Source organism: Chiloscyllium punctatum, chromosome 39 (genome assembly GCF_047496795.1).
Source record: "Chiloscyllium punctatum isolate Juve2018m chromosome 39, sChiPun1.3, whole genome shotgun sequence".
Taxonomy (NCBI): domain Eukaryota; kingdom Metazoa; phylum Chordata; class Chondrichthyes; order Orectolobiformes; family Hemiscylliidae; genus Chiloscyllium; species Chiloscyllium punctatum.
The window spans coordinates 16,861,564-17,005,742 of NC_092777.1; the positions used below are offsets into that span (position 1 = coordinate 16,861,564).

At 41.3% G+C, this 144,179-nt stretch overlaps 2 protein-coding genes across 9 annotated transcripts in view; one reads left to right on the top strand and one right to left on the bottom strand.

Annotated features, from left to right (window-relative positions):
- The first annotated feature begins 22,763 nt into the window (after positions 1-22,763).
- On the top strand, positions 22,764-79,253 carry LOC140463841 (uncharacterized). Of its 4 annotated transcripts, none has more exons than XM_072558234.1 (6): positions 22,764-22,923; positions 25,253-28,983; positions 54,155-54,248; positions 56,437-56,486; positions 68,541-68,613; positions 74,243-79,253. In XM_072558234.1, the coding sequence occupies exons 2-5, from the start codon at positions 25,279-25,281 to the stop codon at positions 68,580-68,582; spliced, it is 3,891 nt and encodes a 1,296-aa protein (XP_072414335.1). In that variant the 5' UTR covers positions 22,764-22,923; positions 25,253-25,278; the 3' UTR covers positions 68,583-68,613; positions 74,243-79,253. The 4 variants fall into 4 exon arrangements, with proteins under 4 accessions (XP_072414335.1, XP_072414337.1, XP_072414336.1 ...); XM_072558236.1 differs by having other exon boundaries at positions 22,811-22,923; positions 25,256-28,983; XM_072558235.1 differs by having other exon boundaries at positions 22,812-22,923; positions 25,250-28,983.
- Positions 79,254-107,822: 28,569 nt separating this feature from the next.
- Positions 107,823-144,179, bottom strand: part of mprip (myosin phosphatase Rho interacting protein) — a 441,123-nt gene continuing 404,766 nt past the window's right edge. For 4 of the 5 annotated variants that reach the window (XM_072558240.1, XM_072558238.1, XM_072558241.1 and 1 more), the window contains 7 exons: positions 140,673-140,790; positions 133,102-133,261; positions 132,205-132,318; positions 128,086-128,172; positions 126,658-126,820; positions 124,073-124,155; positions 107,823-109,531 (listed from right to left, as the gene is read on the bottom strand). In XM_072558240.1, coding sequence (XP_072414341.1) covers positions 109,460-109,531; positions 124,073-124,155; positions 126,658-126,820; positions 128,086-128,172; positions 132,205-132,318; positions 133,102-133,261; positions 140,673-140,790 — 797 coding nt within the window. In that variant the 3' untranslated portion in view covers positions 107,823-109,459. Of the gene's footprint in view, positions 109,532-121,579; positions 121,644-124,072; positions 124,156-126,657; positions 126,821-128,085; positions 128,173-132,204; positions 132,319-133,101; positions 133,262-140,672; positions 140,791-144,179 lie in introns of all 5 variants that reach the window. The other variant, XM_072558239.1, reaches the window with a different exon arrangement.

Here is a 144,179-nt window from a genome sequence, read left to right on the forward strand (position 1 = left end):
TCACACTTGATGTATAAGTTAAATACTTTAGTTGGTGCATGCTGCACAGTTCACCCTTGATGTATAAGTTAAATATTTTAGTTGGTGCATGTTGCACAGTTCACACCTGATGTATAAGTTAAATATTTTAGTTGGTGCATGTTGCACAGTTCACACCTGATGTATAAGTTAAATATTTTAGTTGGTGCATGCTGCACAGTTCACACCTAATGTATAAGTTAAATATTTTACTTGCCTGCTGCACAGTTCACACCTGATGTATAAGTTAAATATTTTACTTGCATGCTGCACTTGTCACACTTGATGTATAAGTGAAATATTTTACTTAGTACATGCTGCACATTTCACACCTGTGAGAGGTAATTTCGGTTTGCAACTTTAAGATGTGCCTAGACCACAGACTGATCTATAATAAAAGATAAAACTTTTGCTCCTTTTCTAAAACATTAGACTTTTGCTTTCTCAAAACATTTTGTATACTCAAAATTAGAATAGTTTAAAATAGTGCATGCAGTTTGTGAGCAGAGTAAAACAAGCAGGCCCTTGATTGATGAAACCATAAACACAGGCAGGGAAGGAGGAGTCCTTGACTGATAAAGACTGCAGGACAGGGAAACGACTCGAGAGACATCTGCTACAGATTGATACAGAGACATCTGCTACAGCACAGAGAAGAATAAGTCTTTGACTGATAAGACTACAGGGAGAGAAAAATAACACCTCTAGGGTCTGGAGGCATGAAGGGGAGGGTCTGAAGACATTTGTTGCAGACTTTGTGATAAGGATGCAAGTTGGAGAATAATGATGTTTTTAAGAATGTGAACCTCATGGCTCGTTAAGAGCCAGGAAGGGGAGGGTCTGGAGACATTTGTTGCAGACTTTGTGATAAGGATACAAGTTGGAGAATAATGATGTTTTTAAGAATGTGAACCTCATGGCTCGTTAGAACCAAGGAGGGGAGGGACTTGTACTGTATATAATGAGAAACTTTGTAAGCCTCAGCGCGCCTTTTACTCAGAAGGCTGCCCAACTCTGCAGACTTGCTAATAAAACTTTGTTTTCCTGAATTTGTCTAGAGCGATTATTAAGAAGCAATTTTCGTTTCTAACACACCTGATGTATAAGTTTAATATTTTACTTGGTGCATGCTGTACTGTTTCTAAATGATGTAGCACGGAAACAGACCCTTCGGTCAAACCAGTCCATGCTGACCATAATCCCCAACTAATCCTAACTGCCTGCGCTTGGTCCATATCCCTCCAAATACTCTTATTCATGTACTTATCCAAATATCTGAAATGTCTTTTTTAATGTAACTATACCTGCATCCACCAGTTCCTCTGGAAGTTCATTCCACACATCTGCTGTGTAAAAAAATTGCTTCACATGCCTTTTTAAAATCTTTCTCCTCTCATCTTAAAAACATGTCCCCTCACCTTGAAATCCCCCATCCGAGGGAAAAGACACCTGCCATTCACATTATCTTTGCTCCTCATGATTTTATAAATCTCTATAAAGTCATCCCTCAACCTCTTATGCTCCACTGAAAGACACCCCAGCCTAAAAAAAGTTGTTTGTGACATAAAATGAAACTTCGCATTACTGTAATATTGCACAATTATTTTTACATCTCCAAACTCTTCCAGCTCAATCTGATAAGGTCATCCTAATCACCAGACAGAGAGGAACTGTATCATAAGAAAGGATCATAGAGTCTCTATTTAAGATTGAAGAGAATCAAAAATGTATTGCCTTTCCTTTGAAGCCAGTTTGCCTATAAGTTTTAAGCGGGAAAACCTTGGAATTGCGAATGAAAGAGGAACTTATTAAGCATTCAGATAAAAATACAGAACTGTAACTTGAAGCAACCAACAAAGGTTTGGGTGGAAGAGATAGAACAAACTGTTTCCACGTCATTTCTGTGTAACACAGACCTCTGGCACCATACATCAACCACTTTCAGCACCACAGTGCTTATAGTTTCACTTAGTGCCAAAGGAAAGAAATGCATTAGTTGATCAGAATATCCAAGAAAAAGAATTGTTGACAGTTCCTGAAAAATAATCAGTCAAGAGAGTGTATATTTCTAACTGCAAAAAAACCATATATTTAACAGTAACTGGAGTTTATAATCACTACAATGCCTTTTCTGGGCAAACAGCCAGAAATGCTCAAACTTAAACACGACCAATAAACTGCACGGCAAGAGAACAGAGTGTCAGAGTAAAGTTGTGCTTTAGAGAGGAAATCTGATTTCAAACAATAATAAAGTAATTTTTTATATGGAGCAAACATTGAAATTCCAATTATAAAGGATTGGAAGGATTGAAGGCGGCATGGTGGCTCAGTGGTTAGCACTGCTGCCTCACTGTGCCAGGGACCTGGGTTTGACCTCGGGTGACTGTCTGTGTGGAGTTTGCATGTTCTCCCTGCGTCTGTGTGGGTTTCCTCTGGGTGTTCTGGTTTCCTCCTACAATCTAAAGATATGCACATTAGGTGAATTGGCAATGCTAAATTACCCATAGTGTAATGTGTAGGTTCGGTGCATTAGTCAGGGGTAAATGTACAGCAGTTGGGTAGGGGAATGGGTTTGGGTGGGTTACTCTTCAGAGGATCGGTGTGGACTTGTTGGGCCGAAGGGCCTGTTTCCATTCTGTAGGGATTCAATTCTATTCTATAAGCAGCCAAAGAGTAGCACTACTGATTTAACAGACTGAAGAAACAAAGATTATTAAGTATCACTTTGTTTTCAAAAGTACTATTGTATGTGGTCAAGCTTCACTTGTTTCCTTTATTTAGATGGAAAAGCTCTGTAACTTTGGCTTGTGGAACACTCAGGTCAGCATTTAATATCCCATTCAATTAAAAAGACTGTTTGCAGTGTATGATTATGTTTGATCCAGTATATAAATTACTGTAAATGAAGTAATTTAATCCAACAGGTTAAACAACTATGCAAGGACAGTTTGCCAAGTAGGACAACTATCAAATTGTAGGATGGGAAAAATCGATTCATTTCTGGCAACTTTTATAAAACCTGTCAAGAGTAAAACTATTTAAGAAAAATCTCAAAGTTCTAACACGCACATATATTTATTTAGGTGGTTCAAATAATCACAACATTACCATTATGTAATCATGTCTGTGGTGGTTAACCTTATTGTAAGTTTGAAAAAGCATGTCTGCTAGCAACGTTCACATGTTGCTGATTATGTTTTCTCATTTTCAATCATGACAAAATATTATCACGTGTTAATGCTTTTCTACAGTATAATGTCATTTCTTCTCCTTTATTGTCCCACTCCAGAGAACTGAACATTAAAATTTCAGCTGACATACCTGCACAATGCTGAGTGCTGTACAGTCATAGTCATTGAGATGTACAGCACGGAAACAGACCCTTCGGTCCAACTCATCTATGCTGACCAGACATCCTAAATAAGTCATTTTCCAGCATTTGATCCACATCCCTTGAAGCCCTTCCTATTCATATACTCATCCAGATGCCTTTTAAGTGTTGTTATTTTCCCTGCTACCCCCACTTCCTTTGGCAGCTCATACACACACCACCCTCTATGTAAAAAAGTTTTCCCTGAGGTCCTTTTTAAATTTCTACCATGCCGCTCTCAATCCTTCAATCCTTCCAATCCTTTATAATTGGAATTTCAATGTTTGCTCCACATAAAAAAATTACTTTATTATTGTTTCAAATCAGATTTCCTCTCTAAAGCACAACTTTACTCTGACACTCTGAAGTAAAATTTGTTTGTATACTCTCTGTTCACCTCTTGACGTGTGTCCCACCACATCATAAAATTATTGCTAGTTTGATAATCTCCAGGTCTTTAAGTGACTTAAAAGTTGAAACTTTGGAAAAGACCCATCAGATAATCAGGCATAGTTATCCGAATTGAGAATTCCAGTCATGGGACAAGACACATATTGTAGAACATTACCAATGCTGGATAGAGTACTCGATCAGACAAGTTGCTTCAGAGAAATAGTTTAGTTTAGGAGGTGGTCGTGATAAACATGGGTTACTGATTGTTGAATGAAGAAAAGACTAAGGAAGTAAAGAGTTCCCATACTTTTAAGGAACTAAAACTAAGGAATTTGAGTAGGAAACCATACAGCAACTCTTAACTTTAGTAGATTTTGGAAGTGTGAGAAGGAAAAAGGATTCAGGGCTTACTCTCTTGGCTTACTCATTTAGTGCCTATCTGCAGGCTCATGCATCCATCCCTGTCTTACCTTGCCGTTCCAATGAGTACAGTCATACAGCCAGGCAGCTTGCCTTGCTGCTCAGAAGTCCTCAATCTAGTGGGCAGATTCATGCTGTATGGCAGTACACTACATCACTCACACACCTACACCAAGTGGTAAGCAGCTTTTGAGGCAAACACACATCATGTGCAACAAGCAGGCATTCACATCTCAAAATCTTGGAAGAGTAGTCCTCACTGAGATCCATGGAGGCACTCAACAGCCAGCAATTTCTTTCACAGTTATCTCAGGGCAGTCTCCGATACCAATCCAGGGGATTGCTCACGTATCCACTCAATGTGAATTCAGTCAAAGGGTCCTTGCCTTTGCATTCCTGCAACTCTGTAGGAGCCAGTCCAAGATCAGAGCTAATACAGTCATGGAAAAATAAAATCGATGAGTGGGGGGGGAGTTCTGGATCCTTCTCGTTCTGGGCTGCCCAGTCAAATCACTCAACAGGGTGGACCACAGTCAGTTTGTTGGGTCCATCCACAGAAACAAAGGCATGGAGAAGGCAAGCCAACAAGGGGAGAAGAGACCTGGCAAGGTATTCTTCACAGGACTGGGAATGCAATCTCTGGGGAAGACAGGATTACAATTGTGAAAGAGTGGCAATACTACCTACAATGGGGTGATAGGATAAAGCACGGCTGGAAAAGGGGTATTGCAAAGGAGAACAGGGTCATGCAGGGTCAGGAGCACCTTGGCTTTGGGGTTGTGAAGAATGTGTATGAACATAAATTGCATGGTCACCCTCATATGCCAGGGCTAGGGGCTGAAGTGGGCAGGTGTAGATGCAAGTAGGCAGGTTGTGTGGGAACTTGGGAAAGTGAGAAGACTGTGGAGTTTACAGAATGGTGTATTAGGAAGTGGATGTGGATGTCTGGGGCCTCACTAACACATAGAGTCAGAAGCTGGAGGCCACTGCTTGAAGTGTGCCCACTATTGCCTTCTATTGTGCTGGAAATTGAAAGTGTGTGATGGACAAGAAAATGGTTGTGACCACAATTGGAGTGGGAGAGTTACATGACTTGACCTGTGAGGGAAGGGGCTGCAGCATAAGCCAGTGTTCACTCGAATTATCTCACTGGCTGTCTCAGAGGCAACTTTCACAACCAGAAATCAACGCCATGGCTTTTCAACACCGTTTGCTGTGTACAGAACATTGGAGCAGCCACCCAGTTTACAGCCAATGTTGTAAATGAGATAGGACTCTTAATGGAGAAGAACATGGCACACAGACCCATGTAGGATCCCCATTTCCTGATTGTCCTACTACATTGCCCTCCTTTGAGCGTTGACACCAACACTTTCTGACGTGGAAGCTGTGAAAGAATGTTGCATGACGAGGATTGAAGTTGTCAGTATGACTCAATGCCATGTAAACACATTGTTTCTCTTGTTTTTGAATGATACACTAAGCTCTCACACAGACCTCCATCCATGGAACCTCACCTGTGGCCAAGACGTGACACTAAATGGTGTAACAATGCCACTCAGCCCACACAGAACGACTAACAACCAGATGGATTGTTGAAACACATTTTGCAAGCCATTGTCACCTGTGTCACCAAAGTGCCCTCAACACAATTTCTTTCTCCTCTCCTTCCAACTCCACCTGGTTCTGCAGATCGGCGGACAGGAACCTGCTCAGCAATGGATCCCAGTAGCCCTTGACATTTGGTCAGGCTACCTCTGGGGCATTTGTTTGGATGGCTCTAACATGTGGAAGGTCTAATTGCCAGAGGGAAGTCAACCCTCGGCTTGAACTTGCAAGGGTCAGAGGGGGTCGGCAGTGTGGTGGAGGGCCCAGACACTTCTGAAATACCCTAAGAGGAGACTTCTGAGGTGCTTGTTTGTTGTTCCTCCTGGAGCTGGGTGCCTCCTGGCAGTTATAGAGTCATAGAGATGTACAGCATGGAAACAGACCCTTCGGTCCAAGCTGTCCATGTCGACCAGATATCCCAACCCAATCTAGTCCCACCTGCCAGCACCCGGCCCATATCCCTCCAAACCCTTCCTATTCATATACCCTTCCAAATGCCTCTTAAATGTTGCAATTGTACCTGCCTCCACCACATTCCCTGGCAGCTCATTCCATACACGTACCACCCTCTGCGTGAAAAAGTTGCCCCCAGGTCTCTTTTATATCTTTCCCTTCTCACCCTAAACCTATGCCCTCTAGTTCTGGACTCCCCGACCCCAGGAAAAAGACTATTTATCCTATCCATGCCCCTCATAATTGAGGGTGGGGCACCTGGAGTGTATCTTGAGGACCAATGGCTGAGTGGTGGAGTGTGGATGGGTACCCCCTCTCCAACTGACCCTGAGGATGCTGGGCTTGGCTCTCCATGGCAGCGCCAACCTGTCCATGGAGGCAGTCAGCTGGCTACATGACTTGCTGCACAGCTAGAGCTTCTGGACAATGGTGGCCATTGACTCCCACATCGCTGTCTACCCCTGTGCATGTCAGCAAAGTTCCAAAGTCCCCACAGGCTCCTCTCCCACCTAAGGGCTGAGCAGGTGCCCAGTCTTCGGCAGGCTCTGAGTGTCAACTCCTGGGACTTGCTGGCTGTACCTACAAGACACAAGCAAGAGGAGGTTCTGCAGTCAGTGATTGGAAGTCATGTACAAGGAATGATGCTGACGGTGGAATTAATATGAGAGCTGCATCAGAATTAGGAGTGGTAATCACTCGGTAGGTGAGACATGGATGTCTTTGCATTCCTGCAGGAATGGTCCCGGTTTTCTCCTGGGAGGGCCAAGGTTCTCTCCTTGTAGGGGTAAAGAGCCAAATGTCAGGTTCCCTCCCTCCTTCCTCACCTTCCCCCCACCCCCATCCGTACAGCCTCACTCTGCCCTATTATTGGCTGTCTTCTCCAGTGATGAGAGAAAGCAAGGGATTGAGTGAGGTCAAAGTGTGTGGCACAGATGTTAGTGCTGATAAAAGTGGGGAAAGAATATAAGTGTTTCTGAAGGAATGTGAAGGCAACACAGAGGGCAAGTAGATATTGCTTTGTGTTTGAAGGACGTAGGATTGAGAGCAAGTGTGTGAGACTGGCAGATCATGAGTCCAGATTGGAAGTTGGTGCAGTAGCAGAGATAGAGTGAGTGTGAGATAGCAATTGCACTGGTGGCAGCAGAAAAGGTCATTGACCTTCTTTCAAGTCTGTTGGACATTCCTACTGACTCTCGAGATAGCACTGACCTCAGAGCAGGCTGCCAGGCACTGGTGACATGGTCTCCTCTGCTGGTCCTCTGGGAAAAGAATTTCTTTTCCTTAAATGACCCTGTCCACTAGTACCTCCAGGTCCCCACTGGAATCCCTGCACCATCTCTTATTCCTCCATGTACAGAGACTGTGAAAGAATAGGGATGTTGCATGAGGAAGATCAAAGTTGTCAGTATGGCCCAATGCCATATAAACATGTTTCTCTTGTGTTATGAACCAGGTCAGACCCCCTCAAAACATTTCAAGAAAATAGCCCGGACCCTAACATTGCTCGTTGTTTTAAGCAGGTGTAAAGTGGATATTCCAGGAATTATGCAGCTGGCCCAACCACTTAGGTTTAACCAAAACAGACTTTATTTGCAAGGTTACCGAATGAAACACAAACAAAAGAAAACAGAATACAAAATAACTGAACCTATCCGAAAACCCAACAGATGATCCCAACTTAATGATGCTGTTCCAAATACTTGCAACAATCACCATAAACACTCCTTGGCAAAAAAGGTAAAATCAAACTCAGGGTCTACAGGAGAGAGAGAGAGATGGCAGAGGGATTCAGCACAGAATACCTTCTTCCATACAACTGTTTCTTTGACCAGCAGTCTCAAAACTGATTAACTAGTAGTTCTGAACCCAAACCAGAGAAAGCTGAGCACAGAGAACTAGCCACTCCCCTTTCATTGTACACGTGTTTCTTTTAAAACTTAAAAGCATCCTCAAGTAGTTCAACTCCAGACGTTTTGGAGCCTGTGCCTTTACGACGTCCTGAAAAAAGACAAGGACAATATAACCTTGTTAAAGGAGCAACATCATTACACTTGTTTCTGAATGCCAGTGTTTGGCTAGGTACATAGTGGCCTTTTAAAGATGGCACAGGTGCAAGAGGTGTTGGTCTTCTGGCAGGTATCTGCTGAGTGGTTGTTCCAGGAATGGCACATGGCACAATAGTGACGGTTCCATAGCAGATGGGATAGTTTATTAATGAGGTGAGTTTGATAAGTTATGGTGAGAATCCTTCAAAAAAACTGAGATGCAACTTCGAATTAGCCTAAGAAATCTAAGATTCAGCCCAGTGTCTGGCACTTGCATGCAATACTCAGAAATCTCTTAAAGCATTTCATATATGGTGGATGTGGGCACAGTTACAAAGTTTAAAAGACACTTAGATAAGTACATGAATGAGAACGGTTTGGAGGGATATTGGCCAGGAGCAGATAGGTGGGACTAGTTTAGTTTGGGATAATGTTCGATATGGACTGCTTGGACTGAAGGGTCTGTTTCTGTGCTGTATGATTCTATGACTCTATATGTAATAATTAGATTGAAGTTCCGTGATTCTTAACAAGCAGACTAATGCAGCATGATTATAAATTGTGGGATGGGATCTTTTACATTTATTCAATTTAGTAAACAGACCTCAGTTTAACATCTGATCAGAAAGATAGCACCTTTGGCAGTTCAGCTTTCCTTCAATATGGCACTGTGTTGTCAGGCTGAATTATGTTGTAAATCTAGGAGTGAATTTAAAACCACAACCCAAAACCTTTTTTTAAAGCATGTTTTCTGCAGGATGTGAGCATCGCTGAGAAATCCAACACTTATTGACTCTCCCTTATTCCTCCTTAAGAATGTGATGATGGGCCAACTCCCTGAAACATTTCAGTGCATGTGGTAACTGTTCTGTGTGATTGAAAAGTTGTTTACGAATCAAGTTATGGTTTTACATCTTACAGATTACTTACAGTGTGGAAACAGGCCCTTTGGCCCAACAAGTCCATACCAACCCGCCAAAGCTTAACCCACCCAGACCCATTCCCCTACATTTACCCCTTCACCTAACACTACGGGCAATTTAGCCTGGCCAATTCACCTAACCTGCACATTTTTGGATTGTGGGAGGAAACCCACGCAGACACTGGGAGAATGTGCAAACTCCACACAGAGAGTTGCCTGAGGTGGGAATTGAACCCGGGTCTCTGGCGCTGTGAGGCAGCAGTGCTAACTGCTGTGCCACCGTGCCACCCATGGAGTGACATATAGGCCAGACTACATATGAAGGCAGATATCCTCTGCTAAAGGTCATTAATGAATCAAATAGACTTTTACAACAATTGATGAATGTTGTATGGTCGTTCCTGATGAAGGGCTTATGGGAAGCATCAACTCTCCTGCTCCTCGGATGCTGCCTGACCTGCAGTGCCTTTCCAGCGCCACACTTTTTGACTCTGATGCAGCAGCATCTGCAGTCCTCACTTCCTCCTCCTAACCATTACTAAGACCAGCTTTCAATTCTAGATTTATTAATTGAACTTTAAATAACATCAGATGCCATGTCAGGATCTGAACCCACATCCCCAGAGAATGCGGCTAGAATCCTGAATGACATGATCACTATCATCGCCCCCTAAAAGTTACAAAATGGATTTGGAACATGCAAAGTTTTTCAATGATGGTATCAGAACAGAAAGAATATGTTTATCAGGAAATACTGAACAAGTTGGGGATGCTTTCCCTAGAAAAGGGAACGCGGATTGAAATCTTAAAATTATGAAAGGGCTATGTAGGACATAGAAAATAAGTTTCCATTGTAGGGCCATTGATGAAAGGTAATCCTGAAGAAATCCCATAAGAAATTTAGAAGTAACTTTTGAAATTAGAGACAGTGGTAAGAGTGAGGAACTCACTACCATGTGGAAAAGTTGAGACAGATGGATTTAAAAGGAAACTTGATAAATACATGAAGGAGAAAGGAACAGATGGGATATATTGACAGGATAAATTAAGAAAGGTGGGAGGAGCCTTGTCTGCAATCTGAGTACTGCCTGAGACCAACTGGTCCAAGTGCCAATTTCTGTGTTGAATTATTTCTATAAATCTATTTCAATGCCAGCACAGACAGATAGAGGGCGCAAAGAAAAATGCAGAGAACTTAAGATAAATATCTTGGCAGTGGGTGTTCATGAAACAGCTGTCTCAAGACCAAAAAGTCACAAGTTAAAAAGCTTCTTTTCATTAAACATGCATTTCATAGCTTCAATGGAAATACTCCTAAAGGTGAGATCACCATTATCCTACCAAACCATATAGGTGCTCCCTCATTGGAAGCAGATGAATAAAGGTGGTTTAACCTGAGAGTCTCCATGCCTCAGGCGAGGTAGAGAAGGAGAGTGCTTCATGGGAACCTTAGTTGGTGCAGGAATTGAATTTATGTTGCTGGTATCACTCTGCATTGCAAACCACCTGTCCCACCAACACTGAAATGATGATGTTACTAAATTTACTGTAACTAGACACAAGTTTTTTTTCTGAGAGTTGTATAATTTCAGGGCAATCATATAGTTTTTATTTCACTTGTTTGGATAAAATTTTTAAAAAGTAGAACCTGGCTGGGAACTTCTGTGCTGATCTGTACTGTCCTTTACCTGTGTTTTCCAACAAAGAATAATGAAGATTATACATCATCTGCATTCTGCAGGCTTCCTTGTCCTGAAATCTAGTTTTTGTATTACAGTAGGTCTAACACACAATAACAGTTTAAACTGCCATTGTATTTTGATTGGGTCATTCCTAAAAGAAATACCCTGAACTTCATTTGCAATTAAATTCACATTCTTAATCTCAATGTTTACTATTCTTCCATATTGGAAGAATTAGTGTAGAACAGATAAAGCTGCTAAATAGCACAGGCATAAACTGTTAGGTTTGCCTTGCTTCTTACAATCTTGGGATCCACTTTGAGGTCATAGAGTCATTGAGTTATAGAGATGTTCAGCACGGAAACAGACCCTTCAATTCAACTCATTCATGCCAACCAGATATCCCAATTTAATCTAATCCCACTTGTCAGCATCCAACCCATATCCCTCCAAACCCTTCCTATTCATATACCCATCCAGATACCTTTTAAATATTGGAATTGTACCAGCCTCCACCACTTCCTCTGGCAGCGCATTCCATACACACACCACCCTCAGCATTAAAAAGTTCCCTCTTAGGTCTCTTTCATATCTTTCCCCTCACACCCTAAACCTATGCCTTCTAGTTCTGGACTCCCACACTGCAGGGAAAAGACATTGTCTATTTATCCTATCCATACCCTTCATGATTTTATAAACCTCTATAAGGTCACCCCTCAGCCTCCGACACTCTAGGGAATACAGCCCCAGCCTATTCAGCCTCTCCCTATAGCTCAAATTCTTCAACCCTGGCAACATGCTTGTCAATCTTTTCTGAACCCTTTCAAGTTTCACAACATCCTTCTGATAGGAAGATCAGAATTGCAAGCAATATTCCACAAGTGACCTAACCAATGTCCTGTACAGTAGCAACATGACCTCTCAACCCCTATACTCAATACTCTGAACAATAAAGAAATGCATACCAAACACCTTCTTCACTATCCTACCTACCTACAATTCTACTTTCAAGGAGCAACGAACCTGTCAATGTGTTCTATTTGATGAATGCATTTCCCTCCCATCTGTAGAACTACATGTTGAGTCATATGCTAAAGTTTGGGGCATCTGTTACAAAGGCGCAATAGGGAAAGGCAATTATCTACAACTCTCGCACTGTGGTGCACTGAGAGTGATAAATAGTGTAAAAGCCATCATATTGCAAGTTTTACATGGAATGACTATTGCTGTAATGTCAAATAAATAAAATGAAGATCCTGGAGATCTGAAACAAAAACAGAAATTGCTGGCAAAACTCAGCAGGTCTGGCAACGTCTGTAGCAAGAAACAAGAAACAAAATGCAGACTGAGTGACTAGAACACATATTCTATCTGCTAAAAAGACCCTAAGCTTCCAGTTGCCTGCTACTTCAACACACCATTGTGTTCCCTGGCCAACATTTCTATCACAGGTCTGCTGCATTGTTCCAATGAGCCTCAGTGCAAGCTGTAAGAACATTATTTCATTTTCCACTTGGGAACCCTGCAGGCCTCTAGGACTCAACATTGAGTTCAATAACTTTAGAGCCTGATTCCAGCCTTCCAAATCTGGTTCTGACATGGGTTACACGTTTGGAACAATTACTCACTCTCAAGTAGTCCAAGACCTATTATCACACTGAATAGATTGCATTCAGTACAGCTCATCCATTTTATCCCACTCTTAGCTCTTATTATCACTTATTCAGCTTTTCTTCTGTCCTGGCCTGGCAATTATAAACTCCTTGCTAAACTAACACTTTCATATCTCTTGCTCTCTGGGCTCCATCTCCACCAATCCCCTCCATCCTAACCCCTATCCCGCTAACTGTGGCTTCAGCATAAATACATTTTCCTAGCTGCTAACAGTTCTGATAAAGGGTCACCAGACTTGAAACATTAACTCTGCTTTCTTCCCACAAATGCTGCAAGATCTGCTAAGTTTCTCCAACAATTTTCATTTCTGTAATGTCAAAATCTGTTGTGAAAAACAAAAACTCATTGTATATGGGGTAACATATTGGTATGGGTAGATGATTGGTTGGCTCACAAGAAGCAGGGGGTAGACAAATATTTTTTCAGGTTGGCAAGACTAAATGAGTATAATGCCACAGGAATTGGTCCAGGGACCTCAACTGTTTACAATTTACATAAATGAATTGGATCGAGTGACAGAAAGGTACAGTTGCCAAAATATCTGACAAAACAAAGATGCATCAGAAAGTTAGTTATTTGGAGGTAATTAGGGACCTACAAGAAGATATTGCTAGATTAGATGAGTGGACAAAGATCTAGAAGATTGATTCGCATGCAGGAAAATGTGAAATTGTCCCATTTAGCAGGAAGATCATCATATTAGAGTACAGTAACTATATTTGTCATTTCTACCATATACAGGTGGTACAATAAAAACGAGACAAGACCAAGGTGCTATATGAATACACAGACTATACAAGAGTACAGTCATACACATATCCATACCAATATGCTACCCCATGTACCATGAACTTTTGTTTTTCACAACAGGTTTTTGACATTACAGAAACGGAAATTGTTGGAGAAACTTAGCAGATCATAGTAATAGAGATGTACAGCACGGAAGCATACCCTTCAGTCCCAACTTGTCCATGCCGACCAGATATCCCAACCCAATCTAGTCCCACCTGCCACCACCTGGCCCACATCCCTCCAAACCCTTCCAGTTCGTATACCCATCCAGATGCCTTTTAAATGCTGCAATTGTCCTAGCTTCCACCACTTCCTTTGGCAGCTCATTCCATACATGTACCACCCTCTGAGTGAGAAAGTTGTCTTTTAGGTCTCTTTTTTACCTTTCCCTTCTCACCCTAAACCTATGTCCTCTCGTTCTGGATTCTCCCACCCCAGGGAAAAAACGTTGTCTATTTATCCTATTCCATGCCCCTCATGATTTTATAAACCTCTATAAGGTCACCCCTCAGCCTCCGACGCTCCAGGGAAAACAGTCCCAGCCTATTCAACCTCTCCCTATAGCTCAAATCCTCCAACCCTGGCAACATCCTTGTAAATCTTTTCTGAACCCTTTCAAGTTTCACAACCTCCTTCCGATAGGAAGGAGACCAGAATTGCAGGCAATATTCCAACAGTGGCCTCACCAATGACCTGTACAGCTGCAACATGACTCCCAACTCCTGTATTCTATATTCTGACCAATAAAGGAAAGCATATAAAATGCTTCTTCACTATCCTGCAACTCCACTTTCAAGGAGTTATGCACCTGCACTCCAAGGTCTCTTTGTTCAGCAACACGCCCTAGGATCTTACCATTAAGTGTATAAGTCCTGCTAAGATTTACTTTCCCAAACGCAGCACCTCACATTTAGTTAAATTAAACTCCGTCTGCCACTTCTCAGCCCATTGGCCCATCTGATCCAGATCCCTTTGTAATCTGAGGTAACCTTCTTTGCTGTCCACTACACCTCCAATTATGGTGCAACAGCAAACTTATTATGCTTACATCCAAATCATTTACAAAAATGATGAAAATGGCCTCCAGTCTGATAAACAACCCTCCACCACCACCCTCTGCATTCTACCTTCGAACCATTCTGTATCCAAATGGTTAGTTCACCCTGTATTCCATGAGATTTAACCTTGCTCACCAGTCTCCCATGGGGAACCTCGTCAAATGCCTTACTGAAGTCCATATAGATCACATCTACCACTCTGCCCTCATCAACCCTCTTTGTTACTTATTCAAAAAACTCAATCAAGTTTGTGAGAGATGATTTCCCATGCATAAAGCCATGTTGACTATCCCTAATCAGTCCTTGCCTTACCAAATACATGTACATCTTGTCCCTCGGGATTGCCTCCAACAACTTGCCCACCACCGATGTCAGGCTCACTGGTCTATAGTCCCCTGGCTTGTCCTTACCATCTTTCTTAAACAGTGGCACCACATTCGCCAACCTCCAGTTTTCTGACACCTCACCTGTGAGTATCAATGATACAAATATCTCAGTAAGAGGCCCAGCAATCACTTCTCTAGTTTCCCACAGAGTTCTAGGGTACACCTGATCAGGTCCTGGGGATTATCCACTTTTATGCATTTCAAGACATCTAGCACTTCCTCCTCTGTAATATGGACATTTTTCAAGATGACACCATCTACTTCCCTACATTCTATATTTTCCACATTCTTTCCCACAGTAAATACTGATGCAAAATACTCATTTAGTATCTGCCTCATCTCCTTCAGTTCCACACAAAGGCTGCCTTGCCGATCTTTGAGGGGCCCTATTCTCTCCTGAGTTACCCTTTTGTCCTCAATGTATTTGTAAAAACCCTTTGGATTCTCCTAAATTCTATTTGCTAAAGCTATCTCATGTCCTCTTTTTGCCCTCCTGATTTCTCTCTTAAGTATACTCCTACTGCCTTTATACTCTTCTAAGGATTCACTCGATCTAATCTGTCTATACCTGACATATTCTTCCTTCTTTTTCCTAACCAGACCCTCAATTTCTTTTATCATCCAGCATTCCCTCTACCTACCAGCCTTTCCTTTCACCCTAACAGGAATATACTGTCTCTGGACTCTCATTATCCCACTTCTGAAGGCTTCCTATTTTCCAGCTCTCCCTTCACCTGCAAATATCTGCCCCAATCAGCTTTCGAAAGTTCTTGCCTAATACCATCAAAATTGGTCTTCCTTCAATTTAGAACTTCAACTTTTCGAACTGGTTTATCCTTTTCCATCACTATTTTAAAACTAATAGAATTATGGTCGCTGGCCCCAAAATGCTTCCCCACTGACACCTCACTCACCTGCCCTGCCTTATTTCCTGAGTAGATCAAGATTTACACCTTCTCGAGTAAGCACATCCACATACTGAATCAGAAATTTTTCTTGTACACACTTAACAAACTCCTCTCCATCTAAACCCTTAACACTATGGCAGTCCCAGTCTATATTTGGAAAGTTAAAATCCCCTACCAGAACCACCCTATTATTCTTACAGATAACCGAGATCTCCTTACAAATCTGTTTCTCAATTTCCCTCTGACTATTAGGGGGCCTATAATACAATCCCAATAAGGTGATCATCCCTTTCTTATTTCTCAGTTCCACCCAAATAACTTCCCTGGATGTATTTCCAGGAATATCCTCCCTCAATACAGCTGTAATGCTATCCCTTATCAAAAACGCCACTCCCCCTCCTCTCTTGCCTCCCTTTCTGTCATTCCTATCGCATTTGTATCCTGGAACATTAAGCTGCCAGTCCTTTCTATCCCTGAGCCATGTACCTGTTACTCTTCAGAGGATTGATGTGCTAAAGGGCCTGTTTCCATACTGTTAGCACTGCTGCCTCACAGCGCCAGAGACCCGGGTTCAATAACCGCCTCAGGCGACTGACTGTGTGGAGTTTGCACGTTCTCCCCGTGTCTGCGTGGGTTTCCTCCGGGTGCTCCGGTTTCCTCCCACACTCCAAAGATGTGCAGGTCAGGTGAATTGGCCATGCTAAATTGCCCGTAGTGTTAGGTAAGGGGTAGATGTAGATGTAGATGTAGATGTAGGGGTATGGGTGGGTTACGCTTCGGCGGGGCGGTGTGGACTTGTTGGGCCGAAGGGCCTGTTTCCACACTGTAAGTAATCTAATCTAATCTAAGTAATCTAATCTAAAAAAATGGTCCCAGTCCCATGTTCCCAACCATGCCCTGAGTTCATCTGCCTTCCCTGTTTGGCCTCTTGCATTGAAATAAATGCAGTTTAATTAATCAGTCCTACCTTGTCTCTGCTTTGTTCCTGCTGCCCTGACTGCTTAACTCTTGCAGCATTTGTGGGAGGAAAGCAGAGTTAATGTTTCAAGTCCGGTGACCCTTTATCAGAACTGTTAGCAGCTAGGAAAATGTATTTATGCTGAAGCCACAGTTAGCGGGATAGGGTGTAGGATGGAGGAGAGGGGTAAATGGATTGGTGGAGATGGAGCCCAGAGACCAAGAGATATGGAAGTGTTAGGTTATTAAGGCGTTTATAGATACCAGGCCAGGATGGAAGAAAATAAAGTGTAAACCATGCATGATAGCACTGTAATCCTTGACAAGTCAAGACAATAGACACAGTGATGGACAAATTACAGTGTAACAATGAATAGTCATTAATAAAACATTGTTTTAGCAGTAATTCAAAAAGTCGTCCAAGAATTGTAAATGGAATTGAGTGTGATCATACAGTATTAAGGAGCCTGATGGCTCAGGGGAGGAAACTATTGCACAGTCTGGCCGTGAGAGACCAAACGCTTCAGCACCTACTGGCAGATGGCAGGAGGGAGAAGAATTTGAAAGAAGGATGTGTGCAGTCGTCCACAATGCTGTTAGCCTTGCGGATGCAGCATGTGGTGTAAATGTCCCCGGTGATCTTCTCAGCTGTCCTCACTATCCTTTGTAGAGTCTTCCGATCCAAGCTGCTGCAATTCCCAAACCAGGCAGTAATGCTCAAAGTGCTCTCAATGGCCCCTCGGTAGAATATGGTGAGGATGGGGGATGGGCTTTCCTCGGCCTGTGCAGAAAGTAGAGATGTTACTGGGCTTTCTTGGTTATGGGGCTGGTGTTAAGTGACCAGGCGAGATTCTCTGCCAGGTGGACGCCAGGAAATTTTGTGCTCTTCACAATCTCCATGGAAAGAAGTGTGTTATTGAAATAGTGTGGAATCAGGCCCTTTGGCTCAACAAGTCCACACCGACCCGCTGAAGCACAACCCACCCAGACCAATTCCCCCCTTCACCTAACACTATGGTCAATTTAGCATGGCCAATTCACCTAACCTGCACATTTTTGGACTGTGGGAGGAAACCGGAGCACCTAGAGGAAACCCACAGGGAGAATGTGCAAACTCCACACAGTCAGTCACCTGAGGCGAGAATTGAACCCGGGTCTCTGGCGCTGTGAGGCAGCAGTGCTAACCACTGTGCCATCATGCCACCCACAAAGGTAATAGATTGCAGAGCTCTGAGATGCACACAGAGCTGGGCATCATGGTGCACAAATTACAAGAGGTTAATTTGCAGGCAAGGCAAGTAACTGGGAAAACTATTGTGAGGGGAATTTAGTACAAAAGTATACTAAATTATACTGGTGAGACTACATCTGGAGTACTGTGTACAGTACTGGTCACCTAATTTAAGGAAGAATGTAAATGTTTTGAACTATTCCAGAGTAGGTTTATGAGACTAACACGAGGACTGGACAAGTTGTCTTATAATGAAAAGTTGGATAGGCTAAGGCTTGTATCCACTGGAGTTTAGAAGAATAAGAGGGGACTTGACTGATACACATATATTGAAAGGTTAGATATGGAGAGAATTAGAGGATCTACAATGAAAGGTTATGTTTAAAAATCGGGGGTCACCCATTTGAAATGGAGATTAATTCAATTTTTCTTAGTCAGGGAGTCTTTGGAACTGTCTTCTTGAAAATATGATGGAAGCAGAGTATTTGAATTTTTTCAGATATGGATAGATTTTGTTAAGGAAGTGGATAGGTTATCATGTAGTCAGGAATGTGGATTTGGCATTACAATCTGAAACAACCATGATCTTATTGAATGTCAGAGTGGGTTCAAGCTGTGAAAGGCATACTCCTGCTCCTTGTTGGCATGTAATTATGTGTGGTGAAGCACAATGACAGACTGCAATTGAGAGAAACTGTTCCCCTTGCAACTTTATGTAAAGACAACTTTGAACAGTCATTCAGTATGCTTTTTTGGCAGTGGCTCCAATCACTCATTAACGAGAATGATTGCCCACCCAGGAAATATCTGAAACTGGTCATGTGTTTTCTAGGTCCTGTGTGGCTGATGAGCCCGATCCGAGAGCCACAAATCTGACCACATATTTGGTAGGTGTTTCGGGGAAGTGGAATTGGTCCTTGGTTTTGAAATCGCCGGCACTAGTGTCCCGTCATACATAAGCTTCCTCCAAGTCAGTTTATTCTGACCATTGTCTCCCATGAGTTAACATGTACTTTTATAAATCCTTTGGATGAAGTGTATTTTATGGGAGAGCAACATTCCTTGCATCTGAACAATAGATAAGAGAAATTTGAGTGTCTGTCTGCAATTAAGAGGATCTGAAGTCTGGTTTACCATATGCCTTTATGTTATTCTAGTTGAGAGTGTGGTGCTGGAAAAGCACAGCAGATCAGGCAGCATCCGAGCAGCAGGAAAATCGACGTTTCGGGCAAAAGCCCTTCATCAGGAATTAGGTTGGGTGTCTCGGGGGTACAGAGATAAATGGGAGGGGGGTGGGGCTGGGGGGGAAGGTAGCTGAGAGTGTATTAGGTGGTTGAAGGTGGGATAATGATGATAGGTCGGAGGGGAGGATAGAGCAGATAGATGGGAAGGAAGGTTCACAGGTAGAACAGGTAATGAGGGTGGTGCTGAGCTGAAAGGTTGGAACTGGGATAAGATGGGGGGAGGGAAATGAGGAAACTGGTGAAATCCACATTGATACCATGGGGTTGGAGGGTCCCGAGATGGAAGATGAGGCATTCTTCATCCAGCATCAGATGGTAAGGGAGTGGCGATGGAGGAGGCCCAGGACCTGCATGCCCTCGGAGCAGTGGGAAAGGGAGTTGAAGTATTCAGCTATGGGGTGGTAGGGTTGATTGGTGCAGGTGTCCAGGAGATATTCTCTGAAGCGCTCTTCGAGTAGGCGTCCTGTCTCCCCAATGTAGAGGAGACCGCATCGGGAGTAATGGATACAGTAAATGACATGTGTGGAAGGGCAGGTGAAACTTTGATGGATGTGGAAGGCTCCTTTGGGGCATTGGACAGAGGTGAGGGGGGAGGTGTGGGTGCAAATTTTGCAATTCCTGCAGTGGGGGGGAAGGTGCTGGGAGAGGAGGGTGGGCTGTTGGGGGGCGTGGGCCTGACGAGGTAGTCACAGAGGGAACAGTCTTTACAGAAAGCGGATAGGGGTGGGTGGGAATATATCTCTGATGGTGAGGTACATGTGTAGGTGGTGGAACTGGCGGAGGATGATGCAATGTATGCGGAGGTTGGTGGGGTGGAAGATGAGGACCGGGGGCTCTGCCCTTGTTGCAATTGGAGAAGTGGGGTTCGAGGGCGGAGGTGATGGGAAGTGGATGAGATGCATTGGAGGGCATCATCAACCACGTGGGAGGGGAAATTGTGGTCTTTACAGAAGGCGGTCATCTGGTATGTTCTGCGTTTGGAATTGGTACTCCTGGGAGAAGATGTGATGGAGGTGGAGGAGTTGGGAATAAGGGATGGCATCTTTACAGGAGGCAGGGTTGGAGGAGGTGTAATGCAAGTAGCTGTGGATGTCGGTGGGTTTGTAGAAAATGTCAGTGTTGAGCCGGTCACTGTTGATGGTGATGGAGAGGTCCAGGAAGGGGAGGGAGATGTCAGAGATGGTCCAGGTGAATTTAAGGTCGGGGTGAAATGTGTTGCTGAAGTTGACGAACTGTTCAACCTCCTCATGGGAGCACGAGGTGGCAACGATGCAGTCATCAAAGTAGCAGAGGAAAAGGAGAAGAGTAATGTCGGTGTAACTGCGGAAAATGGACTGTTCCATGTAACCGACAAAGAAACAGGCATAGCTGGGGCCCATGTGGGTGCCCATGGCTACCCCTTTCATCTGGAGGAAGTCGGAAGATTCAAAGGAGAAATTATTGAGAGTGAGGACCAGTTCAGCCAAATGAATTAGAGTATCAGTGGAAGGGTACTGGTGGGGATGTCGGGAGATGAAGAAACGGAGGGCTTGGAAGTTCTGGTCATGGTGGATAGAGGTGCATAGGGACTGGATATCCATGGTGAAGTTGAGGCATTGTGGGCCAGGGAAACAGAAGTCTTGGAGGAGGTGGAGAGCATGGGTTGTGTCTTGAACGTGTGTGGGGAGTTCCTGGACCAGGGAGGATAAGGACAGTATCGAGGTATGTGGATATGAATTTGGTTGGGCAGGAGCAGGCTGAGATGATGGGTCGGCCTGGGTAGTCAGGCTTGTGGATCTTGGAAATTGAGCAGTGCATGGTTTCCGAACTATGAGATTGAAAGCTGTGGGTGAGAGATCCCCTGAGGTAATGAATTCCCTCAACCCACGTGGTTGATGATGCCTTCCAGCACATCTCATCCACTTCCCGCACCTCTGCCCTTGAACCCCACGCCTCCAACTGCAACAAGGTCAAAAGCCCCCTGGTCCTCACCTTCCAACCCACCAACCTTCAAATACATCACATTATTCTCTGCCATTTCCGCCACTTACAATAGGACCCGACCACCAGGAATATATTCGCCCCCACCCCTATCTGCTTTCCATAAAGATTGTTCCCTCCCGTGACTACTCACCCCCCGATAACCCACTCATCCCTCCCGGCACCTTGCCTGCTACCGTAGGAATTGCAAAACCTGTGCCCACACCTCCCCCTCATCTCCGTCCAAGGCCACAAAGGAGCCTTTCACATCCAAAGTTTCACCTGCATTTCCATACATGTAATTTACTGTATCCGTTGTTCCCGATGCAGTCTCCTCTACATTGGGGAGACAGAATGTCTACTCGCAGAGCGCTTCAGAGAACATCTCTGGGACACACACACCAACCAACTCCACTGCCCCATGGCCGAACACTTTAATTCCCCCTCCCACTCCGCCAAGGACATGCAAGTCCTGGGCCTCCTTACTTACCACCCAACACCTGAAGGAAGAACGCCTATCTTCTGCCTCAGGACCCTCCAACCCCATGGCATCAATGTGGATTTCCTCATTTCCCCTTCCCCCCACCTATCCCAGTTCCAACCTTCCAGCCCAGCCCTCATGACCTGTCCCACCTTCCTTCCCAACTATCCACCCCACCCTTCCCTTGATCTATCACCATTACCCCCACCTCCATCCACCTACTGCACTCTCAGCTACATTCCCCCCAGCCCCACCCCTCATTAATCTCTCCACTCCCCAACCCCCATAAGGCTCCCAGCCTCATTCCTGATGAATGACTTTTGCCTGAAACGTCGATGCTCCTCCTCCGATGCTGCCTGACCTGCTGTGCTTTTCCAGCACCACACTCTCCACTCTAATCTGCAGTCCTCACTTTCGCCCTGGCGTTATTCTTCCCGAAATAACGCAGAAAAAACCGTAAACAATGAAACCACCAAGAGCAAGGCGATAAGCGAAGGTGCACCAATGAGAGACTCGGCACGCGGCCGTGGGAGTTCCACCAATCACAACAAGCGGAGCCGGTCGCTGCCATGGCGACGGCCTCCTGAGTGACAGGCCTCGCGGCGCTGCCATGGCGACGGCCTCCTGAGTGACAGGCCTCGCGGCGCTGCCATGGCGACGGCCTCCTGAGTGACAGGCCTCGCGGCGCTGCCATGGCGACGGCCTCCAGCGTGACAGGCCTCGCGGCGCTGCCATGGCGACGGCCTCCTGAGTGACAGGCCGTACGGCCGGGTTACGCAGCGCCGGAGGAGGGCGGCCTTCAGGTAAAATCGAGAGGGAGTCGGTGGGCCGCAGTGACGGGGAGTGGCGGAGGGGGAGGGAGGAAGTGGAAGCCCGGCCCTTCCTCGCCTCCCTTCCCCCCACTTCCCGTCCTTTGTTTCCAAACACCGCGAGGCCTAGCGGCGGCCTATACAGCCTGGGGCTGGAGTTGAGTTAGCGAAGCCTGCGCTGGTGACCGGCCTGGTGTCTGTTGTGGGGGCGGCAGAGAGGCGTTCTTTGTTTCATCTTTTTGATGGTGGAGAAGAGGGGTGGGAGGCAGGGGGGCTGTTTTATTTTGTAGCGGGCGGCGCTTCACCTCTTTGTTTGGATTCAGGCTCCATGTGGATTCGCTATTGAAGGCGGTGTTTGTCGGAAAAGCCGCTCCGCCACAAAGAGGGGCAGGCAGCTGGAGCTCTGATCCCCTCACGACAACCCGGGCACTTCTCTTTATTCAGTAACAGGCCGCTGGCTCCTTGTTCAATAAAGTCTCACCCTTCAGCCTTCATTGATGAGCCTTGTGGAAGGTAATGTGTTGACTCAAGATGTTTCGCAGTGTTCGCCCCAAAAGTTTAAAAGGCGTCTTTATCCATGTCCTAACTACATTATGTTTGTGCTTAGTCACCCACTCTCTGTTTCTGGATCGTGGTGCTTGTCCTGACATGAGATACTCTGGTGATCTGTACAGTTTTATTAAAATCCCTGCATTTTCGTGTCAGCTTGCCTCAGGCTATTCTGTGTGCGATGTGACTTGTTTTCTTACTGGGTTTCAAAGCTGCGATACCATTTCCTAATTTTTTTTAAACATCTTAAGTTCGTTTTGACTGCAACATGAATTTTTTTTAAAGAATTAGGTCCTCTCGGTTTCAGAATGCCGCAGACGTCCAGTATTTCATGAAAAGTTCCTTTTAAACAAAGGAACAAATCAGGCCAGAGGATTGAGGCCCTCCGAGATTACAACTAAATTGTTGATCCACTGTTGTCACCATGTACTTTGGTATAGAATAGCAATTTTAGCTGAACTGCTAAATAGGGCATGATAAGTTAAAGTCTACGCAATTGAATTGCTTATTTTGATCCTCCATGAAATAGCATTTGTCAACTTCATTAGAAGTTTTAAAGATTTTTGACCCACTCTGTAATTTAAGAAAAAAATCAATACTTTTTTTGCGAGGGTAAAGCATAAAGTAGGTCAAAAGGTGTGAAGTTCCCCCACTACTTTACAAGGTATCTCAGCCTCTTTATATATGCAGCTTCATTTCCTGCTCTTAGTGCAGCACATGTACTTTCATGTCTGTCTGAGATCACGTGAGCTGCCTTGTTCCATCCACTTAGGATGCGACTCTTCAGTGTGCTATGGTAATTAGTAGAAATGAATGAGACTCTGCATTCAGCACTAACTGAAGCGACGGTCTTTGTGTCTTGATGAAGCTCCCTGTTAAGGACAAAGGATAACGACTTAGCGGTGTGTTCTTGTTTCATAGTCCTACTGTTTAAATATTAGTAATCTTTAAATATATTACAAAATTTAGCTGCTAAACTTTTGACTCTTAACTGCGGATCTCTGTCTTTGATGTTCTGACTTTATGTTTTCACTGTTGGTAGGGAACAATCTTGTGTGTAACATTGCTTTGATGTTAGCTTCCATCAAATGTTAGTGTAAAGGTTATTAATTTGGTAATTACAGTTGGGGTTGGGAGTTTTTTGTTGGCTTCATATTTGAAATAAGTGCATGCCTATAACTGGATTTTTTTTCAAAATTAATCTACACAGGTAGTTTCTTTGTATAATTTTAAAAAATATTTGGAAACCAGCTGAAAAACAGTGGATACATTTCTCTTGCAAAAATCTTCCTCACTATATTTGTAGATTGCTTGAAAATGAGTGTCAATATGACAGTTATAAAAATATTTTTGTTTTGATAGCCACAAAGGTTGAGCTTAACTCCAGACTTTATATGGTCCATTTTGTTGTATGCTGTGGACATTGATCGCATACAAATGATTATTTCTGAAAGGAGAATTTTATGATGAGACTTGAAATAAGGGAAAAACAGCAAATTGATAAAGAAATCATTTAAAGTTGCATGTTTTAAAAATTAAAAACATGGAATGATATTAATAGTATAAACAATACCTATGCAATCATACCTCTGATATAAGCCGTTGTCTTGAGAAATGGAATGTATGACTACTTAGTAGTGTGAAGATACATTGAGAGAAGTTGGCCTATTTGGATAAAGCTCAGCTTAAAAATTATTTCCCAATCTAAAGATAACTGGCTTCGCATTGCATTCCATTTCATTTCAAAGCCTCAGATAATTTACTGACTTTCAAGAAAGAGAAAAGTTTAATCAGTTTCTTCCAAACAAATTATTCAGTTGAAGACCTCTTTCTCAGTACTTGAAAAGTAGCCAGTAATTAGTGCTTTACCGTCAAAGCTACTCCTGTCCATTGCTTTTTCAATATTCGGGTGCATGCTGAATGGTACTATGAGACGTTTAAAATAAACAGAGCATTGACTCCTGCCCAATAACACTTTCGAGCAACATCATGCTAAACAGACAAACTTGAATCTTGTCTTTTCTACAGATGTGGTCTTGCTCCTCACTAAATAACTGCTTTTTATTGCCTATTCAAAACTTAATTATAAAATAATCCTGGGTGAAGTTCTTGAATTTGACATGTCCTGAGGTATTCTAATAAAGGCAGTTTTTCATTGGAACTTACTCTGTAGATATAGCTACTCATAAACTGCAGTGTGCAACTTCTATGAAACTAACTTTCTATGTAAGAATAATGTTGTTTATTATTTATTCATACAACTAAATATGTTTTGTTTTCTTTCTCCAAGAAGCAGAGTGAAACAAAGAAAGTCCTGTAATGGAGTCGGGACAGGATCAGGCTGATGGCTTGCAAACTAGAAAGGATGACTTAATTAATTTCAGCATCCCTGTGGATTATCAGATTGATTGCTCAAGAAATCAGAGAGAGGGGCTGCAGGCGAACGATTCTCTAGAACTATTGCACAGTGGGGCCATGGATACACAATACAGTTTGTGTACTAAAAATATAGCTGAAGACCTGGAAACCAACACGGGATCGACTGTACCTCATACTGATAAGGTACACTTGGATGATGCTATTTCCAGTACTACAGTCACAGTCTCTTATGTCAATCGACCTCACCTGTTCTCTTCCCAAAGGATATTACAGCATTCCTTGCATGAGCAGCCATTGGCATCGCTCTTTATTCCATCTGTTTGCGTACAGTCTCAGCAGATGGTGCCAGTCTCGTTAGATTCATCCATTCCGACCAATTTTGTTGACTCGTCATTTGAAAGCTCTGTGTTGACACAGTCTGATGATTTAGAGCCTGTTGGAAGAGGCCTTGAAAATGGAATTGACTGCAATATTATGAACCAGCACAAACTGAAGGTGCTGGACTTAGATTTGCCATTGGCTACTTCTGCAGTTCATGAGCCTGGATCATGTGATAGTCCACTCGAACAGACATTAGATACTGCTGAGGAAACCTTCTATGAACAGTCAAGTGTTTCATCTGAGTTAGAGTCACAAGACCCTGTATGCCAGTTTTCTGGAGAAATACATCAGGAAAATGAATGGCACAGTGTTGTGAGTCCTGCTGAAACTGATGTTCAAGACTCTGAAATGGTTGTAATAGAACTGACTCAGCCTTCAATGTCAGAGGACCGACCAAACAAAAAGGAACATTGTGAAAACCAAAACCTGCTGGACAGAGTGGAACATTGTGAAACACAAAATGGTACTAGTGTCTTCACTGATGTTGAAAACTTGAACAACCGGTATACAGAGGTTGAGCCTCAGCCTGTTTGTGATTTGAGCAGGGCTTGCAAAGACCAGACAAAGGTAGAAAATGTCAATGAGTGTTCAGAGGTTGCAGTACCAGATGAATCTGAAGAAAGTCTCAGTGAGGAAACATCAGATAAAACATGCCCAATAGTCTTAACAGAAGGGGAGCATAATGTTTCCACAGTTTGTGACACAAGTGCACTAGCTTCAAACTCCATGAAAATGTCACCAAGTATGGTAAGATTAGATGATTGCCAGAGAGCATATGTGCAAAGTGTCAGGACCAATATGTCATATTATGAGGAAGCACCCAATGTATATGATGTGCTGCAAAATTCTGAAGAAATAGTCCTTAGTACAAGTGATTCTACAGACCTTCCTCATTTTCAGCAAACCAATATTCTTTCAGAACAGCATGTGACAACTGGAGAGTGGTCTCCTGACCAAGAAGTAGTGTTTGCATCTGACCTAAAGAATGGAAAAATGCATCATTCAGAGAACAATGCTGAAAGCAGTCAAACTAACAATCTCATGGAAAGCAATTGTAACTCACCAGACAGTATGATTTCTCCAAGTAGTGGGGATCTGACACCAAATCTTAAAGTACCTGAACAGTCCCTGAGTAGTGATGATAGCTGCATGGAAGTAGAAAACCAGACTTCTATCAGTGATTCAAATGGCGCACTGTCTGCAACCAAATTGAATTTAAAGGAGAGCCCTGAATCAGAACAAGTTGTTAACAATGTGTGTGAGGACAGCAGAAGTTCAACTTCATTCACTGAGCAGATGTTTCCTTCTTTGCAGAGGCCATCAGTTTCAGAAGGTAACCATCCTAGGATAAAGCCTTGCTCTCTTGAATTGCATAAACTAAACGTTCTTGAAACAGAAGGGAAATGTGATGTTCGAGGATATGTATTAGACCTGAAAAAAAATAATGTTGCATCGATGGCATGCAGCATTTCTATGAGTCTCTCTTTAGCTAAGTCTGGAAAAATTGTTGAAGATAGTGAGCAGGGAGATTTTGCTGACAAGTCTGAAAAAAGTGGCCAGAGCTCCAGCACTGACAATGTTTGTGAATTATTATCTGTTCAGGAAGAGCCACAAATTTTTAACAGGCGAAAGCAAGCATTGGTCGCCAAGCCTGATGACAGTGATGTCGTCTGCATTTCTGAGGAGGAGGAGGATGAAAGTAGTTCAGTTACAAAAACTGACATGCACCAGGATCAGGTACAAGCTCATGAGAATAAGAAATGGAGGACGGCAAGTCACCAACATGCGAATCAGAAGAAACTTGCAGATCAACCTCTACAAAGTGATGATAGTGCTGAGCCCAAGCGTTTTGAAAGGAAGATTCTTCCACCAAGACAAAGAGGAATGAGGCTGGAGCAGATCGTGCAAAATATCGTCACTCAGCCTAAGTCAAGAACATCAAGCCTCAGTGAAAGGCTGCGAAGAAGCAGGGATGCACGGACTCCTACCAGGTTTCAACCACCAAGATACAAATCCTGCAGCTCTACAACAGAACAAAAGTCCAAAGGTAGTGCTGGGTGCAGTCCCTGCATCAGGGATTCTGTACAAAAAATGACTTTGGAATATAAAATACAAGAACAGAATGAGGCTAACCAAGGCGAAACAAGTACAATACCTATGGAGAAACAGAACAAAAATAAATCTACCTCAATTCCAGGCTCTTGCCAGGGACATGCAACAAAACTGAGCGCTCCTATTTCCCCTACCACATCTTTATGCAGTGCCTCTTCATCTTCACAGCAGTTGACAGAGATCTCCCGGAAGGGCCATCCATCAGGCAATAAGCAAGAGTTTGGTAAAGATGACCTCAAATGTTTAAATAGGAGGAGAAGAAAGCAGCTAGAAAGCACTAAGAATGCCTTGCAGCCAAAGAACTGTGTGTCTTCCCGACAGCGATCCACGCGGCAGAGAACAAGGGGTACGGCAAGAAAGAGAATACGCAAACCAGTGGGAAAAAAGCGGCAAACACGACGGGGCCAACCCTCATCGTTCTTTGCACCTGAAGAGCCCGAAATAAAGCTAAGAGCATTGTCTCTTAAAGCGGAGGACCGACGAGACAGATACGATAGTTTTTCACCTTACATTCGGGTAGAGACAAAAGGTTATTCAACGTGTACCGTAGTAAACTATGCTGAGGAGGATAGTAACAATCTTAAACAAAAGAAACATTCCCAACAGCAGTCACATGGTGCAGTTCCAAAATCATCATGCTTGACATTGGGTCCTACAATTAATGAAGCCTGTCACAAAAGCTTTCTAGTCTGTTGTCTTTGTGGCCAATCTGCAAATGCAATGGAACAAGGTGATCTTTTTGGACCTTTTTATCCCAGAGGATATGCACCTTCAAACAGCCAAACTGCCCGCTCAAAAGATACTAAGACTGAGCAAGCCAGCACAGTTGTTTCTAGCCCTAGTTGTAATTCTATTAGGAATACAGTAAGTAAAACTTCAGGACAAAATCAGGAGTCTAGGACAAGGGAAGGGGCAACAACCCGTGGCCAGAAACGCAGAGGTTTGGACAGTGAAGAAATCACAAAATGTTCTGATAGTAAGAAGCCCAAGAATGAATTGTCTTTGGAAGAGTGGTACCAGCCTCCGTTGGTTCCAATGGACAGTAACGAGTACTGGATGCATGAAGACTGTGTGACGTGGTGTGCTGGTGTATTTCTTGTGAGAGGGAAGCTCTATGGTTTGCTGGAAGCCATCAATGTTGCACAGGAGACAGTAAGTAAGATGAGATATTGTGATATATTATACAGATGTTAACCAGCTTTAAACACTGAGTGTGTAATCTTGATCTTTAATGAGAGTGAATTAATGGCAGACACCACCGTTGCCCCAATATTCCAACGAATAGAAAGCACTTGTTACAATTTCCAAATACTCAATGACAAGAATGAAGTGGAACATTTTTGATATAACTTCCTTTTGCATCCACTTGATAATGAGTAATTCAAGCAGAGCACCTGAAATTAAGACAATTCATGAAATTAGTTCTGGTTGAAGCATTGAGTGATTCTGGATCGTAGAATGTTTTTGTCCAATTTTTCTTAATTGTTTAAAAAGTTTGAACGTGATGTTCTGCAAGGCACCAACTATACACATGGTGTTTTCTACAATTTGACAAGAAAATGAAGATAGATTTTATCCATAGGAAAAGGTTCAAGTTTCACTTGTGCAACTAAGATTGACCAATGTATGTTGCCTTGCACTGTACTGTCGGTATGGAGTTTTTTTTAGAGAAATCGTGGTTTTTGTTTGGGGCAGGGAGCTTCCTACTTGAGATCTCTTTTCCTGTTCTGATGCAAAGAGGTTGTAGTTGCATGTTTCCAGTTCATTACAGCCTGATCTCAAGCTATATGGTGTATAGGAAAGACTTTGTAAGTTTGTTTAATGTTCTATTTCTCACATTTTCCCAACTCTGAAAGTCCAAATACTTTTGACCCACTACATTAGCAATTAACCTTCAATGCTTTCTTCCACATTGTGCCCTGTATCCAGCTGATTGCAGCAAGGAAATACACAGAGCAGGCTGGCTGATTCTTACTTCTGCATCCTACCCAATACTCCTTGACTAATTTGTCCCTTCCTGTTTCAATCTACTGTTGCTGACTGTTTAAAACTTCTGACATATTAACTTAAAATGAGCTTTTTTGAAGTCTGAAATGGATAGTGTCTGGGAACTACTGAAATATGCAAAGGTTAATGCTTATTTAAAGACCAGATTATTGTCCAGGAGGTGCATGTAGAATTCTCATTTTAGGACAGAACTTAACATGCATCATGTGTATATTTGTACAATATTGCTTTTAGTTTAAAAGTGACATGATCTTAAAAATCTTATTTTAAGATTTTGTTAGAATATTTGCTTTTAATTAGAGTTGAAATTTGGTTAGAGTTATTACATTTGTTCCTTTTGATTTTTAAAAAAAAGGGACACTGACTTTAACAGTCCCATCAGGTTGTTGTGATGAAGCTTGATGTATTTACTTCTATGTCATTGTCATTAAACACAGCCACTACATCATGATTATTTCCAGTCTGGGATTACTGGAATGAATTTTCAGCTGTCTCGGGGTTGGGTCATATAATTTTTTAGAAGCACTGAAATGTTTAGTTTTTAATTCTTTAAAAACCTGTGCCTTCTCCCCAACTTTCATTTGGATTATTGAATTGCCTATTTTTCGTCTGAGGACTTGAATTTCATAGAAATCTCTCTTACTTAAGTTCTGTGACTCGTACATGAAAAGGATAGTTAATCCAGGCTCTTAGTGATCATCCTAATGGAGTAATAACTAAGTGCTGAGTCTTGTTTTTGTTTTTGGCTAAGTGTGAGTTGCATCGAACTTTGAGGGAATCTTGCCACATATTACAAATTCACCTCTTTAGTTATGTACCCCATACCGTGGTGTCCCTCGCATCCTGTTTTAACCCCATCTTGCTACGCATTTTTGTAACATCTCCAGATATCTACTGAAAGACTGGCATTTCTTGCATCCGTGTCAGCTTTCAAAGTTTGTTATGCACTCGCACCTGCATTGTCAGTAGAGCAGCCCTCCAAAGTTCCTGACATTTGCCCTGTGCATGGCAGATGGGGGAACTTTCACTTGCTTTGTGGATTGGGTCCTGGAGGTCCTGATGGGTGGATTAGTGCAGGTGGAGACCTTCCTCTTATTCCACGGGGGGCCTTGAGACCAGATTAAGCCACCCTGGTCAGAATTTACCAACTGGGTTAGTGTAGTCTCAGCTTTCTGGACAACTACCCAGCATTGTAACAAGAAGGTCAATCCTTCTCCACCCCACCGACATAAATTGCATAAACGTTTCTCCAATATTTCTAACTTGCTCATTCTCTGATACTATGTCCATCTCCCACCAAGGTTCATACTGTACCATGCTCACTATTGGCTGTAATATCTTCCTGCACTTGCTCCTCCCCAGCCAAATCCCTGGTTCACTAGCCTTGGATTTCTTCTGTGCTGCCTATTCTCTCATTCCAGGAGGACAACAGCCTATAAGGGGGCAGAAAGAGTCACTAGATTGCTCAACGTTCAGCTCCTTACCCCCCTCATGTGGAGGAAATCCAGTTTTTGACTGTCCCAAGTGGCTGGTTGACAGTTGTCCAGGTCTGGTATTAGATTAGATTAGATTACTTTACAGTGTGGAATCAAGCCCTTCAGCCCAACAAGTCCACACCGACCCTCCGAAGAGCAACCCACCCACACCCATCCCCCTACATTTACCTCTTCACCTGACACTATGGGCAATTTAGCATGACCAATTCATCTAACCTGCACATTTTTGGACTGTGGGAGGAAACCGGAGCACCTGGAGGAAACCTACGCAGACACAGGGAGAATGTACAAACTCCACACAGATGGGAATTGAACCTGGGTCTCTGGCACTGTGCCACTGTGCTGCCCTGTTGCCCTCTAATCAATGCAGGCACCTCCTGAGCGAAATCAATGACTCTTGACTGAAGCCTGTGGACAACTACGACAAGCTTCCCACTTTGCGCTAAAGGACAACTCAAGACAGATGTCATGAGTCCAGTAACACTGGCCAAGGTGACATAAAGCCGACAGCAGTGCAAGAATGGGAGCATCAATGTATTCCCAGAAAGCGAATGCTATGACTGCAAACAAAAAGCCTGTATAGACAGCTGGGTCCAGTCCATGAACTGGATGCATGCTCCTGAATGCAAATTGCCTTGCAGCATTACAGTTATATCTGCTGGTGCAATGTTGAAGTACAAGAGCATCCTGTAAGTAGCTTGAATATGTGCCATGAGGGTTTTTAAGAGGTTAGTATGTCAGATGCTAATGTGCATAGACATTGGATGCATGTGGTTGGTACTCTGGAGTGTGCTCTGATATGTTAGTGCCTGATACCCAATGGAAGTTCTTTGGTCAAGCTATGTTATTGCTTAAGCTGCCAGCTAACTGCTGTCATTTCCATGACAAGATTTCTTGACATCTAGCATGATTGTATCAATTGGTAAAATGAGAAGCTGAATGTTAATAAAGTGTGTAACAAGCTTAATGTCCATTGATTGATACTTTGCTGCTACCCTTTGATTAAATTCACCTTGCCACTCAACAAAAGTATAAAAGATGAAGAAAGATGCATCTGATATCAAGAAGGATCTTGCTGCACTTATCCAATTTTACCACGAATCTTGCCTTAGCCTGTATTGTTGAAATCTCTTTACAAAATTCCATCCTGTGTGTTTTGTTCCTGTAGCTATAACATACCTTCCAAATGCTGTTTCTCTTTCCTTCCTTTGGATATCCTCTTTTATATCGGTTGATACTGATTTTTTTTTCCATGTGTGGTTGTTTTTATATCTTTATTTTCTTCGCTTGGTGCAAAAATGTGATGTGATGTGATGTAAAGGGTGGTCCTTCAGGCTGATCAACTGACCATTTAATAGTATACCAACTGAATGCTTCTGTTATGGTCATGATCAGTTCATTGAATGATTGGTGCTAAACAGCAAGAGGTCTATTAGGGGCTCCTATGTCTGAAACTGTGACAAAGCGGCAGAGAGTACTTGCCCATTGCAAATATCCCTTGGAAGAGAGAATACTGTTAAATCAGAATTCACAGCCTGGAACTAGAAAGCTTAATAGCTTCTGACTCGGAAATGCACCCACTGAGCTGAATGTTTGTTCTGGTGTGTGGTGAGCCACACCCTTCATAATTTATCATCCCTGCTGTTTGATTTGGCCTCAGTAGATTTCTCTCATATTCTTTGCCACTCCCTTTTATTTTGCTGCCTGCAGTTTCTGCCTGTATGGTTTTAGAAATGTTTGCTTTTCAGTTGCTCTGATAATGGAGCATTTTCACTTTGTCAGTTACAGTCTCCTTCTGCCATATAATTTTTACTCTGGGTTCCTTGTGCCTTGTATTAATGTGATATTTACACTGTCCCAAATAAACTTGCTGAGAAATGATGCATGTGTGCTCTCCTACATATAAATGCATTGACATTAACAAATCTTATGCATTGCAAAATTTAGCATGAATATACTGACTGCAGCAAGTGGGTTATGTCATATGTAGAGATTTTTATTTTAGGAAAATGGTCACTCCACAAACTGACTTATTTTGCCAAGTTGGTTTCACTTTTTCTATTTCAATGCAATGTATAAATTAGCAGCTTTATAAATTTTATTTTCTTAAGCCTTTGTGAAGTGCCTTGAGGTACTGTTTCCTTTGCAATTGCAGGTTTTAATTTACTACTTTTCCAGATATGCAGCTAATAATTCTCATGTAACCAGTGGCTAGAACTTAAAATGAAGAGTAAAATCACTTGAATGATATTACAGTGAACGTAGCTAGATCTGGTCACTGGAGTTGGAACAGAAGCATTTTAGCCCTTCATTCCTACTGGTTGTTTCCTTGAAGCGCCTTTGACCTGAAGGGAGTAATTCCTTTTTTGAGGTGGGACTTCCTAAGCGTTAGCAGCTTTTTCACATCACATTTGCTTCATTTGCAACAGTTCCTCCCTATCTAGCCCCCTCATGATTTTGAAAACCTCTATCGGATCTCTCCTTAGTGTTCTCTCCAAGGAGAACAGTCTCAATCACTCCAATCTCATTTCTGGAACCATATTTGTAAGTGTCTTCTACACTTTCTCCAATGCGTTCACATCCATCATACAGTCTGGTGCAGAATTGTACAAGCTATTTCAGCTGAAGTTAACAGTGGCTTCTATAAGTTCAGTATTACCTCCTAGTTTTTGTACTCTGGGCTTTGTTGATAGGAGCACAGAATACTTTATGCTTTATTGACTGCTTTCTCCACCTGTCCTACCACCTTCTGTGATTTATGCACAAAAACACCCAGTTCGTTCTCTCGCACCTGCTTACATATTGTGGCCCCATTTCGTCTGTCCATCTTCTGACCAAAATGCCACACTTTTCACTTCTCTGCATTGAATATCACCTTACACCTACCTGATCACTCCATCAACTTGTCTGTCCTTTTGGAGTTCTGCACCATTATCAGTTTCCATTGCTTTTGTATTTTTTTTTAATGCACAAACTTTGAAATTGTCCTCTTCATGCCAAGATCATGTTAATTACAATATATCAAGGAAACCAATACTGACCTACGTGGGTCTCTACTACAAGCATTCCTTTAGCATGAAAAAATATCCACTGACCACTGCTTTGCTTTCTGTAACTCAGCCAATTATATACCCATGACGTTACTGTTCCTGTTATTCCCTGAGCTATAACTTTTTCTTGCAAGTCAGCTGTGTGACACTATGTAGATTTATTCATACTTAGACTATTGATACTTATTCATTGAATCTTCAATTTGCTCAATGTTCTGTTTTTAAAAAAATGTCATTTGGTGTCGTGTTTCTCTCTAATAAGTTGATTAGTACTTTAAAGCATCTGCCTCAAATCTCATCCAGTGTTTACTTATTGGCCAGTTCCCTCCTATGTCTCCCTTATTCCAACAACCCAGGATTTGATAGCACTCTTCTAATGCTCAATCCCACTCCTAAATAGATAAGTCCACCATTTTGATTTTCCTGACGTACTAATCAAGAATCATTTGCTTTAGCTTCTGGTTCAGTCCACATGTCTGCTACACTGAGATGGGAAAAGTAATTCATCTTCGAATCCTGCATGAGGTTTGCTATTCTGACATGCATGTCCAAGTTAAATAGCCTATCTTCATCTACAGTAATTCCTCCCAACAATTAAAGTTTTGGATTATTAACTGTCTCTGTTGCAAAAATTGTATAATCAGTTTGGTCTCCAAAAGCTTTTTGTACCAAATTCAGAATTTAAAGATAAATATGTAGAAAGGAGCTATAACATGAAATCAGTGGAGACAAAAGAGCCCAACCTGAGTGCGTTCAGCTGTTACATCTTTAATCACACGTAATTTTTATCCAATTTGTCTCATGCAGTCAAGACAGCTCAGCAAAATATGTTGCTGTATGCAGTGCTATCAGCCATCAACAGCATTAACTATTGACTTCTGATAGCTTGCTGTGGCAGGTCTTCAGACGTCTTGTGTCTTGCCTGGGCTATTTCCTGGAATTGCTGCGACATTTTTTTTAAACACATGCACTGTACAGTTATATTAACTAGTTTTGTAGTTTAAATAAATATTTTGGAAGATCACTGACTGAAATAGCTTGGTGTTTCTGAACGTACCTTTTTAGGCAAAAGTATGTTTTCCTTTCACATTGCAAAATGTATCTGAAGATCAAATACTTTGACACCCATGTGGCTGCACTCCAAGGGGATGACCTTATTTCCATTTGGTCAGCCCTAGCATTGACAGTTCAGAGCCTGATGCTAGCTGTATCATTGAGAGAGTAATTGATTTAAAAGAAAATTAAGCTACCTGAAACTGCTTTAACTTTGCCCTAGCTTAGAGAATGGTTACATTTATCTTTGGGAAGATTTTAAAGTAATTTTTTTCTCACTTCACTTAGCATATGCAATTCTCCTTTTTGACTGGAGACTTAATCTGCATAGACCTCTGTCAAAGATGTTTTTTGGTAATAAACAATTGTTTTCTGATTTTCGTCTTTCCCTTTTTGCTCTTTGTGTTAGACTTGCCTTCCTTGGGAGAATCCTGGATTTTGTTGTGTTCTATTGTGGACAACTCACAGAACTCTGCATTAGGAATTGTGGGTTCAAAGCTGCATTTTTAAAGATCAATTCTTGGCATGGTGTGTTGGAACATCAAACTACAATAATGAATTTTGAACTTGTACAGTACTTCAAGTACATCATGTGGTTGGGAAACAAAAACATTTGCTGAGCAAGTTTGCTTTAGATTTTGAGACTAAATATTGTTAATGAACATAAGAGTCTTGGTATCAGACTTAGTATCACCCTGCTCACTGCTGTCTCCTGCTGTTTTAGCATTCATTCATTAGTCTCTTGTGAAATCGCTTCTTTGTTCTCCTCTGGTGTGTTTATCTGAACTCCAGCTTCTGTTGTTGTATAGCAGGCACATTATGTACTCTGTATTTTTCCTGGTTCCTCCAGATTTTAACAACTCAGACTTCATTAAACAAAATTACATTTTCATTTAAATGCACAGTGCTAGACTGACAAGGGATTCTTCCCATTTCTCACTTCAGTTAAGCAAAGTAATCAACCTATTTGGGTTTCCTGTGAGCTTTGTTCTTGACAACCACGGGTTCGGAGTAATTTGACAAGAGTCTACCTAAGCATAATGCTTTGATTTCTCCCTGCTTAAAAAATTAAAATGGAACATGAGGAATTGCTTAATTGTTTTAGTACTTGGTTTTGTAACTTTTGTTTAAGATGTGCTTGTAGGGAATACAACAGACTTTACTCTGCATCTATCTCACGTTGTACCAAAGCTTCCAACTGCCTTATGCTGACGAGGTCTTGTCAGGGAAAACTTTCTCCACTTGATGTTTTTCTTGGTGGAAAGGTATTAGTGCACAGTTTTCCCATCTATTTAATTTACAATCTTTTTAAAACTCAATACGGATCACCCAATTAGTGCTATGTGATTTGATTTTATCTTTATCAGCTTTGTTAACTTGAGTTTTGTGGTTGGTAATCCACTGTTTACCAGTTCTGTAGTCCCCATCTAAATATATAAATTCTTTTCAGTTATCAGGTTGAATAGCAAGTTCCTTCATGCCTGACTTATTTTAAATAACTCAGAGCAGTTCACGACAATTGTATTATTGAGGTGGAGGATAATTGGACCAGGACATACGCACACTATTCACTTCTCACTTATAAGCCCAAGTGCAAGAAACTAGAGAAACAAATTGTAGGGGCCATAGCTGATACTTTTGCACATTCGTTAGCCACAAGTGAGGTCCCGGCAGACGGGAGGATAGCAAATGTTATGTCATTATTCAAGAAGCGCTGCAAAGAAAAGTCTCTTGCAGTGTTCTTGGATAAATTTGGTCAGGACCAGACTTATCCACCTTCATACATTCTAATACATCCAACACTACCTCTACTGTGGTGTGGACTGTCCCCAAGGTATCACTACTAACTTCCCCAAGTTCCCAAGTCTCCATATCTTTCTCCACAGCAAACACTAAGGAGAACCTCATCCATCTCCTGCAGTTCAACACAGACACATCCACTTTGGTCCTTGAGAGGCTCTGTTCTCTCTCTCTCGTTATTTTTTTCTCCTTTTTAATATACTTGAAGAACCTCTTTGATTCACTCTAATCTTCTCAGCCAAGGCTATCTCGTGCCCCCTGGGAACCATAGACCAGTAAGCTTAACACCTGTGGTGGGTAAGTTGCTTGAGAAGATTGAGAGATAAGATATATATGCATTTAGAAAGACAGGGTTTGATTTAAGTAGTCAGCATGGCTTTGTGAGTGGGAGATCATGCCTCACAAATTTGTTCGAGTCTATTAAAGAAGCGACCAGGAGCGTTGACAAGGGCAGAGTGGTAGATATAGTCAGTGTGGAGAAAATGAGGACTGCAGATGCTGGAGCTCTTAGCCCCCTTCGGCCACAAGCCTCATTCCCGATGAAGAGCTTATGCTTGAAACATGACTGCCCTGCTCCTCCAGATGCTGCCTGACTGGCTGTGCTTTTCCTGCACCTCACTCATAGTTTATATGGATTTCAGTAAAGGCTTTGATAAGGTTCCATGTGGTAGGCTGCTCTGGAAGGTTTGATCGCTTGGAATCTGGGGTGAGCTAGCAAATTGGACACACAATTGGCTTGATGGTAAGAAGCAGAGGGTAATAGTGGAATGATGCTTGCCAGACTGGAGGCCTGTGATTAGTGGAGTGCCTCAGGGGTTGGTGCTGGGCCCATTACTGTTTGTTATTTATATCAATGATTTGGATGAGAATGTACAAGGCATGATTAAGTTTGCAAATGACAGTAAAATAGACAGTATCATGGATAGTGAAGAAGGTTATCAAAAATTGCGGCAGGACCTTGATCAGCTAGGGAAGTGGGCCAAGAAATGGCAAATGGAGTTTAATACAGATAAGTGTGAGGTCCTGCATTTTGGAAAGTCACACCAAGGCAGTAATTTCATGGTGAATGGTGGGGCCTTAAGGAGTGTACTGGAACAGAGGGATCTTGGAGTTCAGGTTCACAATTCTCTGAAAGTGAAATCACTGGGAGACAGGACAGTGAAGAAGGCTTTTGACACACTGGGTATAGAAGTTGGGAAGTTATGTTGGAGTTGTACAGGGCATTGGTGAGGCCACACTTGGAGTATTTTGTTCAGTTTTGGTCACCTTGATAAAGGACAAATGTTATTAAACTGGAAAGAGTGCAGAAGAAAGTTACAAGGATGTTGCCAAGACTCAATGGCCTGAGTTATAGGGAGAGGTTGGACAAGCTAGGACTTTTTTTCTTTAGACCAGAGGAGACTGAGGAGGGATCTTGGAGAAGCTTATAAGACCTTGAGCGGCATGGATAGCGTGAATGCACTCAGTCTTTTTCCCAAGGTTGGAGAATCGACGAAGGGAGGGTATTAGTTTAAGGTTGGAAGGCAAGGAATAAAAGGGAGCCTGAGGGGCAACGTTTTTAATACAGAGGGTGGTACGCATAGCAGAAGTGGTTGAGGTGGGTACATTAACAACATTTAAAAGGCATTTGACAAATACATGGATAGGAAAGGATGAGAAGGGTATGGGGCAAATGCAGGGAAATAGGGTTAGTGTGGACAGACATCTTTTTGGTTAGCATGGGCCAAAGGGCCTGTCTCCATGCTGTAGGCTTCTGACTGTAAGAGATTTCTGTCTGCAGAGGACCTGGAGCCCCTATAGGGAAATACTCGAGCATTGAGCCCAGATAGATTAGTGGGCAATAATATTATGAGTCTAATATTAATTACTTGGATGTGGCATTGCAAGAAGTTCACAATGCACCTTCAAATACCAGTTCCCACCAAATGGATGTCTTGTCTTGCAAACTGTTCAATACCTCTATAACTCACTGACTATTAATCTCTGTTAATCACAATTCCTTCATAAGTTCAGAGCTTCACCTCATGCTTTCAAATATTCTCCAGCGATGTTATGACACACCTCTGGAGCAGGTAAGACTTGAACCTGAGTTTCCTGGCTCAGATAGGGAAACTGTGACTGCACCACAAGAGAATCATTCTCTCTCATTACCACCTATGCTGTAAATCTCGTGTTTGCATCTTGCACTTTGTACACTGCCAGCTATTAAACTTGCCTTATTGTTCAAGCTTTTGATCACGTACTTTGATCATTCCTTGTATACCTTGATGTTGAAGAGTACTTCATAACATTCCAATGAAGCTTCTTGGGGTGTTTCTTAATTATGTCAAACATACAAGTATAGAGCAAAATCAGGCCATTCAGTGTCTCGAGTCTGCTTCGCCATTCATAAGCTCATGGCTCATCTAACTGTAAGCTCAAATCTGCATTCATGTCTAACCTTGATTACCCTTCACCGCCTTGTTTAACAAAAATCTACCTACTCCTTAAAAATATTCAAGGACTCTACTTCCAACACGGGTTCAGGATGAGATTTATAAAGACTCACGACCGTATGTGAGACATTTCACCTCACCTCTGTTTTAAATGGGTGACCTTTGATTTTTGAACTGTAGCCTCTTGCATAGGGTTCATTCAGAAAAGATCCTCTCAACATTCAATCTGTGAGGTACCCTCAAGATCTATGTTTCAGTCAAGTTGCTACTTGTTCCATGTAATAGTCTGCCAAACCTTCTCTGAACTGCTTTTGAAGTATTTGCACATTTTCTTCAATAAGACCTGTTGGAGTAAACAGCACTCCAGATGTGGTCTCACCAATACACTGTATAATGAAAGTATAGCCACTCTACTTTTGTGATCACTTCCCCTTGCAATAAATACTTGCTGTACCTGCATATTTACTGAACCTAGTGTTGTGGACAAGGACATACATTCCTCTATATCTCAGCTGTGCAATCTCTTACTGTTAATTTTTTTTTCTGCATTACTAAAATATACAATTTCATAATTTGACTTTTCTTTTCCATTGGCCACATCATTTGTGCAGACACTTAAGAAGGCTACAAAATGATATAGATAGCTTATGTCCTCGGTTTACTTTACTTTCCTATTTGTTTCATTAACGAATTTGTCATTCTCTCTTTCTGCCGTTTCATTCGAGTAATTTATACAAAGCGTAAACAGTTGAAGTCCCAGCATCAATTACATTGATGCACTACTTGTTACGTATTGCCAACCAAAAACAACTCACTCACACCTACTGTCTGCTTCCTGTAAGCCAGCCATCTTCTGTCCTCTAATCTATTATCCCCCTACACCATGAGCTTTTCTTTTCTGCAATGATCTTTGTGGCACTTTACCAAATGCCATCTCAATCTAAGTACAGAACATCTATCGGTTTCCCCTTCACCCACCGCATGTGTTACTGTCTCAAAGAAGTATTGTTGCCAATTTTGGGGATGACACAAAAATAGGGAGGACAAACGGTGAGCTGACAGAGTCTGCAGATGAATGTAGCAGATTAAGCAAGTGGGCCAAAATCTGGCTGCTCGAATATAATGTGTGAAATTTTGAAGTTATGCAGGAAGAATAGAAGATCTTAATATTAATTAAATAGAGGAAGGCTGCAGAAAACTATGAAAAAGACAGAATTGGGACTTCTAATCCATGAATCTCAAATAATTAGTATCCAAGTTCAGCAGGTACAAGGGAAGGCAAAGGATTGTTAGCCTTGATTTCAAAGGGAATGGGTCATGAACGTAGAAAGGTTTACTAAAACTGTATCAGGCATTACTCAGACTGCAGCTGGAATACTGTGAATGGCTCCGAGGGCCCCCATTTAAGGAAAGATGTACAGGCATTGGAGGTAGTCCAGAGAAGCTTCATTGGCTGATACCAGATATGGAGGGATTGTCTTATGAAGAGAAGTCCTGTACTCATTGGAATACAGAAAAATAAGAGACACTTGTAATAATACATATCGGATTCTTAGGGGGTTTGACAAGGTACGTGCGATAAGGTTGATTCCTCTTGTGGGAGAGTCGAAGACCAAAGGGCATAATCTGAGAATACGCATCATACATTTGAGAGAGGAGGAATTTCTTCTTTTGAAGTAATTAATCTGTGGAATTCTCTATTGTAGAGAGTTGTCGAGGCTGGGTTAAGTAAGGCTGAGGTAGACAGATTTTTGATCAATAAGGGAAAAGGCAGGAAAGTGGCATTGAAGATTATCAGATCAGCTGTGATCACATCGAATGCCCACTTTTGTTCCTACACCTTACGATCTTAAGTCTAAAGGATTGGTCAAAAATGACTTCCCATCCACAAAGACATGTTGACTCTGCCTAATTCACTTGAACTTATCCAAGTATCCTGCTATAACGTCTTTAAAAGTGGCTTGTGATATTTTCTCTATGACAATGTCACGTTAACTGGACTGTAACTTCCTACTTTCTATCTTCCCCATTTGCATAATTTGGATAATTAAATTTTTGCTATTTTTCAATCTGTTGGGATTTTTATAAAGCTCAAAACTAATGCATCAACTATCTCATTTTATAAATACAAACTATATAAAAACAAGTAGTATTTATTACTGGGAAAAGTGAGGACTGCAGATGCTGAAGATCGGAGTAGAGTGTTCAGTGCTGATAAAGCACATCAGGTCAGGCAACATCCGAGGACCAGGAGAATCGACGTTTCAGGCATAAGCTCTTCATGAAGGGCTTATGCCTGAAACGTCAATTTTCCCCTGCTCCTCTGCTGTCTGACCTGCTGTGCTTTTCTAGCACCACACTCTCAACTGTTTTCATGACTGCCACAACACTTAAAAACATTGCATTAGTGGTACAGTTCCCTTTACAGGGTGGAATGACGCATGCAGCAATTGGATAATGGGCATGGTAATCATTTACTGAGGAGACTGTGCATTTTAACAGATGTCAAATTGGTGATACAAATGAGAATTAAGTTTAAATATCCAAGAAATGCTTTGCTTAAAAAGAAAATTGACATTTCATGATCTGTTATTTATTTTTAAAGTATCAATTTTTCCATCATCCTACAAAACTTAACACCCCATACAAAAATTGTGGAAACCTTAAAACTTTAAAAAAAGCTAACCACTACCAAAGTCATAGTGGAAGGTGAGATAGCTGTGAAATGGTATGGGTGAAAATTTTATGATTAAGAGATATGCAGATTTTACTTAGTTACGCTAAGAACTAAAACCAAAACCTGCAAAGTGCATCTCACCCTATTATCTATGGAAAGTGTGAAAAGTGGAATAACCAGCTTTTTAGCAACTTCTAGTGGTTGAATAAAATAAATCCCTGACACTCACTCCAGAATCAACAAGTAACAATTTTTATTTATCTAACAGTGAACAAATTATCTAAACTATTAACAAACCGAATAAATCCCTTCTAACTACTATTCCTGAATAAAACAAGATTCTAATGGTGTGCTGTTTCAATAAATACAAGTCCCATTCGTATAACAAAAAAAGAAATTACAGCAGGTTACATGTCTTCTGGAATGTTCTGTTGTTTCTTCTGTCAGGAACGCCTTCTCTGTCATTGGGACTGTTGTTATTTAGGTGATGCTTTCCCTAATAAATAGATGACTATGAGAACCAGTCTTGAGAACTAAGGGCTGTTAGCTCTAGTGGATGGCAGCTTGCTCTGGGGTCTTTGTCCAACTGCCCCTTCCTTGATGACATGTCAATATTTCTTACAATAAGATTGGTCTGACAGTTTTGACAATATCAGATTTAAATTTAATAGGTTTTTTGGTATCGTAGTGCCTGGTTTAAATTGGCTAAATGCAAAAGCCTGTTGACTTGGTTTAAAAACTGATGCTTAGCCTGTAACTGTATGGCATTTCAATACAAATGTTTCAGTTCAGGCTCTCTGTATCCTTGCAAACTCAAGCGTCTGCTCACACATTCATTTTAATATTTAAGCACAGAGAAAGCACCAAGTTTTAACGGGACCATGCAATACTTTCCCCATTTTACAGAAACCAAATTCTAACATCTTGCCTTCCAATCTACAATTACTCTACCCAACATCTCAGAGGCAGATGAGATGTATCTGAGATTACTGAGGGAAATTTCAGATGCAGTAGTACTGACCTTCAAACCCTTCTTGGGGCTAGTGCTGGAAGACTGGAAAATTGCAAATGTTACATCCTTGTTCAAAAAAAAGGATATGCAAATCTCCAGTAACTACAGGCCAACCAGTTTAGTGTTTATGATGGGAATGAAAAAATCAACAATTACTTGGAAAAATGAATTAATTGCAAATTGTGTTTAACTAATTTGACTAACTAGTTTTTTTGGTGAGATACTAGGGATGATTGATAAAGATAAATACAATTAATGTGGAATACATTGACTTCCAAAGGATTTGTGATAAAATGCTGCACAACATCTGTTTGTCAGCAAAATTGAATCTTGTTAAATGAAAGCGTCAGTGGCAACGTGGATAAAAAGGTGGCTAAATGACAGCAAAACAGAACATTGGTGAACAGTTATAAAATCAAATGCTGGCAATACTCAGTGGATAAAGTAGCATTTGTGGAGAGAAATAAAATAAATATTTTACAACAGTTTTCATGAGGGGTTTCAACCTTAATTGTTAACACGTACTGTCGCTCTCTCTCTCTTCCTCTCACAATATGCAGATGGTATTAGACTTTAGTATTTCCAGAATTTGTTTTCATTCCAGATTTTCAATATATGCAGTATTTTGCTTTCATCGTGGATAGAATAGTTTCCTTTTGAGGACTGGAGGAGGTATTTAGTGGGGTGTTTCCAAGGCTAGATATTTTGCTCGTTACTAATTACCTAAACTTGGGCGCACACTCATTTGATGATGTAAGGCTTAGAAGGATTCTGATGATAAGTCAGGTGGACAGTGATAGGTTTCAAGAGAATGTAGACAGACTAGAATGGGCAGACATGGAGGAATGTACAAAGTGATACACTTTCTACTGAAATTTAAGGCGAGCAGCTCAAAGGGAAGGGTATAATTTTAAGGCTGTCCAGGAATAGAGGGCTTAGGGATATAATTGCATAAATTGTTAAAGGTTAGGTGGTAGGATGAAAAAGCTGCTAATATGGCGTTTTGTATTTTACATATACAAGTAGACAGTACTAAATTTAAAGAAGTTATGGTGAAATTCAATCAAACACTGGTGTGGACTCAACTGGAATATTGTATCCAATTCTGTGCACTACACTTTAGGAAGGATCTGAAGGCGTTGGAGAAATTGCAGAAAAGATTCATGAGAATTGTTCGGGGAATGAAAGCCTTCAGTGGGGAAGATTTGGAGAGTGGTTTGCAAGGATAGTTGGGTCAAGAATTGGATTTTTGAGCAGAGTGGTGATAATGCCAAGTTGAAAGGCGAAAGAGACCATACCTGAATACAAGTAAGCTTTGTAATATTGGCTAACATGAGTCCTAAGAGAGAATCTGTTCTGATGAATAGCAGACCTGCTGAGTTTCACCAGCACTTTGTTTTTGTTTCAGATCTCCAGCACCTGCAGTTCTTTGTTTTATGTTATTAACCCAAGAGAATGTTGGGTGAGCACCAGTTTAGAATCAGAGTATCAGTGGTGGTCTCGTGGACAAATTAAATTAGAAAGGGCATGAGGGGAGATACGAGCAAAGCAACAGAGATAAGAGTTCTGGGCTAGGGCAGTGAGTCTATTATAAAAAATTTGTTTATCTTCATGGGAGGCAAGTCACAGAAGCAGCGGTTTGGGATTGTCATGAAATTGCAAAGAATTTCATGAGCCATTTGCATTTTTTTTAAGGTAATAATGGAAGGGAGAGGTGTTTAAGAAGAGAAACTGGGGACTATTTTGTGTTACCTGTTGCGCTTGTAACAAGGAAGGTAAAGTGTGTTGAATGGGGAATAAGGGTTAGATTAGATTAGATTACTTACAGTGTGGAAACAGGCCCTTCAGCCCAACAAGTCCACACCGCCCCGCCGAAGCACAACCAACCCATACCCCTACGTCTACCCCTTACCTAACTACGGACAATATAGGATGGCCAATTCACCTGACCTGCACATTTTTGGACTGTGGGAGGAAACCGGAGCACCCGGAGGAAACCCACGCAGACACTGGGAGAATGTGCAAACTCCACACAGTCAATCGCCTGAGGCGGGAATTGAACTCGAGTCTCTGGCGCTGTGAGGCAGCAGTGCTAGCCACCGTGCCACCCACTTGAATTGCAGTCTGACTGTCCTCCAATGCAAAATGGTTGTGAAATTGTTTAAAGTCGGCTCAGTCGCATTTTCTGTGTCAACATTACTTTTATTTTGTGTTTGTGGTGTGTGTTTGTGGGTTGTGTAGGGGATTGAACCAATAGATATAGTCCTTGACATCCAGTAGCCACTCTGGTTGGTTGTGATGGTTCAAATGCAGATGGGTTGACTGGACTGCCATGACATTAAGGTATAATGACTGTTATGGACCAGGCTAGACCCCCTCAAAACGTTTCAAGAAAGTAGCCTGGGCCCTAACAGTGCTCGTTGTTTTAAGCAGGTGTAAAGTGGATATGCCAAGAATTATGCAGCTGGCCCAACCACTTAGGTTTAAACAAAACAATTTAGTTGCAAGATTACCGAATGAAACAAACAAAAGCAAATGTAGAATAACATAACCTGTTTGAAAATCCAACAGATTATCTTAATTTAATGATGCTGTTCCAAATTCCTGCAACAATCCCCATAAGCATCCCTTGGCACAAAAGGTAAAATCAAATGCAGGTCTTACAGGAGAGGTTCAGCTTCCATGTAGTTGTTTCTTTGACCAGCCTCAAAACTGACTGCTTTCTCTGAATAGCCAGACTAGACCAAACCAGAGAAAAGCTGAGCTGGAAGAACTGGCCACTCCCCTTTCAGTGTACAAGTGTTTTTTTTTAAACTTGAAAGCCTTTTTCCTGAGGTAGTATCTGTTAGATGTAATCAAATTGGCCCTAAAACTCATCCAAGCCACACCTATCAGCAACTCTGCCTTTTACGACACTTTTGGGGAAAAAAAACCAAGGACCACATGACTTTGTTAAAGGAGCAGCATCGTCACATGACTAAAACCAAAAATTAACCTGAGTGGATGTTTAAGGAATGAAATTCCATCTTAAGGTATCTTCAGAGTTGAAAGCAGTGTCCTCAAGTGACCAGAGTGCACTGAATAGTACTATGGGAAATCAGCAATCCTTGCAATGTTATTTATTCTGTCCATCTGCCTACCTCCTGATAAGAGGTATGGAAGTGTGAGCCTGAGTAGCTACCAAGAAGGAGGCAGAGAGTTGGTCAAGATAATCAAGGATTCAGTTAATGTCATAATAAGGGAGGTTGGTGCAGAAAAATTGGATAGAGTAAAAGTAAAATGGAGGTGCTTAAATGAATCAGTGAAGCTTTGAAAGGAATGAAAAATATCGTTTTCTGAACCGATTTCTTATAACCCCTGTGTTCTCATGTGGTGTGGGTATCAGTACAAAATAACTGAAATTGGGTACTAATCTCCGCTTTTTTCAAGGTATCCTGGTCCAACCTAATTGCTTGTTTTCCATCAATAAATGTAACCTTGTTGAATCATTCCTAGATTATCTACGGTAGTAACTTCAGTGATAATCATAAATACTGCATTTTCTAAATGTAAGGAAGATAAATGGAAGAGAATTAATGAAATTAGATTATGCAAAAAGACTAGTAGTAATTTCATTCTCTTTCGAACTTGAACAATGCTGTATTCTTAAATCTAAAGGGAAATATTTCCTGAGTAAGATATTGTAAAATGGATGAGTTCTGGAATTTAGCAGTCACGTCTCACCCACTAGACCCTTTCATCAATACTTTAGCTGATTCTTCAGCCATCAAGCTATCTTTTGCATTTCCCTCCTTTTGAAGCATGTTTCCTCTGGATTTTATGATAAACCTATCCCATATGATCAGCATGATTCCAGTGAACAAGAAACTGAGTATATATTGAATAATTTAATGGATGAGAGGAAGTATTTTCATGTTTGTACTAATTCTAGAAATCGAACAGTTCTGATGTAAAACGTGATGAGGCTGACATTACTATGCCCATAAATCTGCTGCTCCTTTCCCATTTAAATGAAACGGTGAAGATTTGTATCTTTTCGTAATGCCTGTAGTTGAACCACAGAGACATTAACCCCCTCAACCCTATGTCATGTTAATTTCCTTACTGCTAAAAATCTCTGGTACACAAAGAAAAGATGCTTCTGCCTTCCACGATTATGTCAGGTCATCTGTGAAAAGAGTTGGTCTTTAGGTTGCATCCCTTGATCAAGGATGTTGAATTCGGGGTCTGTTCTTGATAGCCAAGATCATATTGTTTCCAAACCTCTGCATGCCTCGCACCCTTAGTAATCTGAAAAGAGGTAAGAGAAAGATGTGCTGCTCCTGTGAGTGGTCTAAATAGTCTGTCCACTCAAAACAGGGCAAAGTACAATTGGTGCTTGTGTTCTGTTTATCGTGTGCCTTCTCCACAACCAGTGAACACAATGTCACTGGATCCCTTTCTTTAGCAGCTCTGTCAGCCTGAAATCAAGTTTAATTTATTGGAAGCTAGTCTCATTTCTTTCCTTGTTACGTTTATGGATCAATGACTAGTTGAGACGAGAAACTATTGCATCTTTAAAGGGAAATAAGGACAAAACTTTGAAACGTGGGATGATTGAGGGAGGGGAGCATGGTGAAGTCATTGGTTTGGATCAATGTACCAAAAATCTGATTCATATCAAATGGGGCAATTTTTACCTTCTGCGTTATGGTTCTAAGGCATTATTCATTTATGACTAAAGCAGACTCCAAATTGAAAAATAAGTGGCCTATTTTGATGAGTGTTTCCTTCAGTAAATTCCTCTTAAGTTAAAGAGGATAGTTGTCATATTTGTTATTGATTTGTTTGTTACAGGTTGTAGAAAAAATGTAAACTGATTGGTAACATTTGAAGCAACTGTTTTATTTATTCATTTATAGGATATGAACATTGCTGATGTTTATTGCTCATCCCTAATTGTACTTGGAAAAAGTGTAGAAACCTTGTAGAAACCACTGCAGTCCATGTGGTATAGATACAACATGTGGTGTTAGTAAATTCTAGCATTTTGATCCAGCACAGATAAAAGAACTGTGATGTAATTCCAAGTCAGGATGGCATGTGATTTAGAGGAAAGCCTGTCATTGTTGCTTTCCTATGCATCTCTTGGCCACCTTCTAGAAAGCAGAACACCAGTTTAGAAAGTGCTGCTAGAGAAGTCTTGACGAGTTATTACATTGCATTGTATAGATGGTACACAGTGCTACAAATGTGAGCTGGTGGTGACTAGGATGAATGAAGTGCTGATCAAGCAGGCTGTTTTATCCTAGACGGTGATGAGCTTTTTGAATATTGGAGCTGCATTCGTCTAGGCAAGTGGAAAGTATTCTATTACACTCCTGACTTGTTCCTTGTACGTGATGGATGGGCTTTGGGAGGTTAAGACGAGAGTTACTCATCACATAACTTCCAGTCTCTAACCTGTTTCTGTAGCCACAGTATTTACATGGGTGGTCTGGTTCAGCTCCTGGTCAATAGTAACCTGCAGGATGTTGTGGGTTGGGATGGTACAGGTATCCCCCACTATCCGGAAGCAGAACATTCTTATGAAATCTTTTGTAAGCTGAAATGGCTTAAAGTGAAGAAGCATTAATTTATATGGGGAAAAACTTTGAGAAAAGGCAAAAGGAAAAATCCTCTTCGGATTCCTTTTCGGTTAGCGAAAACAGGTACTAACGTAGGTCTTTCAAAAAGTGAATTTTCGAAAGGCGGAGGTTACCTGTAATGCTATTGAGTGGTGAGGAGCAAGTATTAGATTGTTTCTTGTTGGAAGTGGCCTGAATGTTATCCAGGTATCACTGCATGCAGGCACAGACTGTATCAGCATATGAGGTGGTGCAGCTGGTACAGAACATTGTGCTTTCATTACCTTATGATGAAGGAAAGATCATTGATGAAGCACTTGAAGATGGTTCAGGACCCTGAGGACCTCCTGTAGCAATGAGCTAAGGCTGAGATTTGGACCTTCAGCAGCCACAACAATCTTTTTTTTGTGCCAGGTATGACTACACTGTGGAATTTTTCCCTGATTCCCATTGACTTCAATTTTGCTTGGGCTTCTAGGTGTCACATGCAGTCAGAATCTGCCTTGATGGCAAGGGCAATTGCTTTCACTGCCCTTCTGCATTCAGTTTTTTTTATTCATATTTGGACCGAGGCTGAAATTAATCCTCCAGTCAAGTGACCCTTTATGAGGAAAGAAACTAGTTGGCAATCTGTTGGAAGGAGCATTTGGAACTTTGGAAAATATGTTTGGGCATCTTTTTTAAATGTTTAAAACCTTGGTTAGGATGTTTCTGTTATAATGTTTATGATTCCTTTATTTTTCACACCCATCCAAGTCTTTTAGTAAAGCACCTTGTTAAATTTCAGACAAAATGGTTTGTGTGTTTTTCTCTAGGCACCAAATGTAATTGGTTTGCTGCTGTGATGCTGTTACAATTAAAGCAGAGGTTTAATGTTTCAACTTATAGTGGATTTGTCATGTTTATAGGAATGTTGCAATGAAATGTGTTGTTGAAATATCACACACCCAAATCTTGTTGCTGGTGAAAAGCATTTAACTGCAGAGGAGAGGGTGTTAACTTCCTGCAAAGTGTTTTTGATTTATAGGCTTTCCCTTTAATTGGCATCTTTTTGACATGAATGGGGGCATGAAGGCGGTTACAGCTGCTCAACAGATGTCACATAACTTGTATTATTTTCTGCAAGAAGCTCAGTCAGATCAAATAGAGATATACAGCACAGAAGCAGATCCTTCGGTCCAATTGCGTGCTGACCAGATATACCAATCCAGTCTAGTCCCACCTGCCATCACCCAGCTCATACCTCTCCAAACCCTTCCTATTCATATACCCTTTCAAATGCCTTTTAAATGTTGCAATTATACTAGATTCCACCACTTCCTCTGGCAGTTCATTCCATACACGTACCATCCTCTGTGAAAAGGTTGCCCCTGAGGACCCTTTTATATCTTTGTCCTCTCACCTGAAACCTATGTCCTCTAGTTCTGGAGTCTCGTTTCTCTCCCCCCAAATGCCCCTCATGATTTTTTTAAGCCTCCATAAGGTTACCCCTCAGCCTCTGACGCTCCAGGGAAAACAGCCCCAGCCAATTCAACCTCTTCCTATAGCTCAAATCCTCCAACCCTGGCAATCTTTTCTGAACCCTTTCAAGTTTCACAACATCCTTCCAATAGGAAGGTGAGCAGAATTGCATGCAAAATTCCAACAGTGGCCTAACTAATGTCCTGTACAGCCGCAACATGACCTCCTAATTCCTCTACTCAATACTCTGACCAATAAAGGAAAGCATACCAAACGCCGTCTTTACTATCCAATCTACCTGTGACTCTACTTTCAAGGAGCTATGTACCTGTACTTGAATGTCTTTGTTCAGCAACACTCCCTAGGACCTTACCATAAAGTGTATAAGTCCACTTTTATGCGTTTCAAGGCATCCAGCACCACCACCTCTGTAATGCGGACATTTTTCAAGATGTCGTCATCTATTTCCCTACAGGATAAGCACATGGATGAGGATGGGATAGTGTAGGGGGACGAGCTGCGAATAGTTCACAGGTCGGCGCTACATCGAGGGCCGAAGGACCTGTTCTGCGCTGTATTGTTCTATGTTCTATATTCCATACCTTCTATATCCTTTTCCACAGTAAATACTGATGCAAAATACTCATTTAATATCTCTCCCATCTCCTGCAGCTCCACACAAAGGCTGCCTTGCTGATGGTTGAGGGGACCTATTCTCTCCCTAGTTACCCTTTTGTCCTTAGTGTATTTATAAAGTCACTTTGGATTCTCCTTAACCCTATTTGCCAAAGCTATCTCATGTCGCCTTTTTGTCCTCCTGATTTCCCTCTTAAGTATACTCCTACTGCCTTTATACTCTTCTAAGGATTCACTCAATCTTTGCTGTCGATACCTGACATATGCTTCCTGCTTTTTCTTAACCAAGCCCTCAATTCCTTTTGTCATCCAGCATTCCCTACACCTACCAGCCTTTGCTTACACCCTAACAGGAATATACTGTCTGTGGACTCTCGTTATCTCATTTCTGAAGGCTTCCCATCTTCCAGCTCTCCCTTTACCGGTGAACATCTGCCCCCAATCAACTTACAAAAGCTCTTGCCTAATACAGTCATAATTTGCCTTTCTCCAATTTAGAACTTCAACTATTCGATCTGGTCAGTCCTTTTCCATCACTATTTTAAAGGGAATACAATTATGGTCGCTGGCCCCAAAGTGCTCCCCCACTGACACCTCAGTCACCTGCCCTGCCTTATTTCCCAAGAGTAGGTCAAGTTTTGCAACTTCTCTAGTAGGTACATCCACATACTGAATCAGAAAATTTTCTTGTACACACTTAACAAATTCCTCTCCATCTAAACCGTTAACACTATGACAGTCCCAGTCTATGCTTGGGAAGTTAAAACCCCTACCCTAATCACCCCATTAATTCTTACAGATAACTGAGATCTCCTTACAGATTTGTTTCATAATTTCCCGCTGACTATTAGAGGGTCTATAATATGATCTCAATAAGGTGATCATCCCTTTCTTATTTCTCAGTTCCACCCAAATAACTTGGATGTATTTCCAGGGATATCCTTTCTCAGTGCAACTGTAATGCTATCCTTTATCAAAAACGCTGCTCCCCCTCCTCTCTTGACTCCCTGTCTCATTCCTGTAGTGTTTGCGCCCTGGAACATAAAGCTGCCAATCTTGTCCATCCCTGAGCCACGTTTCTGTAATTGCTATGATATCCTAGTCCCATGTTCCTAACCATGCCCTGAGTTAATTTGCCTTCCCTGTTAGGCCTCTTGCATTGAAATAAATGCAGTTTAATTTCAGTCCTACGTTGTTCTCTGCTTTGTTTCTGCCTGCCCTGACTGTTTGACTCACTTCTTTTCTCAACAGTCTCAGATTGATCTCTTTCCTCACTATCTGTCTAGGTCCCACCCTTGACCTTAATAGTTTAAATCATTCTGAGCAGCTGTAGCAAATCTCTCTGCCAGACATTAGTCCACTTCAAATTCAGGTGCAGTCTGTCCTTCTTGTACAGGTCTTGTCTACCCCAGAAGAGATTCCAATGATCCAAAAATGTGAATCCTTCTCCCATACACCAGCTCCTCAGCCATGCATTCATCTGCTCTATCCTCCTATTCCTACCCTCACTAGCCCGTAGCACTGGGAGTAATCCAGATATTACTACTCTCAAGGACCTCCTTTTTAAATTCCTGCCAAACTCTCTATATATTCTCCCTTCAGAATCTCATCCTTTTCCCTTCCTATGTCACTGGTTCCAATGTGTACAATGACCTCCTGCTCCCTGTCCCCCTTGAGAACATACTGCACCCTCTGTGAGACATCCTTGCACCAGGGAAGCAACACACCATTCTGATATTTCGCTGCTGGCCACAGAAACATCTGTCCGTGCCTCGGACTAGAGATTCCCCTTACACAATTAATCTCCTGGAACCCAATATATCTAACTGCATTCGAGCCAGTTTCGATACCAGAAACTTGGCTGTTTGTGCTACATTCCCCTGAGAATCCATCATTCCCTAAATTTTCTAAAACAACATACTTGTTTGAAATGGAGAGAGCCACAGAAGACCCCTGCATTTCCTGCCTACATCACTTACTTTTCCTGGAATTAAACCATCGATGTGACTGTATTTGTGGCTTTTCTCCCTTCCTATAACTGCCATCTATCACATGCCCTTACTCTTTTAAATTCCTCATTGCCTCTAACTGTCGCCCAACCAATCCATTCGATCTGATAGCATTTGGAACCAATGACATTTATTGCAGATATAATCCTCAGTAACCCGTATACTCTCCCTAAACTCCCACATCCGAGAAGAAGAGGGTATCACTCTACTAAGGGCCATTTTTGCGTCTTCCAATCTGCAGACCCAGAAAACAGCAAAACAATTCCTCAACAAAACACTGCTCCAGGCTAAGTTAATATTTATAGCTTATTTTTAAGTTTAATTAAGAGACCTTTCTCAATAAAACATGCAATCAAGAAAGAACCCACCCTACTCCCGACTGCAGACCTATAGCAAGGCCACCTAAAAAGTATTCACTATCTGCTTCTGTGCTGTGACTTCTCCCAAACAGGTTCCTCCAAGATCAGTTGTGAATTTCATTGTTTGTTAATTTTCCTAGATGTGCACTGATGTCCAACGATGATACATGAATTCAACAGCAGAGGCATAACTGCGCTGGTTCACTGTGTCAGTTAGCAGTGTGAATTTCTCCCCCCCCCTCCCCGTGTCCCCCTCTTTCCCTCCTGCACTGACCTCCCCATGTGCTTCCTTTTGTCTGTTCCTCTCCCTTTTAAAACTGCTGTTGGTTTGACTTTTTTTTTCTCCAAAGTTCCAAAACAATGCAACAGCATATAAAGCAGTAATTGCTGCTCCTGGTATTCAAGGAAATCATCTCCAACACCTAAAATACTTCAAACAAGGAACAGCTTGTTACCGCTAGAAATTTTTCCTGTCCTCCATCTCAAGCTGAAATCATGCACTAAGAGTTTATAGATCCCTTTTTTTCCTCCTTGACTATATATGGAATCAAGCCTTGCCTTGCATTCCATGAATTCCAAAGAATCAGTAATATGGGTGTTTTGACTGAAGAAGTCGAGTTGTGCTGTCCTGTAAGATTTTACCTGGCTTAAATTTGTTTTGATTTTTGTGAAATGTTTTATGTTTTGCAACAGCCTTTCTGACATTGACCTTGTTTCTGCAGCTCTGTTCCATGTGTGAGAAAACCGGTGCCACTTTAGGCTGCTACATTAAAGGCTGCCCCCTTAAGTACCACTATGCCTGTGCTGTAGATAGTAGTGAGTATCTCTTCAGTTATTTTTGATTAGTGATTGTTCTATAACTAGATACGAAGTACTTGAATTCAACAATTTTGTCCTCTGCAAGTAAAAGTCTCACCATGGTAATACTTTCTGCATTAGAAAGGAAGCTGCTGATTTCAGTTGATGAGTAAGTGCCATGTGTGCCAATAAAATGAATTAGGTAATTCTGGTACTACAGTCACTGTTTTGGCATCTCTATAAATTTTAAATTATCCAGAAATTCAAGCTGAGAAGTTGTATTAAAGTGGCCTTTAGTGTCAGTGGGATCATTTAAAATAACAGGAATGGGCTGTCCATAATTTATTCTATTATTCTAAATAATACTCAAGTTAGATTTGGTGGAGCTGACTTGGAGTTGAGGCAGTATTTGGTAAAGTTCATTATGCTGTTAATGACTAGTTTGAAGTCCTGGGTCATTGATGCCTAGTTTTATGTATCGGTACTAATATACTTCAGGCAGAATTGTACTGAACTCACAATATGGAAGACATTTGCTTATGTTCTTATGCAGTGCTGTTAATTCATCCCACTGCATTATTCTCACCATTGTCCCATCAGCAGTGACAAACTAGTACTTTCCGAATGGTCAAAATATTGACTCAGCCCCAATAAGCCTTGCAGTCATGTGGCTGACTATAATATTCATAGCATAATCATTTCATAGCCCCATTGCAGTGCACTAAAATTTCATTGTCAAGCTGATAAAACATTTTTTAATTCATTGTCTGTATTCCTTGTTATTTTTGATAGGGGGATGGATTAGGAGAAGAATAGAAAGGGGAAAGGAGGTGGGGTGTGAAATTCTCTAAGGTGATTCAGTGGGGGGGAAAAAAGCAATTAAAGCGCAGCCAGAGTGCTTGATTCTGTATTGAAACACTTTGCATTGTCCCACTGGGCTGGTGAATGGTTAATGGGATCTGTCAGCCAATACAGTGTGTGATGCATTGGCTGATGGATCCATTATCCTGTATTGACCTTTAGCTTCTGAAGACATCTCCTGTTACAAAAATCTGTGGTATTATTACTTTTCCCCCTTGCCTTAAAAGCAGCAGAGACAGATGATCGCCAGTATGGGAAGCTTACTCAGTTTCCCTGAATGAACATCAACATGATAGTGGTGTCACCCACCCTGCTGTTGTTATTCTCCTACCGCCTGCCACTGCAAAAAACCATATAGCAAGCTGGGAGAGGAGGAAGATCCAGGCTGAAAGGCAACCCACTTCCAAACCTGACTTTAGTTCGGAGTGTGTGCCACCAGAGAGTGAACTGAAGTCAGTGTTAGTTAAGCCCAACTCCTTAGATTAGCCTCAGACTGCACCCCTTCCTACAGATCAGACTTGGGACCTAATTTTTCTTTCTTTCTCTGATCCTGCAAGTGTGGAAAAATAAAGTTTTAGTGGTTAGTTCTGCTATTTGGAAATTTAAAAGTGTAATTGATAAAAATGAACATTTAAACAATCGATACGTTGATTTGGAAAGGATTTTTTCAGAAATGCACACTTGCTGGTGTGGCAAACTAGCCTTCTGAATGAGAGAAAGTTGGACGGTCTGCTTAACAGTGACATGTCTCTTTGATCTGTTGCTATTCTAACGATCAGGTTCCACTCAATACTTGCAGAGGCCCCCCGTCTTCTCTTTGCTGACCATGCCAGTTTCAGTTTTTTTCCCTTCTCTGTGAGACCACATACACTCTCCCTCCATGACCTTACCAATTAACTTGAATTAAAGAGAGTGTAAAATGTAATTACTCCATAAAACCTTGCATTCATATAACTTGGCTTGGTCTTTCGCTTTTAGATTGAGTTTGACGTGTTAATTGTTATAGAAAGCAATACCATTGTCATTTGCTGTCGGTTCCAGATTTTAGGATCTTGCATCATAAAAGGCGGCCATTTGACCCATTTCATATGTGAGCTCTTTGAAAGAGCTATACAGTTACTCCCAATTTTTGGGGCAGCAGTTTAAAAAAAAACTAAGAGAATGCAGTTGATCTTTTTAAAAAAAAGTTTGTGTTTTTTTTTGTTGCAGAGTTCAGAATCAACATGTCAAGTGGTGTTGCAGGGAGTGTTTATGTTTATTAATTGTGCTTAAATTAATTTTAGCTTGTAAAAATATAACTGAAAGCACAGAATGGTTGATGACCCACATTTGTTCTTTCTTCCAGAATGTTTCCTAAATGAAGATAATTTCTCGATGAAATGTGCAAAACACAAGGTATGACATTAATATTGCATTCATCTTTTACCAGGTACAAGTTGTGAATTCACTTTACATATTTTCAGAGACAGAATCATCTTTGGATATTTGTTTTTTCTCTTTGGGTGAAATTGTCCCCTCAATGGTGTGGCTTGAGCAATGGTAAGAAGGTGGGAAACTAAGGTGAGAATAGAAAAACATCTGGTTCTTTGCATCAAGAAGAATTTTGCCCTTAAGCTGTTATGGATCATAGTCATGCAGCATAGAAACAAGTCTTTTGGCCCATCATAGAGTCATAGAGTTGTACAGCACGGAAGCAGGCCCTTCGATCCAACTCGGCCATGCCGACTAGATATCCTAACCTAATCTAGTCTCATTTGCTAGTGCTTGGCCCTTATTCCTCTAAACATTTACTATTCATATGCCCATCCAGATGCTTTTTTAAATGTTGTAATTGTACCAGCCTCCACCACTTCCTCTGGCAGCTCATTCCATAAACTCACCATCCTCTGGGTAAAAGAGTTGCCCCTTAGGTATCTTTTAAATCCCCCCCCCCCCCCCCACCCTAAACCTGTGCCCTCTAGTTCTGGTCTCCCCCACCCCAGAAAAAATACCTTGTCTATTTTTCCTATCCATGCCCTGCGTGATTTTGTAAACCTCTATAAAGGTCACCCCTCAGCTTCTGATGCTCCAGGGAAAACAACCCCAGCCCATTCAGCCTCTGAATATAGCTCAAATCCTCCAACTCTGGCAACATTCTTGTAAATCTTTTCTGAATCCTTTCAGGTTTCACAACACCCTTCCGATAGGAATAAGGCCAAAATTGCTGGCAGTATTCCAAAAGTGGCCTAACCAATGTAACACCATGTCTATGCCAACCAACAAACACCAAACTACACTAATACTATATGTCTATTTTTTTCTTCTTTATTTTCTCATCAATATTTATAGTCATCCAGCTATGATCTAGGGAAATCTAGCCCCATATTTATTTCTCATGTGTTGGATCTAGCTTGCACTGAATATTGTAAATTCAGTGAGCAGCCCTTATTATTATTATTATTAAGGTAGGCACAACTATCTTATTTCCTTGCATTAGCATCTAACTTAAAACCCCACTCACCTTTATTTATATTTCACTTGCAATTCTCCTTTACTTCATGGCCCAAATGCCTGAGTTGTAAATCAGTGCAGGTACATGGCCACTGCAGCTCACCAAATGTTTGTCTTGGCCATCTTGTAGCTGCTGCTTCACAACAAAGTCCATGTATGCTCCATTGCCACCATTCTACTTGGTCCTTTGTCCAAGCAAGTCAGCCACCAGCCTCTCACCATATCATCATGCCTGCGCTCAGACGAACTCAGACAATACTTCAGGCCCTCAACACTTTAATTTGGAGCTCAGGGACGTCTGTGATTTGCATGTTTCTGTCAGGTTGCTTTGCATGCAGTGACGTGCACATCTTGCTCTCTTAGCAGTCACTCGCTTTGCTGCTTAATTGAGGCTGGTAGTCACTGTATGCCTCACATTGCTTTTCTAGCACGCATTGATTTCAGCAATGAATTGCACATTGCCAAACTCAGTGGGTCTCATTTTATTTCTTAGTGCAGGGATGTTTCAGCAGCTTGTCATGGTGGGTGTACTGGGCAGACAATCTGTCAGTCAGATAAGGGTGAACATGCCTCTGTGGCACAATGCCACCTCAGTGCCATACCTGCAACATGTGACAGCAGTTAACATAACAGACCCACTAGATGTGCTTCGAGTAATGGCCATGTATGAAAGTTGAAGGGTAGAAGTCCTTGGGTGGAAAGGAACTACAGTACCTCAACAATCAGTTGGGGGCTAGCCCGATTACATTCATGGGTTTGCCACAGGCAGGTATGTGGACCTATTAGAGTCCAGGGAACTCTGTCCTTGCAATCCAAGGACTGGGTCATGGTCAGACTTGCAGGCCAAGTGCATCAGTCCAAGAATTGCAGGTGCCCAGTTGGATTCCTGTTGAGACATTGCTGTGGGAGTTGGGACAGCTTCTCTAGCAACAAAACAAAAGGTGGAATAGAGTATGATGGAAGAATAGTTAGTGGTAATGCATGAGCAGAGTGATGGTGAGATGTCCCCGATGCATGAGTAGGAAGCTTTTGAGAGGATGAAGTCAGCAAGAGCTGTTGAACAGATGTAATTCATGAAGTACTGAGAGCCGTAGTCTGTGAGCCTTTTGTAGGATGCATGTGCAGTGGCAGAGTCTGAGAAGCAAGTGGAGACGGTGACAGTTATCCATACAGAACGCAGAAACCCATTCATCATCATTCTAAACTATTGGGTGTTCTTTTTCAATCAGGACACAGCACTGCCTTTAATTGCAAATTGTTTCCAGATAGACTCTGTTACCTGGCATGACTTCCTGTAACAGTCGACTGAAAAATAAAGCCCTTCTCCCCACTACCAATTCACCAACACATTGAGTCCCTGTCCATGATGGAGAGTGAGCTTTCTGTTCCCATGGACCATATGTTTAGTAGTAATTGTCAAGCATCTCGGTTGTTTGGTCCAGTTCCTGGCTTGCAGCATCTGAAGTACTGTGCATCTGGGCTTTAGATATGGTGCCAAAGGCATGAAAGCTGAAGTCCCAGCAATGGCAAGTGCATTTTCCTGAAAAGGCATCAAGAACCCTTTTGCATAATTCATGATATGATGATGGTAGATTGCAGGGGAAAAGTCTGTCTGTGCCATAATGGGCAGAGTGCTCCGAATCTTGCTCAACAAATCCTTAACTGAAAATGGGAAACATTTGGCCCTGTGTCTCTTAACCAGATTGTGTCTGGTAATTATTGCAATTAGCACGTCTTGTTGTTCTAATTCTGTAGCATTAGATAGTAGTAGAATAATTTTCAGTGTACGTGTGAACATTTAAGTTCAAGTAAATGATATCGTTCAAATTGTGAATTCAATTGTCTGTCCTCTGGATGAAGGGAAATTGTACCAAATAAAACAGTTGTTTCTCAATACAGGTAAATGCTTGTAAACTTACAGATATATTGCACATTTGAGACTGAAATCATTAAAGATTACTTTCATGTAAAATTTTAAATACTCTTTGTTGCACAAGTCAAACAATATTGTTGGTCTGCACAGAATACAGTCGTTCAGTACCTGATGCCAAGAAACTTGTGATTATTTAGAACACTTAAAATCAACATCAGTGAGACTTCAGTTTTAACTAGAATTCCATGTTTGCAGATATTTGTATCTTGTCACCAAAGTGTTGAATCATTGCTTTGAAATGTTCTTTCAAAGCTATACATAGTTCTTAGCATATAGTCTAGCTGCAGTCCTGTCTATGGACTTCATTGATGTTGCTTTTTCTTTGTAGGGAAGGAAGACTAATCTGTGCTTGAGTTTGTTTAAAATAGTTTTCTGTCACACTTTTTAATTTTTAAAAAACTTTAACCTAGTTTTAATTTAATTTGTCCCTAACAAATGGCATTTAATCTGTGTTAAAGGAGGAATTTGGCACAAATTTTGTTGGTTAGGATGCTAAAACAAAAACTGGAAAAACCACTTCTGACTCTCTACTGAGTCATTATGGGTGGAAGTCAGAAACAGGAAAGGAGCAGTCACATTATTGGGCAATTTCTATAGACCTCCCAATAGCAACAGGGACATGAGGTGCAGATTGGGAGGCAGATTTTGGAAAGGTGCAGAAGTAACAGGGTTGTTGTCATGGGTGATTTCAACCTCCTTAATACTGATTGGAACCTCCTTTAGTGCAAACAGTTTGAGTGGAACAGATTTTTGTCAGGTTTGTCCAGCAAGGATTCCTGACTCAGTATGTAGATAGGAGAAAGTGAGGACTGCAGATGCTGGAGACCAGAGTTGAAAAGTGTGGTGCTGGAGAAGCGCAGCAGGCCAGGCAGCATCCGAGGAGCAGGAGAATCGACGTTCTGGTCATAAGCCCTTCTTCAGGAATGAGGCTGGTGTGCCAAGCGGGCTGAGATAAAAGGTGGGGGGAGTTTGGGGGAGGAGCACTGGGAATACAATAGGTGGAAGGAGGGGGTGGGGCGGAGAAGTCAGGAAGATGATTGCAGGTCAAGAGGGCGGTGCTGAATCCGGGGGTTGGAACTGAGATAAGGTGGGGGGGAGGGGAAATGAGGAAGCTGGAGAAATCTACATTCATCCTATGTGGTTGGAGGGTTCCTAGGTGGAAGATGAGGCGCACTTCCTCCCGGTGTCGTGTGGCCAGGGTCTGGCAATAGAGATGGCCAAGGACCTGCATATCCTTGGCGGAGTGGGAGGGGGAGTTAAAGTGTTCAGTCACGGGGCGGTTGGGTTGGTTGGTGCGGGTGTCCCAGAGGTGTTCACTGAAATATTCCGCAAGTAGGCGGCCTGTCTCCCCAATGTAGAGGAGACCACATTGGGTGCAGTGGATACAGCAAATGATGTGTGTGGAGGTGCAGGTGAATTTGCGACGGATATGCAAGGATCCATTGGGGCACCCATTCCAGCACCCCCACACTTTTCAACTCCGTATGTAAATAGGTCAATTAGAGGGGAGGCCATATTGGATTTGGTTGTTGACAATGAACCAGCTCAGGTGTCAGATCTCTCTGTGGGAGGGCATTTCGGTGATAGTGATCACGACTCCCTGACCTTTACTATAGTCATGGAGAAGGATAAGAGCAGACAGTATGGGCAAGTATTTAATTGGAGGAGAGGGAATGACAGTGCTCTCAGGCAGGAAATGTGGAGGTTGTTTAGGGAGCACTTGCTGTGAGTGCTGGATAGGTTTGTCCCACTGAGGCAAGGAAGGGATGGAAGGGTGAAGGAACCTTGGATGACAAGAACGTCTGTGGAACATCTAGTCAGGAGGAAGAAGGAACCTTGCTTCAGGTTGAGGAAGCAAGGATCAAATAGGGCTCTAGAGAGTTACAAGGTAGCCAGGAAAGAACTGAAGAATGGAATTAGGAGAGCTAGAAGAGGGTATGAAAAAGCCTTGGCGGTTAGAATTAAGGAAAACCCCAAGGCATTCTACACTTGTGTGCATAGCAAGAGGATGGCCAGAGTGAGAGTAGGACCGATTAGGGATAGTGCCAGAAGTCTGAGGTGGTAGGGGAGGTCCTTAATACTTTGTTTCAGTATTCAGTAGTGAGAGGGACCTTGCTTTTTGTGAAGACAGCTTGAAACAGGCTTATATTAAAAATGAAGATGTGCTGGAAATTTTGAAAACTGTGAGGATAGATAAGTCACCTGGGCCAGCTAGGATATACCCAAGGTTACTACAGGAAGCAAAGGAAGGGATTGTTGCGCCTTTTGTGTTGATCTTTGTATTCGCACTGTCCACTGAAGTAGTACGTGATGATTGGAGGGTGGCATGTGTTATTCCTTTGTTCATGAAAGGGAGTAGGGATAATTGTGGGAATTACAGACCCATCGGTATTTGTTGGTGGTGGGAAAATTCTGAGAGACAGGATTTATGATTATTTGGAAAAGCATAGCTTGATTAGAGATGATCAGCATGGCTTTGTGATGGGCAGGTCATGTCTCACAAGCCTTATTGAATTCTTTGAGGATGTGACGAAACACATTGATGAAGGTAGAGCAGTCGATGTGGTGTATATGGATTTTAGCAAGACATTTGATAAGGTTCCCCATTGTAGGCTCATTCAGAAAGTAATGAGACATGGGAGATAGGGAAATATGGCTTTCTGGATACAGAATTGGCTGGCCCATAGAAGACAGAGGGTGGTAGTAGATGGGAAGTATTCAGCCCAGTGGTGTTCCGCAGGAATCTGTTCTGGGACCTCTGCTCTTATATAAATAACTTGGATAAGGAAGTGGAAGGGTGGGATAGTAAGTTGGCCAATGACGTGAAGGTTGGTGGAATTGTGGATAGCGTGGAGGCTGTCCTAGGTTGCAACTGGACATTGACAGGATGCAGACCTGGGCTGAGAAGTGGTAGATGGAGTTCAACCTGGAAAAGTGTGAAGTGATACATTTTGAATTACTGGGTGAAAGGCAGGATTCTTGGGAGTGTGGAGGAACAGAGTGATCTTGGTTTCCCTGTCCATAGACCCTTCAAAGTTGCCACCCAAGTTGATATGGTTGTTAAGAAGGTGGATGGTGTGTTGGCTTTCATTTGCAGGAGGATTGAGCTTAAAGAGCTGAGGTTATGCTGCAGTTCTATAAAGCTTTGGTTCGACTACACTTGGAATATTATGTTCAGTTCTGGTCGCCTCATTATAGGAAGGATGTGGAAGCTTTAGAGAGGGTGCAGAGGAGATTTGCCAGGATGCTGCCTGGACTGGAGGGCATATCTTATGAAGAAAGAGTGAGGGAACTAGGGCTTTTCTCACTGGAGTGAAGAAGGATGAAAGGTGACTTGATAGAGGTGTACAAGATAATGAGAGGCATAGATAGAATAGACAGCCAGAGACATTTTCCCAGGGTGGAAATGGCTAACATAAGGGGACATAATATGAAGGTGATTGGAGGAAGGTTTAGGGGAGATGTCAGAGGTAGGTTCTTTACACAGTGTGGTGGAATGCACTGCCAGAATTGGTGGTAAGAGTCAGATATATGAGGGACATTTAAACAACTCTTGGATAGGCACATGGATGACCGTAAAATGTAAGGTATGTAGGTTAATTTGATCTTCGAGTAGGATAAAGGTCAGCATAACATCAAGGGCCAAAGGGCCTGTACTGTACTATGTTCACAAACAGGACCAAACCATTATGAATGCTTCTGCGGTGAAATCAAGTTGCAACAGTTTTAAAACTAACGTAACAATTCTCCCAATTCCTGGCATAGCAACTGACTTGTCTCCATGAATCCTGTAATGTTTTTAACACTTTCTTCCTGCGAACATACCATAAACATATGATTTATGATGACCTGACACTTTAGTGCAGGAGTGCGACATTGTTTAAGATGCTGTTCCAAATGTAAAGTTAACTCAATGCCGTGTCTGCCATAGACATAAATTAGATTAAAGGAGAGCATGGAGGATTCCTGTTATTGTAACCAACATTTCTCCAAGTAACAACATCAAAAACAGATTATCTAATGATTTTGTTTATTTGCTGTTTATGATTTTGTTGCTATGCAGAAGTTGCATAGTTAATGACAGTGGCTGCACTACACTTCATTGGGATGTCCTGAGAATGTGAAAGGTATTATTTATCAGTAAACTCTCTTTGTCACCGTAAGACATCTGTGATGTACAATTATTCCAGTGATTAATCACTGCCTTTATGCTAATTTTTATTCAAGAGTATGGCTCCCTATGGATTAATGTTCCACAAAAACATGGTGGGTTTTCAAGCTCCAACAGGAGTTAGATTTTGCATAATAAAATTGAAAATCTGTTTTTAAAAAAAAATAATAATTTGCAATTTTTAAAAACTGATCTAAGATATCTCTGCATATCTCAATATCATCTCCAATAATTTGCCCACCACCAACATTATACTGACTGGTCTGTAATTCCCAGGGTTATCCCTATTCCCTTTCTAATCCTGTCTAAGATATCCTCATAAGGCAACCCAGTCATTCTGATATCAATCTGGTAAACATGATATAAATATTTGTGCATAAATTCATTCAAAAAATGGTCTTTAAGACATGTGATGCCTCTGTGCAGTATTCTTAGCATGAGGGGCTTTAATGTATTCAGCCTTTTCTCAGGGGGAGCAAATTTGCACTGTTTCAATTCATGCCATAAGTCATAATTATTTAAAGTTAATTTAAAAGTTTTTGTTTCAGCACTTCTAAGAATCTTCCTCCAGATACACATAATTAAAAAAACTTTTTGAAAGAAAATGGCTAATTATTCATGAATGTTTTGACATCACATATTGAGATGTTTTTTAACAAGTCAAATTATGACGTTCACACAAACATGGAATTAGGAGCAGAGGAAGCCACTCAGCCCCTTGAGCCTGCTCTGCCATTCATTAAGATCATGGCTCATCCACTTGTGTTTTAAATTCCTCATTCCGTTCGACCTCATTAACCTTTGATTCCCTTACCTAAATAAGAATCTATATTGCTCTGCCTTAAAAATGTTCAGTAGCCCCATCTCTCTCTCCTTATGAAGCAGGCAATCACACAGCCTTCTGAAAGGAAAAAAAATAATTTCCATCTCTAACTTTTAAATAGTGCCTCCTGGTTCTGGAGTCTCTCCCAAGAGGAAGCATCCTTTCAATTTCTACCCCCTCGCAACCATTCATTATTTTATTTATTCAATCAACTCGACTCTTTTCTAAACTCCATTGGAAACAAGCCCAGTCTGTCTAAGGTATCCTTGTAAGATAACCAACTCATTCTAGATATCAATGTAGTAAGCATCCAATGGATCAACTCCAGCACATTTATGTTCTTCCTTAAATCAGGAGACCAAAATACACACAATATATGCGATGAGGCATCACAGTGCCCTGTGTAATTGATGGATCCTTGCATTTATATGCAATTCCTCTTGTAATAAAGGACAAAATTCCATTAGCTGTCTTAATTACTTGCAATCCCCCTGGAGAAGGTGGTGGCGAGCTGCCTTTGTGAGTCGCTGTAGTTCTAAGGGTGCAGGTATACCCCCAGTGCTGTTAACGGGGGTATTGCAGGATTTTGACCCAGTGAGGTGAAGGAATGGTAGTTTATTTTCAAGCCTGGATGTTGGGTGGCTTGGAGAGGAACATGCAATTGGTTGTGCTCCCATGTGTTCTAGGTGGCAGAGGTCGAGGGTTTTAATGGTGCTGTTGATGGAACCTTGGTGAGTTTCTGCAGTGTATCTTTGTAGGTCTATGCTGCTATCACTTGGGTTAAGAGAATAAATTTTGAAGGTGATGGATGGGATGCCAGTAAAATGTTCTGCCTTGCCCTACATGATGTTGATCGTGTCGGAGTTGCACCCATTCAACCAAATAGAGGGTATTCTATCTCACACACAATTTGTACCTTGTGGACCAACAAGAAGCAAGTATCCACCTTGGTATTCTTAGTCTCTGACTTGTTCTTATAGCATTTATAACATTCATAAGGCTGTTCCAGTTATGGATAGCGGTAATCTCCCAGGATATTTTCAGTGAAGAATTCATTTTGATAATGCCATCAAGGAAAGACTGTTAGATTCTCTCTTGTTGGCCATGATTAATCATAGGCACTTGCGTTGCACAAATGGTGCTGAACATTATGTAATCATCAACAAACACTGCTCCTTCTGACTTTATGATGGAGTGGTCATTGATGGCACAGCTTAAGATGTTTGGGCTAGGACACTACTATTGACACAATACTGCAGTGAAATCCTGGATCATGTGCCAAGAGTAATAAAGTCCAAGGAAAGGTGCAGTTGACAATATGTTGTCATTGTCGAGAGTCTGGTGCTGGAAAAGCATAGCAGGTCAGGCAGCATCTGAGGAGCAGGAGAATCGACGGTTCGGGCACAAGCCCTTCATTGTTGGTGTAAGCATAGCCAATAGTGGGAGGTGTGATTAAAATCAAGATGCACAAAAGGCCAGAATGAGAGGAGTACAGAGATTTCTGAAGGTTGTGACCTGGACTTTAGTGCAATACAGAGTGGAGAGGCCATAGAAGTGTTTGAAAACAAGAATAGGGTATTAATTCTAAGTACAGTTTTATCTGGACATATTGTAGGTCAGCAAGGACAGGTGTGATGTCTGGTTGGGAGTTAGTATGTGTTAGTAAATGACCCACGGAATTTTGGATGACTTCAAATTTATTGTAAGTTAAATGGTGGAAGACTGATCAAGAGTGTGGTGGAATTAGCACTACCTTAAGATAACAAAAGGTATATTTGAGATAGGGCATGAGTAGGACAGTGTTTTACGAAGGTGATGGTCTTTGTGGTGGCATGGATGTATTGTCAGATGCACAGCTTGGGGTCAATATGACATCAAAGTTGTGAACAGACTGTTTCAATCTCAGACGGTTGTCAAGGAGAAGGATGGAGTCGGTAAAGAAACGAGTTGTGGAAACAGCCGAAGGCAATGGCTTTGATGTTATCAGTTCATCCAGTTCTTGAAATTGAACAAACAGTCGAATTAGTATGGTGGTGAACGATTTGAGAGTGTAGATATATTTTTGATTAATGTTGTATGGAGAAGCTTATAGATGAGAAATGGGGGGAAGCCAACAATAATCCCTTTGACAAACCAGAGGTAATTGTGCGGGAGTGGAAGAAGAAACCATTGCAGGTGAACATCCAGTGACGAGTGTAGTGCTATCCAGCTGAATGAGAGTGGAAAAGCATTGGAGAATGTTGTGCTCAGCCATGTCCAAGTCACAGGCAGAGAAGGTCAAGGAAAGATGGATTACCACAGACATGTCAGGTGTCATTTGTGTCTTTGCTAGGAGCTGTTTTAATACTTGGACAAGGACAGAAGCTTTTTGGAGAAAATCAGAAGTGGAGTTCTAGGCAAAGATGGGAGAAGGATTTGTGAAGTGTGGCGACTGGAAACAGTATGATTGTTTGCCATGGTAAAGGATTGGGGGTTTACTCTTGAGGAAGGGGTGATAACTGAACAGAAGAGCAAACGTACCTGAGGGGCAAGAGAGCATTTAACCTGATTAGCTAAAGTGGGGGCTAGCAAGTGTGTTAGCAGTTAAATGGAAATAAGAGTGAGGGAGCATGAGAGGGCATTACGGGAGGTAATTTCAAGAATGATGAAAATTTTAGAGTTAGGATGGGGAGGTATGAGATTGGATCCTTTTAGAGGAAGTTTGATCCCAGAAGGTAGGGGAAAGGAGGGAAGTCACACAGGCAGTGAAAAGGAAGATCTTACCCTGAGTGATTTAAAAGAAATTAATGAGCTTGTTTTTGGAGGTGATGGCTCAGAAGACAGAAGGTGGTGTTGAGTAAAGAAAGGTATTTGTTCAGGAGAGGTTGGGGGATTATCTTTGCATTCCACGAACAACTTGAAGGAATGCACAGTTTTGAAAGATACAACATGCAGCTGTAGAACATTGCAATCCAGTCAGGTATAGCTTAATACGTTGGGCACCATATCCATTCAAGGCTGTATCCTTTGGATTTGAGGGCAGATGAGAATAACAATACCAGGGTGATAGCTACAGAAATATAGTGATGAATGGAGTGCTGATGGTCTGACTTTTAGGATTTTGGAAGTGCCGTTGTAAGTACATTGGAAGTCAGTTTCTTCTCTGGATGTACAAAAGTGATTAGTCTTGGAATCGATACCCCTATCTCAAGAACGAACAATAATAAATTGTATTAATCTCAAAGAAAACCATTGCTCCATAATGGCCACATATTAGCATAAATATATTTCCAAGATATATTAATGTGGATGATGTTAGAGAAACTGGCATTGTTCCACTTTGAGCAAAGACTGAGGGGAAATGTTGTACCCTTGCACTACATTATGACAGATTTAATAAATGAGCCAAAGAAAGACGAAGCCTCTTCCCAGTAGCAGATGGTGCAAGGATCAGGTATTGAAGGTTTGGCTAAGGGATGCAGGACGAATGTGAATATTTTGCTGCCTGTAAGGGTGATGAAAGCAGAAAAAGTTAATGAGTTAAAAATGATATTGGAGGGATACTTGAGAATAAATTCACAGGACTGTGCAGGAAAATGAGACAGATCACATTCCTCTACAGAGAGTTAACAAGGATTGATGGGCCAAGTGGCCTCCTTTGCTGTGATGAGTATGTGAATAATCAGTGACAAATTACTAAGTTATGCTTTCCTGAGGAGTTGATGAACAAACTTTAGGCAGAGGGCACTGTTTTTTTCTGCATATATCGATGGTGTGGCATGTGCCAAAAGTATTCCATTCTCTGCTCATAGCAGCAAACCAGCACCAAAAAGAGTAATTTGTTGTGAAGACTATGCCCTTCTAAGTGCAAATATGCTGTGCAAATATTTTATGCAATATCCTGATTCAACCCATTGGGAAACAGTAGCTTTTATAATTAAACCAAAATTAATCAGAATCTGAAGGAAGTATTTTTTGGGGAACAGGCTGTGAGCTGTGTTTATTTGCTTTCTATTATGTTTTGTTTAACTGTTTTCTTTGCTCACTTATAAGGACAAAGCTCTGAAAGTATCAGCGAAGGGAGAAAGCAGGTGACAGTGATACTGAGGTTCAAGTCTACTGAACTGTAAGTCAAATCAGTCTGTAACTAAATCATTAATTTCACACAAAATCCTGTTACTCATGTGGCAGCAGTGCTGGCTTGAAAGTACAACATTTATAACTAGTGAATCATGCTTGACTGTTACACTTTATGCAACAGATTTGTTTGTGTAGCGGTCATGGCAATTAGTGAAGTTAGTTTTCCCAGACTCTTGTCAATAAACTAGGAGAAAGTGAGGATTGCGGATGCTGGAGATCAGAGTCGAAGAGTGTGGTGCTGGAAAAGCACAGCAGGTCAGGCTGATGAAGAGCTTATGCTTGAAACATCGACAGTCCAGCTCCTCGGACGCTGCCTGACCGGCTGTGCTTTTCCTGCATCCCATTCTTCAACTCTTGTCAATGAATCTCTGGATTTCCACCAATAAAAGCCCCCAAAGGTGAATCCCAAAGTTAGGTAAAAGCTTGGAAACATTAGTATGCCGCAATTCTGTTCAGCACAGGGAGCATCCTTCCTACACAGGCATATCTTAAGAAAAGACTAGTGCATTGCTGTCTGTGGGAGGCAAGGTGAAGATCGGTAGGCAAGGAGATGCTATAGTGTACTCCGTGTGTTTTAACACTGTCTTTTGGGAGATAGTTGATGTTATTTTTACTTGATTTTTTTGCCTGATTAGAGTCACTTCTGACTTCACCTGATTTATATCAAATTTGTTTTTAGTTCAAGAAAAATAAAATTTGACAGTTGTTTAATGAATAGAGTTTGGCCGTTATTGATTTTGGTTAACAGTGAAATATGACAAATGAAATTCTTTGTATTTTTTTGCTCAGGCATCCCAGTTATAGTCATCGAGTCCAGGCAGTCTGTCAGATGCTCTCTGTATTGAGCTCCTTCAGTCAGGAGGAATTAGATCCACATAAAAGCTCTAGGTATTGAACAATGGGGCAAGGATTCAGGTTCACATGAATGGTTGTGCTTTGAACAATAACAATGTTTTTGATTAAAAGATTATCATTGCAGAACTGGGAATTAATCAAGGTTAGTGAGTAAAGTAAAAGTAATCTCAAGTCATTTTTGCCCCCCCTCTTTCTATGGGTTTACAGCTGAATGAAAGCTGTTTTGCATTGGTGCCATTGTAATTCCAATTCCAAAAGGTGAGGATTTGTCAGTTGCTGGGCTAAAAGTGCCAAATTTAGGGGCATAAACATTAGGAGGCACTTAAAGAAATTGGTCACTAGAAATCCCAACTCAAATTATGATATTTTAAAAGCTGGCTTCAATGCTGAATTGGGAGTCGATTACTTCCCTAATCTAGGTCAGGATTGTGCGCAATCCGAGAGGGGAAAATGAGTGAGGGGGAGCATAATAAATCCACTGTGAGTTGTTATGCTGAACAGTAGAGACTTGGATCCCTAATGAATGTTAGTTTGTTAGTTCACACTGAAAATTGTAGAAATCTTTGCTAGTTTGATGGAAATAATCATTTTCATATATATAGATTGTGTAGCTGAAGACCTGTAACATCTTATTGTATACCTGTTCAAATAAGCAAATCACCACTACCTTCATGAGGATAGTTAAGCATGAATAGAAAGTTCTGACCTTGTCAACCACATCCTGTGAAAGAATGATTTGTGCCCTGCGATGCCAAGCCCTGAAACAGAGACTATTTTTATTTTTAAAATATAATTGTTTGTAGAAGTGGGCATGATTCAAAATACTGCTGTGGAACAGGGAAACTACTACAGTCCAGTCCTAGTGTCACTGAATTGACAATTGTATTATAGGTTTCAGTATTACAATCTGTTTCAAATCAAGTTCTGTGCCTTTTCTCATTTTAAATGGTAATGTGTGTGTATAGACACTACCACCTTAAATATGTTCGTGAATGAAGAGAGTTTGATAAATCTTGTGCAGTATTCCACTGTAATACTCCATTAAGCCATAGGCCAAATGGAAAAACATCTCAATTTATGAAATTGGTACGAAAAGCTTCTTACTAATTAGAAAGAATATTACAGCTATAGTGAGGGAGGACATACTGGAGGGTTCATTCAACAAGGCCATATGGGTAGAGGCCAGGAATAGGAAGGGTGCAGTCGCTTTGATAGGACTGTACTGCAGGCCTCCCAACAGCCAGCAGGAAATAGAGAAACCGGTATGTGGATAGATTATGGAAAAATGTAAAAACAAATTCTTCCTAAATTGACGAGGACTCCCTTAGTGCCAGGGGCTCAGATGCGGTGAATTTGTTAGGTGTGTCCAACAGGGTTTTTGAAGCAATTTGTAAATAGTCGAACTAGGGAAGAGACCATACTAGACCTGGTATGATTGAAGTTTCGGTGAGGTACTATTTTGTGCACAGTGACCATAATTCTTTAGATTTTAAATGATTAATGTTTGAGTATAAGAGTAGTCCTTGGGTGAAAGTGCTAAACAGGGGTGGGGGTGGGTGGAGGGGGAGTGTAGTGGTGGGGGGCGATGTTACCACAACATAGACAGGAACTGGAGCATGTAGATTGGGGGCAGCTGTTTAAATCCACATCTGGCATGTGGGAATCATCTGAAGACCAGTTGATCAGAGTTCAGGATGACCATGTTCCTGTGAAAATGAAGGATAAGGATGCCAAGCTTTGGAAACCTTGGATAACGAGAAATTGAGAGCTTAGCTAAAAAGAAAAAAAGGAGGCATACAGAAGATTTAGGAAACTGAAGACAGATCGAGCCCTTGAGGAATGTAAAGAAATTAGAAGAGGACTCAAACAAGGGGTTAGAAAGGCTAAAAGGTGGCATGAAATGTCCTTAGTAAAGAGGATTAAAGGAACCTCAAGACATTTTAAGGAGCAAGAGGGTAGCTAGGGAAAGCATAGGTCCATTCAAGGACAAAGGAAGGAATTTATGTTGGAGCTGGAGGAAATGGGTGAGCATCTTAACAGATGCTTTGCATTGGTGGTCACTAAGAAGAAGGACATTGTGGATGGTGAGTCTTAGAGAGTGTTATGTTGATACTGTAGAGAATGTCAATGTAAAAAGGTGTTGGGTAGTTTGAAAAGCATGAAGGTAGAAAGTCCCAGGATTTGATGGGATCTATCCCAGAATACTGATGGAAGCAGGTGAGGAAATTGAGAGGCCTTGTCTGAAATCTTTGCATCCTGTTTAGTCACAGTAGAGAGGCCAGAGGTCTAGCCAGAAATGATTGAGTGCAGGATAATGGATGTTGTCTACATGGACCTTAGCAAGCCCTTTGATAAGGTCCCTTATGGCAGGCTGATACCAAAGGTGAAGTCGCGTAGGATCCGTTGGTAAGATGGATACAGAATAGGTTTGATCATAGAAAACGGTGAGTAGCGGTGGAAAGGTGCTTTTCTGACTGGAGATCTGTGGCCAATTGTGTTCCGCAGGGATCACTACTGGGACTCTAGTTGTTCGTAATATATATATAACTGATTTGGAGGCAAATGTAAGGGGTCTAATCAGTTTGTGATGCCAAAAAGATTAGAGGAACTGCAGATAGTGAAGGAAGATTGCCAGAGGATACAACAGGATAAAGCTTGGGCAGAGAACTGGCAAATTGAATTTAATCTGGACAAATGTGAAGTGGTGCATTTTGGAATATCTAATGCTGTATGAAATTATACAGTAAATGGCAGAACCCTTAGTAGCATTAACATAGAGATCAAGGCATGAAGGTCCACAGTTCACTGAAAGTGGCAGCACAAGTAAATAAGGTAGTCAAGAAGGCATATGGCATTCTTGCCTTCATCAGTTGGGGCATAGAGTATAAAAATTGGCACGTCATTTTGCAGCTGTATAGACCTTTACTTAGGTTACATTTGACCAACACACTATCAGAAAGCTGTGGAGAGGGTACAGAAATGGTTTGCAAGGATGTTGCCTGGTTTGGAAGGTATTAGCTATAAGGAGAGATTGGGCAAACTTGATTTGTTTTCATTTGAACATTGCGGGCTGAGGGGTGATCTGATAGAAGTTTTCAATAAAAGAATGGATAATCAGAGTCTTTTACCCAGGGTAGCAATGTCAATAACTAGGGGATGTAAATTGAAGGTAAAAGGGGTAAGTTTTTAAAGGAGATGGGAGAGACCTGTTGTTTTACACAGAAGGTGCTAAGTGCCTGGATTGTGCTGCAGGAGGAGGTCATAGAAACAAATATAATAGTCATGTTTAAGAGGCTTTGCATTTACATGAATAGGCAGGAAATAGAGGGTTATGGACTGTGTAAAGGCAAAAGGTTTTTAGTTTAGAAAGACATCCTGTGTTGGTGCAGTCTTGGTGGGTCAGAGGGTCTGTTCCTGTGCTGTAATGTTCATTCTTCTTTGAGTGCAGAAAAGGCAAGAGAAGAAAATTGTACATTTACGTGGTTTTTTTTTATGTACTTAGGAAGTCCCAAAGTGTTTTGCAGCCAATGATGTTAGTCAGAAAGTTAAAAGGGACTTAGGGATCCTAGTTTAGGATTCTTTTAAAATCCGCATATAGGTTCAGGGTGTAGGTTTGCTCGCTGAGCTGTAGGTTTGATATCCAGATGTTTCATTACCTGGCTAGGTAACATCATCAGTGGCAACCTCCAAGTGAAGCCTGCAGTTTGTATTGGGGACATTTTGGCAGTACCTGTTTTCTCAAACATTCATGGCTTCACTTGGAGGTCGCCACTGATGATGTTACCTAGCCAGGTAATGAAATGTCTGGATATCAAGCCTACAGCTCAGCGAGCAAACCTACACCCTAAACCTCAACCTGTGCTACAAACCTTGCAGCATATAGGTTCACTTAGCAATTAGGAATGTACATGCAATGTTAGCATTCATTTCAAGAGGGCTGGAATGCAAGAGTTTGTGCTATTGAGGCTATATAAGGCTCTGGTCAGATTGTATTTGGAAAGTTTTAAGTAGTTTTGGATCCCATGTCTAAGGATGGATGTGCTGGTGTTACAGGGGGCCCAGAAGAGATTCACAGGAATGATCCTGGCATTGAAGTACTTGTCATATGAGCAATAGTTGAGGGCTGAGTCTGTACTTGGAGCAAGGAGGGATTTTTTTGGAACTTAGAGAAAACTGAGGGGCCTGGATAGAGTGAAAGTGGAGCAAATGTTTCCAACTGTAGGAGAGACTAGGACCCCAGGGCACAGCCTCGGGTTGAAGAAATGGTCCTTTTAGAACTGAGATGAGGAATTTCTTCAGCCAGAGGATGGTGGATCTGTGGAATTCATTGCTGTAGTTTGCTGTGAAGGCCAAGTAATTGGATGTTTTTAAGCCAGAGATAGATAGGTTCTTCATTGGTAAGGAGATCGAAGGTTATGGGAAGAGGCAGGAGAATAGAGTTGAGAAGCTCATAGCTTATCGTCGTTGTTGTAAATACAAGCAAAAATATTGGGGAAACTGCAGAGAGATAATCTAATCTTTGTGTTCAGAAAAAGAGTCATATTGGACTCGTTATAGTAACAATTTCACTGACATGATATTGCCAGACTTGTTGAGCTTCTCCAGCACTTGCAGTTTATACATTGAATCACCAGTGTCTGCTTTTATGTCATTGTTGAAAATATAGGCATGCAGTTAAAACAAACTGGCTTCAGTTGTCAATTTTCTCTTGTAATATTATGAACAATATTAATATTCATTTGAGTTTCTCCTCTTCACAGATTCCCTGGAGATGGACATGATGTTTGGAGAGAGAGAAAGAAAGAAAGAGAGAGTCAGCCTTTACAATGCAGTAAATTGAAGATAAAGAAAGAAAGCACTGTGGTCTCCCATGCTCTTTATTTGCTTGTTGGTTAAGTAGAATCAGTTTATGTTCACATATGTCCAAGGCGTTCTGTCATTATTAAGAAGATTATTTTCCCCTAATATTAACAAAGCTATTCTGTGGCGGTGATGGGGAGGGTGTGTTTCTCTGTATTGTCTGTAAATGTTACACCACCGTTTAAAAACATTCACTAATTTTTCAGAGTGAGCAGCAATAGTTTGTGTATATATGTTATAGACAAACGTCATGAACATAGAATTGATTGGGTTGTGCATTCAGAGCTGCCACAAGAACAGGAAGTGATCTAAATATGCAGTACAATACCATCACCATCTTAATGGTGCTTCTGTGTGAAATGTCAGGGTTAAAATCACCAAAGGTCCTGTTTCTAGTCATTTGATCTCCACACATTGTAGTGCACTGTAATTTTCAAGCATGCATAGTGATGCTGTAATAGTCAGCACTTAACTCAAAGCATCAGCACCTGAGTTTCTTTGTGCCCTTGAAAGCTGTGGCCTGTTATTTAGTTAGCCTTGAGTGCAGTACAGTAGTATCATTCTCCTGCTGATGGTCAGTCTTCAGTTAGTTGTCCATGTCAAATGAATACTGCTGGGTGCAGTGTGGATAGATCAGAACAAAACTACGACTTCACATTAAAATCCTTTGGAAATGCTCATTGGAAACAAAGAACATGCTGTTTTACTCACAGAATGAAAGAGGTCAGAGTGATTTGCTTAATGTGATCATTTTTTTCCATTGTTACAGGTGACCCTGTAAAATGGTTTTTTTGTTGATTGTAATTTGTGATTTGCCCCAAAATAGTCTAATGCAAAATTTGCCCCTTTGCTCCTGTAACTATTCCCCAAAAGGTTACTTGTATGACAGGACTTTTTGAAAAAAACTCTAAATGACAGCCTTGATTTTTTTTGGCCTCTTCTCAAGAGTGAGATCTGTTATACTGTTCTGATTTTTCAATTCCAGCTTCTTTTAATACTTATTGGCTTTGATAATCATTTGAGAAGCTATGGTTCTTTTAAACTGCATTGTTTCATGTATTTTAAAACAAAAAGTCGACTCCTGACCACGTTTTTATTGCGGAATTGAATGGTCACTATCCACTGCAAATGTGTGTGAGTTGGTGAGCCTGCTCTGGTTAAAGATGGCTCTAACAATCTAAATGTGTGTGAGTTGGTGAGCCTGCTCTGGTTAAAGATGGCTCTAACAATCCAAATGTGTGTGAGTTGGTGAGTCTGCTCTGGTTAAAGATGGCTCTAACAATCTAAATGTAATAAAAAATTACAATTTAAAAACCATTACTGTGTGGCTTGAGTAAGGGCAACAAACATTGAGTTCTGCTCACTTGGCCTTAAGCCCCTAGTTTAGTTGTGCCCTGAAGGAGGAGCGTGATGTAGATTTTGTTCTATTTAATACCTCGGTTAGGAGAATTGTGTAGTTATTTTGTGTCTTTTAAATAAAAGTGTATAACCCAGCTAAGGGAGCTCTACAGTGCAGATACCACTTTTATCATTATATATAGAGATATATATAAATCTATTTATTTTTAAAATTAACCATACTTTAAACTTCTTAAATCCCTTAAATTTCATGTACTCTCCTTACACAATGACTTATACAGCACAAATAAAGCTCAGTTGGGTTGAGCTCTCTTGCAAGAGTTATTACAGTTGCCTTCTCAGAAATCCTTAATTAAGATGCATGAAACCAGTCAGATCCCAGCTCCTCTGTCTGGAGATCCCAGTGTGCAGATTAAACTAGGCAGCCAGGCCAGTCTCAAATACAGCTTTAAAACACTGTTCCCAAACCTTGCTAAATATTGATGATCCTGCAGAGTGTTTACATTTTTGTACTTTGGTTCATCTGATTTTTTTCTGATTTTGAAAAAAATTAGTTTGTCCTCAATATTTACAATGTTGGATGAAGTTTTATCAAACTTTCCTAAAACTGGCAAGTCCCATTCAATTATTCAATATTTGAATCGTCTGCATAACGAAGCACTGCTGATAGCCTCTTGGAAAGCAGAACAGATGTGAAGTTTGGAAAAACTTCCTGCTTTGTTGGTTGCTCAAGTCACAATCCACAAAAATATGAGAACCTGACTGAGGAAAAGGGCACTTATTGCTGAACCTTTTGGATTACTTTTGTTTGCTGCAGAGATTTAGGGTTACCTCAATATACTTCTCTTCACTGTGTCTGCAACATGAGCCAAACATCTCGAAGAAAGTTTCCGGCTGGACTTGCATTAGGTGCTGACTGAGCTAATTCCATCCGATTCAGAATTCAAGGGCGTGATGCTAAAGCAGGGAAAGGAATTGGTCATGGTTCTCACACTTAATCACTGTCCAGTTGGGGATGCATATGTTCAATTGTCAATTAGCTTGTTGACATTCATTTACATTACACGTAGCATGTGTACTGGGTAAATAGTTCCTGTGAAACCGATGGCCAACATTGAATACTTCAGGAAAATGAGGGAGATGCAATTTGAGATGGAGAGAAAAAGAAGTATCATTCTGGTAATCCAGTGATTACAACTTTGCTGAAGAGTTTAACTCTGAGTTTGGGCCATTGTTTTTTGCCAGTCACACGCTAAGTTGAGCAAGTTTTGTGGCCTTTGAACATTTTGTTGGGAAGGCAAAAAGGTGAAATGTTACAAAGCTTGATATGACATTTTGGACAGCTGGACAAACAAAAGTTCACTATCCAAGATGTGAACTGAAAAAGCCAAGAGGGAAACAAAAACATATCTAACTCTGAACAGCTTCTCTGCAAAGACTAAGAAGTTCACTGGAGCTGTATAACCATTCAGATGTCTGCCTATACAAGGAATCAGCCATTTTTTTGAGCAAATGCACTTTCAGCATATTAGATTACTGTGACATTAGATCATTGTAAAGGACTGTGGTTTGCAAGTTTAGTTGGTTTACTGAAAGATCATTATGGTTATCTTACTGCCTTTAGCTTTGTTAGAAGTCTTAAGATGGTCAAACTTTAGAAGCTAGCTGATGTGATTTAATTGTTTCTAAAGAGTTTGTAAATATGAAGGACAAAAATTAAAAAGGAGTTTGTTCATTTTTGTTTCGTTTGCTTAAGTTTTTTTTAATTGATGTTCTGCCCTTTTCCCTGTTCTGTGGTCTCTGAAGTTGGGTGACAAATGGTGTCACACTTTCTGGGCTCTACTTTTACATAATTATAATTATTTTAATTATTTCATTATTGTAATTTTTATTACCGTGCAATAGATTTGCTCTTTGAATGAGCTACAGTGAAGATATATTGCAGGGACCTGTCTATACCCCACCTGAGCTTGATTCTTTTCTCATTTCAATCCATGCTTGCCAACTAGGAGTGTCTAGATAGTGACCAGGACTTTGAATCTGGGCAAATGTTCCTTTTCCCTAGACCAAGGAAAGCTGATTGCCATCCCCTGTCCAAATAACACAACATTGATTGGGATCTCTATGGTTCATCTTCTCACTCAGTAGATGTTATTCAGCCACAGGCTGTCCTGTTTCATTCCTAATTCTCATTTTTGGGGCTAGTTACAGAATAATAGATACCACAGAGAGTGGAGTCTCTTTTACGCCACAATAACCTGAACAAGTCAAGGATTGAGCCAGAGTATTTAATTGGAGCAGGTTTAACAGGAAATGTAGCATTGCTGCCTCTTCTACTGTATTCTGGCTAAATATTAGCTATGCAAGTAACAGACCATATTTCTTAATGTTAGCTGGGATAGCCTTACAACAACAAAAGACCTGTGACATTTCTCTTTAAAATGTACATCAAGGTAACCTTAGTTTGTGTCACTTTTGACAAGTATTAGCTAGCAGCTGATATTTTCTGGTATCTGTACTTGATGCAAAAATAAATGTGTTTTATAGTAACTCTCTCAAGGCTGGATGCCAGTTTCAATTTTGAATGTTGTCCTTTTCTCTTTAACCAGCATGACCGTGGTAGGGTTGTAACTAGCTAGTGATTTGGACAGAGCTGTCCTTCAGTGTGCACCAAGTTGTCAACCCAAAATACAATGGCAACAGATTGACCTTTTCCTCCATTTTGCTCTTGACTAGAAACTGGTGCAGAAAGTGTTCATTTGCCCCAAACTGAGGCTGAATCTGAAACTGTCTGTGTCCTATCTTTACCCTTTCTTCTCTCATTCCTAATTTTAAAACTTAGACTTGCAGTGGTCCATTGGTATAAAAATGATTACTTCACATTACTCCTACACTACCAATGCTGCAGTTGTTCAACTGTGCTTATCATTTGGGCTGGCCTCTTTGCAAGGTTGTTGGATAGAGATGTTTTATGAAGGCTTACACCCAGCTAGATACTGTTGGGTTCCTACAATCGTGCCTGATCGAGATGGGTAAAATCACAAATGAAGATGAACTGTGCTGAAGCTATGAATAGAGCTGTTGTACTAGTCAGCATCCTTTAATGTAATGAAACTGGCTATTGCTGCGTATGACCAGAAAGGGCAAAGGCAGCTCCACATCTTGCATCAACTCACAAGAGGCTGAGCCAGTAATTAGCAGCAAGAACCTCGTAATGAAGGTTGCTCCCCTTGTTTACCAGCATTCACTGCAAATTGGGCAGATGTTTAACCCCAGGGTGCAGCCTCTTGTTCTCTCGGAGTTTGGTGAAAAGTGCTTGGCTTGTGGGCTGCAGTTTACTGCTTTTATTTGTTTTTCTTTACACCGGCTACATTTTCTTCAAGCTGAACTGCGACTTTTTTTATATATATATATATAAAATAAACTTCCTTTAAATTTAGGCTGCAAGAGTTTTATGTGCTTGTTGTATTTTATTTTTAAATTCAAGTGGTGTCTCATGTCATTTCTGTACATTTCTTTCCATAAATAAAAATGAACAAGTTTTGGAAATAATTCTTGTGAACTTTCCTTCATGTGTAAAGCAACTGTATTAGGTGCATATATATGAACTTATTAGCTGTATCACACCAGAGTAGGTCACTCAGTCCTTCAATCTGTCGATATTCTGTAGTCCCTATGCAATCCTGTGTTACACAAAAATCACACTTTAGAAACAGCGTTCAGAGGTTCTGGCGATGTAATGGCATAACAGCCATGTTTTAAATGTTTGTGCTTTAGAAAGTGTCCCCAGTTTGTCAGTCATGTTACCGAAACGCACATTACAGCAGAACTCTATTTTTGACCCTAATTTAATTTTGAGAGCTAGGGAGAATTTGGGGGTACTTGGAGATCTTGCAGAATTCCACCACTCCAAGTTGTATTTTTTTATAATTCAATGAATGTGGTAGTTATAGAGTCATAGAGATGTACAGCATGGAAACAGACTCTTCGGTCCAACCCGTCCATGCCGACCAGATATCCCAACCCAATCTAATCCCACCTGCCAGCACCCGGCCCATATCCCTCCAAACCCTTCCTATTCATATACCCATCCAGTTGCCTTTTAAATGTTGTAACTGTACCAGCCTCCATCACTTCCTCTGGCAACTCAATCCATACACGAACCACCCTCTGTGTAAAAAAAGTTGCCCCTTAGGTCTCTTTTATATCTTTCCCCTTTCACCCTAAACCTATGCCCTCTAGTTCTGAACTCCCTGATCCCAGGGAAAAGCCTTTGTCTATTTACCCAATCCATGCCCCTCATAATTTTGTAAACCTCTATAAGGTCACCCCTCAACCTCCGACACTCCAGAGAAATCAGCCCCAACCTGTTCAGCTCAAATCTTCCAACCCTGGTAACATCCTTGCAAATCTTTTCTGAACCCTTCCCTGTTTCACAATATCTTTCCGACAGTAAGGAGACCAGAATTGCACGCAATATTCCAAAAGTGGCCTAAACAATGTCCTGTACAGCCATAACATGACCTCCCAACTCCTGTACTCAATACACTGACCAATAAAAGAAAGCATACCAAAGTGCTTCTTCACTATCCTATCTACCTGTGACTCCACTTTCAAGGAGCTATGAACCTGCACTCCAAGGTCTCTTTGTTCAGCAACACTCCCAAGGACCTTACCATTAAGTGTATAAGTCCTTCTAAAATTTGCATTCCCAAAATGCAGCACCTCGCATTTATCTAAATTAAACTCCATCTGCCACTTCACAGTCCATTGGCCCATCTGGTCAAGATCCTGTTGTAATCTGAGGTAACCTTTGCTGTCCACAAAACCTCCAATTTTGGTGTCATCAGCAAACTTACTAACTGTACCTCTTGTGGTCACATCCAAATCATTTATGTAAATGATAAAAAGTAGAGGACCCAGCACCGATTCTAGTGGCACTCCACTGCTCACAGGCCTCCAATCTGAAAAACAACTCTCCACCACCACCCTCCGTCCTCTGCTTTTGAGCCAGTTCTGCATCCAAATGGCAATTTCTCCCTGTATTCCGTGAGATCTAACTTTGCTAATCAGTCTCCCATGAGGAACTTTGTCGAATGCCTTACTGAAGTCCATATAGATCACATCTACCGCTCTGCCTTCATCAATCCTCTTTGTTACTTCTTCAAAAAAACTTAATCAAGTTTGTGAGACATTGATTTCTCACACACAAAGCCATGTTGACTATCCCTAATCAGTCCTTGCCTTTCCAAATACATGTACATCCTGTCCCTCAGGATTCCCTCCAACAACTTGCCCACCACCGATGTCAGGCTCACTGGTCTACAGTTCCCTGGCTTGTCCTTACTACCCTTCTTAAAAGTCTTCCGGCACCTCACCTGTGACTAGCGATGATACAAATATCTCAGCAAGAGGCCCAGTAATCATGTCTCTAGCTTCCCACAGAGTTCTAGGGTACACCTGATCAGGTCCTGGGGATTTATCCACCTTTATGTGTTTCAAGACATCTAGCACTTCCTCCTCTGTAATATGGACATTTTGCAAGATGTCACCACCTATTTCCCTACATTCTATATCTTCCATCTCCTTTTCCATAATAAATACTGATCCAAGGAGTTCTGCTAAAGTATTGCAGAACAAAATAAAATATTGGACAAATAAAGAGATGCTTGAGTAGGTAGCAAACAGTTTGACCAAAGACATTGGTTGTAAAAAGAGTCTTAATGAAATAAGAGGTTTCAAAGCCTAAAGTTGGAGTGACACCTATAAGTTAGGGTTGTGAGGTTATAGTAGATTCGAGAGTTAGGGAGGAATTAGGGCAAGGGTTGTGAAAGCAGTGTGACGGTTGTGGAGTGAAGTAGGTGGAAGAAACTAAGTTTATGATAGGTAGCCAGCTAGACCATGAGATAGTCAAGTCGAGAAGAAACAAACATATGGATTTGGGTGTTATGATGATAGAGTGGTCGGAACCTAATGTCTGAGTGAAAAATGACACTAACTCTCATTCAGCTTCCAGAGAGAAGATTGGAATTAATGATTAGAGAGCTGGGGTTTATGGCAGGGGTGAAAGGCACTGGCTTTAGGCTTCTGAATATTTAATTGGAGAAAATCCCTGTCCATCCAGTACTGGATGTCAGATAAACTGCTGAACAGTGACAGATCTGAGAGTAGGGGTGATTGAGTTAGAGTTAGCTATCATCAGTGTACACATGAAAACAAACTCCACCCCTTGGGGGACACTGAAGGCAATGATGCAGGCATGAGGAAGCAGTCATGGTGAGTGATTCTTTGGCTGGATGGATAATGCACAATAAACCAGGTAAGTGCAGTTCTACCAAGCTGGAAAACGATGCTAGGATGTTGGAGGATGATTGCGCGATTCACCATTTCAATGGCTACAGACAGAGGAGAAATGGTTTTGTCTCACTTGCACACACAGATTCTTGATAACTTTCAGAACAATAGAAAAATACTCTGATCCATCTTTAAAGGTTCAAAGTAGATGGTTTCACAATTCCCTATATTGCACTGTAGCTTCTGCAGTTTTACCTGTTCATATTTATCAATGTCCCTTTGCAACTTTCTATTCCCATCTATGCTTTTGAGTGTGACCATCTTCGTGATCTCATTGAACTTGGATATGGGACTTGCTTCTTTATTCAAGTCATTTATAAATATATTAATAAACACCATGAGCCAAATACTGCCAAATGGGCTACAATACCTATATCCTATAAGATTATCCTATACGATAATCTTGTATCCTAACACCTAATCATTGTCCAATGCATGGTAAAAAGTTGCCCCTAATTTCATGTGTTTTAGACCTTTATTAGGTCTAATGTGGAAATATATGAAATGCCTTCTGAAAATAACATGCACCCTTAATATTTTCAAAAATTAAAATAAAATCATTGGACAACAATCATTACAGATCCAGCTCTCTGTGATCAGTTTATATTCACCCAAATGGCTGTCCCTAACAACAGATTACAGTAACTTCCCCACTATAGACTCTTGCTTCCCCTTAACTACTGGACAAACACTGGCATTTTTTCAATCCAAGGGAATAATTCTTTAATCAATCTAAGTAGTTTTCCAGTTCTTTATATAAAAAAAGTTAAAGCAAAATACTGCAGAGATCTGAAAAAAATAAACATGTGATGGAGGAACTCAGGAGGTCTGGCAGTGTCTGTGGAAGGAAAAAAAAGGACCCGCCTAGTTTTGTGATTAATTCAGATTTGAGCTATTTTCTAACTAATTGGTAAGATTGTTGTTTCGTTAAGTAACTAAATAAGTTACTAAGTTATATTGTAGATCAAAAAATCTCTTTTTCAAGACTGAATTAGATTTTTGATCAAAATGAATATGGATGGACTAGCAGGAAAGTGGAGTTAAGGGTGGAATCAGATCAGCCATGTTCTTTTTGAATAGCAGAGAATGAACAGATGGGCTGAATAGTCACTGCTATTTCATAGTCTCGTTGACACATGCTCCTGTGCTTTATAGTGGAAGTTTCTTCTTATTTATCATTCCTAACATTTAATGCTTCAAAACTACCCAGGAGGCGGCACAGTGGCTCAGTGGTTAGTGCTGCTGCCTCACACTACCAGGGACCTGTGCTTGATTCCCACCTTGAGTCACTCTGTGTGGAGTTTGCACTTTCTCCCTGTGTCTGCGTGGGTTTCCTCCGGGTGCTCCGGTTTCCTCCCACAGTCCAAAGATGTGCAGGTCAGGTGAATTGGCCATGCTAAATTGCCCATAGTGTTAGGTGCATTAGTCAGGGGTTGGGTAGGGGAATGGGTCTGGGTGGGTTGCTCTTCAGAGGATCGATTTGGACTTGTTGGGCCAAAGGGCCTGTTTCCACACTGCAGGGAATCTAATCTAATCTTTAAAAAAAGGCCTTGTGCATCAGACTGTTCTTCAATAATCTCAGAAAGTCAGAGTAATCCATGTGAAGCAGTTTTTGGCAGCTGCCCCATATCATACATTCAGATCTGACACCAACCATTAGACATATTTTTTGTTACTCCCTGCCTAAACGATATGCAGTGGGGCTATTTATGGTTGTTTTATTTCATAAATAAAACTATTTAGCATATATCTGACCTATTTCACCTTACATTATGGATGCACATTAACCTCTGGTTTTATTTTAGTTCTATGGTGTATATTGTATTCTGTGACAATCTGGTACATGTATTGAATCAGTGTTTTGCATAAATAAGGCAACGACTTCTGGCTATTGCAGAATTATAGATTTCTAATGAGGCAAGGAGCAGATGTTACTTTAAAAGTTACAGTTAAAGTGATTTAGGGCAATATTAAAGATTTCATGCCATTATTTAAAGAGTAATCGATGCTTTAGCTAAAATTCCAAACTTAACGGCTTGTTCCATGGAATCTTGCTGTGCAATAAGGGGATACCTCATTCTCCTGCAGAATTGTCATTGCACCTAAAAGTAATTATACAGTATGCAAAATGTTGATATTGTAAACCTCTCATCGCATCGTGACAACGTTTGATCTGGAAGCAGTGGAGTTTGCACATTCTCCCCTTGTCTGTGGGTTTCCTCCTACAGTCCAAAGATGTGCAGGTTAGATGGATTGGCTGTGCTAAATTGCCCATAATGTTCAGGGATGTGCAGTAGGTGGCTTAGCTGTGGGAAATGCAGGATTACAAGCACAGGGCAAGGGTTGGGTCTGGGTGGGATGCTCTTTGGAAGACCAGTGTGGATTTGATGGTGTGAATGGTCTATTTCCACACTGTAAGGATTCTATGATGCAGTGAAGGGAAAACTTGGAACACTTACCTGAGAGTGGAGCAACTCAGAGCAGAGAGACTATAAATTGAGGCCAAGGCCTTAACAGAGTCCAAGAAGCACATAAATCAAAAGGAGAGTAGCAAAAAGTGATAATTCAAAAACATAAGCAATTGGTGGGTAAAAAAAGGTCTGTTAGGAACTAACTATAAATTACCATTAATTAGCAAGCATTTTAGAAGTAAAGAAATATTTAACTAAGGAACGCCAGGATAAAGGTAAAGGCAGGGTCAATATAATAAAGTAATTCAAAGGAAAAGTTAATGTAAGCTAAATAATCAGGAAGATTAGCATGGATTTCTAAAGGTCAATCACGTTTAATTAACTTGCTGGAGCTTTTTAGAAGAGTTAACAGAAAGGGTCAGTGAGGGTGATGTTATTGATATCGTGTACATAGACGTTCAAAAGGAATTCAACACAATATCTCACAACTGGCTGGCTGAACACCAGGAAATGGATATTTTTCAGAATAGTTTTAAAAGTTACAGTTAAAGTGATTTAGGGCAATATTAAAGATTTCATGCCATTATTTAAAGAGTAATCGATGCTTTAACTAAAATTCCAAACTTAACGGCTTGTTCCATGGAATCTTGCTGTGCAATAAGGGGCTACCTCATTCTCCTGCAGAATTGTCATTGCACCTAAAAGTAATTATACAGTATGCAAAATGTTGATATTGTAAACCTCTCATCGCATCATCGCCCTTCTTCAGGATTTGGTAGGAATGACTAGTTCAGAATAGAGGTAAACTTATGGAGTTCTACAGCAGTAATGCTTACTTTTCCTGACTTACATTAATGATCATAATTTTGATGGGCAGGGGACAAACTCAATGTTTGAAAGATACAAAGTTTAGAAATGTAAAGTGTGAGGGTGTTGTAGAACTCCAAACGAACATAGACAAATTGACGGAGTGGGCAGATAGGTGCCAGATGAAGTTCAGTGCAAAGAAGTATGAGGTTCTGCATTTTGATAGGAATAGGTGAAGGTGGGTCCTGCAGATGCTGGAGATTAGAGTCGAGAGTGTGGTGTTGGAAATGCACTGCAGGTCAGGCCGATGAGCAGGAAAATCGATGTTTCGGGCAAAAGCCCTTCATCAGGATTTGGTAGGAATGACATGGACAGAAAACACAAAATAGAGGGTACAATATGTCAGCAGGAGCAGAGGGATTTGAATATATATGTGTATGGATCATTGAAAGTGGTAGGAACATACAGCAGGAGTAGCAGGAGACCCTTCAAGCTTGATCCACCATTCAATATGATCATGTCTGATCGTCCAAACCAGTCTGTGTTGTCACTTTCTCCCCATACCCTTTGATCCCTTTAGCCCTAAGAAATAGATCTAACTCCTTCTCAAAAACATTTGATGTTTTGGCCTCAACAGCTTTCTCTGGCAGAATATTCCACAAGCTCAATAAAATGGCCTGCCGTATCTTGTACCTCCACCCCACACCCACACCACCACCACCACCACCACCACCAACCCCCCCACCCCACCCCACCCCCCCCCCCCCCCCCCCCCCACTTCCTGGTTCTAGTTCCTCATCATTAGGAACATCCTATGTTTAAGCTGTCTGGTCCTGTCGAATTTCATATGCTTGAACAAGATCACCCCCTCCACACCCATCCTAAACTCCAATGTATATAATCCCAATTGATCCAATATGTACTGCCATCCCAGGAATCAGTCTGGTAAACCTTTGTTGTACTCCCTCCGTTGCCAGAATATTCTTCCTCATCTAATTGGTCAGAATAGGTGGCTCTATAGTTCAAAGGTAAAAGAATCTAGTTTGCAGCTGAGATTGTGGGTCTGTTGCCTCCTAGGTTCAAGGAGTTGGGACATTTAAGAGGGTCAGCAACCAATGGTTTATGTGGGGATGAACCATACAGGGAAGAACAGCTTGGGGGTCTTGCAGGATCAGTTTCGGGAGTTAGGGAATAGGTTGAAACGCAGGACCTCCAGGGCAGTAATCTCAGAAATACTACCTGTACCATGAGTCTCACCATTTAGGCAAAGACAGATCAGGAAGATAATTGTGTGTCTTGAAGGATGGTGTAGAAGGAAGGAGTTTAGATTTTTGGGACATTGGGATTAGTTTTGGGAAAGGAGCAAATTCAGAAGAGATTGGCTTTACCTGAGCAGAAATGGAACAGATTTCATGGCTGATAAAGAGTGTAGCAGGGGTGTATTCAAACCTGTAAGGCAAGTATGATTGCAACTTGTAAGGTTGACTAACGGGTCTGGTTTTGGAAGTTACACCAAGGGCAAAGGAGAAAAGATGGGGAGCAGGGAAAAGGAAGTGAGGGAAGGCTCGAGTATTGACAGCAAAGAAATTATTGCCTTCCAATGGGTAAGGAAGAGGTAAGGGCAGGATTAAGTTTTACCTATGTAAATACACAAAGTATAATGAACAACATTGGGGAACTGGAAGCAGAACTTGCTCTGGGGGATAAGATATAGGAGCATTGTCAGAAATGTGGCTCAAGCCAGTCAGGACCGAACGTTCCAAGTTACAACACTTCAGACAGAAATGGAGGGTAAAAGGGGAGGAGACATAGCAGTCTTGGTTCAAGATAGTATCATAGCCCTTGAAGTAGATGTAGTTCCTGAATTAGAATCTATATGTTTGAAGGTGAGAACCTGGAAGGGAGCAGTGACCTTTTTGGGTATTTATTATAACCCTCCAATAGTGGGGAGGAGGGAGAAGAGAGCATTTGTGGGAAGGTTATGGAAACTCGCTGAACAAGTAGGGTTGTTATAGTTTGCAATTTCAATCAGACTAGGAAGAAAGTAGTGTGTGGGGCACGGGAAGGGGAGATTTTTCTGCAACACATGCATGAGAACATTCTGGAACAGTACATTTCAATCCTATCAGGAAGGGAGCTAAGGTCATAGAGTCATACAGTATGGAAACAGACTCTTCTGTCCAGCTAGTCCACGCCGAACAAGTTTCCCAAACTAAAGTAGTCCCACTTGCCTGCGTTTGGCCCATATCCCTCTAAACCTTTCCCATTTATGTACCTGACCAAATGTCTTTTAAATGCATGAACTGTACTAGCATCTTCCACTTCTTTTGGCAGTTCATTCCATGTGCGAACCACCATCTGTATGAAAAAGTTGCCCCTCTCTTTTAAATCTTTCACCTCTTACCTTAAACCTATGCCCTCTAGTTTTGAACTCACCCACCCCATGGAAAAGACCTTTGTTATTCACTTTATCTATACCCCTCAAGATCTTATAAGACCATAAGACATAGGAGTGGAAGTAAGGCCAATTCAGCCCATCGAGTCCACTCCGCCATTCAATCATGGCTGATACGCATTTCAGCTCCACTTACCCGCATTCTCCCCGTGGCCCTTAATTCATCGAGACAACAAGAATCTATCAATCTCTACCTTGAAGACATTTAGCATCCCGGCCTCCACTGCACTCCGCGGCAATGAATTCCACAGGCCCACCACTCTCTGGCTGAAGAAATGTCTCAGCTCGTCACCGGCTGCCATTCTGAAAAAGAACCTTTTATCCCAACTCTCTGCCTTCTGTCAGACAGCCAATCCTTAATCCATCCCAGCAGCTCACCTCGAACACCATGGGCCCTCACCTTGCTCAGCAGCCTCCCGTGTGGCACCTTATCAAAGGCCTTTTGAAAGTCTAGATAGACCACATCCACTGGGTTTCCCTGGTCTAACCTACTTGTTACCTCTTCAAAAAATTCCAACAGGTTTGTCAGGCATGACCTCCCTTTACTAAATCCATGTTGACTTGTTCTAATCAGACTCTGCTCTTCCAAGAAACCTCTATAAACCTCTATAAGGTCACACTTCAACCTCCTACACTCCAGTGACAAAAGTCCCAGCCTATCCAGCCTCTCTGGACTACTCAAACCCTCTAGTCCTGACAACATTCTGATAAATCTTTTCTGAAAACCCTTTTCAATTTAAAAATATTCTTTATATTGCGGGATGACCAGAACTGTACAAAAAAAGGCCTCAACAACAGTCTTCCTGTACAATCTGCACATGACAACCCAACTTCTATACTCAATGGTCTGAGTTGAGTAATGAAGACAAGTGTGCTAAATGCCTTCTTAACCATGTTGTCTTAACCATCTGTGACTCAACTTTCAAAGAACTAAGTACCCAAACCTCTACGTCTTTCTGTTCAATATAACTACCCCAAGGCCCTACCATTATCTGTATACATCCTGCCCTTGTTTATTTTGCCAAAATGCAACACCTCACATTTATCCAAATTAAACTCCATCTGCCACTCCTCAGCCCATTGATCCAATGGATCAAGATCCCATTGTAATCTTAAATAACTTCCTTCACTGCCAACTATATCGCCAATTCTGGTGTCATCTGCAAACTTACTAACCATGCCTCCTAAATTCTCATTTCAAATCATTTATATAAATGACAAACAAAAGTGGGCCCAGCACTGATCCCTGTGGAACACTGTTAGTCACAGGCCTCCAGTCCGAAAAACAACCCTCCACCGCTACCACCCTCTGTATCCAATATAAAGCTAATTTTATATCCAATTGGCAAGCTCTCCCTGAATCCCATGGGATATAACTTTACTGATGCATCTACTGTGTAGAATCTTGTCAAAGGCTTTATTAAAGTCCATGTAGACAACATCTACTGCTCTACCCTCATCAATCCTTTTGGTTATATCCTCCAAAAACTCAATAATCTTATCCTAGGAAATGAGGCAAGCCAATTTTTAAAATTTCATGTATCTACTATTTGATATTATAGTTGGACCAAGTTAAGCTTAAGAATAAAAATGGTAGGAGATCCCAGACCTGTGTTATGCTCTTCTTCCTCAATGTGGGAGATCAGGGACGTGGCTGATGTCCCTGTCTCCTTCACGTGCAGGAAGTGTGTCAAGGTGCAGCTCTTGTTAGACCACATGACAGCTCTGGAGTTGTAGATGGACTCACCTTGAAGCAGCTGCATTGCTGAGGAGGTCGTGGATAGCATGTTTAGTGAATTGGTCAAACTGCAGATTAGGATTGCAGATGAGGGAGAAAAGGAATAGGTGATCAAAAGGCAGAAAAAGAGCAGGAAGGCAGTGCTGATGTCTCTTGCGGTCATCTCTCTCCAGAGGAGATGGCTCACAGTTCATGGCACTGTGGCTGGCTCTGCTGTACAGAAGGGCAGGAGAAAGAGAGGAAGGGCTATAGTCATAGGGGATTCAATTGTAGGGGGAGTAGATAGGCAGTTCTGTGGTCGAAAACGAGACTCCTGAATGGTATTTTGCCTCCTATGTGCACGGGTCAGAGATGTCTCAGATCGGCTGCAGAACATTCTGAAGGGAGAGGATGAACAGTCAGTTGAACAGCAGATGCATATTGACACCAATGATATGGGTAAAAAATGGGATGAGGTCCCACAAACTGAATTTAGGGAGTTAAGGAGCCAAGTTAAAATGTAGGACCTCAGAGGTCATAATCTCAGGATTGCTACCAATGTAAAGTGCTAGTCAGAGTGGAAATGAAAGAATAGGCAGGATGAATGAATGGCTTGAGAGATGGTGCAGGGGAGGGGTTCAGATTTTTGGGAAATTGGGACCAGTTTTGGGGGAGGTGGGACTATTATAAATTGGACAGTCTACACCTAGGCCAAACTGGAACCAATGTCCTTGGCAGTGCTTTTGCTAATGCTGTTGGGAAGGGTTTAAACTAATGTAACAGGGGGATGGAACCAAATGAGGAGGTTAGTGGACAGTAAGGAAGCAGTAACTAAAGCCTGTAAGGAACTCGATAATTAACTCAGCGTGACTAAGGGGAAGAGTAGGCAGGGAGCAGATGAATGCAAAGGGATAGGTGGTCTGAGGTGTATTTGTTTTAATGTGAGAAGTGTAGTGGGTAAGGCAGATGAACTTTGGGCTTGGATTAGTATCTGAGAGTATGGTGTGATTGCTATTACTGAGACTTGGTTGAGGGAAGGGCAACGTTGTCAACTAAATATCCCAGGATGTAGCAGGATAGAGAGGGAGGTAAAAGGGGTGGAGAAGTTGCATTACTGGTTAGAGAGGGTATCACAGCTGTGCTTGAAGGAGGGCACTATGCAGGACTTAAGCAGTGAGACAATATGGGCAGAGGTCAGAAATAGGAAGGGTGCGGTAACAATGTTGGGGCTGCACTACAGGCGTGAGATAGAAGTATAAATATATAAACAGATGATGGAAAAATGTAGGAACAACAGGATGGTGGTGGTGATAGGAGATTTTAATTTTCCCAACATTGACTGGGATTCACTTAGTGTTCGAGCTCTAGATGGAGCAGAGTTTGTAAGGAGCATCCAGGTGGATTTTCTAGACCAGTATGTAAATAGTCCAACTTAGGAAGGGGCCAGACTGGACCTGGTGTTCGGGGATGAGCCCAGCCAGGCGGTTGAAGTTTCAGTAGTGAATTATTTTGGGAATAATGATCACATTTCTGCAAGTTTTAGAATACTTATCAACAAAGATGGGAGTGGGTCCTAAAGGAAGAACGCTAAATTGGGGCAAGGCCAAATACAGCAAAACTTGGCAGGAGTTGGAGAATGTGGATTGGGAGCAGCTGTTTGAAGGTGAATCCACACTTAACATGTGGGAGGCTTTTAAAGAGAGGTTAATTATAGAGTGCAAGATAGACATGTCCCTGTGAAAATGAGGGATAGAAATGACAAGAGTAGGGAACCATGGATGACAGGTGAAATTGTGAGACTGGTTTAGAGGAAAAAAGAAATAAGGTCATGTGGGATGCACAATGAGTTGACCACATCTGCACTAATTATAATGCCATTCTAAACTAATCCCATCAGCCCACACAATATCTTTATCCCCCTATATTCTGCCTGTTCATGTATCTGTCTAAATGTTCCTCAAACTTTGCTCCTGTATCTGCTTCTACCACCTCGCCTGTCAATGTGTTCCAGGCACCTACCATCCTCTATGTGAAAAACGTTCCTTGCATATCTTCTCTAACTCCACCTCTCATTTAACACTATAGGATTTGATCTTTCTACCCTGGGGGATAAAATACTGACTATCCACCCTAACCATGTCTCATAACTTTAGACACTTCTATCAGGTAGTCTCTTAGCTTCTGACACTCTAGAATCATAGGGCCGCACAACAAGGAAAAAGACCTTTCGGTCCAACCAGTGCACACCGATCATGTTCCCAGGCAAAACAAGTCCCACTTGCCTGCATTTGACCCATATCCCTCCAAACCTTCCTTATTCATGTACTTATCCAAATGTTTTTTAAACTTTCTAACAATTCATCACTTCCTCTGGCAATCACCCAACCTCATATGTTTCAATGAAAAAAGTCCCAGTCTATCCAGCCTTATTTTTAATAACTCAAACCCTCTAGTCCTGCAATATCCTGGTAGATCTTTACTGAACTGTCTCCAATTTAATAATATCCTTCCTACAGCAGGGTAATTAAACTGCACACAGTACTCCAGGAAAGGCCTCACCAACATCCTGTACAATCTCAACATGACGTCCCAACTCCCATACTCAAAAGTTCAAACAAAGAAGGCAAGCATGCTAAATATCTTCTTAATTACCCTGTCTACCTAGAACATAGAACAATACAGCGCTGAACTGTGAACTATTCTCAGCTCGTCCCCCTACACTATCCCATCATCATCTATGTGCTTATCTAAGGATTGTTTAAATCTCCCTAATGTGGCTGAGTTGACTACATTAGTAGGCAGGGCATTCCACGCCCTTGCCACTCACGGTGTAAAGAACCTGCCTCTGACATCTGTCTTAAATCTTATCACTCCTCAATTTGTAGTTATGCCCCCTTGTACACACTGACTTCATCATCCTAGAAAAAAGACTTTCACTGTCTACCCTATCTAATCCTCTGATCATTTTGTATGTCTCTATCAAATCCCCTCTTAGACTTCTTCTTGCCAATGAGAACAGATTCAAGTCTCTCAGCCTTTCCTCATAAGATCCTCCCTCCATACCAGTCAACATCTTGGTAAATCGTCTCTGCACTTTTTCCAATGCTTCCACATCCTTCCCGAAATATGGCGGCCAGAACTGTACACAATCTTCCAAGTGTGGCCACACTAGCGTTTTGTATGGTTGCAGAATAATATTATGGCTCCAAAACTCAATCCCTCTACCAATGAAACCTAACACATCGTATGCCTTCTTAACAGCACTATCAACCTGGGTGGCAAATTTCAGGGATCTATGTACATGAACTCCAAGATCCCTCTGCACATCCAAGAATCTTTCCATCGAACCAGTACTCTGCCTTCCTGTTATTCTTCCCAAAGTGCATCACCTCACATTTAGTTGCATTGAACTCCATTTGCCACCTCTCAGTCCAATTCTGCAGTTTATCCAAGTCCCCCACAACCTGTAACATTCTTCCACACTGTCCACTACTCCACTGACCTTAGTGTCATCTGCAAATTTACTAATCCATCCACCTATGCCTGCATCTAAGTCAGTTATAAAAATGACAAACAGCAGTGGTCCCAAAACAGACCCTTGAGTCACACCACTAGTAACCAGACCCCACGCTGAATATTTTCCATCAACCACCACTCGTTGCCTTCTTTCAAAAAGCCAGTTTCTAATACAAACTGCTAAAACACTCACAATTCCATGCCTCTGCATTTTCTCCAACAGCCTACCATGTGGAACTTTACCAAAGGCTTTATTGAAGTCCACGTATACCATGTCAGCTGCCCTACCTTCATCTATATGCTTGGTCACCTTCTCAAAAAACTCGATGAGGTTTGTGAGACATGACCTGCCCTTGACGAAACCATGTTGACCATCTGAAATCAAATTGTTGACTGCTAGATGATTATAAATCTTATCTCTTATAATCCTTTCCAAAACTTTTCCTACAACAAAAGTAAGGCTCACTGGTCGAGGATTACCTGGGTCGTCTCTACTGCCCCTCTTGGACAAGGGCACATTTGCAATCCTCCAGTCCTCTGTTACCAAACCTGTAGACAATGACAACTCAAAGATCAAAGCCAAAGGCTCTGCTGTCTCCTCCCTCGCTTCCCAGAGAATCCTCGGATAAATCCCATCCAGCCCAGGGGACTTGTCTACTTTCACTCCTTCTAGAATTGATAACACCTGTTCGTAACTAACCTCGATCCTTTCTAGTCTAATATTTCGTACTTCATTCTTCTCCTCTACAATATTCTCCTTTTCCTGAGTGAAAACCGATGAGAAATATTCATTTAGCACCTCTCTGATCTCCACAACTTCTCACTTCTGCCTTTGATTGCCTTATTTCTACCCTAATCATCCTTTTATTCCTCACATACCTATAGAAAGCTTTAGGGTTCTCCTTTATTCTATTTGCTAACGAATGCTCGTATCCTCTCTTTGCTCTTAACTCTCTCCTTAAATCCTTCCCAGCTGGTCTGTAACTCTCCTTCGCCTCATCTGAACCATCTTGCCTCATCAACACATAAGCCTCCTTCTTCTTTGTAACAAGAGATGCAATTTCTGTAGTAAACCACGGTTCCCTTACCTTATCACTCCCTCCCTGCCTGACAGGGACATATCTATCAAGGACACGCAATATCTGTTCCTTAAACTAGCTCCACATTTCCATTGCCTGCATTTTGCTACCCCATTCTATGCATCCTAATTCTTGCCTAATCGCAATATAATTGCCCTTACCCCATCGATAATTCTTGACCTGTGGCATGCAATTATCCCTTTCCATCGCTAAACCAAATGTAACTGAATTATGGTCACTCTGTCCAAAGTGCTCACCTACAACTAAATCAAACACCTGGCCTGGTTTGTGACCAAGCACCAGATCCAGTATGGCCTACCCTCTTGTCGGTCCTTCGACATACTGTGTCAGGAAACCTCCTGTACCCATTGGACAAAAACTAATCCATCCGACGTACTAGATTTATAGCATTTCCAGTCAATGTTGGGGAAGTCAAAGTCCCCCATAATGACCACCCTGTTCCTTTCACTCCTACCCAAAATAATGTTGCTAATCCTCTATTCCACCTCCCTGGTACTCTGCGGAGGCCTATAAAAATCTCCAAGCAGTGTGACCTCTCCTCTCCTGTTCCTAACCTCCGCCCACACTACCTCAGTAGATGAGTCCTCATCAAAAGTTCTCTTAGCCACCGTTACACTATCCTTGACTAACAAGGCCACGCCTTCCCCTCTTTTACTGCCTTGTCTATTCTTAATGAAAGATCTAAACCCTGGAACATGCAACATCCTGACCCTGCTCTATCCATGTCTCCGAAATAGCCACAACATCAAACTCCCAGGTACCTATCCATGTTGCAAGCTCACCTACCTTATTTTGGATACTTCTGGCGTTGAAGTAAACACACTTCAAACCACTTCGCCATCTGCCATCACATTCCCGTGACCCTGAAATCCTGTCCCTGTCCTTCCTACTCTCATCCTACTGTGCACTGCAGCTACAGCTCCAGTTCCCATCCCCCTGCTGAGCTAGTTTAAACCCACCCGAATAGCACCAGCAAATTTCCCATATTAGTACCCCTCTGGTTCAAGAGAAGACTGTCCTGTTTTGTACAAGTCCCATTTTCCCCAGAGTGACCCCCAATTATCCAAGAACTTGAAACCTTCCCTCCTACACTATCCTTGCAGCCACGTGTTCAGCTGATATCTCTCCCTATTCCTTGCTTCACTGTCACGTGGCACGGGTAACAAACCAGAGATATCAACTCTGTTTGTTCTAGCTCTCAGCTTCCACCCTCGCTCCCTGAAATCCTGCCTTACATCCCTATCTCTCTATCTACCTATGTCATTGGTACCTACATGGACCTGTGAAGCAAATTTCAAAGAATTATGTACCTGAAGCCATCGATCTATCTACAGTGCCACTCAGGGACTACCGTTAATTGTAAATATCCTGTCCTTGTTTGTTTTATTAAATGCAACATCTTGTATTATCCAAATTAAACTCCATCTGCCACTCCTCAGTCTGTTGACTCATTTGATCAAGATCACTTTGTAATCTTACATAGCCCTCTTCACTGTCCAATACCCCACCAATTTTGGTGTCTTCAATAAATTTACTAACTATGCCTCCTAAATTCTCATCCAAACTGTTTGTATAATTGATGAACAAAGGTGGATCCAGCACCGATTCCTGTGGAATACGGCTGGGTCACAGGCCTCCAGCACCACCGTCTCTTACTGTCAAGCCAAGTTTGTATCCAATTGACAAGCTCACCCTGAATCCCATGTGATCTAACTTTACTAATTAGTCTACCATGTGGAACCTTCAAAGGGTTTCTTAAAGTCAATGTAAACAATGTCTACCACTCTGCCCTCATCAATCTTTTGGCTGCTTCCTCAATAAACTTAGTCAAGTTTGTGAGACACACCTTCCCTTATACAAAACCATGCTGACTATCCCTAATCTGTCCTTGCCTCTCCAAATGCATATAAATCCTATCGTTCAGAATCACTTCCAACAACTTACCCACCACCGATATTGTGCTCACAGTTCCACAGTTCCCAGGCTGCCCCTATAGCTTTTTGTAAATAAAGGCACAACATTAGCCACTCTGCAGTTCTCTGCCACCTCATCCATGGTTATAGATGATACAAATATTTCTGCGAGGTCTTCGTAATTTCCTCCCTAACGCCCCACAACATCCTGGGATACACTTGATCAGGTCCCAGAGATTTATCCACCATTATGTTTTCTAAAACTTCCAGCACTCCCTCTTCTGTAATGTGAACTGTTTTCAAAAAATCAATATTTATTTCCCTGAGTTGTCTAACTCCATCTTTTTCCACAGTAAAAAAACTGATGGGAAATATTCATTTAATATCTCTCCCGCCACCTGATCTTCAACACATAAATGACCTTGTTGATTTTTAAGGGTTCCTATTCTCCAATTGCTCTTTTGCAATGAACGTACTTGTAGAATCTCTTTGGATTATCCTTTTCTGCGAAAGCTATCTCATATCCCCTATTTGCCCTCCTGTTTTCCTTCTAAAGAATGCCCCTATACTCGTTATACTCTACAAAAGATTCACTTGATCCCAGTTGTCTATATCTAAGATATGATTCTTTCTTATTCTTGACTAGAACCTCAATATCATTATTCATCAATTATTCCCTACTCTTACCAGCCTCACCCTTCACTCTAACAGGAACATAATGCCTCTGAATTCATTATCACATATTTGAAAGCCTCCCACATGTCAGTCAGTGAAAATGATCTAAATTTGTCTAACCTCTTCTTATAGTTAATATGCTCCAAACCAGGCAACAACCTGGTAAACCTTTTCTACACCCTTTCTATAAAGCCTCCACATTCTTTGTATAATGTGACTACCAGAACTACCAATACACCAAATGTGGCCTAACTAAAGTTTTTTATGGCTTGCCAACTTTCATAATCAGTGGCCTGACAAACGGAGGCATGCCTTCTTTACTACCTTATCCACATGTTGCTACTTCCAGGGAAATATGGACTTGCAACCCAAGATCTCAGTGTATATCAATGCTCCTAAGGGTCCAACCATTTACTGTATACTTCCCTCTTGCATCTGACCTCCCAAACTGCATCACCTCACATTTGTTCAGATCAAACATCATCTGTCACTTCACCACCCAACTTTCCAAATGATCTATGTCATGCTGTACCATTTCACAACCTTGCTCCTATCCACAACTCCTCCAGTTTTCATGTCTGTGAATTTAATAATCAGACCACCTACATTTTCATTCAAATCATTTATATATATTACTAAAGAGATTGCAGTGCTAATCCTTGTGGAACACCTCTCTCTTCCATGACCAAGCCAATTTTGTATCTAACTTATCAATGCATCATGCATCCCACATGACATGATCTTCTGGACCAGCCAACCATGAAGGAACTTGTCATAGATCTCATCAAGCATGGGAAATTACCTACCTTAATGTTTTTCAAGACATCCAACACTTCTTCCTTAATATTGACTTGCCTCAGAATATCAAAAGATCCCTCCCAAATCTTACCAACATCCATGTCTTTCTTCTTGGTGAATACCAATGTGAAGCAATCATTATGGACCTCACCCACTTCCTCTGGATCTATGCATAAATTCTCTTTGTCCTTGACAGGACCTACCTTTTTTCCCTACTACACTCTGTTACATTTGTTCCTAAAATGCATGTAAGTGCCTTGGGATTCTCCTTAATCTTACTTGCCAAGACATTTCATGGTCCCTTTTAGCTCTCCTAATTCCTTGTGTAAGTTTATACTTATTTAGCAATTTTTGAGAAGATTTGTAGCTCAGGTTTCTTAAGGTGAATGATGTCATTTCCAGTTCTTTTTTTCTCAAGGCAAGTTCAATAGGATCTAAATCGATGTGTTTATTGATGGAGGTGTGGTTAGAAATGCCATGCCTCTAAGAATTCTCGTGTGTCTTTGTTTTGCCTGTCCTAGGATATGTGTGTTGTCCCGGACAAAGTGGTGTTCTTCTTTGTCTATATGTATGAAACAATGATGGTGGGTCACATCTTTTGGTAGCTAGTTGGTGCTCATGTTTCCTGGTGGCAAGTTTCCTGCTAGCTTGTCCGATGTAGTGTCTTTTACAGTTCTTGCAGGGTATCGTGTAAATGGCGTTAGTTTTGCTGGTAGTATCTATTGGATCCTTTAGGTTCATTAGCCGCTGTTTAAGTGTGTTGGTAGGTTTGTGGGCTACCATGATGTTAAGGAGTCTAAGTCGTCTGGAAGTCTTTGATGTAAGGTAATGCAGCTATAGTTTTTGGTTGCATTGTGTCTGCTTGTTTGGGTTTGTTTCTGAGCAATTGACGAATTGTGTTTATTGGGTACCTGTTTTTCTTGAAAATAATTTATAGATATTCTTCTTCTGCTTTTTGTAGTTCTTGGGTGCTGCAGTGTGATGTAGCTCATTGAAATAATGTCTTAATGCAGCTCTGTCTGTGGGTGTTGGGATGATTGCCTCATAAGTGAAGTATTTGGTCCATGTGTGTTGTTCTCCTGTAGATGATGGTTTGAAACTCTCCGTTAACTGTACGTTTAACTGTTAGATCTAGGAATGGTAGTCTGCTGTTGTTCTCCTCCTTTGTGAATTTTATGCCAGTCAGGATATTGTTGATGGTGTTACAGGTTTCCTCTAATTTATTCCTTTTTGTTATGATAAAGGTGTCATTTACATAGCAGACCCAAAGTTTGGGTTGGATCTGCATTACTGTTTCCACTATGTGCTTTGATATTGGTGATCCCATAGGTGTTCTGTTGATTTGTTTGTAGGTTTTGATGTTGAATGTGAAATGGATGGTGAGGCACAGATCCACTACGTTGAGGATGTTGGCTTTGCTGATGAGGTTGGTGCTGCCTGGTGTTTGTGGAGTTCTTTGGCTAGTCTGTATGTTGGTGTAGCAGTTCAGAAGATTATAGGTCTGAGGAGGGGAGGCCCTGGTTTGTGTATTTTTGGTAATCCACAGAAGCATGGTGTGTTAGATCCATCTGGTTTCATATTTTGGAAGTCTGTCCTGTTAATTCCCCTGATTTTTTAAGTGCTGTTAAAAAGGATGAGATTCTGTTTAATAGCTGAGGGGTCAGGTCTATTGCCACTTACTTTCCTTTTTTTTAAAATTCACTGATGGGATGAGGGCATTGCTGACTAGGCCAGCATTTATTGCCCATCCCTAGTTATCCAGAGGGCAATTAAGTGTCAACCACATTGCTGTGGGTTTGGAGTCACATACAAGCCAGACCATGTAAGGATGGCAGATTTCCTTCCCTAAAGGACATTAGTGAACCAAATGGGTTTTTTTTCTGACAATCAACAATGGATTCAGGTCATCATTAGGCTCTTAATTCCAGATTCTTATTGAATTCAAATTCCATGATCTGCCATAGATGCCGTGAGGGCCTTGTCTGTTTTCTGTTTTCTAAACCTTACATATGTTTTTTTCCCTTTTTGACTAAACTTCAATATCTCTTGTCATCACCATGCACCTGCCCACTCACGTCTTGTCCAAGCCCCTCAGATGCATCTCAGCATCCTCCTCACAGCTCATCCACCCACTTTGTGTTATCTGCAAAATGTATTTTGTGAATAGTTAGAATGCAAGCTGTCACATTTCTACTTGGGTTTGTGCTACCCTTTAAGAGAGCAGGTCAGGTGACCTAGAAACAGGAGCCAGGGGAGATAGTCTAAAATGGACCAATGATAAAGGATTTCCTGTTCACGTTTACCCTCCACCTACCTAATGTTCCAGTTATAGTTCTAGTGAACCACAAACAAGATACAAACACGGGTCCCTGCGGTATCCCACTAGCTACTGCTGGCCTCTTTTGAAAAGATCCCATTTTTCCCTACTTTTTATTTCCTGTCTGCCTACTTGTTCTTTATTCATTCCCAGTACACTACCACCAATCCCATAAGTTAAGATCTTATGTGGGACCTTACACAGCCATTTTAGAATCCAAGTAAACCACATACATGGGTTCCCCTTATCAATTCTACCAGTAACATCCTTGAAAAGGTCCAGAAGATTTATCAAGCCTAATTTCCCTTTTGTAAATCCATGCCAATTCTGTCCAATCCATTGTTTACTAAGTGTTCTGATATTAAATGTAGCATTTTCCTTACGATCAAGCTAACTGGCCTACAATGCCCTGGTTTCTCTCCAGCTATCCAATCCATAGGAACTGTTCTGGAGTTTAGAGCTACTTCTTTAAGAACAGATTGAGGCAATACACGTAGTCATAAGCACATGAACTCCAAGACTCAATGCTCTAACCTATAAAGCATACCAAACGACTTCTTCACTATCCTATCTATCTGCAACTCTATTCAAGGACCTCCGCACCTGCACGTCAAGGTCTTTTTGTTCAGCAATACTTCTGAGGACCTTACCATTAAGTGTATAGTCCTGTTCAGATTTGCTTTCCCATAATGCAGCACCTTACATTTACCTGAATTAAACTCCATCTGCCACTCTCAGTCCATTGGCCCATCTGATCAAGATCCTGTTGTACTCTGAGGTAACTTTCTTTGCTGTCCACTACACTTCCAATTTTGGTGTCACCTGCAAGTTACTATCTATATCCTCTACGTTCACATCCAAATCATTTATATAAATGAAGAAAAGTAGTGGACCCAGCACTGATCCTTGTGGCACACCATCAGTTATAGGACCACAGACTGAAAAGCAACCTGCATCATCACCCTCTGTCTTCTACCATCGAGCCAGTTCTTTATCCAAATGGCTAGTTCTCCATGTATTCCATGAAACCTAACCTTGCTAACCAGTCTATCATAAGTCTACTTCCTAATGGCAGTAAGGAACATTTTAGACTGCCTTACTGATGTCCAGATAGAGAAGGTCCACCACTCTGCCGTCATCAATCCTCTTTTACTTCTTTAAAAAATTCAATCGAGTTCATGAGACATGATTTCCCACACACAAAACCATGTTGACTATCCTTAATTAGTCCTTACTTTTCCAAATGCATGTAAATCCTGTCCCTCAGAATTCCCACCAACTTGCCCAGCACTGGTGTCAGGCTCACCGGTCTATGGTTCCCTGGCTTTTCCTTACCAGCTTTCTTAAATAGTGGCACCATGTTAGCCAATCTCCAGTCTGCCAGTACCTCACTTGTGACTATCAATGGTACAAATATCTCAGCAAGGGACCCAACAATACTTGCCTAGCTTCCCACAGAGATCTATGATACACCTGATCAGGTCCTGGGGATATGCCCATTTTTATGTGTTTTAAGACATCCAGCACCACCTCCTCTGTAATATGGACATCCTTCAAGATGTCACCATCTATTTCCCATATTCTGTATCTTCCACGTCCTTCTCCACAGTAAAAACACTGATGCAAAATACTTGTTTAGTATTCCCCATCTTCTGCGGTTCCACACATAGACTGCCTTGCTGATCTTTGAGGGGCCCTATTCTCTCCCTCGTTACCCTTTTGTCCTTAATATATTTATAAAAACCCTTTTGGATTCTCCTTAACCCTATTTGCCAAAGCTATCTGATGGCCCCTTTTTGCCCTCCTGATTTCCCTCTCGAGTATAAAGGCAGTGGGAGTATACTTAAGAACTTACTTGGTCTTTGCTGTCTATACCTGACATATGCTTCCTTCTTTTTCTTAACCAAAATTTCAATTTCTCTCCTCATCCACCATTCCCTGCAGCTACCAGCCTTTCCTTTCACCCAACAGGAACATACTGCCTCTGGACTCGTTATCACTTTCTTGAAGACTTCCCATTTACCAGCCATCTCTAATTGCAAACATCTGTCCTCAGTGGTTAGCACTGCTGCATCACAGCATCAGGGTCCTAGGTTCAATCCCATCCTCAGGTGACTGTCTATGTGGAGTTTGCACATTCTCCCTAAGTCTGCATGGGTTTGCTCTGGGTGCTCCGGTTTCTTCCCACAGTCCAAAGATGTACAGGCCAGGTGAATTGGCTATGCTAAATTGCCCATAGTGTTGGGTGCATTAGTCAGAGGCGGGTGGATTCCTCTTCAGAGGGTCGGTATGGACTTGTTGGGCTGAAGGGACTGTTTCCACACTGTAGGGAATCTAATCTAAACTAAAAAAAGCTGTCCCTCATCAGCTTTTGAAAGTTCTTGCCTGATACTGCCAAAATTAGGCTTCCTCCAATTTAAAACTGAAACTTTTAGATCCAGTCTATCCTTTGCCATCACTATTTAAAAACTAATAGAATTATGGTCACTGGCCCCAAAGTGCTCCCCCACTGACACCTCAGTCACCTGCCCTGCCTTATTTCTCAAGGCTAGGTCAAGTTTTGCACCTTCTCCAATAGGTACATCCACATTATGAATCAGAATTTTTTTTTGTACACACTTAATTCTTCTCCATCTAAACCCATAATATTATGGCAGTCCCAGTCTATGTTTAGAAAGTTAAAATTCCCTACCATAACCACCCTATTATTCTTACAGATAACAGAAATCTCCTTATAAATTTGCTTCTCAATTTCCCACTGACAATGATGGGGTCTATAATACAATCCCAATAAGGTGATCATCCCTTCTTTATTTCTCAGTTCCACCCAAATAACCTCCCTGGCTGTATTTCCAGGAATATCCCTCCTAAGTACAGCAGTAATGCTATCCTTTATCAAAAGCACCACTTCCCCTCCTCGCTTGTTCCCTTCCTATAGCATTTGTGTCCTGACACATTAAGCTGCCAGTCCTGTTTGTCTCTGAGCCACATCTCTGTAATTAGTACGTTATCCCAATCCCACGTTCCTAACCACGCCCTGAATTCATCTACCTTCCATGTTAGGCCACTTGCATTGAAGTAAATGCAGTTTGTCAGTCCTGCCTTGCTCTCTGTTTTGTTCCTGCCTGCCTTGACCATTTGATTCATTCCCTTTCCCAACTGTACCAGTCTAAGATTGATCTCTTTCCTCACTATCTGTCTGGGTTTTACCACACCACCACCTCCCCCCGCCTCAGTAGTTTAAATCCTCCTGAGCAGCTCTAGCAAATCTCCAAGACAGTAGATTTGACCCCCTTCCAATTCAGGTACAATCCATCCTTCTTGTACAGGTCACTTCTACCCCAGAAGAGATTCCAATGATCCAAAAAAATGTGAACCATTCTCACCTGCACCAGCTCCTCAGCCATGCATGCTCTCTGCTCCTATTCCTACCCTTGCTAGTTTGTAGCATTGGGACTAATCCAAATATTACCACCTTTGAGGACCTCCTTTTAAAATTCCTGCCTAGCTTACTACATTCTCCCTTCAGAATCTCATCCTTTTCCCTTCCTATGTTGTTAGTTCCAATGTGGACAATGACCTCTTGCTAGTCCCTCTCCCTTTTGAGAACATTCAGCACCCTCATGAGATATCCTTGATCCTGGCACCAGGGAGACAACAACCATTCTGATCTTTTCGCTGCTGGCCACAGAAATGTGTGTCTGTGCCTCTGACTAGAGAGTCCCCTATCACAATCAATTGCTCGGAACACAATGTACCACTCATTACATTAGAGCCTGTCTCAACACCAGAAACTTGGCTGTTGATGCCGTATTCCCCGGAGAGTCCATCACCCCCTACATTTTCCAAAGCAGCAAATATTTGAAATGAGGAAGCTGATTTGTGGTACCAGTTGGTGAAACTATGCCTGCATATATCGTTGTTTCCATTAGTTTTGTGTGCGCAGAGCAGCAAGCACCGTTTTCATACTGAAAAAGTCCTTATGTGGACCATCAGCAATTTGGAATAAAAATATGCCATATGCTCTCAAGAGACAATACAAATCAGAATCTGAAAATGATATTATTTATAACTCATTGCATCTCAAACAATCACTTTAAAATTTGATTTGTGTCAAGATCATAATTAGAAAAATCAAAATCTGCAGGTGTTATCCTGAACTGTAGAATGGATACAGAACATAGAACATAGAACAATACAGCACAAAACAGGCCCTTCGGCCCACGATGTTGTGCCGAACTTCTATCCTAGATTAAGCACCCATCCATGTACCTATCCAAATGCCGCTTAAAGGTCGCCAATGATTCTGACTCCACCACTCCCACGGGCAGCGCATTCCATGCCCCCACCACTCTCTGGGTAAAGAACCCACCCCTGACATCTCCCCTATACCTTCCACCCTTCACCTTAAATTTATGTCCCCTTGTAACACTCTGTTGTACCCGGGGAAAAAGTATACTAGTATATACTAGTAGGTTTGAAATTGGTGTAGAGATACTTTATAGTTTAAATTCTCAACATCTTTCTTCCTTTAAAACACTTAAAAACCCCCAACCTCTGAATAAGCTTTTGACCACAGATCCTGCTATCACCTTGAGACTCAATGATTAACTGATAAAGCTCCTGTGAAGCACTTATATTTTTGTAATTTAACCCCATTTTTTTTTACCCTGATGGCTAGTGATGGATTAGCTAGCTAGTTTACTTTTAAACAATACTGTAACTGCACTGTCATCTTCTGTTGTTGCATGACCATGAGCCAGACCACTTTCAAACAGTAGTTTGATGACACAGAACTTTGAGACTATTTTTCCCAAAAGAATCATTTGAACAAACTAAGAACTACCTTGGAAAAGTAACTGGAGTCAAGCAAATAATAAAAATAAGAACTCTCAAACAAATGCTGATTTAAAGTTATCTATATTTTAATTGATAGCCTTTCTCTACAACTCTTTGTTCAATCTTATTTTGATACAAGTAATTTTTGGACTACTGAGCTGGTTGAAGAATGTTTTTGCACTAGAGTATCTCTGCACAGTAACAGGTCTGACCAGCAAAAGCAGGCAGTATCCTCAGCCTGGTGCTTTCCAGAGGCTTAGCAGGATTTTATAAAAAATGGGGGAGTACCCAGGATTGGCAAGTTCCCAAAACTCCATAATTTGCCTCATTTACAAAGCCAGATTCAGGTGATGTTTCTATAAGACACAGCCACATTACATATCCATCGGTTGCATCTCCATTGGTGAAAAAATATGAAGACTCCAGTCTCTCAATTTTCTCTCTCTCTATTTTGACTGGGATACTGGTGCTGTGCTGTAGCAAAGTTGTGGCATTGCTAATGCATTTGTTTCCTTTTAGATTCTTTTATAATTGTACCCACAAACTTCCATAAGGATAAGACAGTATTGAATACTAAGCTGGATCTTTTAAAAAAAGGAAGCAGCCATAGTATCTCAGAGGTGGAATGTGTATTGAAGAAGTGGTTAATCAAATTAATCAATGCTTGGGTACTTGCCCTTTCTTATGCTCTTGACTAGAAGGTAGGACCTGGGCATTACTCACCAAACTACAGATAAATACAACATGTTTTCTCCACTGTGTGTCAGACATGGAGACAAGCCCAAACACTTCAGTGGGGGGTGCAGACAGATATTTTGTGGCCAAAGATGTAACTCCGGGATAGTATGTTACCTCCTTGATAGTAGGGTTAAGATGTCACTGAACAGCTGCAGGGCATTCTGAAGGGGGAGGGCGGGCAGCCAGCCAGCCAGCGATCGTGGTCCATATTAGGACCAGTGATATGGAGAGAAAAGAAATGAACAAGCAAACTTCAAGATGAGGTGACAAATAGAAAAACTGGACTTCAAGACTGGCAGTTTCCTGGTTATTCCCAATGCTATGCAATTGTGAGTATAGGAAAAGACATAGCAGATGAATGCATGGCTGGAGATCTTGCATGAAGGGGGGCTTTAGATTCCAGAGACATTGAGACTGTTTCTGGAGAAGCTGAGAACTGTACAAGCTGGACAGGTTACACGTGAACAAGAACAGGAGCAACACTTAGTAGCAACAGTATTTACCATCTAGGAGGACCACTACAGAGATTCACCAAGGCTCCTGAAACAGCAGCTTCTAAACTCATAATCACTACCATCTAGAAGGACAAGGGCAGTAGATACATGTGAATTCACCATTTGCAAATTCCCCTGTAAACCACACAACTAATTTGGCAAATATTTCACCGTTCCTTTACTGTCACTAGATCAAAATCCTAGCACTGCTTCCCTGAACCCATTGTGGGTATACCTACAATAAATGGACTGCAGTGGTTCAAGGCCGCATCTCACCATCAACTTCTCAAAGCAAAACTAGGGACAGGCAGTAAATGACTCAACCAGTGATGCCCACATCTCACGGATGAATAAAACGCAAGTAGAAAACATGGAGTTGCAGTACTGAAAATTTTAGCTCACAATTAGAAAGCTACAAGGACCAAAATATAAGTAATGATTCTAAATTTCAGCTATTGTAGGATTGTGAGCCAACATAGGTCAGAGTTCAGAACTGATAGATCAGCTGGACTTGCATGGATAAGAGACATTTGGAGTATGAAATAATCTGAAGATGGAAATAGAGGAGGATTTCAGCAATAGACAGTAGGGCAAAAGCAGTGCGTTTGAAGCAGGAAGGTTCACTGTTATTTCTATAAGTTTTGGATGCCAAAATGCAATGCTTAAAATTGCAAACGATGTCCTACCAGGACAATTGAAGGTCGGTCATGAAATTACAGAATAAAACAAACAAAAATGTGAGGCAGGACAAAAAAATACATATAATATGGATTAATGTAAAGTCATGCACATAGGAAGGAAGAACAGATAACTAAATGACAAAAGTTATATAACGAAAACAGAGAATCCAAGCTGGGGAATGTATGATAAAACTATCCAGTGCTTTGCAGAGGCCACAATGAGACAGTAAAATGCACAGTAAAGAGCCACGAGACTGAACCATGGTGACAGCATTGGAATTAAGATTTCTGAGCTTTTCAACCAGGAAAAGAAAGAGCTTAGAGACATATGATAGCTAGCGGTGTGGGAAAATTAATTTTGAAAACAATATTAAATTAAACCTGTGGGAAACAGTTAAGGGTCACAGATTCAACAATGCTTCAGACTGACATGGGGAAAACTCTTCCAGCAGCACCCACAAAAGGTCATTGATCTGAACTGTTCGCCCCTTTTTTGTCTATAGATACTGCCAGACCTGCCAAGTAGTTCTAGCATTTTGTTTTTATTTCATTTGCAGTATTTTACTTTTGTATGAGCATTTTTTTGTTTTAAAATGCCACTCATTAAGGGTGGTGGTGATCTGCTTTTCTGAATAAAACTGAGCAGCTTGCTGGACCATTTCAGAGGTCAGATAAGAATTAATCACATTCCTATGGCCTACAGTCACATACAGGCTTGATACACAGGAAACAGAGCAAATTTCCTCCCATAAAGGGCAATTAGTTCACGAAAGATTTTTTTCAATTGACAATTCAGTAGTTTCACGGTTACCATTTACTGAGACATTTTTTAAAAAAATTCCAGATTAATCTAATATACTGAACTGAAGTTCTCCTGTTTCCATGGTAAGATCTGAGCTGCTTTATTTGGATCATTAGTCCAGTCACAATCATTATGCTAGTGCACCCACTTATACAATGATGAACAGTCAAAATGAATATCTAAGCAGATGGTGGGTGTAGATACTGCAATGGGAGCAGAATTTATTCTGGATAGATACACAAGGATAGAAATACCTTTTGTACAATTGATAGGAACAATATACCTGAGGGACTGAAGCTCAACAGTAGTGTAGATAAGGTTTAATGCAGCAGTGATGCATGTGCCCCATTTTAAATTCAAACTTGCACCGAACAGGTGAAAAACCAGTGCACAGTCCTAATAGGACACCAAATTTCACTGAATCAAGAATTCAATCCTTTTAGCTTCTGTTCAGTATTCTAGGTTTTTGTTTTTAAAGCAGATGAATGCTCACAAACAACATTCAGACGTGGTGCAAAAATATTTTATTGCTAACATATGCAAAGTTTTGGTGGTGTGGTATTTACTGTGTATTTACAATCACAGACAGCAGTTTTTATTATTGGGAAGGGGAGCAAATTCAGCACATTTAAATAAATACAGGGGCCTGCCACTGGCAGAAGCTATGAAGTTACTCAATAACATCTCCTCACTCTCTCACATACAGCAAGATGACACCCCTTCTGCACATACTGGGCAACAAAAAAGTTCCAACATTTTCAGATCCTGTTGTTTTTTATTTTCTGTGAAACAGGATCTTTTTGGTGGGCTAATGAAAAAAACTGGAATATGAAACTATCAAAATGACACAAACACAGTCCTTCACGTCACTCCAGCTTATAGTTTTCAAGGTAATGTAAGCACATTTACTCAAACAACATGTCATTAGTACCGAATAAATCAGCTACTGTAACTTGCATTTATCTGCAGTGGATTCTTCTTTGAAGCACTGGTTACTGTTAAAAGGTGAAGAGATCCATTTTTTTTTGTTCAGTTTTTTTTTGACAAAATTACATTTGTAACTACACAAATGGTCAAATTGCAATCTTATTTTTCATTTGCCTTGGCATCTGGTGATCACTCAGTTTTCAATGTTTTTATTTCATGTTAACATTATAAAAAGTCACTTGAGTACTGCACGGAATACAATGAAACTCCTGGTGTACTTGTTATGCACAGGAACAAACAGTGCTGGAAGAATAAGGAATAGCAAGTGCTCACCAAAAGACAGATCAGTTAGGCTTCTGGTTTAAAGTCTGAATATAGATCAGTGTCAATTAAAGATTAGCAGTACATGTTGTTTGCTTATATTTCTGTCATATGCTGGCAGTTCCTTTACAATTTTCACTGTAATATGGGATATATGTTCCTCACCAGTGGTTGTAGAAATGGCATGAGCAACAGTATCAAAATGAATAAAGCTTCAAAATCACAGCCAAATCTATCTAAAAAGTTTTAAAAGTTTCAAAGTTCAGTTACAGCCCTAGTTAATGGGCTTACAAAAAAAACACAAAACAGAATTATTATGGAAGGTTGTGACAATTTTAATAAGATTTGTTTTGTGTGGGAGGTGCTGAAGAGTACTTTGCAGACTGGTAAAATGGGACACTCTAACTTGTACCTTCTGCTCCAAGTATTCAACATCCAGATCAAGCTTCAACTTTCAGTCCAAAAAACAAAATTGAAAATACACAAGCATCCCTTCTCGGGGTTATATACAAGTAGTGTCTTCCATACTTTTTTCTCTAAAAAGGATTTCCCATTTTGTTTACACAGTAGCTTATACAGCAGTGTATATAAATCAGCTTTACAGACTTTGTGAGGGTCAAGAACCCCAAACATCGAAACAAAGAAGCCAATCCCTATGTAGTATTTACAGTTAGAGATTGCAATAAGAGTAATCTGCAGTGCATGGAGCTTAAAGTAAATGCTAGAACTTCACAATAATAATCTAAGGGAAATTAGGTGTGTGGGGATGTATTTGCTTTGTTTAAAATACAGCTTCTTTATCACAGCTGCAGCAACCCAAAGCTCACAGAGTCATCTTTGAGCTGCAATTTTCTGCAGGGACAAGGTGTTGGTCTTGAACATGCAAAGGAGCTCTTAAAATTCTTTTGTCTCCTTATTTTCAAATAGATGAAACCTCTGTTGAACAGTAAGTCCTTCTTTGAGACTCTGAAAGGAAGCCAGGAAGAATCATCAGTGCAGCACATATCAGGCAATGACATAAAACTCAAATAATCAATATTTCTACACATTTACCAGTGTTCAATTACACCTTGCTTAGCAACAGGCTTATGAACCAGACATAAGATTAACATTGAATAAATAATGTTTGTTTACTATTCTGATTCTTTGCAGTTGTACCTGTTTTCTCTGATGCTTTCAGATTCTAACTGTAGTACAAGTTTTCAAAAACCAATCTTAAGTGCTATGAACTTAAATAATTTTTAAATTATAGTCTGGATTAATTCAAGGATAGGAAATATTTGCATCTTTATTTTCAATGTAAAACGGTTGGCCTTTATATACATTTTAACATGAAACATATTAGACTTTTTGTTTTGTAAATGTCTCATAAGGTATGTTTGAAGTAGGGGTGACCACCGATGCTCCTGCCGACTTCATCTGCTGGAAGTGCGGCCAGCTCAAACTCCTCATAGACCGCGTTAGGGATCTGGAGCTGGAGTTGGATGAACTGAGGATTAGTCGAGAGGCTGATAGATAGAAGCTACAGGGACATAGTTACACCAGAGAACAGAGGTAGCTGGGTAACAGTTAGAAGTGGGAAGGCGGGGAAGCAGGCAGTGTACTGTTGGGGGGGGGGGGGGATGGCCTAGCAGGAGTAAACTGCAGTGACCGGGTCTCTGGCACGAGGTCCAGCTCTGAGGCTCAGAAGGGAAAGGGGAAGAGGAGGAGAGCGCTAGTTATAGGAGACTCTATAGTTAGGGGGACAGACAGGCGGTTCTGTGGACATGGGCGAGACTCTCGGTTGATTTGTTGCCTCCCGGGTGCCAGGATCAGAGACGTCTCGGACCGTGTCTTCAGAATCCTTAAGGTGGAGGGTGTGCAGCCAGAAGTTGTGGTGCACATTGGCACCAACGACATAGGTAGGAAGAGGGGTGGGGAGGTCATTCAGGAGCTCAGGGAGTTAGGCTGGAAGCTAAAAGCTAGAACGGACAGAGTCGTCATTTCTGGGTTGTTGCCGGTGCCACGTGACAGTGAGGCAAGGGATAGGGAGAGAGTGCTGCACGTGGCTGCAAGGATGGTGTAGGAGGGAGGGCTTCAGGTATTTGGACAATTGGACTGCATTCTGGGGAAGGTGGGACCTGTACAAGCAGGACGGGTTGCACCTGAACCAGAAGGGCACCAATATCCTGGGAGGTAGGTTTGCTCGCACTCTTCGGTGGGGGGGGGGGTTTGGGGAACGGGGTTTAAACTAATTTGGCAGGGGGATGGGATCCGGACTTGTAGTCCAGCCTGTAGGTTAGTTGTTTTTCAGGATGTCCAAGAATGTAGGTAGGCTGAGGAGAAGGTAGCACTGACAGGGAATACTTGCGGACACAGAGATGGGTTCAAGTGTGTATACTTCAACGCAAGGAGTATCAGAAATAAGGTGGGTGAACTTAAGGCATGGATTGGTACTTGGGACTATGATGTTGTGGCCATCACGGAAACGTGGATAGAAGAGGGACAGGAATGGTTGTTGGAGGTTCCTGGTTACAGATGTTTCAGTAAGATTAGAGATGGTGGTAAAAAAAAGGAGGGGGGGGGGGGGGGGGTGGCGTTGCTAATTAGAAATGGTATAACGGCTGTAGAAAGGCAGTTCGAGGGGGATCGGCCTTTGGAGGTAGTATGGGCTAAAGTCAGAAATAGGAAAGGAGCAGTTACCTTGTTGGGTGTTTACTATAGGCCCCCCAATAGCAGCAGAGATATGGAGAAACAGATTTTGCAGAAGCCACAGGGTAGTAGTCATGGGCGATTTCAACTTCCCAAATATTGATTGGAAGCTCTTTAGATCAAGTAGATTGGACGGGGCGGTGTTTGTGCAGTGTGTCCAGGAAGCTTTTCTAACTCAGTATGTAGATTGTCTGACTAGAGGGGAGGCCATGTTGGATTTGGTATTTGGTAACGAATCAGGACAAGTGATAGGCTTGCTAGTGGGTAAGCATTTTGGTGATGGTGACCACAATTCTGTGACTTTCACCTTGGTTATGGAGAGAGATAGGTGCGTGCAACATGGTAGATTTTACAATTGGGAAAAGGGTAAATACGATGCTGCAAGACAAGATCTGAGGAGCATAAGTTGGGAGCATAGGCTGTCAGGGAAGGATGTCGTTGAAATGTGGAACTTTTTCAAGGAACAGATACGACGTGTCCTTGATATGTATGTACCTGTCAGGCAGGAAAGAGATGGTTGTATGAAGGAACCTTGGTTGATGAGAGAGGTTGAATGCCTTGTAAAGAGGAAGAAGGAGGCTTACATAAGGTTGAGGAAACAAGGTTCAGACAGAGCGTTGGAGGGATACAGGATAGCCAGGAGGGAGCTGAAGAAAGGGATTTGGAGAGTTAAGAGAGGGCATGAAAAATCTTTGGTGGGTAGGATCAAGGATAACCCCAAGTCCTTTTATGCGTATGTGAGAAACATGAGAATGACGAGAACGAGGGTATGTCCGATCAAGGACAGTAGTGGGAGACCGTGCATCGAGTCGGAAGAGATAGGAGAGGTCTTGACGGAGTACTTTTCTTCAGTATTTACAAATGAGGGGGACCGTATTGTTGAAAAGGAGAGTATGAAACAGACTGGTAAGCTAGAAGAGATACTTGTTAGGAAGGAAGATGTGTTGGGCATTTTGAAAAACTTGAGGATAGACAAGTCCCCCGGGCCTGACGGGATATATCCTAGGATTATGTGGGAAGCAATAGAGGAAATTGCAGAGCCATTGACAATGACCTTTCCATCTTCACTGTCAACGGGGGTGGTACCAGGGGACTGGAGAGTGGCGAATGTTGTGCCCCTGTTCAAAAAAAGGGAATAGGGATAACCCCGGGAATTACAAGCCAGTTAGTCTTACTTTGGTGGTAGGCAAAGTAATGGAAAGGGTACTGAGGGATAGGATTTATGAGTATCTGGAAAGACACTGCTTGATTAGGGACAGCCAACACAGATTTGAGAGGGGTAGGTCTTGCCTTACAAGTCTTATTGAATTCTTTGAGGAGGTGACCAAGCATGTGCATGAGGGTAGAGCAGTGGATGTAGTGTTCATGGATTTTAGTAAGGCATTTGATAAGGTTCCCCATGGTAGGCTTATGCGGAAAGTCAGGAGGCATGGGATAGTGGAAATTTGGTCAGTTGGATAGAGAACCAAGTTGAAGCCAGAGTGTGGTGGTAGATGGTAAATATTCAGCCAGGGGCCCAGTTACAAGTGGAGTTCCGCAGGGATCAGTTCCGGGTCCTCGGCTGTTTGTAATTTTTATCAATGACTTGGAAGAGGGAGTCGAAGGGCGGGTCAGTAAACTTGCAGACAATACAAAGATTTGTGGAGTTGTGGATAGTGAGGAGGGCTGTTGTCGGCTGCAAAAGGACTTAGATATGATGCAGAGCTGGGCTGAGGAGTGGCAGATGGAGTTCAACCCTGTCAAGTGTGAGGTTGTCCATTTTGGAAGGACAAATAAGAATGCGGAATACAGGGTTAACGGTAGGGTTCTTAGTAAGGTGGAGGAGCAGAGGGATCTTGGGGTCTATGTTCATAGCTCTTTGAAAGTTGCCACTCAGGTGGACAGAGCTTGTAAGGCGGCCTATGGTGTATTAGCGTTCATTAGCAGAGGGATTGAATTCAAGAGTTGTGAGGTGATGTTGCAGCTGTATAGGACCTTGGTAAGGCCACATTTGGAATACTGTGTGCAGTTCTGGTCGCCTCATTTTAGGAAAGATGTGGAAGCTTTGGAGAGGGTGCAGAGGAGATTTACCAGGATGTTGCCTGGAATGGAGAATAGGTCGTACGAGGATAGGTTGAGAGTGCTAGGCCTTTTCTCATTGGAACGGCGAAGGATGAGGGGTGACTTGATAGAGGTTTATAAGATGATCAGGGGAATAGATAGAGTAGACAGTCAGAGACTTTTTCCCCGGGTACAACAGTGTTACAAGGGGACATAAATTTAAGGTGAAGGGTGGAAGGTATAGAGGGGATGTCAGGGGTAGGTTCTTTACCCAGAGAATGGTGGGGGCATGGAATGCGCTGCCTGTGGGAGTGGCAGAGTCAGAATCATTGGTGACCTTTAAGCGGCAATTGGATAGGTACATGGATAGGTGCTTAAGCTAGGACAAATGTTTGGCACAACATCGTGGGCCGAAGGGCCTGTTCTGTGCTGTATTGTTCTATGTTCTATGTATCAAAAGCCAATTTAACCAATTTTGAATTGGAGGCTGATAATGTGACTAACAATTGGTAACATAGAGGTTGAAATTCACAAGTAACAAATTCTCTGTTTGACACAGAGAAACCATCAAATACTGTAGAAAAACAAGTTTAACTGATACACAATTTCAGAAAAGTTGTTGCATCTAATTCATATTACATAGAAAATGTAGTAAGATTATTTTGTGCATTAAATGATAAACTGAACATTCACTAAACAGTCAACAATACCATGCATGCATATATTGAGCACAGGAAGGACAAAGACAATGAAAGCTGCAATTAAAATAGGCACCACACAACTGCAACAAAACAAGCAACAAGGTTTTGGCTGGTAATGTCCCATTTTGTGTTCAACTCTAGATCCTGTTTCTAAATTTTTTTCATCTGAGGTCCAGGATGGGATGAGCAGAAATTTCTTCCAATTAAATATTGATTTCAGTCTCCCCGATACTTTTGGACCCACCTCAATTTTTAGAGACCAACTCTGGTCCTTCCCTGGCAACAAACTGACACTCAGCCAACGTGGTCATAACATTATTGTTGCATATGACCAGAGTTGGGTCGCCAACATCATAGAGACGATCACTAAAACCGCTTATTTCAGTCTTTGGAAAATTGTTAAGTTACCCTCTATCTCAGTGAATCTGCTTCTGAAATTCTTGTCCCTTCCTTCTTTAACTTCAAAGTCAACTTTTCCACTGTACTCCTGGTTGGTCTACTATATTCTACCCTGCATTAACTAAGGTCTGCTGTCTCTGTCCAATCTCTCAGCGATCCTGTTCCCCTGTCAGCCTCTATGCTTGCTGATATACAGTGGCTCCCAGTGAAGGAATACCTTGACTTTGGTATATTAATCCATTTTCCCCCCAAATCCCTGCATGGCCTGGGTGCTTCCTAGCTCAGGTCGCTCCTCCAGCTTCACAAATCTCCAACATATCCACACTTCACCAATTCTGGCCTCTTAGACATTCTAACTTAATTCTCCACCATTGGTGGCCATGCCTTCGGTTGTCAAGGTTCCAAACACTGGTACTTCTTTCCTAAACCTCTGCACCACTAATTCACTCTCATCCTTCAAGAAACTCCTTAAAACCAACATCAATGGCCAAATCTGTGGTCATCTAACCTAATGGTCCACAGAGGAGATGTCTCATTTTTATAACAGTAGTCACTATGTTTAGACAAAATATTAAAGGTCGAAGTCTTGAGCAAGCAACTGGGCGACTGGGTGGGGTGGGGAGGGGAGCAGGTATTTGAGTAAAGAGGATTGTTGGGCCTGGTCAGGGTAATTGGGTCTTTTGGGATAAACTGGGCTATGTAAAGTATTGCCCTGAGGGAAGAGTAATAAGATCAGAAATAATATGGTCAGTTTGCAGTTGGTAGGGTTAGGTTATGGTACTCAGTTCAATTATACGGGTTAATCTCTCATTTAGACCAGAGGGCTAATTACAGGGCAAATATCCGAGTGAGTGCAAACCACCCAGCTAACCTTTCCAATCCTGATCTCAGGGTTGCAGACTTTTGTGGAGAGTTCTGCAAACCAATTCACTGGAAGATTAAATTTCCCAGGCAATTAGAACATGGCTCCGTAGGATCTTGACAGGCAACACGGCCTCAGATCCAGATTTCACTCCAAAAGAGTCTGTTAAGATTCAGACATTCACCTTGGCATCATAATTAATTTATAATGCAATGAAGCACCTAAGAATGTTTTGTTATGTTAAAAGAGCCAAATAATGCAAGATATTTCCTTGTTCAATTCATCTTCAACTCTGCAGCACCCTACTCGGTCAATAAGGTGCATGGTCAGCATGAAGAAGTCTTCATTTGAATTAGACAAAGGTGGTGAGTGAACTGGGAATTTTGTTCAAGAGAGATTTTAGGAAGAAAAAAAAAGGGACATAGGTGCTATATTAAAGGCTTGGCGCAAGGGGTAAACTTAGAGGTTTATAAAATCATAAAGGGCACAGATAAGGTGAATAGCAAAGGGTGATGAAGTTCAAACTGGAGGGCACATTTTTAAGATAAAAGAAGAAAGATTTAAAAGGGATCTGAAGGTGGTTGGTATGTGGAATGAATTGCCAGATGAAGTGGTAGATGCAGGTATAGCTAGTACATTTAAAAGACATTTGGACAGGTACAGGAATAGGAAGTGTTCAGAGGGATATCGACCAAATGCAGGTAATGGGACTAATTTAGTTTGGGAAACTTGGGTAGCATTGACGAGTTGGACCACAGGATTTGTTTCTGTGCTGTATGACTCTAAGAGTCAGTAGGAGAGGATAAAAGGCATGGATCAGCGGGACTACCTGCAGCAAGACCAATGGCAGAGTTACATCATGAACGACACTGTGACACTCATGCGGGGAAAGAAACTGATTAGTGAGTAGGATTCATGAATATTTCTAGTCTTTAATAAAAGGATCTTTAGATCGCCAGTGTTTTTTCTCCCTTTCTCTGAAGAAACACCTGATTAAGTAGCACATTGATATTGGTGACTTTTTAAACTAAATATTATTAAAGTGTAAAGAAAGAAATCTGGACCAATTAATTTATAAACTACATCAATATGTAGCAACAATAGGACAAGCTATATATTGCTGTGGCTGTATGTGGACACTGCTGGACACCAAGGTAATCCAGGGTAAATCCAAGTTAAACTGGTCACAGCTCGAGGAACTTCAGATCAGAGTTGACGAGCTACAGTCTGAGCTGCAGACATTGCATCATATCAGGGAATGTGACTTTTTGACCAGGTAACTCGCATTTGTCTGTGATCAGGGATAGGAGGGCATTATTGCAGGTGTGGCATGTGTGGGACCCCAGTGGGTTATACCTGAGGAGCTTCATCACCTGCATTTGTCCAACAGTTACAAGAGTCTAGCAAGCTGGACAGATGAGAGTGGAACTGCAGAAAGGTTAAGGGAGCCTTTCAAGTTGAGGGGAAGAAATAAGAACATAATGGTGGTCGGGGTCAGTATAAATAAGGGATAAATACTGCTCTTTGCAGATTAGGGCTGGAAGGTTGCATTAACTGCCCAGTGCCCCAGTTTAGGGCATCATCTCAAGACTGGAGATTAACTTGGCAGTGGGACAGGAGGGATCTGGTTGTTGCTGTCCTTTTTGGTATCAATGACATTGATAGGATTAGAAAAGTTTATTCTGCTGAAAGAATTTGAACAGTTAGGATCTAAATTATAAAGTAGAATCTCCAAAGTAACAATTTCTGAGCTCCTACCCAAGCCTCTAGCAAATTGGCACAGAGTAAATAAAGTCAAATGAGCTAAATGTATGGCTGAAATGGGTTTCAGTTTATGGGGCACTGACACTAGTATTGAAGTGGAAGGGAGCAGCATTTGTGGAAGAAAGGATGGTGGTGTAGCTTTGGTACTGGATGGAAATAGTGTGATGGCAAAAAATGATCTCTGATCAGATGATGCAGAATCCACAGGGCGGAGGTAATAAATAACAAGGCAAAGACGACACTAGTGGCAGTAGTCTATAGGCCTCTTAACAGTAGCTACAAAGGAGAACAGACAATAGATTGGGAGATAATAAAGGTATGGGAAAAAGGCAGTATATTAATTATGGGTGACTTTAATCTTTATGTAGACTGGTAAAATCAGATTAATAGAGGTAGTCACAAAGAAGAATTCACAGAGTGCACTTGGGACAGTTTCCTAAAAAAAGTAGGTTGTAGATCCAATCAAGGATCAGGCTATTTTGAATCTGGTGATGTTTAATCAAGGAGATTTAATAAATGACTTCAGTTAAAAAGATCCCCTAGAAAGCAGTAACTAGAACATGGCAGAATATAGCATTTAATTTGAAAGGGAGAAACTTAGGTCATAATTGTGTTAAACTTAAAATATGGACAATTACAATGAATGAGATAGAATGGGCTGTGAAATCAGAGCCAGCTGGAGTAGACTGGGAAAGGAGTTTAGCAGTTGAGGAACAATGGTAAATGTTTAAGAAAATAGTTCATGGCTCATAATGAAGATGAGAAAGAAGGATTAACTATAGTTAACCAGAGAAGTTAAGGGTAGCATCAGGTTGAAAGAAAATAAATATATATAATAGAACATAGAACATAGAACAATACAGCACAGAACAGGCCCTTCGGCCCACGATGTTGTGCCGAACTTCTATCCTAGATTAAGCACCCATCCATGTACCTATCCAAATGCCGCTTAAAGGTCGCCAATGAATCTGACTCTACCACTCCCACGGGCAGCGCATTCCATGCCCCCACCACTCTCTGGGTGAAGAACCCACCCCTGACATCTCCCCTATACCTTCCACCCTTCACCTTAAATTTATGTCCCCTTGTAACACTCTGTTGTACCCGGGGAAAAAGTTTCTGACTGTCTACTCTATCTATTCCTCTGATCATCTTATAAACCTCTATCAAGTCACCCCTCATCCTTCGCCGTTCCAACGAGAAAAGGCCGAGAACTCTCAACCTATCCTCGTACGACCTACTCTCCATTCCAGGCAACATCCTGGTAAATCTTCTCTGCACCCTCTCCAAAGCTTCCACATCTTTCCTAAAGTGAGGCGACCAGAACTGCACACAGTACTCCAAATGTGGCCTAACCAAAGTCCTGTACAGCTGCAACATCACCTCACGACTCTTGAATTCAATCCCTCTGCTAATGAACGATAATACTCCATAGGCCTTCTTACAAACTCTATCCACCTGAGTGGCAACCTTCAAAGATCTATGTACATAGACCCCAAGATCCCTCTGTTCCTCCACCTGACCAAGAACCCTACCATTAACCCTGTATTCCGCATTCTTATTTGTTCTTCCAAAATGGACAACTTCACACTTGGCAGGGTTGAACTCCATCTGCCACTCCTCAGCCCAGCTCTGCATCATATCTAAGTCCCTCTGCAGCCGACAACAGCCCTCCTCACTGTCCACAACTCCACCTATCTTTGTATCATCTGCAAATTTACTGACCCACCCTTCGACTCCCTCATCTAAGTCATTAATAAAAATTACAAACAGCAGAGGACCCAGAACTGATCCCTGCGGAACTCCACTTGTAACTGGACTCCATGCTGAAAATTTACCATCTACTACCACTCTCTGCCTTCGACCGGTTAGCCAGTTTTCTATCCAATTGGCCAAATTTCCCTCTATCCCATGCCTCCTGACTTTCCGCATAAGCCTACCATGGGGAACCTTATCAAATGCCTTACTAAAATCCATGTACACTACATCCACTGCTCTACCCTCATCCACATGCTTGGTCACCTCCTCGAAGAATTCAATAAGACTTGTAAAGCAAGACCTACCCTTCACAAATCCGTGCTGGCTGTCCCTAATCAAGCAGTGCCGTTCCAGATACTCGTAAATCCTATCCCTCAGTACCCTTTCCATTACTTTGCCTACCACAGAAGTAAGACTAACTGGCCTGTAATTCCCGGGGTTATCCCTATTCCCTTTTTTGAACAGGGGCACAACATTCGCTACTCTCCAGTCCCCTGGTACCACCCCCGTTGCCAGTGAAGACGAGAAGATCATTGCCAACGGTACTGCAATTTCCTCTCTTGCTTCCCACATAATCCTAGGATAATGTGGCAATGATTACTGGTAAGCCCATTTCTGATTCTATGTCTTACAGTCACATTACTCCAACTCAAAAGATTCACATTCAAATCACTCGGTTGAACACAAACTAGTTGAACTTCCAGATCTGTAATATGCTGGCTGAGAAGAAAATTAAGCATTAATCAAGTTAAGAAAAACATTGAGGGTGTAGTATACTCAATTAAGATAGATTAGTAAAGACGACAAATATTTCCCAACATTACTCACAAAGGCAACAGCAAAACCGTTTTGTCACAATGATCTACAGGGGATCTGATGCACAATAAAGTTTTGTCAACAACCTAAATATGTCTCAATTCTGAAACCTGAACCTTCTCCCATTTCATCAGAATGACATTTCAACTTCTGGCATCAACCACCTTTGATTGATTTTGAGTGAGACTGCCCCCTTTATAACCAATTGCATTTGATAAATTTGCACTCAGATTCCAATTGTTCAAACTGCATGAGGGGATGAGATATCATCGGAGTGGAATTCACGCCACAGAAATTTTCAGGATAACCTTGCACTTCATAGCACAACCAGTCTGCCAGCTGATTAGATTAGAGTGTTTAAGCATAACATCACAAATAATTATAAAGTCCAAATATGGTAAACACTTACACAGTACTTGTATTTCAGATACCCCTGTAGCTTGGTGAGTCAAATTATCATCTAACTCTAATCTTAAACCTTGTTAATTGGACTTTAGCTGCCTTGGATTCAGAACGTGTGCATACTGATTACATTGTTGCCAGCACACCTCAGCTTGAAATTTGCTCCTCCTTTCTAGTGTGAAAGGAAAACTAAATTATTTCAAAAGGTAGGTCTAAAGGATTATAACAATGATCCAATTGCAATCTTACTGGAGATGAGATTATATTGTTCACAAGAAATAACCGACAACTTCACAATACTGCGAATGTTGAAAAGTCTAGACTGTCAATATATAAAATAGCTGGGCAGCAATCAAAACATTACTTAAGCTGCAGTTTTGTGGTATATGCCAATAAATAGGACAACATGAATGCAATTAAAGCAAAACACTGTAGATGCTGGAAATATGAAAACAAACAAAATGATGGAGAAACTCAGCAGGTCTGGCAGCACCTGTATAAAGAGAAACAGAATTAATGTTTACAGTTCAATGTGACTTTTCAGAATTTATGACAAAAAGTCAATGGACTTAAAACGTTAATTCTGTTTTCTCTCCACCGATGCTACCAGACGCACTATGTTTCGCTAGCATTTTTTGTTTGTAACATGAATGGAAATCCTCCATTGATAAGCTAACTGACACTCAGCAAAGTGGAACATATTATATCAACCAGGGACACAAAGTGCAAGAGATTTAATTTTGCAGCATAGCTTTGGACATGCATGCACAAGCCAAACAGTAACATTAATATTTACACATCTACTGTGTGTAACAACTGTGACACAGCATTGCACTTATTTGCCAAACTAATTGGAAAGAGGCAACGTACAAAGTCAACATAAAAGGAACAGAGACCAGGCAAACATACTACAGTGTATACTTCCAATGCTGTTGTTGGGTCACAACAGTCAAAAGTCTTGTGTTGACCTATCTTGGGAACAATGGAACAGGAGTCGACCATTCATCACCTGAAGGCTTCTTTTGCTATTCAATCAAGTCATGGCTGATCTGTATTCTATCTCTACTCCTGGATCCATCCTCTTCAGAATATTTTCTCCAAACATATATTAATCATGGATTTAAAAATTATTAATTGAACTGGCATCTACTGCATTTTTTGGGAGAAAGTTGCATAGAGCAGAAACATATTTGAAAAACCTTGCAATTAAAATCAGAAAAGGAACTTTTACTTCAAAGATTCCCACAAGTATTTTCCCACGAGTTGACCCACTGCACAAGCTGCTATATTTTGGATCATGTAATTTATTGAGACAGGTATTGGTCCAGTCTGAATTTCTGCATATGAAATGATTGGTAAGGTTGTTGTGCAGGGATTAAGCATGTCTTACATGAATTTATGGCTTATCTTACTCTTTGAAAATATGCATGCAGACACAACAATAACAGATTTAATTTCATAAAGGCCAAAGCAGAGTCTAGGACACAAACCCAGATAAACACCAGTGCATGTCCACACAAAAAAACAGCCCAAATCCCAAAGTGACATGCCTTCACTCAGTGACAATAACCAATGGTTTACCTAAAGGGAAGGTGTCAATCATCAAGCAGCTCTAGCTGTCCCATGCCAGCGCTTTACTCACAGACTAAAGGATGAAGAAGAGGAGCAAAATGAAATAAAGTTAGAAAGCAAAGCATTACTAATAACCCATGAACCACAGACTAACATTTCTGGATGAATACTACCCAGTGTTAAGCAGTTTATTTCGAGGGGAAATCTATAAAAAGTAATTGACGCAGATTAGTATTGTCTGGTGCTTCCATGCAAGCTGATCTGACTGGCTTTATTCATTTCTTTCATGAGCAAAGTAAAAACAAAAATCAAAGTCAAATCAATATTTCCCTTGCGCTTTCTTCTTTTAGTGATCTTACATCTATCTTCTAAGGTATGGCCAGAGTTGAATCATTGATAAGTTCTGGGGAAACATCAGTATTTTGACTTAGTTCAATGTCTTTAGAAGGCATACCACACATACAACAATTTTAATCTTTAATCATTTCCCATTGTATTTTTCTCTTTGAAAGAAAATGTGCCAGAAACCTCTCAAAACGTGGAGAAGCTGCTTCCCTATTTTCCAAATGCAATTAAATTAACCAACACAATTCCAACATAACTCCACTTAAATTTTCCCTTCACTTCTCAGATGCTGCTGTCTAACAAAAGATATTCAGTAATTGGAGAATGATGTTCTTGGTGGTATTTGTAAAGAGTCATTTTCATAAAGATGCATGTCACTTTTTAAATTTTATTTTTCAAGTTATGAGGGTAACAGAGGGTGACCAGCCCATCTTACCCAAAGTGCCATTACCATATTCACCCAGGGTATAAGGAATCAGCACCTTCAGTTTATAAGAGGGAAGGAAAGGGGAAGAAATGTGCCAAAAAGGACTTGCACTTTTACAATAAATAAGACAATGGCTTGAGTCACAGATATATAGCACGGAAACAGACTCTTTGGTCTAACTTGCCCATGCTGACCAGCCATCCTAAATAAATCTAGTCCCATTTGCCAGCATTTGGCCCATATCCCTCTAAACCCTTCCTACTCATATACCCATCCAGATGCCTTTTAAATGTTGATAATGTACCAGCCTCCACCACTTCCTCTGGCAGCTCATTCCAAACACGCACCATCGCCTGCATGAAAAAGTTGTCCCCAAGGTCCCTTTTAAATCTTTCCACACTCATCTTAAACCTATGACTAGTTCTGGACTCTCCCACCTTCTTTATCAGCAGGTTTTATTAGATGAAGTTCTTTTATATTTGATCTATTATTAGATTAGATTAGATTCCCTACAGTGTAGAAACAGGACTGTTAATAATCATATGAAACTTACACAAATTATAACTGGTCATTTTTGCAATTTGCCTGGATTTTTAAAATTGTTTTAATATGAACTCAATATTCCACCTCGGGGAAGATCTGCTTTACATTGGAACAGTTTAGTATAGGTGCATTTGTTTAAAAATAAAACAAATAAATGATATGCAGCTTGACTTGGTAGCTTACCTTATGATGAAGTGTCTAAAAATGTGAACACAAGTAACTCAAAAACTCATAGGACAAATCTTTAATACTGGGTTGATTTTTCTAAGCTATGCACCAAGTCAAGGCAAATTTTTTATTAGGATTATGTGCGCACATCTGCAAGAACTAGAAATATTCTTTTAATAGCAGAAATACTAACACACCATATACTAAATCCTCCCGTCTAAACCAGTATCCTTTGTTGCTCTCCTAAAAATGCCGACTAAAGTTGGGATATGGTTTTTATAGATGCCTGCAGATCTCAAAATCTTGCCCAAACGGATATTTGCACATGATAGCTGATGCTCACCCATTGCCAGCTGGCTAATGCACCACAGGTGTTAAAACAGAGTCCAATCCCATTCCTCACTTACTACCTATGACAATGCACTTGCCAGAAAATGCAGACTACATAACTGAGAATACCAGCTTATTTTCTAAACCATTCCCTACATCTGGTATGGAAAATGGTAATTTCAACACCCTTTCAGCTTCTATCATAAACAAAGTCAACAGGACAGTTACCAGAATACTTAACTGCTACACGTGGTTTATGACAGACTATTTGGAAACTGTGCTGTTGAAGTGACTATAGTCTCAGCCATATCTACACCGAGGGTATAAAACCTCAGAACCTACACAAAGCACCTGATTTAGTTCGAGTTCACAAATTCAGCATATTTATTACTTTAGATTAGATAGTAAACAAAGGAGGATTTTGTTTTTCAAGCCAATTTGCAAAAGATAAAACTGATAAATAAATTAATTATGCTAACAGAATTTAACATAAAGGAATTTCCTCCTTTCCCTGAGGAATTTACCTGCACAGTAGAGACTAAGTACCTTTGTCGGAAAAACGAAAGGGTGTCATACACATGATCTTAATTAGAATATATACCTAAGTACTTGAAATTAGTGACAGTACTGCAGTTTAGCCTGAGGTAGAGAGAATGTTTACTAGATATGTGAAACAATTAAGAGCTTACCTTTGATCTTTGTGTTCGATCTGCTCGTTTTGCTGCAGCTGCCATCTTTAGAATATCTGGATTGCTTTTTGATTTCATTATATCTGAGAAAAAATAATTACAGCTTTTCTAAATTGATCTTGATCCAAAGCTTAATTTTAAGGACCAAGTTCAAAAACACTTTTATACATTAAATTGACCTCGTTTCCATTAAGAGCTTACAATCAATTTCAGTTGACATAATGGCTGCAATTGTCCAATTTTAAAAAAAAATCATGGAATGTGGACATCACTGGCTGGCCAGCATTTATTATCCGCCCCTAGTTGCCCTTGAAAATGTCGTGACGAGTTGCCTTCTTGAACTGCTGCAATCCACGTGCTGTAGGTTGACCCAGAATGCCCTTAGGGAGGGAAATCCAGGATTTTGACCCAATGATAGTGAAGAAATGGCAATTTATTTCCAAATCAAGATGGTGAGTGACTTACTGGTGGTGGTGGTGTTTCTATGTATCCGTTGCCTTTGGCCTTCCAGATGTAAGTGGCCATGGGTTTGAAAGGTGTTGTCTAAGGATCTTTGGTGAATTTCTGCAGTGTATCTTGTAAATACTGCTACTGGGCATTAGTTATGGAGGGAGTGGATGGTTATGGATGTGATGCCAATTTAGTGGCTGCTGTATCCTGGATGGTGTCAAGCTTGAGTGTTGTTGGAGTTGCACCCACCTCGGGAAGTGGGGAGTACTCCATCACACTCCTGACTTTCAGAAAGTGGAAAGGCTTTGGGACGTCAAGAGATGAATTACTCACTGCAGTATTCTTAGCCTCTGACCTGCTCTAGTAGCCAATGTTTATGTGGTGAGTCCAGCTGAGTTGCTGGTCAATGGTAACTACCAGGATGTTGACTGTAGAAGATTCAGTGATGGCGACACCATGGGATACCGAGGGGCAGTGGTGAGATGGTCTCTTATTGGGGATGGTTATTGCCTGTCATTTGTGGGGTGCAGATGTTACTTGCCACTTGTCCTAGTCTGAATATTGTCCAGACTTTGATGTATTTGAAGATGGACTGCTTCCATATCTGAGGAGTCATGAATGGTGTTGAACATTATGCAATCATCGGCAAACGTCCCCATTCTGACTTTTTAGGGGAGGGAAGGCCAGTGATGAAGCAGCTGACGATGGCTGGGCTTGGGGCATTACCCTGAGGTACTCCTGCAGAGAAGTCCTGGAATGGAGATAACTGACCTCCAAATAGCCACAACCAAATGCTATGACTCCAACCATTAGAGAGTTTGCCCAGATACCCACTGATTCCTGTTTTGCTGGGGGTCCTTAAAGATACACTTGGTCGAATGCAGCCTAAATGTCAAAGGCTGTCACACTCACCTCACCTCTGGAAATGAGCACTTTTGTCCATGTTTGAAACAAGGCTGTAATGAGGTCAGGAACAAGTGGTCTTGGCTGAATGATAGCAACATTGATGACATCCTCCATAACTTTACTAATGACTGACAGCAGACTAACAGGCCTAAATTGCCAGGTTGAATTTGTATTGCTTTTTATGTACAGGACAAATCTGGGCAGAAATCATACTGTAGCAAAACCAAAAGAAGTGTTTGGCTGTCTTCTGCTTCAATTCAGCCGAACATTCCTGCACCAACGCGAGATGGTCATTACCTAGTGCTAATTTGCTACTTTCTCCCCCCATACCCTTGCATGTCATTCTTATCCAAATAATCATCCAATGCCCTCTTGAATATCTTAAGGTACTAAGCTTGGCAATCATTGCCTTAGCAGTGGTGAAGCACTCTAGAAAATTTTAAGAAAAATTAAATCTTCTTCCTTAATAGAGTAAATCCACACAGGAGCTAGTGTAACAGTAGTAGTATTTTAAATATAGTACTCCCATGAATATAATTTCATCAAGTTAAATTAATTTCATTCTAACTTGCTGTAATAACAAATTCAAAACTAAGCTCCCCATACCAAATAAATTTCTGCTTGTTTGCCTCTTGAAGGCACTGACGCATATTGGAATAAGGTTTAATTTGGTCTGTCAGCCGATTCAATCATAAGTGTAGAGATAGGTGTTAATGGTATTTGTTTCATAGATACATCCTGTTCTTGCCAGCAGAGATCCCTGGCTAGCAGGAGTAGGAAGGAGTGAAGCATTTCCTCTTCCTCAGCACACCGCTGACCTACACTTCAACTCAATTTGTTTTTCTCGGAGTATGAATGGGTTGAAATCTAGAGTCTTCCTGTCTCTCTCCCTTGCTTAAAACAAAATGGAAGATGTTAAATCAGTTGGATTCTGAGAAACCGGATTAGAATAATGTTATGCATAGTCCAGATCATACAATGCGTCAAGAAGAAACTCTTCAGCTGCATGATTTTATCTTTTCAGAACAACAAAAACTTATCTTTCCATTCCAATGATTGTTCAAATAAAGCCACTGGTCTGGTCCAAACCATTTTTTTGTGAGGTTAATCCCTCAATCACCCATTGTATCAACGAATACTGAAGAGATTGTTATTTACCATATCGAAAGCATAGTCTATGTAAAACCAGTTAAATTATACCAGCTATTTTTAATTTCCATTTGCTGTACCGTATCTGCTGTGCTCCGTTTCATCCATCGGCTGCTCTCCCAGTGCTTCCTGTGCCAGCTGCAGCTGCTCTTTTAGTCTGTTTATGTCACGCTCTGATTTAGCTTTTACGATACTTAGCTCTGTATAGATGTCTTTATATTTGTCTGTAGCATATTTCTTATCCTGAAGAAATGAATGCGCAGAATACAAACAGATTACACTGCGAATAACAGAACACAGTTATCTCAATCCTGTGATAGTAACTGACTTCCAGGTTGCTCATCACTTGGCTTTGCCTTTGGCATGTTGTCACCTCTGAATTACTAATGGTCAGTCGTCACCACAGCTCCCATCACACTGATGTAAGTTTAGACATCTGCCATCACCTTTGACTTGCCCAAGGAAAACTGCTCATTCTTCTCTATTTTTCTTCCTGCTCCAGGAAGATAGTTTTGAAAAAAGGACAAGCCCACACTCCTCCAATGCTGAACACATCACTGACCCAACTCCCTGCACTTATCATCAACCCATTTCCATTGCATAGCAATAGTTAGACTTCATTTATTGGAAAATCTTGTTTAGCTTGTACCATGGATTCAAAATATTTCTGGATAAATGTCATACTACTCCCATCATTAATGAAGGAAGGTAATTTTTTTTTTGCTTAAACCATGTCAAATTTAGAGTTCAACATATTTCATTAGCTGACATTAGTGTCAAGAATGGATCCAATGCACATTTCTAAATGATTTAAAACTTTGAAACTGATCACTACTGGGATTTCTGAGAATAAATGCAACGCTGCTGTACACCAAACTATAAAGCTCTGTGCTGTAATCATGGTACAATTCTCAGATATGTGCACTTAATTTACATTGTTGCTTTCATATTCACTGTTGTTGTTTTCGGTGATGACACCAGATGGCACTAAACAATAAGAGTTCAGTAAGAGGCTACTTTCCATTCCAAATCCAACCCACTACAGTACATCTCACTCTCTTCAGTTTCTGCTGTACACCACGAAATGTAAATGTATTTCTTGGAATAGCAACCAGATTAACAAAACATAAAATATTTCATGACTGTTGATGAATCTGAGCCCTTTTTGCTCCTTCAAAAGATTTATATCAATTAGTATTTATAATACAAATAAAGAAGTATTTATTGACGAATAGCATAAATGTTTCAAATGGTTTTGTGGACAATGCATTGCCTGGCTTGATCAGGGATATTCACACCAACAATTTCAGACTCCATTTCTTATCTGTACGGAGTTGGCTAATCTTGGTCAGTGGAGATATAGTGGGCTGCTGGTACCTCAAGTGGAATGATCTTCAGTAGAAGAGGAAAATAAGAGGGCTAAATCTAAAAATAATCTTGTTATTTTTAACATGAATGAAATAAAAAAGCTAAAATCAGGTACTTTGCATAATGAGAAGAGTACTTACACGCTGAGCAGTCTGCAGTTCATCTTTCAAGGAATTAATTTCCTGTTTTAAGTACTGTATTTCTGATTCTTTAACCCGCAGCAATACCTAGAGAGGACACAAATAATTGTAGTAAATATTGCACTATTTTAACAATGTTCTTAAATCAAATTGTTGCAACACAGGAGTTAGCAAACCATAGCAAATCAGTCTCAATCACTGGATTCACAGCATACTGAAATTAACATATTTAATGACCCTCAAAATTGCTCAATTGTTCATAAGCAGACTTTAAAGGATAACAGATCAGGTACCAAATTTATAACTTAAACAGAAATTAATCATTTATGTTTAATACTATAACTTTAGAAGAGCAAAACTAAACAAACTAAAAAGAAACTGTCCACAGCACAATAATTTATCTACAATTATCTTTCCAGACCAGTTCCCATATGTAAACTTATTTGTTTGCTCACTCTTTCTTTAAAGAAAGACAAACTGCTGTTCAACGTTTGTTTCTTAATTTCAGCACATGGTTCCAAACCAAAAATGAGGGAAAAAAGTGATGGCCTCAACATGCCTCCACCTTCAAAACATGAAATGCCATTTCAAGAATGCGTTTCATGACAAGGTTAGTAAGACTTAAACGTCAAACAAAACACAAAACTCTCAGCCATTCAAATTGTTCCTCCCATTAGGTTCTTAATCACTACACAACCTTCTTGGGTACGTTCTTAAATTTTCAACAGTTTACATTTGGGATAATGTATCAGCAATTATATTTTCTTTTCTGGAACAATGCACATTACTAATGGAACAATCTTGAGTCTCTCAATGAAACAGATTATGGTCAGCAAGAAGCAAATGTTCAGTTTCCATATAAAACAAACATTGAAATGTTAAAGAGCTGTCAATACTCCCACTCCCAAAAGGAGGTACTGGAATATGTTCTGATGTTCATTTCACTTCTTGGTAAATAATGCAATGGCTTCTCCATTGTAACCTTTCCATCCTGTAAGAAAACTGTTCCAATTCCAAAATTACCAGTGTCTACTGTTGGTTTAAAATGTTTGTCATTTTGAGAAATAGTTAATACAGATTGATTTTAATGTTAAAATTGCTTTCAGCTTTTCAAAGCTGCCTGGCATTCTAATGACCGTGACATTTGTCTTTGCTTTCATACAGGGTATGTCTATTGTACTAAAATTAGCTATAATATTCTGATAAAATCAGCACATTCCCAAAACTTTTATTACACAATGTTTCATTTGAGGAGGTAGGAAACTTACAGCTTCTTCTTTTGTGTGAAACTTGTCCTTGCCCTGCAACATGTCTCAAATATATTTTTTGCTTTTGCAAATGTACTTTTTTGCGAGATTTAACACCAGCCTCGTCCACTGTAATTGCCTGAACATGTTTCTTAACTGTTCTACATGTTCCTTTCATGTTGTACTACACACCACAATATAATTGAAGTGAACTACACAATTAAGTGATTTTGTTCATTAATCATCAAAATACGGTTGGGGTGTCCTTAAATCCAAATGGCATATCCTCACATTAAAGCAATCCATTGGGTGCGACAAAAGTGCAATCTTCTAGTCTGGGAATACTTTCAATCAGTCTTTGCGATTGCATTTAGTTTCCTACATTCAATACAATCTATTCGATCTACTAGCATAAAAACCAACATTACTGAAGAAATCCAATTACTCTGGCTTGGTTTGATCAATTGATTCTCCATCATGCATTGAATTTCTTTTGTTACTTGAGCCTGTTGCTCTGAATTTAACCAATATGGGCTTTGTTTTATCATGTCTGAATTATCTGCATCAACTTCATGTTTGGCTGATGTGGTATACCCAAGAACATCGTTCCAAAGTTCTTTATTTCCTGAGCAATCATCTTGTTGGTCTTTCTCCAGATATGAAAATGATGGCTCTATTCTCTATCTCCAAGTTTGTTAATCTCATAGAAGGAAGTTCACTTTGGGAACGGCCCACTTCTCCTTTGACCTCATCCTTTTTTCTTCAAGCCTCCTCTATTATTACTACTTGACGCACCTGTATTATCTTATTGTCTTCTCTATGCTAGTACTATTTCAACATATTCACGTCACATAACTGATTCTCTTTCCTACAAGCAGGAATATCAATTAGATGTCACCTACTAACTAACTTGTAAACAGTATTACTTTTTCTATTACCACCTAAGCTCTGATTGTCCTTAAGGATATACCTTTGAAATTGAGTCATATCCATAACTGTAAAGGATATAATAATTTCCAGCTTTTGTTTTAGGTTGTGGTCCAACACCATCCACTAGCACATGACTTCATGTTTCTTCAAAAACCAGTACGGGAATCAGGGATGCTTATTTAAATCAATCGTTGAAGTTTACCTACAACTTGATAAGTATAGCATGTTCTACAAAATCGTACAACATCTTCCTGCAATTTTGGTCAGGTAAAATACCCGTTTATGGACGTCAGAGTCTTTCAGACCCCATATCCTGTCATGGCATTTCATGTGCTACTCATAATATCTCCCTACAATAACTGCGCAATCCCACTATCTGTTAACAACAATCCCTTCTTCATTGGCTGGTCAATGTGGAATTCTCCACTTCCTTACCAGCACTCAAGATAATACTACCACTCTGGAATTTCTTCAGCATCTACTTCAGTAGAAGCGGACTGTGCTTATCTATTTAATTCAGGATTTGTTTTTGTGTTTAATTAGTGACTGTCATACAGAATTATCCTCACTTTTTAGGAAATTTTCAGTGACTTTCTATTTATCTACGATGTTGTCATACCAAACTTTATTGATTGATTTTGTTTAATGATCACTCTGGTCACCTTCCACTAGCTTAATTGCTTTATTACTTTTTGGTTACATTCTTAAATTTTAAACAGTTTACATTCAGGATAAAGCTTCAGCAATAACATGCTCACCCTCCTCAGTCACTGAGCATTTCACCTCCTGGTGCTGAAACATCGGGGCAGCACAGTGGCTCAGCAGTGGGGTGGGTGGCACGGTGGTTCAGTAGTTAGCACTGCTGAGTCATGGCGCCAGGGACCCAGGTACGATTCCAGCTTTGGGCGACTGTGTGGAGTTTGAACATTTTCCCTGCGTTTTGCAGGGGTTTCCTTCCAGTGCTCTGGTCTCCTCCCACAGTTCAAAGATGTGCAGGTCAGGTGAATTGGCCAAACTATATTGCCCATAGTTAGGTGCATTAGTCAGAAGGAAATGGTTCTGGGTGGGTTACTCTTCGGAGGGTCGGTGTGGACTTGTTTGGCTGAAGGCCCTGCTTCCACACTATAAGGAATCTAATCTAATCTGTTGTGTTCTTAGAACAACAATTAGCCAATAATTATTGTTCTAGGTCAGATCCCATATGCAAATACCAGTTTCCTTCTCTTAAAGCAAGCTGCTGTTCAAGTTTCAATTTTCATTTTCAACTTCAACTTGGAGTTCCAAACCAAAAATGAGAAAAGTAAAGACAAAACAGTGATGGCCTCAACACAATTTCAAGCTGGAAACTGGTGAAGTAAAACAGGTATCTCGTTCAATATATTGGGGTAACTGTACATGTCAGTACAAGATCTGACCGCAATCACTTTTGGATATTTTTAAAAATTGATTTACTGCAGACTGAATGGATCGTGTTTGATTGCTTTATATTATATTGCTAGAGTGCCTTCCGATTTTCCTTATCTGTATTTAAACTTTTTGGGAAGATTTTGAAAAGAAACATAAAACAGTTTGACAACTTCCATATATTTAAATGTATGTAAGTATATCTATTTTTCCTACAACTCTCAAAACAAACATCAGATAGTTTAGTTGATCTCTTCAGCTTTTGCAAACACTGCCATTTTTCCCTTTTCCTTCCTGCGTTCCCATTTATGATTCACAGCGCCTTTTTGTGATTCTATCCATTCTCAAGAAAATTGGCACCGAGTAATTCTGAAGACGAATACTAATCTGACAATCACAGGCACCAGATCCCAGTGGTTACTCAGTGACAAAATCTTACACAATCATATCTTGAATCAAGAACAAACTTGTACATAGATACACTTAATACCTTGATTCCTTTGTTCATGAAGTTTTATTCTATAAACGTATAGCTTACCTCTAATTCATATACTTCTTTGCCTTGTGATAGGCCAGTAACATCTCCTCCACTGTCACCTGTCATCACTGTTCTCAGTCGGGTTATTTCTGTAGCCAGACGATTATTCAGTTCCTATTAAAAATAATAAATCCAGTAAAAACAAAAAGGAAAATAAACACTAACTTACACTTAGAAAGGTAAAACTCAAAAAGAGGTACACTTAAATAGCCAAGAGAGAAGACAGAACAAAAAGATTAGTCAAATTGCATGCTATTGAACAATAACAAATTCAGCCAACTGCACCAACAAATTACGGATTCTTGAAATAGGTCAGTTTGGCTAGGCGGCGGATCCAATTGCAAAAGGACCAAAAGTTCCACTGGGTATTGAAGGCTGACCAAGTACAACAAAAGGACTGCGAAGAGGTAACTTAGGTAAGAGATTTGAAAAAGGGAGCAATAGTTATGTGTAAACCAGATTGTGGAGAGAGCTGCACAGACACCCAGATTGTCAGTCTGCGGTTTCCATAACCAGTATTGTGCAGCTGACCATGATTTAACAGTTAGGCTCGAAAAGGAATATCAAAGGACCTAGCATTAGAAAGTTATTGACAGGAACATAAAAAGAAGATCTGGTTTCGATCATCACTCCCATTTTCTCCACAAGACAGTGCTTGGGAAAATTGACTAGTTTTTATCCGTAGACCTGATCAGGGTACTGAACAGTGAGATATCACATCCAAAATTGATATAGTTTTCTATGCCCCCAGTTATGTACTTCTCAAACCAGAATTAGAATACTTTTCTCCCCAAAGATCAGTTCACACTATCTTTGTTTAAACAGTGTAAAGCCTTGTTTTTATTATGTGGCAATTTAGTGGCATTTACATTGTAAATGTTGGAAGGCACATCATACCTGGTTGTGTGCATTGAGTTCCTGGTTTTCACGCTGGCATTGTCTTAATGCCTGTCGCTCTGCTTCCAAAGCCTGAGCCAAGTGTGCATTTTCCAAACACTTCTGGGAGTACTGTTCTGACAAAACCTCAATTTCTCGTTGTAATGATGCCAGTTCCTCACTGTTAAACAATTTTGAAATGGTTTATTTCCTGAATACTGCTAAACACGTTCAATTTTTAAACGGTAATTCATTACTAATACGGCAAAGATAGAAACAAAGAAGATAGGAGCAGAAATAGATTATTCTTGAGAGTCTACTTCTTCATTATATATGGGCATGGCTGATTGTCCAACTCAGTATCCTGTTCCCATTTTCTCCCCAACCCCTTTGATGTCTTTAGCTCTCAGAACTACGTCTAGCACCTTCTTGAAAGCATTCAATGTTTTGGAATCACTCTGCCACAGAATTCAACTCAACACTCTCTTGGTGAAGAAATCTCTCCTTGGCTCAGTTCTAAATGGGCTACCCACACACAAACTGTATCCCATGGTTTTGAGCTTGCTGGTCATCTGGAACATCCTCCTGTATTTACTCGGTCTACTCCTGTTATAACTTTATAGGTTTCTATGAGAACACACTTCATTTTTCGAAACTCTAGTGAACATAGTATTAACCAATCAAGCCTCACTTCATAACCTCCAATTCATAGAAACTGCTCCAGAGCCTATAAAATCTTGAAAGATGACTACCAATGGTCACTTTCTTAAGTATTCTGGGATGTAGGTTATTAGGCCTGGTGATTTATCAGCCTCAATCATATCCATTTCTCTACTAATACCTATTTCCATCAGTCCATCTCCCTCTCAAAACCATGTGTTCGCCAACATTTTTCAGACATTATTTATGAAAGTAGAAATAAAGGATTCATTTTGTTTCCCTTATAACTTCCTACTTCTGACGGTATGAGATCTACATTTGCCTTCACGTTCTTATGGAGGCTTTTACATAGTTTTGTAAGTGTCTTATAAGCTTACTCTCATATTCCATTTTCCCTTTCTTAATAAATCCCTTTATCCCCCTTTGCTGAATTCTAAGTTCTTAATCCTCAGGTCTGCTAATTTTTGGCTAATTTATATGCCCATCTCAAGATCGAATACTATCCCTAATTTCCTTTAGTTGCCACAGTGGCGCCACCTTCCTCATCTTGTTTTCGTACCAGACAGGAATAAACATTTGTTGCAGTTCATCCATGTGCTCTTTAAATGTCTGCTGTTGCCTCTCCACTATTATCACTAAGTAACATTTCCTGATTTATCATAGTCAGTTTGGGCCTCTCAGTGTTGTAGTTTCCTTTATTTAGATTCAGAACCCTTGCCGGAGAATCAACTACATATTTTTGGAAGCACATTGAAAATCAACTCAGACAAATACCAGAGCTTTTGTTTGTACTCTAATGGAAAACAAAAATCAGCACTTCCTTCTAGATCAGCTGGGGGAGTGGTGCTGGAAAAGCACAGCAGTTCAGGCAGCATCCGAGGAGCAGTAAAATCGACATTTCGGGCACAAGTATTCCTGATGAAGGGCTTTGCCTGAAACGTCGATTTTACTGCTCCTCGGATGCTGCCTGAACTGCTGTGCTTTTCCAGCACCACTAATCCAGAATCTGGTTTCCAGCATCTGCAGTCATTGTTTTTACCTTCTAGATCAGCTGGTCAACCTGTGAGAGAAATTAGTGTTTGTACAATTCCGTTTTTGTAATGTGTTTTAGGTCAATTTTCAGTATTTAAGAGATAAACAAACTTTTGTTACAAGGTTTACCAGAAATAAAAAGGTGCTTTCTTTTTAAAACTTCATGATTTAAAAGCAAATTATCACTAACCACTTCTTTCTGAAATTGTGAGATTAGTGAACTACATGGGACAACTCATGCCCTTTCTCCTGGTTGATAATCACGTGACCTCTGCCTAGTCCTCCTTATGACAATGCTGGTGAGAACCAGCAGGTTTCAATTACAACAGGGCGAGATGTGTAATTTCAGTGGACTGCAGAACACTCGCCAATGTTCCATCACCTTGTGATAGTGTGTTAGGTTTTACCACCAAAATATACGAATGCTTTCATGTGACTGCTTAAATAAATATAAAACTATTTGCTCACACAACACTGGTAATTCAAATTAAATTAATGTACCTCCGATTTCATGAAATATTTTCAAAATAAATTACAATCATACTGCTTTAAGAACTGTCAAATCATCTTCAGCTCTCTGAACAAATAGTTAATTGAATTAGTTCCGAGTTACTTTGAATATGGTAAGGATCTTATTCTACATCAGATTTGGTGCTTTCAGTTTCATAAACCAGCATCCCAAAACCAATCTTCATCTATCAAATTGGATATTCTCCATCTTTGGAACAACCTGATTATTGTTTGTGCATTAATAGCACTCCATAACTTGACAACAAAGCCACAAAATATCAAGTGGAGCAGAATACACACCTCCACACTCTGTACAAGTTTTTTTCCTCTCAGTCATTACTCATTTACTCCATTTGGCTTGAGCATGTCAAATGGCTCTTTGAAGCACATAACTAAAAGATATAACTACAGATGTTAGAACCTCTGGTATAATGGCAATTTAGGTACCAATTCTTATATAGGGCAGGGGATGCCAATTCCGTACATCATTGACCAACACACCTTCACTCTATCCTCAGTTAACTACTTGGTGTCAAGGACAATACACAGCATTATCTATAGGGAACTCTTATTAGTATGGTTTTACATTTGAAGATCATTGGCTCTAATTTATTGTTGTCACATGTACAGTGAAGAGTTTTGTTTTCAAGCAGTACAGGCAAATCATAAAGACATACAGATCATAGGGTACTGAGACAGAGTGAGGCATGCAAGGTTATGACTGCACAGGAAGTGCACAAAAGGTCAATATTAGATTTGAAATTAGAGAGATCCATTCAGCAGGCTAATAAAAGCAGGGAAGTAGCTGTTCTTGAATCTGTTGGTGCATGTTCAAGCTTCTGTATCTTCTATCTGACTGAAGAGGTGGAAGAGAGTATTACTGGGTGGAAGGGGTCTTTGATAATGTTGGCAGCATTTCTGTGGCAACGAGAAGTGTAAACTGAGTCCTTTGGATGGGAGGTTGACTTCCGTGACATCTGGGCAATGTACGCAAATTTCTTAGTTTCTATGGTCCTGGGCAGAGCAATTGCCATACCAAGCCATTATGCACTTGGATAGAAAGCTTTCTATGGTGCATCTGTAAAAGTCTGTCGGTCATGGAGGCCAGTACCACCATGAATCTGGACTTCTCATGTTTTTACCAGAATTATTTTTGAACACGTCTTCTCCATAGCTTGGCTGCTAAGCATATCAAAGTCCATGAGCATTTCATTTACATTGTTGTTGCATCATAATGGTTAGGACAAAGTGAGGACTGCAAATACTGGAGATCAGAATCAGAACATGCAAAGCTGGAAAAGGTAGCCGATCAGGTAGCATCTGGCGAGCAGGACAGCTGATGTTTCAGGCATAAGCTCTTCATAAGTAATGAGGGGGCCACCAAGAGGGCTGAGAGATAAATGGGAAGGGGATGGATCTGGGGGTTAGGTAACTGGGAATGCGATAGGTACATGAAGATATTGGGTGATAGTGATAAGTTGGAGTGGAGGGTGGACCAGATAGGTGGGAAGGAAGATGGACAGCTAGGACAGTTCAAGAGAGTGGTGCCAAGTTGGGGGGTTGAATCTGGATAAGGTGGGGGGGGGGGGTGGGGGAAATAAGAAACTGAAGAAATCAACATTGATCCTGTGTGGTTAGAGGTCCCAAGGTGGAAGATGAGGCATGCTTCCTCTAGGCATCGGGTGGCTAGTGTTTGGCAGTGGAGGAAGCGCAGGACTTGCATGTCCTTGGAGGAGTGGGAAGGGAAGTTGAGTGTTCAGTCACAGGGTGGTGGGGTTGTTTGCTGCATGTGTCCCAGTGATGTTCTCAAACATTCCGCAAGTTGGCGCCCTGTCATCCCAACGTAGAGACAACCACATCGAGAGCATTGGACACAACAGATAATTTGTGTGGATGTACAGGTAAATCTCTGTTGGATGTGGAAGGATCCTTTGGGGCGAGGGAGAGGCAAGTGTGTAGGTTTTGCACCTCTTACGATGGAAAGGTAAGGTGCCGGGAGTGCAGGGTGTGTTAGTGCGTGGCAAACCATGATGTCACCTCCACTCCTGCTGTCCCACAGACCGCAGCCACTGCTGAATATACTGCCTCCACAACTGTGCCAAGACAACTGCCTCCGCGATCACCACCGAAACTACTATGAAGCCTACCCTGCATGTCATTTCCACCCCCATAGTTGCCACCACCTCAGCCACTTCCACCCCCACTGACATCACTCACTGGAACACCGCCGAAATCGCAAAAGTCGCATGTAACATCATGTCCATCCCCATGGATGCTCCCACCCCCTTGACCCCATGGTGAACATCACTTCAGTTGGTCACATCACCCATGACTCCATAACCATACTTACTCTAGAGACAGCCTCCGCTCCCACTCCCAACTCTAACCCCGCTGTATTTTTACCATCCCACCCAGAATTCCCCAACACCAAGGCTGAACCATCGGTCCTCAGTATAAGCCTCATCTTTGTCCCAGTATGCTTCTGGATCAATGAATTCAACATGCATTGCGACATTGAACTTTTCTTCTGCCACCTCCGACTCAGTGCATACTTTCTCCATCAGGACTGCTGCCCACCCTCAGAGGACCCCTTCTCCCACCTCTAATGCACTCCATCCACTTGGACACCCCGTGCTAGTCTGTTACCCGCCCTTGATCTCTACATCTCCAACTGCTGCTGTGACATTCACTGCCTCAACCTGCCCACCTCTCTCACCCCCATTCTAACCTTTCACCCTCGCAACATGCAGCCCTCCAACCCAAACCCAACCTTACCATCAAACCAGTGGACAAGGGCAGTGGTACTTTTGGTGCACCTATCTCTACACTGCTTATGCCACTCGCCCCCTTGATGACGACTACAACTTCCCATCACCAAATCATCTCCCAGATGATCTGCAATCTCACCAACTCAGGGGATCTCCCACCAACAGCCTTCAACCTCATAGTCCAAGAACCCCACACCACCCGGTTCTATCTACTACCCAAAATTCACAAACCTGACTGCACCGGTCAAACCATTGTCGTAGCTTGCTCCTGCCCCACTGAACGTATCTCTGCATACCTTGACACCATCCTGTCCCCCCGGTCCAGGATCTCTTCACATACATTCGGGACACCAGCCAATCCCTCCACCTCCTCCATGACTTTCGTTTCCCTTTCCCCAACACCTCATCTTCACCATGGACATCCAACCCCTGCACACATCTATCTGCCATAATGAAGGCCTCCAAGCCCTCTGTTTCTTCTATGGGGCACCGGGAGTGGAGGTGATATCATGGTTGGCCACGCACTAACCCACGCTGCACTCCCGGCACCTTCCCTTTCCATTGTAAGAGGTACAAAACCTGCACGCATGCCTTCCCCTCGCCCCAAAGGATCCTTCCACATCCGACAGAGATTTACCTGTATCTTCTTCTCTCCCAACCACTGACACAGTCATTTGATTGGTCGAACTGGTCCTCACCCTCAACAATTTCTCCTTTGAATCCTCCCACTTCCTCCAGACCAAAATGATAGCCATGGGCACCCCCATGAGCCCCAGCTATGCCTGCCTTTTCATCTGGTACATCTAACAGTCCATCTTCCGCTGCTATACTGGCACCATTCCCCACCTTTTCCTCCACTACATTGATGCCACCTCATGCTCCCATGAGGAGATTGAACAGTTCATAACTTCACAAACACCTTACACCTTGACCTCAAGTTCACCTGGACCATCTCAGACACCTCCCTCCCCTTCCTGGACCTTTCCATTTCTGATGACTGACTCCCCACCTTTCCTCCTGTAAAAATGCTATCTCTTACACCCAATTCCTCCACCTCTGTTGCATCTGCTCCCAGGAGGATCAATTCCACCACAGAACATCCCACATGGCCTCCTCCTTAAAGGACGGCAATTTCCCCTCCTACGTGGTCAACAATGCCCTCCCACGGATCTCCTCCACTTCCTACATTTCCGGTCTTGAACTCCACCCCTCCAATCACAACGAGGTCAGAACCCCTGGTCCTCACCTTCTACCCCACCAACCTCTGGATACAACGCATCGCCCTCTGCCATTTCTGCCAACTACAAACAGACCCCACCATCAGGGATATATTTCCCCTCTCACCCCTGCCTGCGTTTTGCAGAGACCATTCCCTCCGCGAATCCCTTGTTAGGTCAACGCTCCCCATTAACCCACCCTCCACCCCCGGCACCTTCCCTTGCCACTGCATGAGGTACAAAACCCGCACTCACACCTCCCCTGTCACCTCCATCCAAGGCCCCAGAGGATCCGCCCTGGGGTTACCATCGATGCTCATAACGCCATTGAATGTCAAGAGGCAGTGGTTAGATTGTTTCTTATTGGAGGTGACCATTGCCTGGCTTTTGTGTAATTTGAATGTTACTTGCCAGCTGTCAGCCCAGGTGTGGATATTGCCCATATCTTGTTGCATTTAAAGATGGACTGAAGAGAATCACAAATGGTGCTAAACATTATGCAATCAAACATCAGTAAACATCCTCATTTCTGACATCTTGATGGAGGGAAGGTTGGTGAAGCAACAGCAGAAGAGGGTTAGGCCTAGGATACCACCCTGAGGAGCTTCTCCAGAGATGTCCTGGAGCTGAGATGGCTGACCTCCAACAGCCGCAACCATCATCTTACGTACTGGATATGACGCCAACTAGAAGAGAGTTTGCCCCTGATTCCAAGCTTGCTGGGGCTCAGGAGCTAATTGAGTCTGACACAACCCAAGCGGGGTGTCAGTGAGCAGATTATTGCTTCACTTTCCATCACTTTACTGATGATTGACAGCAAATTGATGGGGCAGTAATTGGCCAGATTGGATTTGTCCTGCTTGGGGTGTATCAGACAAATGTGGGAAACCTTCCACATTGTTGAATAGATGTCAATGTTCTACCTGTACTAGAACAGCGTGGCTAGGCATGTGGAAAGTTCTGGAGCACAAGTCTTTAGTACTACTACCACAATGTTGTCAGGGTCTATAGTATTTGTAAAACCAATTGCTTCGTAATATTAATGGAGTGGATCCAACTGGTATTCTTTATATTCTTAGGCATTGCCTGACACTTCAAAATGCAGGTATAGGACATAAACACTGCTCGACTTGGTGTCAGGTAGTTAAGTATTTGAGATCATGAGTCATACAAAACGCAGTCAAGATCTGTTGGAAAGTCCAAAAAAATTGCAGATGCTGGAATCCAAGGTAGACAAACAGTAAGTTAGAAGAACACAACAAGCCAGGCAATATCAGGTGGTGGAGAAATCAACATTTCAGGACTGAAGAAGGGTTACACCTGAAATGTTGACTTCTCCACCTCCTGATGCTGCCAAGACCTGACAAACAGCTGACCCAGCCAACACAATTTATCTTGTACTTACTCGTGCTGTTTGCATATTTCATCAAGATCTGCATTTACGTTACTGCTTTGTGATTTTCTTATCCTTTCCAGTTCACGGTCAAGTTCCAGGCGGTGTGCGTTCTTCATTGCTTCAATTGCTTGTTTAAAAGAAAAGAGAAACACTAAGCTCAAAACTACAAGCACAAAAATATAAGTGAAAATATCAAAAAGTCAAAATAATCAGTAAATAATCACCCCTTTCCCACCAGGAGGCTGCAATCTATATCATTAATTACAATAAGAATCCTTGCAGATTCCTCCCTACTTATGCAAGTGGGATGAGGTCTTAAATATATGCAGAAGTTGAAGAATGAGGTTTCAAAATTTCTTAATCAAAACCACTGAACTTTTAAAATGTTAGTATTACACCAATCATCTTTTTGCTAAGAATATCATACTATTTCTGCAACCATATGTAGATTTGTCACTACAGCACAGAAAATATGTATGACTGAGAACATACCGAAAAGGCAAAGTGTTGAGTTGGGTTTGGTAAATCTTAGACTGCACGGAAAAGGGCAACAATAGAGGCAAGGAACTTCAGTTTACATGTCTCAGAAAAGAGTGGGTTGAAGTGGGGCAAGTAACAATATACTCATTCTACTTGGTGTCAGGTCTAAAAATGATTAGATTAGATTAGATTACCTACAGTGTGGAAACAGGCCCTTCGTCTCGAAATACCTTTACAATACCTTTGAAAACTGAGAATAATGGTACTTTTTAAATTGCATGTTCCCAGTTTATATGCTATTGCTGAACAAGATCAGTATAAAACCAGCAACACCACTAGCATCATCCACACCTAAAGAAACCACTGCAAATATAGTTAGTTTTAAGAAACATTTGTGTTCATACACATTGCCCACATCCACAAGACTTTTGTTCATTTTCCTTTTGTGCTTCTCAAGTTACTGATACCAAGATCCATGCATAGACCAAACAGGAAGGACCCACTTGTTATACTTCAAGAAGAGTTGACTGCTTTAATGTTTTAATACAGTAATTAACAAATGCAGAATCAAGTCAAATGAAGTGAATGAATGAACGAAGTGATTTTTTTCTCCCAGAATACCTACACTCCACAGAACAAATCAGCCCAGCTGTAGAAACAGAATGTGCCAAAGGTATGTGAAGAGCGAACATTTAGTCTAATGTGCATGCATTTTTAATAGGACTGATTTCAATATGACCTCATTCACGCACCAATGTGAAAAGACATATTTTTGGTAAAGTTAAAGACTTGATGTAGCATAGTTTATCTCAGGAACAAAGCCAGCACTTCAAAGATTGCACAACGAGAAAAATAGTTGAATTTCAACCAAATGAGGACTGTTCATTCCAATTCTGAGAAGTGTGAGTAAAAGGGGAGTATTAACAATTTTTACAAATTTAATGGTGAAGGACAGAGGACCTGTGGGGTAAACAGATGCAATCCATTTACGATTTCACTGGGAATTTTCCCACATTTGTTTATGTCACTGCATATAAAGACAAGACGAAATTATTTCCACAGAGGGTACTGTGCTGAAAGATCACCAGGGAAATGTGGTTACAGAATCCATGCCAAATGTCTGAACTTTATTGGAACTGATCTCAGCACTACATTTTCAAATCAAAAGCAGAGCTCCACGTCTGTAACAATATATTATAATCTCATGGTTTGTAGCAAACTACAACTGAGAACTAAACTCATCCACTCACCATGATAAAACTTTCACAATGCATCGTGAACACGGAATCCACGAAAAATTGTTGAAACATAAATGAATCACAACTTAGAGTCAACTATGACATACACATTTTTTCCAATTATTACTTTGATTTCATTTAATTGTATCTGAATAATGCTGTTTGCTGTTTCGTTTTGATTTTTACTACTGTGTTTGCAACAAACATCAAATTCAATTTCCCAAAATTCTCAACTGTAATCACATTGGCCTTCCAGAGGTAATGCTGGGCTCTATAGGACAAGCTTAAAAAGTTGTTGACAGATCAGTTGATCAATGCTTTTCTTTTGTCTGCACTAAAGTGTAAAGGGAAAAAAAGAGCTGCACTTTAGCCATACAGACCTTATAGTTTACAGCCATATAGCATAATTTAGAAAAATGCTCTGTTGCCTTATGCCATTAAAGCTGTAATCTGATGGTTTCAAAAGACTTCCTATTCTTCCAAAGTCAATTCTAATAAGCACATGCAACTCATAATAGTCTGGTTCACAAAATCCCAAAAGACTCTCATTTTCTTCATGCTTATACATTATACTTACTGGTTTAATCTGCTTGAGTCCTGAAGGCTTGGTCAAAAGGGTAGTTTATATTTTTGGCAGGTAGATAGCTATAAATATGCAAGTGATAAGCACTGACCTAATCTTCCTAACAATGTCTGACAGCAATTTCCCTCTTTATTCTTGGTCCCTGTTGAACGAATTAAACAGCTTTAAACAAAATGGAGAGGTGGGCAACTCTTTTGGAGAGATGGAACAGCACATCAAACGCCTGATGTGAATTAACAGTTTCTCACTATTGCAAGTGCAAGAACTTTTGACACATTCTGTTCAAACCCATCCAAACTTTGGAATCTGTGTACATAATACACTTAAGCTATAATTTCTTGGCAGCCTCACTTTTCTGGAGGAGACTTATAAGAACGGACGTGGGGTGACCCTCAAACAAGCAGGGATGACTATTTTCAGATGTGGGATGGTTCCCGCTTTGTAAACAATGACGTTTTAATAGTCCAGTCTCCTTTCAATCTCTGACACATGCATCACATCAGGGATTGCTGAATGCATATTTTATTGGGCAAGTCATAAACTTTTTTTTGAAGTAACAAAGAAGATTGATGAGGGCAGAGCAGTAGATGTGATCTATATAGACTTCAGTAAGACGTTCGACAAGGTTCCCCATGGGAGATGAATTAGCAAGGTTCGATCTCATGGAATACAGGGAGAACTAGCCATTTGGATGCAGAACTGGCTCAAAGGTAGAAGACAGACGGTGATGGTGGAGGGTTGTTTTTTAGACTGGAGGCCTCTGACCAGTGGGAGTGCCACAAGGATCGGTACTGGGCCCTCTACTTTTTGTCATTTACATAAATGATTTGGATGCGAGCATAAGAGGTACAGTTAGTAAGTTTGCAGATGACACCAAAATTGGAGGTATTGTGGACAGCGAAGAAGGTTACCTCAGATTACAACAGGATCTGGACCAGATGGGCCAATGGGCTGAGAAGTGGCAGATGGAGTTTAATTCAGATAAATGCGAGGTGCACCATTTTGGGAAAGCAAATCTTAGCAGGACTTATACACTTAATGGTAAGGTCCTAGGGAGTGTTGCTGAACAAAGAGACCTTGGAGTGCAGGTTCATAGCTCCTTGAAAGTGGAGTCGCAGGTAGATAGGATAGTGAAGGCAGCGTTTGGTATGCTTTCCTTTCTTGGTCAGAGTATTGAGTACAGGAGTTGGGAGGTCATGTTGCGGCTGTACAAGA

What these genes read in the sequence shown, in the direction of transcription:
- LOC140463841 (XM_072558234.1), top strand. Translation starts at nt 25,279, where the DNA reads ATGGAGTCGGGACAGGATCAGGCTGATGGCTTGCAAACTAGAAAGGAT. An exon ending in TCAATGTTGCACAGGAGACA is followed by an intron (nt 28,984 to 54,154) that starts GTAAGTAAGATG and finishes TTGTTTCTGCAG; the next exon opens with CTCTGTTCCATGTGTGAGAA. An exon ending in TGAAATGTGCAAAACACAAG is followed by an intron (nt 56,487 to 68,540) that starts GTATGACATTAA and finishes CTCACTTATAAG; the next exon opens with GACAAAGCTCTGAAAGTATC.